A 127926-nucleotide genomic window follows, 5' to 3' on the forward strand; every position below is an offset into this window, starting at 1 on the left:
AAAAAGCCTGAGATGTCCTCAACTTAATGACAAAAGCTAGAGATTGTACAGGGGGATGGGGAAGGGAAGATAACCTGTTAATAGCTGTGGGGCCACACAAAAAACAGACTGCTTATGTTGAAACTTCACTTAAATCTCATCACAGGCAACCACCAGGCCACTCTTCCTCATTACCCTAACCAATTCAGAAGCAATAAACACTTGCTCCGATGGCGTCCTTTCCTATGCCCAAACCCTAACATTTCACATTAGCTCAATCCTCTCATATAGTCACTGTAGGTAACTCCACTCCCCCCCCCCCAAGATATATAAATGAAAAATCAATTCTCTTATCTCTGGTGTTGGATATTTCCCAAGTGCTACCTAGTCTTGCCACTGCTGGTTCTGGTAACCTGTCCTGAGGGGCCTGGTTCTTTCTCAGGCTAATATCACAACAAACAGGGATCCTATTGGTTCATTAACCAACATCTGTGATGCCCAGCCTGTTATGGATGAGGAATGGTTGAGAAAGCATAGTGTTGACCTCAAGGAGCTTCAGACTATTTGAAAGGTAAATACTGCTATGCAATGAGATTATTTACCAATATCACCAAAATCATGGCTCACCAAAGGTCAAGCTCATGCCCTGCACTGAGCCGGGGAAGGAGGAGACCCAAATACAAATGGAAGTAGTGATGGGAAGGCAGTGTCTTCCTGAAACCTCAGTGCCCTGTGTTTGTAAGTTGTCAGTAGTACTTTCTTGGCTCTTGTTGTTCTGCCATTGATCTGTCCTACTTTTGAGATAGGCATCATGATGTTAGTGCTGGGTCCTTCCCAATCCAGAGCTGGGCCATTGAAACATTTCCTGGAACTTGGCTCTGGGATCTGAGACAGAGTGACATATGATTTCTCTGGTAGTGGAGCCCAGATAGGATGGAGATGGGAACTTAGCAGGTAGATGGGTTTTTAGGGAGTGTCTTGGAATTAATACCTGTGGAATGCAAAGTAAGGGCTCAGGAATGGGTGGAAGGAGAAGCCAGATTGCCAAGGAGCCAGGTGCTAGTCTTGCCATCCCCACAGTAGCTCGGAAGGACTGGAAGGTTCCTTCCAGGTGATAGGGGCAAGAGCCCCCAGCCTTTTTACTCCTTTGGTCACCGGTCACTGGACATGACACTGAGAAGGGCATGGCCTTGGTCAAGTGCCCGTCTTCAGGTGTGGGTCTTCCAGCCACAGTGCCAGGATTCAGATAGTAAGTTAGTGATTCTTAAAGGGGAACAGAGTGTCATATCCTAACACCAAGCAGATATTCTCCTTTATTACATTATTTTGAATTGTGTTTTGGCTATTACAGTGTTCTGATTTTTTTAGGACAAACTGTTCTTTCTGGTTGGGAGTAATCATGGTGCTTCATGCTGACACTCACAAAAAAAAGTCATAGATGACCACTTGAAAATAAGTACACTGAAAAGAAATGAGAAAACAAAACAGAACAAAAACCATCTGTGTTAAAAGGGCAAATAACGTAAGGGTTGGGATTTAAATCCTGCCTGAGTTAAATCCTGCTGAGGGAAAGCACATCATGTTCATATCCCATCATATAATCTCTGACATCAAAGCTAACTTCTTCATGACATATATCTGTCTATCAAGACCATTTCATCTGTGTCCAGAGTGCAGAAATTAATTTTGTGAGTATGACAAACTTCCATTCAAGGTCAAAGCTGTTTTGAATCCAGACTTCTCCAGATCACTTGTCGTAGCTTATGTCTTACACATCCTCACCTGTCACTAGCCAGCAGAGCTCTTCCAGCCTGCTCTTATAAACATTCTCTAAGACTTCACCTTCAGGGAATCTTCTCTTGCCTGAATTTATAGCATTTTGCCTTGTAATGGATGCATCATCTGTCCATCTTGTATGATTTCATATTGCTATTGTAACTCAGTGTGCATTTCTTCAATTCATAACTAGTTTGGAAATTATTTGAACTAGAAAGACATTTGTAAATAATTTGACCAAGTTTCATTTTTATTTATCTATTTCTAAAGATGTGTTTATTTATTTGAAAGGCTGTGTTGGAGAGAGAGCACACAGAGAAATATCTTCCAACTACTGGTTCACTCCTCAAGTGGCCACAATAGCCGGATGGGGTTGGTCCAAAGCCAGGAGCCAGGAGCTTCTTCTAGGTCTTTCACATACATGCAGGGATTCAAGAATTTGGACTACTTTTGCAGACAAAGTAACAGGGAGCTGGATCAGAAGTAGAGTAGCCAGGACTTTAACTGGCACCCATCTGGGATGCTGGTATCACTGGTGGTGGCTTAGTGTGCTACACCACATTGGCCCCAAGTTTCTCATTTTCGGAGATGAAGAAACTCAAGACCCAGGAAGAGTTAGATGGCTTAGTTGAGATCACCCATTTAATGCTATAATTTAAAAGGGTGTGGCCAGGCCTCCTAACGCATACTCTAGCTTCCTGTATTAATTGCAGAAAGTAGCAAATTATTGCAATTGAGTGACTTAGAAAACAGAAATAAGGTTTCTCATCATTCTAGAGGCTGAAAGTCTGAAAGTCAGGTGTCTGCAAAGGTGTGCTTCCTTGGAAGACTCAAGATGTGGAGCCTTCCTTCAGTTATTCTAGGCTTTCCTTGGCCTACAGCCACATAATTCCTATCTTGCCTCCATAGTAGTGTGACCGTCTCTGCTGTGTGTCCATGTCTTATCTCCCCCTGCTTTCTCTTATAAGGACATCAGTCATTGGATTTGGGGCTTATCCTAAATCTGGGATGATTTCATCTGGAGACCCTGAACTGAATTATATTTGCAAGTAAGCTCACATTCATAGTTCCCAGGGGTTTGAACTTGGAGTTTCTGAAAACCACCACTTAATCTACTGTGTATTTTTGAGGGTAAAAGCTCACTCAGCTTGGCCCACCATACATACAATGATAAACCAAAAAGACACAGGCTACTATTTTATTTGAGTATTTACAACAAGAGTCTGTTTTTAGCCTTATATCTCAATAACATTTCAAAATTTATTCTGTAATCATAAGAAAGATGAATAAAGGTATGATTACTAAAAAACAAGGCAAATCCCTCAAGTCCATATCCCAGAACATATTTTGTTGTTATATTTTCATTTTATTTGAAAGTCAGGGAGAAGAAAGGAGGGGAGGTGAGTTCATAAATTCCTTCTTCCATCTGCTGATTCCCTCCCCAAATGCACAAAATACTGAGAGCTGAACCAGGCTGAAGCCAGGAGCTTTGTGAAGTTTTGGGAGTCTTCCATGCAGGTGGAGGGAACCCGAGTACTAGAGCCATCATCTGCTGCCTCTCAGGATGTGCATCATCAGGACATACATTATCAGCAAGGTGGATCCGAAGCAGAGTAGCCAGAACTCAAACCTGACACCCTGGTATGAGACTTAGTTTTCCCAAGCACTGTTTCAACTTTGGAACCAGACAGCTGCCTCCCAGGACACTTTTACCCTGAAGCCTAAGGATTTTTTTTTTCCTGCTGGCAATATACAAATCCAGCCCCAAGAATCCCACCATTTGATAGAACTTGGAGCACAGAATAAAAAGGAATGAAAGATAGGGGAGCTCATGGTCCATGTCAGATAGGTGGAAATTTCTTAGTTGTGCCATTTCCAAACAAGACACCTGTGTTAGCTTTTCATGACTACAACTGAAATAACTGAGAGAAGCGACTTGGAAGGGAAGAAGATTCGTTTTGGTTTATGGTTTAGAAGTTCACAGTTCATGATTAGGTGAGCTGTTGATTCAAGCATGAGATGAGGCTGCAGGGCAATGGGGATACCACCATATGGTGAGGCAGGAAACAGAGACAGGAAGCTCACTTAGCTTACAAAACCAACCCTCTCAAAAGAACTCTGAGGACAAGTGCACCACTAAAGACTTTCCTCTAGGACCAACTCTCAGAGGCTGTAATTAAAATTAACTCCTCATCCTTAATCCACTACATTAGTCCATTACTGCTTCACCTAGGAATTGGAGGTTTAAAGATCTGCATGTATTTTAGGAGCCAAACCCTGTTTAAATCATAGCAATACCTTCTCATGCTGTCAAAGGTGGTCTAGACTGCAGAGCTTGTGAGAGGAAAGGTCTGACAGAAAGGGGGAGAAAGAAGACAAGAATCTCAGAGGCAAGGGAAAACAAGAGAAACTGTAGGAAAGTGTTGAGAGGAAATGGAATTTGCTCTATTATCCCGAGACAAACTAAATGGCCCACTGACCTGTCTTCTAATCTCCTGGTGATTTGCTCCTGCCAGTTACTGCTGCTAAAATATAATGAAAAAATGAAGTGTTGTTTAAAATAAAAAATGAAATTTGGTCAAAGAAGGTGTAGGTATCAAGGATATTGTTATGGGGTGTGAGTGAGATCATACCAGACATGTCTAAGGTTTATGAAGAAGTCTTTATTAAGCAAACTTGGTAATAATAGAGCATATTAGAAATAACAAATCACAAGTCCATATGGCAATCTAACCAATCATAATCCAAAAGGGAAACAAATGGACATTTCCCTTAAGTTTATCCATTAAGCTGAAGACCTGTGTCCCAGCTTCCCCAACAATATAAGTTATCCTAAGAGACATGCAATGAATAACCTGAACACACTTACAAAGCTGCAGGCATTCACCTTTCCCTGGCTTCTCTGCCCATATTCCACTACAGCTAGGCCTCACCTCTCCTGGAACTCTTGACAGCACACAAACCAGAAACAAACATTACTATATCCATTGTCCCATTTAAGCAGTACACAGGGACCATGATTGCTCCGACCAGCAGAACCAGTACCATGGACAGGGAGAGGGTCTGGAGATGAAGCACCAACAGGAGACCAGTGATAGTAGAAGTCTCTGCAAAGTCTTGCTTTATTGCTCCTTCACCTCTGCTTATATATTCTTCCCCCAACGTCCTAATTTAGCCAGGATATTGGGTACATATGAGTTCAATTAGCCTAGGTATTTTTAGCCACAAGCCCAGTTCCTGTTGCTGCCCAACCCAAGGAACGCTAATCAACTCCTTAGCCCACTGTCAATGGGTGCTGGCTATCACTGGCCGTACCCCATAGCAATATGACAGTCACTGCCACTGCATATGCTTGTATTTTCACTGCTCTATTACATGCCAACTAGTAAAATTATAAGTACAGCACAGAAACCATTCAGCCAAACCTCTCAGCTCCATCTCCCTTACTGCAAAGATAAAGCATATTGACAGGTTTTCAGTGCAAAGAGTTTTTTGCTATATCAGAGAGCTAAAAGCTGAGGAAATTCCCAGAGCCTACATTACAACCTTTATAAAATAAAGCAAAGTTTCACAAAATAGAAAATCTCTTTAGTACATGTGCTCAGGAAACAAATTCCAGGACATAAGATTTAGAGATCCTGAATTTACCATCACTCTCAGATTTCTTTCCAAAATGACCATGGCAATAAAACTTTTCAAATCCCTTCTCATTGATATTGTGACTTTCCAAATGAAGATTAAATGTGCATAGTTCTCAAACTTCCGTGATTTCGGAACCCTTCTTGAAAGCGTCTTGAAGCTTCAGTGTTGCCCAGAATGTGCTGAGATACTGATGTAGATTAAGAGGGACTGGAAGAGCAACACACTGTTTTGGAAGCTGAGGAAAATCCCTATCTGTGAGTTTTTTCTTATTTTAACCTAACTAGATCATCCTGTAAAATTTTTACTACAGAGTGACTATTTGTTAGTTAACAGGATGGCTTGTTAATTATCTGGGACAAGACAAAAGGTCTTTCCTAATGTGTTATTATTTATCTGTAATAGGAGTCAAGACTAACCTTGTACTTTTCCCACCACAACTGTAGACACATTAGATTTAGTTGTTACAATTGTGCTGATTTCAGTAAAACAAGACTTTGTTGACAAAGTGTCATTAGAATATCAGAAATGACATGCAGTTCTCATAAGCAGGGAACACCAAGAGGTATAAAGAAGCAGAATGATTTTAAAAACTGAGGGCTGTTTAGGATTTGGGAGGTAAAAGGTTCTGCAAAGATAGAAATGAATGTTGCTAACTAATGCCCAGACACATAATTTAAAGGAGACACAATAAATAAGTGTTGAAGTGTTAATGAAATCAATTTGAAAAACAGATTTTTAACTTTAGGTCCTTTATGGCAAAATGCTGGGGTTGAAAAGTTTTTAAAGCATAAAAACATCTTAAATATATGTCTAGTAAAATTTCCTCCCAGGAGTCAGAATACACAAAGTCAAGCAAGAAAATACTCACTTGTAGGATTAAGACAATGTAACTGACTCTCCCTAAAATATCTGCCCGCCTCCCTTTTGTGGGCACTGGCCATCCTTCCCAACAATGTGGATGTCTGGAAGCATATGTCTGCTATATGATCTTGTGCCCTGGCTATAGTTAATTGAATCAGGTTGAACACAGTGCCTAACCTGGGCCACAAGTCCTCTTCCAAAATTTTGGTATTGAATCATGAAAGCATAGGTAATCCAACCTAGTCCCTCCCTACCAAGTTAGATTTTGCCATCTGGGGACTTTGGCAAAGTCTAGAGGTATTTGTCACTCTTAGGAGCTACTGGTGCCTAGTGGGTAGAGGCCAGGGAAATAGCTAACAATTCTACAATGGCCCTAATCTGTCACTTGTCTGAGGTTGAGAGACCTTGCTCTAGGGTTGAGTATTTGAATAGAATCATTTTAACCCTGTTAATTGCAGCTACCAACCTCATCTACCCTTCACATGCAAGAAAAGCAGACAGAATCAATGAGAGAAAGAGAGAAGAAAGGAAGGAGGGAGGAGAGATTTGAAAGCTATTCACTTTTAAACTGAAACTTTTCTAATTCCTGATTCTAATTTCTTGTGGAGACTCAACTGTATTTTTTACCATCGATAGCAAAATCTGATTTCAGTATTTCTTATCAGAAGTATTTTAATACAAGAAAAACATAAGTGAATGATTTTAAAGTGAACAAAGATTCACCAAGTCATGGAGACTGTAGAGGTCGTTCTAACCTTTAGGATAATGCGAAAGAAATTTAAGAGCAAGTTAATTGTCACTGCTTATCCATGACCTCGCCACACTTCAAGACTAGAATGAGTTGAAATTTCTCAAAGGACAGAGGAATTTAGGATATGCCTGCATGGTGCTTATCAGTCTTTTGGGAATCAGGACACCTGCTGACCTGTTCTGCCACAAACTCCAAGTCATTATGTACAATGCACACCATAGACCAGTACTAAATCACCCACCTGGGAACTGATATGTACTCCACAATTTCTCTATGTATATCACCAGTCTGGATGCTGATTTCATTTTCTTATACATGGGAAGACAAGATAATTTTCAATGCCTACAGTGGCTTGAAATTGTGATCTGTATACGTGGGCCAACAGGTTTGAGCCACCTAAACCAAAGACCAAGTGTCCAAATAGGAATGTTGTGCAAGGATCCAAGAGAAAGAATTTAGCAGTCTATAGCAGGGTTGTGGCGATGAGGTTCAAGGAACAGCAAGGGTTTCTTTTAGGAGAAATGGCCAAAAGTTACTGTGGCAGCTTTGAGATGGTGCATCAGGTTAAACTACTTGCTGCTTGGGATGCCTGTAATCCATATCAGAGTGCCTGGAGTTAAGTCCTGCCTGTGTTTCAGATCCAGTGTTCAACTAACGTACTCTGGAGAGGCAGCGGAAGATGAAGATGGCTCAAGGACTTGAGTTTCTGCTACACACATGTAAGATGTGAATGGAGTTTTTGGCTCTGGTTTCAGTTAGGCACAGTCCTGATTTTGGTAGACATTTGGAAAATGGATGAGCAGATGAAAGATTCTCTCTCTCTCTCTCTCTCTCTCTCTTTGTTTTCCTTGTGTATAAATATATTTTTAAAAAATAACTTCTGTAATAAAATATTGTGACGTAATTCTTTAGTTACCTGAGACGGTCAACGTCCCTTTATCATCACTATTATTGGTACTACCCATAAATAACGAAGATCTAGACCTCATTGTAACTTCATTAGGGCCCTAGGATAAATGACTGACAATCTCCTACATGGTTGGGAGACACTCCAGTGACAGCATGGTGGACTTGGGAAAATTCATAAAAGACACCCAATGTGAAACTGGAGGAGAGAGCTGAGGGAAGGGAAGGGAAGGGAAGGGAACTCAGGGGAGGGGGAAGGGAGACCCCAGTGCCAACTAAACTATCAAAAAACAACAACAATAAGTAACTTCAGATTTGCTAATATTTTCCCCATTGATATATCCATTCTTTTAAAAATATTTTTAAAGATTTATTTAATTTTATTGGAAAAGCAGGTTTGGGCCCGGCGGCGTGGTCTAGTGGCTTAAGTCCTCGCCTTGAAAGCCCCGGGATCCCATATGGGCGCCGGTTCTAATCCTGGCAGCTCCACTTCCCATCCAGCTCCCTGCTTGTGGCCTGGGAAGGCAGTTGAGGACGGCCCAATGCTTTGGGACACTGCACCCGCGTGGGAGACCCGGAAGAGATTCCAGGTTCCCGGCATCGGATCGGCGCGCATCGGCCCGTTGCGGCTCACTTGGGGAGTGAATCATCGGATGGAAGATCTTCCTCTCTGTCTCTCCTCCTCTGTGTATATCTGGCTGTAATAAAATGAATAAATCTTAAAAAAAAAAAAAAAAAAAAGAAAAGCAGGTTTACAGAGAGAAGGAGAGTCAGAGAATCTTCCATCCAATGGTCCACTCTCCAAGCGACTGCAGTGGCTGGAGCTGAGCCAATCCAAGGCCAGAAGCCAGGAGTTTCTTCTGGGTCTCCAACATGGGTGCAGGGTCCCAAAGCTTTGGGCCATCCTTCACTTCTTTCCAAGGCTGTAAGCAGGGAACTGGTTGGGAAGCGGAGTATCTGGGAACAAATTGGTGTCCATATGGCATCACAGTGCTTGCGAGGGGGAGGATTAGCCCATTGAACCAATGTGCCAGGCCGTCATTCCATAATTATTTCTTGTGAATCTGAGTGTGATTTGCACTGAAAAATAAAACATGGTACAAGTGACACTGTACTAATTCCTGCACCTAAGCCTTAAGATATGGGAAATTGAATTTCTTCTTTCTTAGAACATTGACTGTTTGAACATAACCTCCGTACTTGGAGAGGCACACATGCCCAGATGCACTGGTTGAAAACCCCAGTCATGTTTAGGGCTGATGGACAGTATCAGCTGTCAGACAGGTGTATATGACATCATGGATATCCAATCCAGTCAAGACTTTGGGGAGTATGACTGGGTAGCCGACCTAAGATATTCTCACCCAGCTGGCCTATACAACGCAGCGATCTAAAAAACTTGCAGTTGTTTTAGGGCACTTTTTCTTTAAAAAGTTGTATTTATTTGTGTGAACAGGAGAGTGACAGTGAGTGAGAGAGACAGAGATCTTCAATTTTCCCAAATGACTGCAATGTGTAGAACAAGGCCAGGCCAACATCAGGAGCCAGGGACTCCATTTGTATTTCCAACACAGGGGGGCAAGAATTCAGGCATTGAGACCATCATCTGCTGCTTCCAGACACGTTAGTGAAAATTAAATAAAATAAAACAAAGACACAGTTGCAATACTGAAGGAGAGAAAAAAGTGGCCTGGACTAAGGTTTGCTCTAATTTTCTTTTTTTTAGACTCTATTCCTTTGCGAAGATCCTTAGTAGAAACAGATTAGTAAACAATCAATCTCAAGTACCCACATACAGACTTCCACGGATCCATGTTTTGTATGATTTGAAATATTTTCAAGACCAATGGTGCTTTCCATTCCTCTTCAAAACCAACCTACTTCCCCTAAATCTAAGTTTCAATCTAGCAAGAACCAGGAACATCTGTGGTCTATGACCCACTGAACCAATCAGTGGTTTTCTAGCCATTTCACTATAAACAGGATTTGTTGTCCACCAAGTTTCATGGCAACTGGAATAGGTGATGGTGGAAGATTTAAAAGTGGGTGCAAATTTTGGGTGAACCAGTCCTAAAAGATTAGTTGATGTTTTTGGTATCTAAAAGGCCATTTACAGTAAGTATTGCCAACAAAACTGAAGTTCAGTGTTAGAGCTCCTTATTAAGTTAAAATTCAGTTCTTTTATTTGGCACTATCTGAATACATTGAAATATGCACCACTTAAAACATGGTAATAGAGTGGGTGTTGTGGTGCAGTCGGTTAAGCCGCCATATCGGATGTCCACATCATACACTGGAATGTCAATTGGTTGCAGTCCTCCACTTTTGATCTAGCTACCTGCCAGCGCATCCTGGGAGACAGTAAATGACAATGCAAGTGTTTGAATCCCTGTCATCATGTGGGAAAACTGGAAGGAGTTTTGTGATCCTGGCATCAGGTTCGCCCAGCCTGATTGTTTATCTGCCTCAGAGCAACATGTCAAAAATTAAAATAGGGCCCAGCACAGTGGTCTAGTGACTAAAGTCCTCGCCTTGAACACACTGGGATCCCATATGGAAGCTGGTTCTAATCCCAGCAACCCCGCTTCCCATCCAGCTCCCTACTTGTGGCCTAGGAAAGCAGTCAAGGACAGCCCAAAACCTTGGGATCCTGCACCCGCTTGGAAGACCTGGAGTAGGTTCCTGGCTCCTGGCTTCGCATTGGCGCAGCACTAGTCGTTGCGGTCACTTGAGGAGTGGATCATCAGATGGAAGATCTTCCTCTCTGTCTCTCCCTCTCTCTGTATATCTGACTTTGCGATAAAAATAAAATAAATCTTTAGAAAAATTAAAATAAATCATGATAAAAAATTAGCTTATATGCTTAAAAGCGTCTTCAATATTCAGAAGCAGTCTCTGATCCTGGTTTTGGCAATACTTATAGAATGAACTAATAGAAGGGAACTCTGTTTCTCAAATAAATACATTTTTAAAAGATTTGCTGATTTTTATTGGAAAGTCAGATACATACAGAGAGAGGAGAAGATACAGAGAGAAAGATCTTCTGTCCATTGATTCATTCCCCAAGTGGCTGCAAAAGCTGGAGCTGAGAGGATCTGAAGCCAGGAGCCTGGAGCTTCTTCCGGGTCTCCCACACAGGTGCAGGGTCCCAAGGCTTTGGGCTGTCCTCGACTGCTTTCCTAGGCCACAGGCAGGGAGCTGGATGAGAAGTGGGGCTGCAGGGATTAGAACTGTTGCCCCTATGGGATCCTAGGATGTTCAAGGTGAAGACTTTAGGCACTAGGTTACCCCACCGGGCCCTTACATAAAAATAATTTTTTTAATGTGAACTTTTTTTAAAGATGTATTTATTTTTATTGAGTCATCCTCTACTGCTTTCCCAGGCCATAATCAGAAAGCTGGCCTGGAAGTGGAGCAGCCAGGACACAAACCTGGGATGTTTGTGCCAAAGGTGGAGGTATAGCCTACTAAGCCACCAATCAAGATTCCTTGAATATTTTTTATCCACTCAGCTTTGAACATAATTTTAAGAAAATCATTTGCCTAATACTTCTCGGAACCCACATCTTTGGGTTGAGAATATAACCTCTGCTTACCCAGAATTCACCAAAGCTGGAGATTGCAATGACAGTTCTAGGGGAAAACACGTGGGTAGAAAAGAAAACAGGGGTTATTATCTCTACATTCATGGCCAAAATCTTTTCATATACTGGTTAGTTAACCAGTTTTGGGGTGGTTCTGTTATACCTTGGGTAAATGGTTCCAATCAAAGCTGGTCTTCCTGTTTCATAATAAAGTTTCCTTTTTAAAGAACCGTTTCATTTACTCCTTCCAAATTTTCCCACATTCACACAGGACAAGAAAAAAAAAGATAAATTGAATAAAGTTTAAGCAGAAAACACACAGGCTCTAGAACTGGGAGCACTCCTGATTGAAGGTGGTTCAGAATGTCCCCACCTACAACATGATATTTTTACCATAAAACAGGAAATGATACACAAATTAGTGTTTGCTTTAGATGCACGTAATATAGTGCACTTCAGCCCGAGATTGGCTGAGGCTTAGATGCTTAGGTTACAGTGTATATCCTTAGGTCAGGCTACAGCCTGTTTGCACATCAAGCCAGCTTGCAGCCCACTATTTATAGAAGATACTTTGCATGAAATTCTATCATACAAGGGGGGGGCATGTTTGCAACAAATGTATCTTTAATAACTGTCGTCTTGGGGTCATCTTTTCAGTTTTGGGAGCCAGAACAAAACATGGACATGTCAAATGGTCAGCAACACACAGGGGTCACTGATAGGCTGCAACCATCCCAATAATTCTACCTGTTTTCAGTATTCACAACTTCACAGCATCTCATGACTCTGTTATTGCAATCATAAAGAGACTATCTGATGTACAAAAGACAGCTGTGTATACAGGTACTTAAAACTTTTGACGGGCCTGGCACGGCAGCCTAGTGCCTAAAGTCCTCACCTTGAACACACTGGGATCCCATATGGGCACTATTTCCAATCCCAGCGGGCCTGCTTCCCATCCAGCTCCCTGATTGTGGCCTGGGAAAGCAGTTGAGGACAGCCCAAAATCTTGGGACCCTGCACCAGCTTGGGAGACCTGGAAGAAATTCCTGGCTCCTGACTCCTGATCAGTTCAGCTGCAGCCATTGCGGCCGCTTGGGGAGTGAATCAATGGACAGAAGATCTTTCTCTCTTCTCTCTATATATCTGACTTTCCAATTTAAATAAATAAATCTTTAACAAAAATCTTTTGACTAAGTATAACACACAATGCTAAGAAACTAAGTAGCAGGCTCCATGAAACAATTATAAATAACCAATTCAAAGTCCACAGTATCTAAGTCACTTTTTATTTTACTTCTTTTTATTATTATCATTTTATGATACAGTTCCATGAGCCCTGGGAATTCCCTTATCCCAGCCCCAATTCCTCCCCCCCCCCCCCACCTAGTTCCTCTATATCATTACTAAAGTATAGTTCTTCATACACAGCCATATGTCCATCAATGTGGGCATGGAAGATGGCAGAGATTCCAGCATCCTATTGTCAAGATACAGTAAAGAGTTTCATGGGGAGTTCATCTTTGTCTGGAAGCAGAGATGTATACTGCATTGTATCCTCACATTTGGATATGATAGTCTCCATTACATAGTTACTATATATCCCCTTAAATGAAAAGCCACAATATAAAATCAACAATAGGAAGAAAAATAGAAATTTACAATGCCATGAAGTTAAATCACATGCGGCTAGATACAATAGTCTCGATTACATAGTTACTATACATCCCCTTAAATGAAAAGCCCCCCCCACACACAATCAACAATAGGAAGAAAAAAAAGAAATTAACACAAAGAGCATCCCAGTAAAAGAACAACAGAAGACTAAATCAATGAACAACCCATTGCTAAAATGACAGGACCAAATTACCACCCATTCATATTAACCCTGAATGTAAATGGCTTAAACTCATCAATCAAATGTCATAGATTAGTAGACTGGATTAAAAAACAAAACCCGTGTGTTTGTTGCCTACAGGAGACACATTTCACCAACAAAGACAGTGGAAACTATCTCATGGATTTTGATTTTTTGTTTATCTGTTCAAAATACTTTCTTCTGATTAAACTCTTCACTGACTCATAGATCATACAGTAGCATCATTTTCTTCAAGTTTCTTGATTTTTTCATTTATTCAGAAACGTATTAGTCATTCAGCAGCATGTAATTTTAAAGATTTATTTATTTTTTATTGCAAAGTCAGATATATATAGATAGAGAGGAGGAGAGACAGAGAGAAAGATCTTCCAACCAATGATTCACTCCCCAAGGTGACCGCAACGGCTGGTGCTGAGCCAATCCGAAGCCAGGAGCCAGGATCTCTTCCGGGTCTCCCACGCGAGTGCAGGGTCCCAAGGCTTTGGGCCATCCTCGATTGCTTTCCTACGCCACAGGCAGGGAGCTGGATGGGAAGTGGGCTGCCGGGATTAGAACTAGTGCCCACATGGGATCCAGGCATGTTCGAGGCGAGGACTTTGGCCAGTACTTTATCACGCCGGACCTAGTATCTAAGTCTTATTGGTCAGAGTCCTTGATGGTGGTTTAGGACCACAGCATGCTGCCTGACTTAATGACGTATTCTAAAGATTACTTGGTTGACATCACATTACTCTCAAGACCTGCTAAAATGATTGCCAAGTTGCAAATGATCTTTCTGGTTCTGTGTTTTGTGTACTGCACATTGCAGGTGTGCATAACTACATTTTTAATTTGCCTTGTGAAATGGATCTCAAGCTCTGATTTCTCCAGGATGCTACAAAAGGATAAGACATTTTCAAAATTTCTTAGCCATCTGCATAGAATCAACTTTGTTACACTGTGAAGCATTCCAACCAGAAAACATGTGAGGTCTTCTAAGTACACATTAATGTTCCATTAAGGGTGGAAATGAAGAACTTCTCTAAAGGGTCAGATTGTCCAGCATAAAATTTGTCTTTCCCATCTTTTTTTCCCTCATAATTTGGACACATGTTGGTCACCTGTGATAAGCAGCAGTAGTAAGTATAGGAAATGTTAAATTTCCTTGTAATGTTTCAGAAAATAAAAATATATTACAGGATTTAGGAAACCTTTACATCAAGCAACCTACAGTAGTAGAGATGTTGGAGGATGTTCAAGGAGCTTACTCCAAACGGCAGAAGGGCTGGTAATGTTGTGCATTAGGCTGTAGATGTGATGTGGGAGCCACGTAGTAGTGTATCTCACTACTCAGCTTCTGATCCAGCATTTTTCTAACACCCTTTGCAAAGCAGCAAAAGATGGCCAGCTACTTGGGCCACCACTGCCCATGCGGGAGACCTAGCTGGAGCTCCAAGGACCTGATTTTGGCCTACCGCATTAATCAGTTATCTCTTTTTTCAGCTGTTCATATCCCATGGACAAGTTGTCCAATCTTGGCTTCATTGTTAATAGCTAACAAGACCAGCTACACACCCAATTAAATTGACAGCATCATTAAGATCTGGTTTTCCAACAGCTATCATAAACCACTGAAATTGCATTGTTTCCTAGTCTTGCAGATGAGCCGACCACTACCCTAAATACATATATCACATTTAAGCTTGTCAATTAACAGGAAACTTGTCCAGTACTTCCAGTTGCCACAAGAGATCACTGAGCTCAAAAGGGTCTGGCAGGTTCCTGGTATGGTGGCTTCAAGCCCTCAACAGCCCATCTGTCTAAAAAACAAAGAAAAAGTTAAATGTTGACGGGAACACGAATGGCAGCAGTACTTTGGGCCACAGATGGTGGTAAGTTGTATCAATAGCCAGATAAGCAGGAAATCCCCCAAATGAACAGACTGGAGCCATTCAGTGTTGGCCTTATTTGGGCTGTAACCTGGCAGCTTTCATTCCGCCTTTGATTGTTGGGGCTCAGCGGCTTGAGTACCAGCCTGTATTCGTTGTTACAAGCACACCCAGCTCATCTGGGGCCAAATGACAACGCTCAAGAAGACACCTTTGTGTGACACAGCCAGAGGAAGGCGACACAGGTGATTTCTGATCACTTCCTGGTGGAGGAGCGGTGAGAGCCTAGCTAGGCGGTGGGTGGCAGCGGTGCTGATGTTGCATTGGCATCAGAGTCCGAAGGAGGCCCTGGGAGTCCGCCAGCTCTTCACCCACGTGGCGCATGCAGACCGTGCACACTCGTACAAAGTCCAAGGGCAGCGGTCTGGGCAGTGGCCCTGGGACAAAACTCCCTCCCTCCCCGGGGGCGGGGATCAAGAACATGGCGCAGCGCAGCGCAGCGGGAGAGCCTCCGCTCGGATCCTCTCCAGCAACTCCACTACAGGAGCCGCACCTCGCCCCAACCTCCGTGGCAAAGAACGGGCGGGCAGCCGGAAGCCTAAAATGGCGACGCCCCGTGCTTCTCTCGCGAGAGTAGGGTGGGGGAAAGGAAGGGAGTTGGGCGACTGACGGGAACGCAGCCAATGAGAAGGCGGAGAGGGCGTGATTGGCGGCCCTCGCGGTGGGCCACGCCCCGTCCGCCAAGGCGAGGTCACCGCCCTCCGCTTCCGCCTCGCCCCGCCTCCCTCTTCTGCCTTCGCGGCTCTTCTCCGGTTTGGGGTGGCGGCCGGCTTTCCCTCTCCGTCTCCTCCGTTTTTCCCTCTCCTGCCTTCCGTTTTGCCTCGGCCTCAGGGCGGCCTGCGCTCCTCCCCGCCTCCTGCGAGTGGCCGCGGAGTCCCTGCGCTTTCTCTGTTGGCTCGTCTTCCTCGCCCTCCTCCGCCATGAATGAGGAATACGACGTGATCGTGCTGGGCACCGGCCTGACGGTGAGCTGCTGGTCGGGAGGGTGTGCGGGCGGCCCGCGAGCCTCGGCGAACCGGGCTCCGTCCGCTCCTGGGCGCGCAGTCCCTGCCGCGGCCTACAGCGCTAGGGTGGGCGCAGCCGGAGGCCTGGGCCCGCTAGACTGCAGGCTGCGTCTACTGGGAGGCGGTTTCGCCGTCAGTAATGGCTTTTTCTGGGATGGGTTTGATTAAGGGGGTCTTATGGAATCCCAGAGCCCCTGGCTGGAGCGGGTCGCTCACAAGTGTTCATGGAGGGTCCAGGAAATGGAGACCTAGGGCAAGGCGTTGGAGAAGCCGGCCCAGTGGGTGCTAGTGACCAGGGAGAAGTAGGTCTGGACTGGGCGATCCTGCAGAAGGGTGAAGGGAGAATGCCTGCCTGTCGGTGCCCCAAAGGGTCGGTGACCCGTCGTGATTGGAAGCAGAGAAGCTCCGAGCGGAAGGGGTAAGGCGAAGCTTTGCACAGTTGCATTTCCTGTTTAGCCCTAAGCCTCTGCTGCTAGTCAGCCCGGCTGTCAAAGTGAGGCTGAAGGAGTGCCAAAATCATTAGATAATCACGACTTGGGAATTGCTAGCGTTTGGTAGACTTAAACTTGTGGAGAAAATGAAGGAGAGTGGTGGTGGTGGTGTTTTAAATCCCTAACCCCTCCCAAGATGAAGCATTGTTAATTGTTGCAAACCCATCTTAGCCGCATGGCTGAGGGTCCAGGGAACAGGTTTCTCTAAACTTGTATATCGAATGCTTTTGCACGTCACTTTACCACCACACTACCCTTATTTGTAATTCCCTGACTCGGCCTGCCTACCAGTCAGGCATACCGAATATACAAGCACAGGCTCTTCTTGCGTCTTTGCGCGAACCTCAGCTTCAGACAGGGTTGCTCCAATTCCATCCCCTCCAAAATGCTTCCAGTTTTTTGTTTGTTCTATCTCAATTGTCTCTTCCAGATGCCATCCCCCTCCCCCCAACTTGTGATGGATCCCCACAGGCCAAGGTTCTCTGTAGCTCTGAACTCTCCTCAGGGGTTATCATACATCAATATACACATGAGGAATTCAGTTGTGATATATGAATGTAAGGAGCGTCAGTACCATTAGATATTTGTTTCCCTGGGTATCTGTCTGCTTACAGACTTTTAGATGAATGCCTGCATATAGTGCAGGCGGGTTTTGCATCTTGTACTTTTTAAAAATTCTTTTATGAAGACTAGTCATCTGTTTTTAAGATTTATTTATTTTTATTGGAAAGTTAGATATAGAGAGAAGGAGAGACAGAGAGAAAGATCTAATATCTGCTGGTTCACTCCCCAAGTGGCTATAAGGCCAGAGCTGAGCCGATCCGAAGCCAGGAGCCAGGAGTCTTCCACATGGGTGCAGAGTCCTAAGGCATTGAGCTGCCCCTCCACCACTTTCCCAGGCTCAAGGAGGGAGCTGGATGGGAAGTGGAGCAGGTGGGACTTGAACCGGTTCCCATATGGGAGCCAATTGAGCTATTGCTCCTGACCCTAACACTAGTCATCTTACAAAAATATTCAACTTGAGGCAGGAGTATTTTAACTATCTTTTTAAAAATTTGAAATCCTGTCTGAACTACTTCCTCATAATGAACTCCAGAAAACATTTCTTGTGCCCTGTATGTTCTGACCAGGGTACTTGAATGCTTTTATATAACTTTCTTCTTTAATTTGTTGGAATGTAGTTTGATTTCTCAGGGCAAAATTGTTTTTTTTTAAATTAACACCGCGAAATAACTACTTCAAATTTCCAAAAATGAGAAAACCTCCAAGTTTTTGACTCATTTTTAAAGAAAAAGGCTGTTAAGAATGTAAGAGCGTGTGTGACTTACCTCTTTCCACTGTGTGATTTATGATGATAACTGGAGAACAGTCATTTCTAAATGCTTCATTGTGTCTAGCAAGTTCAGAAACAGACATGTGACTGCCTATGAAATAGTACCAGATACAACTACCTACCCAGAAAGGCCACTAGGCCATTTAATTATTTTGAGTGTGTGTGATTCTGGTTCGATTTCTTTTTTTCTGATGGTGAATTGTAGGATGCCTAAATTAATAGTTCTCCTCACAGCAGTTTTTTGTTTGTTTGTTCCCACCCCACCCCCCTGCCTGCCCCAGAAGTGCCTCATTGGGGTTTTGAACAGAGCTTAGTTTGTGGTGGATTTTGCCCAGCGGAATGGATCCCGATGCTGTCGGCGTGTTGTGAGAACCAGTTGGTTCCACTGTTTTTCATTTGCTGCTGGTGGTCTTTCCGATTTGTCCATGATTAAGGTCCTTTGTGTGTGGACCAGTGAGTGCAAATCCATATGGTGCAGCCTTTTAACAAATGTAATGTACCTTGTTGATAGCCTTTAGTTTATTTTTAAAAATATGTTTAATTTTTAAAATATGTTTAATTTTAATTGACAGAATAGTCGTGCATTATGATGGGGTACAGTGTAACATTTCAATTTATAATTGCAATTTTTTTTTTTAAGATTTATTTATTTTTATTACAAAGTCGGATAGAGAGGAGGAGAGACAGAGAGGAAGATCCTCCATCTGATGATTCACTCCCCAAGTGAGCCGCAACGGACTAAACCCAGGAACCTGGAACCTCCTCCGGGTCTCCCACGCGGGTGCAGGGTCCCAAAGCATCGGGCTGTCCTCGACTGCCCTCCCAGGCCACAAACAGGGAGCTGGATGGGAAGTGGAGCCGCCGGGACCAGAACCGTCGCCCACATGGAATCCCAGGGCGTTCAGGGTGAGGACTTCAGCCGCTAGGCCACGCCTCCGGGCCCCTATAATTGCAATTTATAATGATGAGGATGTGGTAGTTGGCTGTTACCCTAGGCATTTGTTATTTACATTGGTAATATTCAAAATCCTCTCTTCTAATAAAATATGTTTATTTATATTGAAATATGTGATTTTTCTTGACCGGCATTACCTTACTGTCCTGTAGAACGTGAGAGGTTGTTCGTCCTGTCCTCCTCACGCCCATTAACCATCGTCTTGATATCCCCTTCTTTCTTCCCTTCCCAGGCTCTGGTCACCACTACTGTTCTGAGTATGGTTTCTACATATAAGTGAGAAAATGTGTAGTTTATCATTCTGTGACTGATTTAACTTAACGTACTCCAGTTCTGTGTTGCTGTAAATGATACAATTCCCTTTTGTATGGTTGAATAGTATTCCAATACATACACATATGCATATACCATATTTTCTCTACTTAGTCATTCTTTAGTGGATACTTGGGTTGATTTCATAGCTGAGCTGTTGTACTTAATGGTATAGTAGACATGGAAATGAGGCTGTCACCTCAGCTCACAGATTTTCTTCCCTCTGGGTATTTAAAGCCTGTAATGGGATTGTGGGTCACATGAGTTTTTTTCTGTAGCTTTTAGGGGACTTGGTGCTGTTTTCCTTAATGGCTGTGCTAAGATATGTTCTCAAGAGCTCCTGTGAATTTTCCCTTCCTCATCTCTGCTAGCACATTATTTTGGCTTTCTGCTGAAGGCCTTCTTTTTTTTTTTTTTTTTTTTTATTCAGAAGAGACATCTTTTTTTTATTATTATATTTTTGACAATCTTTACACAGTTAATTAGGGTAAAAAGGTTCAAGGGCTCTAGGAAAGTGAGTAAGACTATTATTTCCATATTGTTTCCTTCATGTTTAAAGGGGGATATTAAGGGAGAAGCCCCACCCAGTTTCCCACCCACCCCAGGTCCTGGATGTAGGGCATGCTCCGAGGTTCTTGCTCAAGTGGTTTTGATAGTTCACCAGTTCTGAATTGCTGCCAATCTTGCCACTCCAAGCACGATGAGGTCGTTGAAGAATCCACTGATTGACATAGTCCATCATAGAGTCTCCGTTTGCCCAGTATTTTGCTGCCAACATATAGCTGAGATGGTTGATTGACCTGTTCTGTCTTCTGTCTTTTCTTGGTTAGGGTTCTGAGTCCAGCATTTCGTTTGTGGAGATCTCCAAAGAAACTCTGAGGTGTTCCAAGACCAGATTCTTGTATGTACTAGCAAGAACAGGGCCCACCACAGTCCATCGCCTTGATCAGCTGGTGGTTGCAATTGCTGGGCTGGTTCTGTTTTCAGTCCTGACTTCCACTAGAACCAATGGGTGTTGCATTCCGTCCTGGTTCTGCCCAGCACATACTCAGCCCTCACATAAACCAGTGGGAGCTGCAGCCAAGTTGGAGCGACCCACAATAACCCCCACCAGGCCCGCCCCCTACCCTGGTTTACCCTGGTTTTCTTACTGGAGTTAAGCATGTTGTGCTTTGGATTTGTGCTTTCCTGTAGTCGGTGATCTTGAGAATTCTTTCACATACTTGTCCCTTGTTTCTGTCTCCTTTTTTTAAGGATTTACTTATTTTTAGGACAAAGTTACCAAGAGAAATAGATATCAGTCAGTTTTCTGTCTGCTGGTTCTCTGCCCAAAAGATCACAATGTCTAGGTCTGGGTCAGATGGCCAGAGCTAAGAGAGTGGAACTCCACATTGGTCTTGCCGTGGCTGCAAGGCTTCAAGCACCTGGGCCATCTGCCACTGCATTTGCAGGAAGCTGAATCAGAAGTACAGCAGCCAGAATTCCAACCAAGTCCCGTTTAGGTTGCTGACCTTGCAGATGGTAGCTTAATGCACTAAGCCACAACTGGCCCCCATCTTTTTTTTTTTTTTTTTCTTTTCAAGATTCTTTTATTTTTATTGAAAAGGCAGAGTTAAGAGTCTACAGTGGCCAGAACTGAGCTGGTCTGAAGTTAAGAGTTTCTTCCAGGTTTCCCACATGGCTATAGGTGCCCAAGGACTTGAGTCATCTCCCACTCAAGTACATTATTAGGGAGCTGGATAGAAATTGGAGCAGCCAGGTTTCAAACTGGCGCCCTTGTGGGATGCCAGTGCTGCAGGTGGAGGATTGGCCTTGTATGTCTTGGCATCAGCCCCTACTCCAAAACTTTTTTTTAACATTTATTTATTTTTATTGGAAAGTCAGATATACAGAGAGGAAGATCCTCCATCCACTGGTTCACTCCCCAAATGACTGCAATGACCAGAGCTGAGCTGATCCGAATCCAGGAGCCTGGAGCCTCTTCTGGGTCTCCCACATGGATGCAGGGTCCCAAGGCTTTGGGCTGTCCTCCACTGCTTTCCCAGGCAACAAGCAGGGAGCTGGATGGGAAGTGGGGGCGCCAGGATTAGAACCAGCATCCATATGGGATCCAGGCTTGTGCAAGGTGAAAACTTTAGCCACTAGGCTACAGTGCGGGGTCCACTTCCAAACTTTTAAAAATGCCTGAATATCACAATTGAAAGAATCAATAGTTGACTTTACATGATGGGTCACAGTCAAAATGTAAGTACATTAAATATAAATGAAATAGATGAATTTCATGTTTTGTGTTGATTTCCATCCCCAAGATGGAAACTCATCCCCTAATGAGTTATCATTAGATATGTTGCAGTGTTCAAACTTGAAAAATTGGAAACAACTTTCGGCCTCATGCATTTGAAAAAGGGATACTTATCTTTCTCTTAGAAACTGTTCACATGCTAACCATCCTGTCCAAACTGAAAAATGTAGCCAAGTCTGGCATTTGTCTGACTTGTATATTTGGTTTTCTTTGATTTTTGAGTGGTGGTGTTTTGAAAAACTATATGGTAAGTGTTTTGGTGCACATGTATAGTAGTCAGTTGCTTTTATTTCCTATTCATGGTACCTAATTAAAAACCCGCTGGGGGAAACTCTTACCAAATGTCAGTGATGTAAACTGCCTCTGACCCATGTGACCAGTTATGATAGTAAGAAAGGTAAATCAAGGTCCTGTCTGTGAGTAACTTACCATTGTGAGAGTTGATAGGAGATTTGCTAATCCACGTAAGAGAAGTACTCGTGGGATATTCAGAGACTCAAGAATCATCAAAAAGAAAGGATTCAGCTGGCTTTAAAACATTGATAAGCTTTGGATGTGAGAATCAATGCTTTTCTCAGTGGAAAGGTTTAATTTGTTACTAAGACTAGCACACGTAGGGAATAGAGAGCTTATTTTGCTTGAAGCAGAAAGTATTAAGCATAATAGGAACCAGAGTTTGCAAGAAACTATGTAAGAAGAAAAAGGAATACTCTAGGTTAATGAATCTGAACATTTCTAGGCAGTGAGAGAGGATTTTGAATAGGATAGTGATACATTTAGATCAATTTCAAGAAAAATTATCTTTGGTATTTTTTGAGATGGTTTATTTTTCTCTCCATTCCTATACTTACATATCTATGCACAACTTTGCAGTTAAATTAAAAAAAATAAGATTTTTTTTTTTTATTGGAAAGGCAGAATTACAATAAAGGAGAGACCGAGAGGTCCTGTATTCCCCAGATGGCAGCAATGGCCAGAGCTGGGTCAGCTGTAAGGAGCTGAAAGCTGCTTGCTTTTATAGGGCAGGCAGGAACTCACACTTGGGCCTACTCCTAGTGCTTTCCCAGGCTTAGCAGGAAGCTAGATGGGAAATAGAGCAGCCAGGACTCTGACCCAGCACATACATGGAATGCTGGCGACTCAGGCAGGGGCTTAAACTCTGTATTGCAAGGTTGGCCCCTGAAGCAGTTAAACGTCAACCATTTTAGCTAATTACTTACACATGCCAGATAGGCATAATACATAAAAAGTACTTGACTTCTGAAAGTGGTTTGTGATCTCATCTATTTTGAATGAGTGTGTGTGTATGTGTCTGTTTTATCCTGCTCAGGTGATTTGTTATGTATTATATTTCATATTATACATGGAATACTCTTATTTTTAAATAGAGTATGTTGACAAGCATTCTTGTATGTGTCTTGGTAAAAGTTATCATTTTTGTCTGTGTGTGTTTTTAAGATTTATTTATATATTACCTGAACAAGAGAGGAGAGAGACTGACTTTCTTCCTTCCTCCCTTCCTTCCCTCCCTTCCTCCCTCCCCAAGAGACAGTTTTTCTGTCTGCTGGTTTGTAACTGGCCCTGGGCCATGCTGAAATCAGGCGCCTCCCCGGGTCTCCCATGGAGGTGCAGGGGCCTGATAACTTGGGCCGTCTTCAGGTGGATTAAAAGGGGGCTAAATTGGAACCTGTACACTGCAGACCATCTGTTACTCTGAACCATAGCACAGGCTGACCAAACATGCAGCACAGGATGACCAAATTTCTAGTGTAAACAAAGGAGACTTAGTGTTATCTTGTATCTTTCCCGTTCTTGCTTCTTGTTCTGTACTCTGATTTTGAGGTGTTAGTTTAAGGAGATACCAACATTTTAGAAGCATTAATATACACTCTGTGCCTAAATGGAATTGATAAGTTTTGTCTGAATTAATGGTTTCTTCCCATGCTATTTTATTCTTGTAAGAATCTTGAAGACTTTTTTTTAAAGAATGTTTATTTGAAAATTTTTTTAGTGATTATTTATTTGAAAGACAGAATTGCAAGAGAAGGAGGGAGATACAGATTTTCCATACGCTGCTTCATTGCCAGATGTCTGGGTGTTAATCCTATGGGATGCTGGCATGACCCTGACCTGTGTGCCGCAGTACTGACTCCCAAAGCAATCTTTTACACATAGGTTTAGAAAGTCCATGGATCTGTAGGTTTTTGATTAATGAGCTGTTTTGTTCTCACTTGGTATTTCAAGTGACAGGTTTGAAGACTTCTACTACCAGCTTTTTTGGACTTTACCACTTTTATCTATTATTATGTCTATTTTTCCTTTCTTTTTAAATTTTATTTTAATGGTGTTTACATAGTTGAGAAGGATGTATGCCCATGTGGGCCTCTGATTAGGGGAGGGAGGAGGGTGGGACAAATATTCCCACATTTTTTCTTCTGTATCTGCTCTGGAAGGCAAGTCCACTCCTTACTGCTATAAAACTACATCAGCCCCTGGGGATGGGGTGGTGATTTAATGTCATCTTAGAGACGTGAGTGGTTTTGATAGTTCTGAGACATTCTTGGTTTTGTTGCTCCAGGATTGAGAAAATCTTTGCAAGGTCTGTTGGATGACAAAGCCCACATTAGTGCATCCATACACTGATATACTTGCTGTGAAGCTTGCTAAGATTGCTATTGATACTGTCTGAAAAGTCCTTGGGTTCCTCTCCTGCTGCCTCCATAATTCTTATTTTCATTCAGAATTTTTAATTTCTTCTGTTGGCAACAAATAATCTCAAATGTTTTTACATTGACTTTTTGGGACATTATCTGCCATGCGGCAAAATCTAAATAATCATAATTTGTCATTCACTTGAGGGTTCTCTCTCTCTACTTTCTCTCTCTCTCTTTCTGTAACTCTCCCTTCCAAATAAATAATTTTTACAAAATAATTTCTTTGACTCAGAATAGCTATCTGTGTATTCTCTTCTTTGTCCCAGAATACTAAAAAGATGTGTATTCAGGTTGTATGTTCAGTTTTTTTGTGCCTTGTCAGGGACATTCTCAAGTGAGTGCCATGGTCAGAATGTTAGGACTACATGTGAAGTTTAGAGCCCTTATCTTAATTTGATCCAGCATTAATTTTGCATCATCAATGCAAATGTCAACACAGTAAAAATTAAGACTGATGTCCTAGTGTTGTGAGAAGTTTTAGGACTGGTGTTGTGGCAACACACGTTAAGCTGCTGCTTTTGCTGCTGCAACTCTTACTGGAGCACTGGTTCCAGTGTTCGCTGTTGTGATTCCAGTCTTGCTCCTTGCTAATGTACCTGGCACATTAGCATGATGCTAATGGCCGGTGCATGATGGCCCAGGTGCTTGGCACACTGCCTTCTGTGTAGAAGGCCAGAGTGTCCAGCTCCTGGCTTCTGCTTGACTCAGATCCTGCTCTGGAGGCAATGTGGGGACAGAACTGGCAGATGTCTGTGTCTTCTCTCTCTGCCACTCTGCCTTTCAAATGAATGAATAAATAGAACCTTTTTCTCTCTTTCAAGATTTATTGATTTTTATTGGAAAGTTTTATATATAGAGAGAAAGCGAGACAGAGGAAGATCCTCCGTCCTCTGGTTCACTCCCCAAGTGGCCCCAATGGCTGGAGCTGAGCCGATCCGAAGCCAGGAGCTTCTTCCAGTTCTCCCGTGTGGGTACAGGGTCCCAAGGCTTTGGGCTGTCCTCAACTGCTTTCCCAGGCCACAATCAGGGAGCTGGATGGGAAGCAGGCCACAGGGATTAGAACTGGCACCCATATGGGATCTCAGTATGTGCAAGATGAAGACTTTAGCCACTAGGCTACTGTGCCGGTCTCTAGATAGAACCTTTTAAATAAACATAATAGATAGATACAGCTAGATAAATAAATTAACTTAAAAGTCAGTTTCAAACTTGGGATTCACAAGGTCTGTGACCAGAGCCTGGATTACTTGTATGCTTCTTTTATAAATTTTTGTTATTTTGTGTGAATGTGTTCATTTGTGAAAAGGAAATATCTTTCATGTGTTTCATATATGCAGGTTTTTTTTTTTTTAAGATTTTATTGTTATTGGAAAGCCGGATATACAGAGAGGAGGAGAGACAGAGAGGAAGATCTTCCATCTGATGTTTCACTCCCCAAGTGAGCCGCATCGGGCCGGTACGCGCCAGTCCGATGCCGGGAACCAGGAACCTCTTCCGGGTCTCCCACGCGGGTGCAGGGTCCCAATGCATTGGACCGTCCTCAACTGCCCTCCCAGGCCACAAGCAGGGAGCTGGATGGGAAATGGAGCTGCCGGGACTAGAACGGGATCCCGGGGCTTTCAAGGCGAGGAGTTTAGCCACTATGCCAGCCACCGGGCCCATAAATGCAGTTTTAAGAGGTTGTTTAATACATGACTAATAATAGGCTTAAAAAAAAGAAATTAAACATGCTGCAGAACTTTGTTTTGATAATGCCTATGCTTTCCTGTAGGAATGCATTCTGTCAGGTATCATGTCAGTGAATGGAAAGAAAGTTCTTCATATGGATCAAAACCCATACTATGGGGGAGAAAGTGCATCCATAACACCTCTAGAAGATGTAAGTATTAGCAAAAAGGGGGATGTACCTTTTATACTTCATTTTACTTTGTAGAATCTCCACTCTACAAAAAGATGGTTTTAATGTTAAGAACAGCTGGAATACTATCATTTCTAATTTGGGTTTTTTTAGATATTAAAGGCTGAACTTCTTTGTTGCTGTCTGGTGTCTTATTAGTCTCTAAAGCTGATAACTAGTAGGCTAGAAAGGGTAGGAAGAGGTGCCTACTGTGTCCTGTATAATGCCGCTGCTTTCCACGTGGTATCATATATTGTCTCGGTTGCTCACAAATAAAATTTTTTATGCATTTTTTCATTTGCAGAATTGTCTTTGTGGGATTAAAATTGCAGACATAAATTGTGAATCAGTACTGTAAATCCACAGCTTAGTTAATTTTGCTACATTGTCCTGCTTCCTACATGTTTAGGACACTTGGGCCCATGAAGCATTTCTAAACGATGTCTTACCGAGTTTCCATATTTCTCTGTGAGGCTTGCTGACACTCACTTGTATGGGGGGTAAACTGCACTGTAAATTTCAACAGTGATGTGAATCAGCGGTTTTTTTGGAATTAATATCTATAAAATGGTTTTGTTCTATGTTCAGAAATTCAAAAAAGTTAAAAGAATAGTGCTAGTGCATCAAAAATCTGAAATCTTTATTTAAAAGTTATCCATCTGAATTCAGCAGTTGATGTTTTACTATATTTGCTTTATGTATGTTTTATTGGTTTTTGAATCATTGAAGGTAATATTGAATCATTGAAAAGACATGCTTCTTGTTTCATATTAATCTGCTAAGAATGTTTTCTAGTATAAATATAATATCTATGGAAATTGGAATATTTATGGAAATTAATAGTATTTACCAGTGTATTGATTGTTTTTTAAACCAGTGTTAACTAATGGTGCTATGCCAAAACCACTTTATCAATAAGTAGTTGTATGAAGAAGTTTCAAAGGCTTCTAGGAAACACATCTTTTCAGGTTGTTTATTTGAAAGGTAGAGAAAGCAAGAAAGAACAAGCATTGTATCAGCTGACCTAAGCTAACTGCGTCCCCTTAAGTCTTATTACAGCCTGGCCTGGGCCCAGGTCAAGGCTGAGAGCGAGGAAGTCAGTCTAAGACTGCTGTCTGGCAACAACATGCCAACCACTTGAATCGTTACAGTGGCTTCCAGGTTGGGATCCAGAAGTAAACATCAGATCCAGGTACTCTGATATGGGTTGTGGGAATCCTGACCCAAGGCCAAAGCACCCACCCTCACAAGATCTTTTAGTTTTAATGTTTATTCATTTTTATCTACATGAAAGGCAGAGTAACTGGTACATACACAAATACATACACACAGGCACACATGGGGAAGGCAGGGAGCTCTTTCATTCTGTGGTTCCTTCTATAAACAAACAGGGATGGGCCATGCTGAAGCTGGGAGCCAAGAACGTCCATATGGGTCTCCCACAGAGGTGGCAAGAGAACCATGCATCTGCTGCCCACCAGAAAGCAGTAACAGGAAACTGAATTGGAAGCAGAGTGCCAGGGGGATGGTGGTGCCCCATGCACAGCTTAATGCATTGTCCCACCACACCTGCCTTGTGTAGTCTCTTTAATTACCATTTCCATGAACCTTTTGAGGTTTCTTTGTATTATAATAACCTAAATTTTGGTGCATTATGAGTCTTTTTGTTTTGCTTTTAGTTATACAAAAGATTTAAAATACCTGGATCACCACCATCATCAATGGGGAGAGGAAGAGACTGGAATGTTGACTTAATTCCCAAGTTCCTTATGGCTAACGGTAAAGAACTTTAACTTGAATTTATGACAGTACATTGAATCTGATTTAGAAGGAGCTAACTCTTGGCAGATAATATTGTTCTCAGTGTGATGATCTGAACTGTGTTAATAGGCAACAGTATAGCAGATGATATGATCCATGACTGGAGTTGTTACAGATATGTGGCTTACTAGTTATCATTTCTGGAGAGAGGAAATTATAATTATGACCATTTACAAAGTGAGAGTGTATTGTGATAAACCTCATCACATATTTTTAGCACTGTAAAAGGCAATGTTACTTTATTTATTTTTAATAATACATTTATTTCTTTAGAGAGGAAGAGATAGAAACCTTCTATCTCCTGATTCACTCCCCAAATACCAGAACAACCAGGTTTGGGCCAAGCCAAAACCAGGAACCAGGAATTCCCTGCTCTTCTCCCACATGGTTACATGGGCCTGAAGTACTTGGGATTGAATTGGAAACACAGTAGCTGATACTCAAATCAGTACCCCTTTAAAGGACTCTCAAGCAGTTGCTTTAATCTGCCACGTGATTTACTTTTTTACTTACTTGAAAGGCAGAATTACAGGGAGGCAGAGAGATTTCTTCATCCTCTGGTTCATTCCCTATATGGTCACAACAAACTTCTTTCAGGTTTTGCACACAGGTGCAGGAGTCCAAGCACATGGGCTGAGTTCCACTGCTTTCCCAGGAGCATAAACAGGAAGCTGGATCAGAAATGGAGCATCTGAGTCTTGAAATCCTACTATGTAGGATGCCTGCATCACAGGCAGAGGCTTAGCGTGCCATCCCGCAATGTTAGCCATGCCCTGCCACATTTTACTTTTTATTAGTAGCATTGCCTTTTTCCCAGTTCCTATATCACAACCTTTGGTAATTATTCATTTTAAGATCTTTTGTCATATGCAATGCAGAATATGGACTTTTAAAATATCTATATTAGAGGAGAAAATTATTTCTAGATGTTCTTCATATTGGCTAGTCTTATGCTTTGGATTTTCTGTTGAAGTTTGTGTGTTTTTCTTTTTATTGATTTGAAAGAGCTCCTTAGAGATAAAGGTTGTTTCTATAAGAATTCTAGGTATTTGCCTAAAGAAACCATGTATTTGTCTAAAATTTCTGCGTTTTCCTTTTGTGCATAAGTTTTTTTATTCTCATGCCATTGTTTTATATTTTCTTTTATTGTTTTTGAGTAGCAGTGATTGCCTGGAAACTTTATTTCTGTCAAAGTTGTAAGAATACAAATACTTGCCTTTTATGATTTATAATTTAATACATTTATCATGTATGTTTACCTACTTTACAGTATTAGTGATTTTTGTTTTGCTTTGTTTTGTTTTGTTAACCCATCTACTTTTTATCCTGTTAGTTGAAAAATAGACTGAAAGTTATTTTTTAAAAATAGCTAGTTGGTTGTCCCTGAATACTGCTTAGCTTTCCATTTTTTAAATTATATCATATCCTGTTTTCCTTCATATATAGTTGTAAAGTATACTTTAACATCTGGCTCCTCATTAACTTTTTGTCTTGTTCTTAAAAGAGCTTTTTCTAATGTTAATTCATTTGAATCACTTGATAAACAGAGTGACAGATAGGCGAGCATAAGGAGATGTTCCATTCATTGACTCACCTAATGCCCCACCAGCCCCGTGCTGAGCCAAGCTGGGACTACCGCTGGCTCTCGCTGGTGGATGGCATGGGCCCTGGTATTTGAACCATCATCTGCTGTGTCTCAGAATGTGTTAGGAAGCTGGATCAGCCTTACATTCAAAGTAAGATATGCAATGTGGCATCCAGGCCAGCAGCTTAACCCACTCTGCCAACACACACTCAAAACTTTTTTTGGTTTATGTTCAACCGCCATAATGAATTTATCCTTTCAAAGTAGCTTTAAAATAATGGTATTTGATTTCTGAGCCATGTTTGCTATTTTTTGCTGTACAAAATTGTGGCTTATAGATAGATATTTGCAGTCACAAACATGGCCTTGTGTTCATCTGAAGTTGATGTAGAAACTGAATATATTTCTGAAATATTTTGCAGGTTACATCTTTAAAATATCACAGAAATTGGATAGTAATTCAGACCCATTTGCAATAACACTGTATTTCTAAACCTCATACTCCAATTAATCTGGCCTCAGTATTTCCTGGCTTTTGCAAAAATGTATTTTTGATCAGGAAGTTGTTTCAGTGTGCTGTGCAGTAGTGTGCATTACCCCATTTAAAATAATAGCATTAGAGAACTTTTTGTAGGAGTCACTTAACAAAGGAAAATTGGGAACCCATTATTACTAATAAATGTATTAACGTTTCTCTAACTTTTAATAGCAGTAAGATTTAAGTTGTATTTTGAATGATGTAACTTTTCTAGGTCAGCTGGTTAAAATGCTACTTTATACAGAAGTTACCCGTTACCTGGATTTCAAAGTGACAGAAGGGAGCTTTGTCTATAAAGGAGGAAAAATCTACAAGGTTCCTTCCACTGAAGCAGAAGCTCTGGCATCTAGTAAGTCATTTCATGTATTGCCTTTGAATAATGCGCTTTTCTAGGAGCCTCACATCATCTAGTCAATAACGTTTGTTGAATGTCATGTGCTAGACAGTTCTCTATGTAGTTGGGAATATGTCAGTGAACAAAATATTGAGAAACTTCTCTCCTTTGGTACAAACATTAGCAGACTTAGCTTTTAACAGTTTCATTTTTTGCTTTAAAACATTTTTTCAAGAGTGACTTTGAAGTCAAATTAAATCTAGTTCACACCTTTTCATGCCACTTTCTAACCTAATAGGTAATCACATTCCGAGTTATAATCATATGTCTTATTGTAAGTATGTTTATTATGTATCCTCAGGGTTCAGTTTATTGAGTGATAATTATTATGCAGAATATACCTGTCTTGGCATGTGTATTTTTATGAATTTAGACCTGATCACTATTTTATCAACAGTTCTTTTTATGTAAATAATGATTTTGAAGTCTGATAGCAGAGAATTCTAGACAGAATGAAAAATGGCATAAGTTGTTGAAGTAGTTAAAGTTGAGAAGGTGGGCAAGAACATTATTTTATAATTCCAACAGTAAGCAGTAAATTTTGAACACTATGTGCCAGGTATGTGTATAATAAGTACTTTGTTTATTTACATTATTTAATTTAATTTTATGTAGTCCTCTACTGCAACACAAGGAAATGTATTTTTGTCTTCTAGTGGGAAAACAAGTATGCAGGTATAAAGGAAAAACTCAGTACTCTAATTTAGCTAGTAAATGAGTAAAAGCTAGATTTGTTACTAGACCCACAGTAAAAAGCTGTGTTTTTGTGATACATAAATAACCTTTTAGATATTTTAATAAGTCACTCCCCCTCTAGTTCTCTTCATTGCTCCTTCTTTATAATTTGCTGTCAGCATTCTTCTCTTGAAATTGTTTCATAAAGATCTTGTAGATAGAGGCTGGTATTGTGGCATAGTGGGTAAAGCTACTGCCTTGGATGCCAGCATTCCATATGGGTACTTGTTCGAATCCCAGATGCTTTGCTTATGCACCAGCTGCCCGCTAATTTAACTGGGAATTCAGCGGAAGATGCTGACGTCATTGAGCTCTGCCACCTATGTGAGAGACGACCCTAAAGAAACTCCTGACTCCTACCTCCTGGCTGTTGTGGCCATTGGGAGAATAAACCAGCAGTTGGAAGATTTTTCTTTATCTCTTTGTAATTACCTTTTAAATAAATAAATGACCCTTATTTTAAAAAAAAAGATTGTATAAATTACATGACAGCTAGAATATACGTGATATCCCAGATGTTTTTTGCTTACTTAGTGTTAATTATATATTATTTGTTTGAACCATTTCAATTTTGTTGTTTTGTGACTGAGCACTAGAATCATAAAATGTTTTTATTAGTGATTTTATCCATTTTAGTTCCAGAGCTATTAGAAAGCCTGACCCCTGCTTGTCACTTTGCATTGCGACATAGAAGTGAAAGGATGGAGATATATATAGACCCTAGTGCTTAAGACCATTGTGTCCCACATGGGAAGGCCTGTGACAAGTCCTGGCTCTGTGACTTCTGACTCCAATTTCCTGCTCAGTGAGGCAGAAAGTAGTGCCTTGAGTAATTGGGTTCCTGCCTGTGTGTGGGAAACCTGTATTGGCTTGTCAGGATGGTGCAGATGTTTGGAGAATGATCCAATAGATGAGTAGGTGCTGTCTTTTTAACTCAAAAAAGGGGGGATGGGTAGATGGAGAAACAGCCACTGTAGTGGCTGTTTCGTTAACGCAGGACAAAAGATATTTATTCATTTATTTAATTTCAAAGTTGAAAGATCTCTGCACAACTTGGTAGTACCTTTAATTTCCAGGTAGTATCCACTAGAGTATGATGCTTGAATTTTGACTGCAGTGAGAGTAAATTATATTTCATTTTTCCTGTCTAAAGTGTGAAACCAGAAGCACTATTGTCCAACTCCTTTGAAATGTGTCAGTGTTGCGTCAGTTAACAAAATGGTGTGTTTCTAATATATGCTTGCAAGGAAAGAATCTTGATTGAATTTGAACTGTAATGCTGCATCAAGGTGGAGGAATCCACCAGGGGGGAGGGGAGGGGGAGGGGGAGGGGGATTCCCAAAGCCTATGAAACTGTCATATAATGCTAAATATTAACTAAAAATAAAATCAAATTAAAAAAAAAAAAAATTCATAGAAATGTTTGTTATCAAAAAACAACCAAGCATGGATTTTAAAATTTTGCCCCTCAAATAAACATATTTTGATTCTATTTTCCCACGAACATTTTAAAATAACTCTTCTAAAGTATAATCTAAAAACATAAGCATGTAACTTTTGTTTTTGTCTTAATGGGTACATAAAAATATATGTATTTCATACACATTTATGAGATGACATGTGCTGTATTAATATGTGGATTCCTTTTGAAATGTTTAAATGAGAGAAAATGTATTTCCTTAAATACTATTTTTCAATATTCAAAATTATTTTAGACTTAGAGAAAAATAAAACATTATATTTTCATTGTTAAAAAAAAAAAAACAAAAAAAAACAAAAAAAAAAACAAAATGGTGTGTTTCAACTTGGCTCTCATGCTCTTCAGTGTCCTATTTTTGGGTTTCTTGAAAAAATCTTTTTTTAGGTTTAATGGGACTGTTCGAAAAACGTCGCTTCAGAAAATTCCTTGTGTATGTTGCCAACTTTGATGAAAATGATGCTAGAACTTTTGAAGGTGTTGATCCTAAGAAGACTTCAATGCGAGATGTGTATAAGAAATTTGATTTGGGGCAAGATGTTATCGATTTTACAGGTCATGCTCTTGCACTTTACAGAACTGATGAGTAAGTTATTTTGATTTTGAGATTTGTGAATTTCTTATTTACTCTAGTTTCTCAAGTGATTGTTCTAACAACAAATACATAGCCATGTTATACTATGAAAGAAGAGATTCTAGTTGCTTATTAGTGGAACCTTTTACATGACTCATGATTAAAATCATGTCAGAAAAGGATTTTAAATTGAACACCAGGGCTGAAAACTAAAGCTCTTTTCTAATAACTGTTTCGTTTTCTCCAGCTACTTAGATCAACCATGTTGTGAAACCATTAATAGAATTAAACTTTACAGTGAGTCTCTGGCAAGATATGGCAAAAGCCCATACCTTTATCCGTTGTATGGCCTTGGAGAACTGCCACAAGGATTTGCAAGGTGAGATTTAGGTTTGTAAGCTGTTAGCTGAGTATAGGTACATAACATAATACATTATTCATATATACATAGGTGTATAATGTATGATTTGAATATATAGCATATAGTTTGAATAATGTAATGTCTGTGAGAAATGAGGTACCTCTCTCATTTTAATTGAAATAAAATTTACATACAATTAAAGGCACAAATTTCAGTACATATAGATTTTTTTTTTTAAAGATTTATTCATTTTATTACAGCCAGATGTACAGAGAGGAGGAGAGACAGAGAGGAAGATCTTCCGTCCGATGATTCACTCCCCAAGTGAGCCGCAACGGGCCGATGCGCGCCGGTCCGAAGCCGGGAACCTGGAACCTCCTCCGGGTCTCCCATGCGGGTGCAGGGTCCCAATGCATTGGACCGACCTCAACTGCTTTCCCAGGCCACAAGCAGGGAGCTGGATGGGAAGTGGAGCTGCTGGGATTAGAACCGGGGCTTCCAAGGCGAGGACTTTAGCTGCTAGGCCATACCGCTGGGCCCAGTACATATAGATTTTTGTAACTGAAACCACAGTCAAGTTTTTTGTTTTTTTTTTTTTAAATCTTACTTAGTTGATTAGGGTACAAAGGGTCAAGGGCTACAGGGTGAAAGTGGGTAATACCATTGTTTCCACACTAATATTATCATTTTTCCCTGTATCTGGGGTCAGGGGAGAAACAAAGGGAAAAGCCCCACCCAACCTCCCACCCATCCCAGATCCCCCCAACGGGAGGCGCGCTCTGAGGGTCCTGCTCATACAGTTTTGATAGTTCATCAGTTCTGGATTGCTGCCAGTCTCTCAGTTCCAATCGCAATGAACCCTATTCAGAATCCACTGGCTGACAGTCTCTTCATGGTTGGGGTTCTAAGATCAGCAGTTCAGTTGGAGGGATCTCCAAAGAAACTTCATCTGAGATGATCCCAGGCCTGATTCTTGCGCGAGTTTGCTAGTACAGAGTCAACACCGTCTGTCACACCAAGCAGCTTAAGCACATGCTGGTCGTTGGGATTGCTGGGTCCGTTCTGTTTCCAGCCCTGAATTCCTTGTGAACCAGTGGGTGTTGTAGTCCAGCTTGATCCTACCCACTTCATACTCGGTCCTCACGCAAACCAGTTGGAGCTGCAGCCTAGTTGGGGCGACTCCACATAACCCCAACCAGTTCTGCCCCCTACACTGGTTCCCATGCTTGCCAGTATGCAGCATAAGCTTGTCCAGTCTGTCCCCAGTCAAGTTACATGAACATTTTCCCCACCCAGAACATTTTCTTATCACCTCATCAATACTTACTCCTATATCCACAGCAGCTGCGTTTGTGATTTCTATCTCTGTAGATTTAATTTTTCCTGTTTTTAAGTTCATATAAAAAGATTAACACATAGCTTATGAATATTCATGATTCATATCCAGGTGATGCATGTGGTATTAACTCATTCTTTTCTGTCACTGAGTAGTATTCAGTTATTTGGATCATACAGGTGAACCACATTTTTCTGTTGACATCTGTAGAAATTTTCAGTATTTAGAATTATTAGGCGATTTTTATATACAAGTTTAATTTCAGGAATGGAATTGTTGACTCGGATGCCAAATATATGTTTAATTTTATTTAAAGACTGTTGAACATTTTTCCAGTCATTGTACCAGTAAGATTTATTCTTATTTCTTTGATAGACAGAGTTACAGAGGGATTTCTATCTCATCTGGTATCCTCCCTGAGCGGCTGCAGTGGCCAAGTTTGCGCCAGGCTGAACCCAGGGGTCTGGAGCTTCTTTCCAAGTCTCCCAGAAGGGTGTAGGCCCCCAACTAGGTGGGCCATTTTCCACTGCTTTGTCAGGCATATCAGCATGGAGCTGGATTAGAAGTGGGGCACCTAGGACTTGTGTCTGCCCCTCAGTTGGCACTCTGTCAGCAAGTGTTTTGTCAGGTAGTCATTTTATGCACAGATATAAAAATATTTTTGTACCTAAATTAGGTATTTTCATACTTAGAAATAAATTTTAGCTGAATGAGTACTAGATCTCAACAATGAATCTTTAACACAATACTCAGACTCCCCCCCTCCCCCCCCACCCACACAAATCTAAATAGGTTTATAGAGAACTTGCCACATTGGTGGACTGGAAGACTTACTTTAAGGTAATCGTTTTCCTTTAAATTAATTTACAGATTTAACCATAATAAAAATCAAAACATTTTCTCTATCGATGAACTGATTTTAACATGTAAATGGAAATGTAAAGGATTGAGAATAACCAAATCTTGAAAAAGAACAAAGTCAGGTGAGATATCAATTGACCTTAAAACTTACTATGAGCACCAAAATTACAGCACAGCACATCATTGACTTAGCCACTGCCTGCAACACCCCATCCTGAGGGCCAGTTCAAGTCAGGCTGCTCTACTTTTGAGCTCGGCTCCCTGCTAATGCACCTGGGAAAGCAGCAAAAGATGGCCTAAGTATTTGAGTTCCTGTCACCCACATGGGAGACTAGGGTGAAGTTCCTGGCGGCCATAGCTTTTAGCGGGAGTGAACCAGTGGGTAAAAGATCTCTCCTTTCCTCTCTGTAACTGTGTCTTTCCAACAAATAAGCTTTTTTTTTTTTAAAATCAGTTTCCTCAAGGAAAAAGCCATGTGAATTACTTATCCATCTCAATCAGGTGGTTCCTTTTGATTCTCTTCCATTTTCTGCTTACTCTTAGCACTTTTCAGTGCCTTATAACATTTTTAGTCCAGAGTCATCTTACATGCAGGAGTATTAGAACAACATAAAAGCTGTTTCTGTTACCAGTCAGTGCTTTTTCTCCATAATTGTGACTTTGGACATTTTGTTGATTTTGTGATTTGTGCTTTAATGAATCCTAACATCCTACTGGAAGGAAACTGAGCAAATATGTGGCCTTAACATTAAGATCAAAAGATAGTGACTGGCAAATGCTTTATTAATTGAGATTTCACCTTTTCTAGGCTAAGTGCTATTTATGGTGGTACTTATATGCTGAATAAGCCTATTGAAGAAATTATTGTGGAGAATGGGAAAGTGGTTGGTGTAAAATCTGAAGGAGAGGTATGTAGCTTGTGAAGAAAATTATACTTTTGATATTAGTGATGCTAGGTTTCAGGTTGTATATTTCTTTATGGTAAGTTAGTCATGATGAAACACCAGAGTAGCTGTTCTTTATTGAAAAGAACACAAGTATATTACATTATTATGATTAAAATATATAGCTTGCGGGTGGCAGCAGAAAGCCCATCATCTCAGTGTTTTCCCTTAACCGAGTCGCTCTGCTTTTTCGTATTCTGGCGGGCGAGTTCACACTGGTTACTGTGGGTCATGGCAACGGCAGCGGCTCCAGCCTGCCTCCGTGACGTCCCCTCGTTCTCTCTTTGACGTTGCAGCTGGGATGGGTTTTTGACACCATAACATTATTAGCTCTTCCAGTCCATGATATACTGTATTTCTATCAATTTGTCTTCGTTGTAAAGTCTTTTCAAATGTTTTCTTCACAGATTGCTCGTTGTAAGCAGCTCATCTGTGACCCTAGCTATGTAAAAGATCGGGTGGAGAAAGTCGGCCAGGTCATCAGAGTTATCTGCATCCTTAGCCATCCAATCAAGAATACCAATGATGCCAACTCCTGCCAGATCATCATTCCGCAAAACCAAGTTAACCGAAAGTCTGGCAAGTATTGAGTAGCAGCAAATGTTTGCAAAATTTTGTTTAATGCAATTACGTCGGAATTCATCTGAAATTCCTAAATTCCTATGTGCTATATTATAGTGGATAGGCTTTAGTGTGTACATATAGGGAAATGTGATACCTTCAAAAGCTTTAGTGATCCTGCAGCTTGTGTTGAAGTGAGTAGGAGCTTAATTTTACACTTACTTGGACCTTAGTTTCCTCCTTTATGGAATTATGGACTGGTGCTCTTATAAAATCTTATCTCACAGTAGATAACTGGGAAGTTTATGCTTAATTGTTAAATTGACTGCACTATTTTCGAGCTGTTGACACAGCTGCTTTTATCATTATTTGTATACATTGTTGATTTCTATGATTCATATGATTTGTTTGAGGAATTGAATCAATCCAATTGCCACACACACACACCCCTTTTTTTTTTTAAGATTTTATTCTTTTATTGGTAAGACAAAATTACAGAGGAGATACAGACCTTTCATCCACTGGCTCACTCCCCAAGTAGCCACAACAGCCAGTGCTGAACTAATCTGAAGCCAAGAGCTTCTTCCGCGTCTCCTACATCGGTGCATGAGCCCAAGGCCTTGGGCCATCCTCGACTGCTTTCCCAGGCTACAAGCAGGGAGCTGGATGGGAAGTGGAGCAGCCAGGACACAAACTAGCATCCACATGGGATCCCAGCACGTGTAAGGCAAGGATTTAGTCACGTGGCTATCATGCCTGGCCTGCCGCCCACATTTTTTTAGCAGCCTAAATCTTTTCTAAAATCCAATTTACCTGTCCTAATAACTGGTGTGTGTGTATATATATATATATATTTTGGCATATAAGAAATCACATCACTGAGGATTATTATTAAAACAAGCAGATCCTTGGATTTCTGAAAGTCTTAAACATATAGTGAGTCTAGTAACAATTTTTTTAAAAAAATATTTTAAAAGACATAGTAACAAAAACAGGGAGAGAGCCTGATGTTCCATCTATTGGTTTACTCCTCAAAATGATCACAGTGGCCAGTGGCTGGCCAGGCTGAAACTAACTCCATGTAAGTCTTACAAATGGGATTCAGGGGCCTAAGTCCCTGCCCTGTTGCCCACTGCCTTCCAAGCACATTTGAAGGGAGCTGGATTGAAGTGGAGCCGCTAGAACTTGAACTGCAGCATAGGATTGCCAGTGTCACACGCCAGCAGCTCAACCTGATGTGACACAGTGCTGACCCCTCCCCCCAATAATTATTTGCTACATTAATTGTGCAGTTTTTAGAATATCGATACACAGACCAACTCAGATACCAGGAAGTGTTTGTTAGTTCATACATATTTTATGCTGATCTCTGTCATATGAGGTAAACAGTACTTAATAAATCCTTTAACTATTTTATGCAAAGTCTGATGCTGATTATCAGCATCCCAAAATAGCTAAATATGTGGCTTATTCAGTTTTTCAGTTGGCTGTTGTACAGCAGCAGGGAGATTGTATTTCCATTTAGCAATTCACTCCCACATACGTCTTTAACCTCCAGTGGGTTGAAATAAATTCTGGTATATTAATTACTATGGCCGTTTTGCCGCTAGAGCAATGAACATCTGGATAAAATATGTTGAAGCCTTAGCCACGTCTCATGATTGTAAACTGAAGGCAGTGAGTTGCTATTGTTTGTTTCTAGATATCTATGTTTGCATGATTTCCTCTGCACACAATGTGGCAGCACAAGGGAAGTACATTGCCATAGTTAGTACAACTGTGGAAACCAAGGAACCTGAGAAAGAAATCAGACCAGCTTTGGAGCTCTTGGAACCGATTGAACAGAAGTGAGTGTTTTATTCATTTAAATGAACTGAAATCCTAGCTGGGGTCTTGATTTTGGTTTGGAGGGTGGTAATTGAAGCATGCAGAGAAGGACAACAGCTATTAGATACTATGTGGATATTCTTAAACCGACCCTGACCTGTCTTCATCAATCTTGTCATTTAGATTGAGAAATTCAGGCAAATCAGTGATAAGGTGTGGTGTTAACTAACCTGGCAACCTAATTCTCCCCTCCAGATTTGTCAGCATCAGTGACCTCCTTGTACCGAAAGATTTGGGAAAAGAAAGCCAGGTGAGTGTGAAGTCTGTAAAGGATATTAGGCTTTACTGGAAGATACCCCTAAAGAAGTCTTAAATTTAAAACCTTTTTATTTTCAGATTTTTATTTCCCGCACATATGATGCTACAACTCACTTTGAGACAACTTGTGATGACATTAAAGACATCTATAAGAGGATGACAGGATCAGAGTTTGACTTTGAGGAAATGAAACGCAAGAAAAATGACATCTATGGAGAAGACTAACAGTACATGTTATTGAATTAGGACAAATTTAAAATTTGGCAAATAATGCATATTGTATGAAATCAGTATTGTAAGCCCTGCTTTTGTAATCAAAATGGAGGGAGTGAACAGCGCTGTACCAGTAAAAATATTCCTACCCCTCATCTTTCTAATATCATGTATTAACTTCTTTTCTTGAGAGTGGCTATTCAGAATTGACTGGTTACCACTTTCTGTTCAGTCTAACCAAATTACCCCAACCGAGTGAAAGATCAGTTTTTAAAAATATGCTACTGATGCAGAGAACTTGATACGGTATTTTTATCTTTTAATCAGGGTAGCCTTTGCAGTTATATGCTCTGCTGCTGTTCAGGAACTGGACAATTTGTGTGCCATCTGTTTTCACAATAAGATCCTAAAGTGACTATTTCATATTTGGAACAGCACCCCCACATTTTTCCTGTAACTTTGTTTTGTGCTGTTTAAACTGTTAGGGCAGGAGCTCCTAAAACTGTAGCCACAGGTTTGGTTTGTATGGGCATAAAATTCTAGTAAAACTCCAGACTTCAGGAGTCATTTGCAGGAAGCAAGTTTGTGGTAGTTTAATAAATTGATGAGAACAAGGGGAAAGGAATCTATCATAAAGCAGGTAAGGTCAACGCATCCTTTCTATCCCAGGTGTGGCTTCTTCAGTGGACCAAACTGCAATGCAGTATTGATTTGACAGAGCCTCTACTTCAGTCTGTCTCAAAATGGCTCCAAATGATTTCTGTACTGCAAAATAAAGCCAAATTCTGGAAACCACCCCCTGTATTGGTCTGTTTGTGTCCTGATTCTAACAGCTATCATGACATGTACCTGTCCCTTGTCTTCTTCAGTAAAGCTGAAAGAGATGTATATATACAGTTGCCAACAGTATTCTCAGAGCAGAACAGTCCTTACCCATGGCTTCACTATGTTCCCACATTTCACGATATGACTGCTACTGCTACTAGATTACTGATAGTTAAGCAGCTGTTTACTTAGCACAGGCAAATAATAATTAAGACTGAGGAGAGAAAAGAACGCTAGAAGCAGGAGCATGGCTGTGTCTAAGTGGTAAGTTCCAGTGGAAGGTGTTTTTGCTATAAGATCAAGGCAGAAACTTTGGTTGGATGATTTTTTTTTCTTTATTTTTTAAAAAAACCAAATTATAAAAACTTCTGTTCCAAATAGATACAAAGTATCTTAAATGTTTTTTGCTTGTCTTAAAAGATTACATAGATTGTTTCTAATACCATAAATAATTTCTTCAAAGGATTGATTTTGTAGTGTAGTATTTACAAAAATTAAACAAATGAAAAATGACGGCTTACAAATTTGTACCATTTAGGAAAAAGATGTATTGACTGTGTAGCGTTTGTATAACAGCAAATAACCATTTAAGATTTAGTTTTCATAATGGTGGCAAAAACTTCAAAACGGACAACATGCACTATAAATGCCTGCTATTAACATAAAAGTATTTGTTAAAAAAACTTTTGCTCCAAGTATGTAAATACATTGTAGAATTCTTATTTTGAAAAGTCCAATTCATAGCTTGGAACGCATTTAAAATGGTAATATTCAAAATTGTGATTCAAAGCCTAAACTATGAAGTCAGACATTCCATAGCAAAATAAAAGTTGTAGAGCAACTGATTTTTCAAATGAGAAGACTCTCAAAGTATTAAACAGCTGGCATCATCAATGTGTAGGCAAGCTTCAGCTGAATCACCTGCATAAACACAAAATGAATCCATCTTTAAAACAATTACCCTAAGTATTTTATAAACTAGAATTCTATAACTAATGTACAAAAATTTCCTTTTTAAACATACTTCAAACTTCTAGAAGTTTAAACAGCTGAGAACTTGAGCTCATCTGCTGGCCTCTCCCCACCCCCAAGTGGAGCTTTACCATCATGTCAGACACAAAATCATTTTTTCCATGAACATTTGAAGTACTTTTTAACTATTTCTGTCAGAGACACAAAATACCTGACAACACCTGTAATATATCTGGGAGGGTAACATAAAAATAATCTTACCAATAGCTACTCCTAAATGGAGATGCTACTTTTTGTATATTTTCAATAAAGTGATTTACATCTGTAACAAGGATTCCATTATTTTCAAAGACTTCTCTGGATATAGGAGGCCTGTCTGTTAAAACAAACATATATTGATTAAAATAAATGCATATATACATATATGTATTTTTGGCAACAGAGTAACTTATTTAAAAGAAAATTTATCTGAAACTTCCTAAAACATGGGCAAGTGGTTGAGGAGAGAAAAAGATTTGAATCTGGAGTACCTCCTTATATGGGGGTAGGGGTAGTATTACTTAAATACAGTTTTAAGAAAGGGTTTTAACTCTGGTCAAGATTCACAAAAGTACAAAATTAGTAAGAGTGCTCAGAGCTGATTAAACTTATGGATGGAACATTCTACAATACCTGTTTTGCCTTAAGTGCATTTATCAAAACACTGGCTAGAAATTTGTTTCTGGCCTGCCATGCATGAGATGATAATATCCCATCTTCTCTTTGGTCTTTAGTGACTCATCAGAAGGGCACTAAATAAACACAAGCTGTGAATTTACCTGTAAGGAAGACAGCAAATCTGGCACTGATATGCTGAATTTGCAGCCTTAACAGACATTTTAAAATTTCTGTTTTTGTTGATGATGGAGAGTCACACGGGTGGTAGTGAAGCAGTTCAATGATGTTTGCATTCTGGCATGATTTCAATATTAAGTTCTTCTTATGTGCAACTGAATCCATTCTGGAAACACAGAACTGAATGTTATTAACCAAATTGTAAGAGTTCAACAAATAAAAAGACCATACTATTCAGCAGGAAAATATGCACAGCTACACAAAATAGTTAAAGGAATAGATAGTACATGATTCCCATCATTTGTTGAACAAATATTTAAAGCCAGGTTTGACAAGACAGATGCAGTAGAACTGATAGATACACTCAGATTTTGGTTTCTGTTTTTAAATTTTAACTTCCGCATATAAGGGAGAACATGCACTGTTTGTGACTAGCTTATTTTTACTCAACATGAAACATGATATGCTCCCATCCAACTGTTTTGCCTTAGGTGACAGGATTACATGTATTTGTGTCTGGATAATTACTCCATTGTGTAGACCTCACATATTTATTCACTGGTCAGATCATGGACACTGTGGCTGTTTTGGCTATTGTGAACACTGCTGCTTAGACATGGTGGAACAGGTATGTCCGACACCGTGAACTCACGCTTTTTGAGTAGATACTTGCTAGATCATACAGCAAATTCTATTTGCAGTTTTTTAAGAAACACCCCTCCCCCCACTCTTATCCAGCTGCTACACTACATTACATTCTTGGCAAGAGTGTGTTAAGACTTGCACTTTCTCCAGTTCTCACCAGATTGTTTGCTTTCAGTGTTTTAGAAAACAGCTATTCTGTTAGTGATGAGGTGCCAACTGCCTGTGGTTTTAATCAGAATTTCCTTGATGGTTAGTGATGTTAAGCATTATTTTCTTATAATCCTTGGCCAGAAAACCAAATTTAGACTTAGTGTAATTTTGTGGCAGTTTACTTAACTATATCAATTTTCATTTGTTCCATTCTAAATATATAAAACACCTTTTATATAGAGATAGGAAAAGTCCTGGGAGGAAATTCATTGTTACATTAATACTGATTATCACATGATAATGTGTAAGATTGTAGTTTTCTTTAACAAGCAGAAAACATGAAAATGAGATAGAATCAACATTACAAGTCAGAGGATTTTCACAAATTTATCTAATCTCAATTCACTTCTGGACCTTTGTGAAACAATGGGCAATAATGCATCTCTAATCTTCCATACATATGCCTTGGGGTCCAATGACCAACAAATCATTAGAATTGGGTAGAAACTAGATTTTCATAAAATTCATTAGAATTCTTACCCTTCTTATGCTTGTTTTTAACATCTGTCCATGTCGATTCTCGTTTTCATGTGTGTTCTGCTTGTTAAAGGAAACTACAATCTTACACATTATCATGATGTGATAATCAGTATTAATGTTACAATGATTTCCTCCTAGGGCTTTTTCTATCTCTATATGAAAGGCAGTTTATATGATGAAGATCAAACTAAGCAGCTTTAGGATACTGACGTCTGCACACCTCACCTGCAACAGAACCTGAAGTAAGACTTGTCTATACTTTTCCGACATTATAGAGTATTTCTAATGTACTTTAAAGGGGAAAGGGAAGAATATATAGTCCTTACCTTGCTGCTGCTTTTATTGCTTTGTTTTCCCTGTAGTGAAGCAGCCATTTCCATCTTCCATTTTCATTTAGGTTTTCCAGGATTTTGACAAGCTCCTTGAGTTGAGCTATAGTGTAAGTTTGGCAAGAAATGTGCTTAAGGGTTTGATTCATCATAGTCTAGTAATAATTCTTTGTAAAATAGAAGACTCAAGCTTGAGTATGTCTTCATTGCCACTTACTGTGGTGAATACTCTGAGAGTACACCCTGTGGCCTGCCCCTGGACTCAGTCCTGTCATCTCACACTACAGACCAGAGCACAGCTAGCGGCAGCAACTAAAGCTCTGAACCAGAGAAGCAAAGTGACAGAAACAGGTCTGCTACTGATTCATCCCCCAAGTGACCTCTCAAGCAGCCAGGGCTAGCGAGGCTGAAACCAGGCGCCAGAAACTCCACCCCAGTCCCTCATGTGGGTGGCAGAAGCCCAGCCACTAGAGCATCTTAAGCCTCCTTTTCAGGCATTTTGGTAGGGAGCTGGATCAGAAGCAGAGCAGCTGGGACTCGGGTCAATACCCCAATATGGAATGTTGGCATTGAAAGTCCGGGCTTCACCTGTGGCACCACAGTCCTGGTCCCTTTAGAAAGGATAAAGTAGGATAAGGGAAATCCCAGGGACTATGGAACTGTATCATATGATGATGATAATAAAAAGGAAAAAAAACCCAACAAAACAGTTTTGAAGAAATGGAATAAAAAGCAAAAACATAAAAAAAGAAAGTAAAACCATATATCAGAAGCAATAACCACAGTGAATTTTAATGTGATCAAAGCTAAGACTGGATTGTACAGTGTCGGCTCTGAAAGAAGTGAATTATGTATTCAAGGAAATTAAGCAGCTTTTTATAACCATTTTTAGGATATCTAGTGTCAGCTATATGGTATGGATAATACTGTTCAGAAAATGAAGGCTGACTGAAAGCAAAAAAGTAAACATCGTGCTGATGAGTTAAATTTAAGAATCTGAAATCTGTGAATGATAGTGCTAGTTAACTGTATGACCAAGGAAAGGAACTGTTATAAGCAGTTTTGGTAGTAAGAGATCAGGTTAAGGGGTCAAGAAAACTAGAAGGGAATTATAAAGTGCTCAGCTGAATAGACGGCAGAAATTAAGTCCTCCCAGATGACAACTGATATTTCTTAAAGTTGATCATTTCCTTTTGACAAATCAGGTTTTTTGGGTCACAGAGTGAAGAAAAATTAATCTGACTAGACTTCAAAGAAAGTACCAAGGAAAATGAAATACCAACCTAATGTTAAAGTTTCCAATATTTTGTCATCTGATACCACAAATCCTCCTGCACAAAACAGCTCTTGATGGGTGTACTCTAGCATGTCCTCAGGACAATCTATTCCAGCAAAAACAACACCAGCTTGATGCTTGAGCTCCAGCAAAGAAGGAATCTGTTAAACATAAAAGGCCCTTGTCAAAGCAGTTCACTGGCCACGCTTTGTCACTTTTCTAACCAAAGATCTTAAGGCTCAGGAACAGCTTGAAATATCTGTATCCCTGATAATTTTGCTAACAATAAGGAATGTTTGTACATTTACCATAGCAGCTATAAATTCACCAAAGTTAATTAAAAAGAGGAGTTTTAAAAACCCCTAAAGGCTAGAAAAAAATGATTCATTAGGGGCAGTTCATGTGGGATTCTATAACCTGCCAGATTTCACATTCAGCGTCATCCCGTTTCCAGCTCACACAGTGTCAATGCAACTGGAATTTTCACCCACTACTGACACCACCAGCATTATGCACCTAGCCCATGGGCCCAAACTGGATCTTTTTCAAAAAGCATTTGTATTTGTCCACTTAACAGAAAAATATCAAAGTGTTACAAGGATACTTTAAACTCTCCTAAATCAAAACTGATTGCTAGGTATTCAAGTGATGAAAAAATTTAGCAATTTCTCAACTCTTCCTAGTTCCCCTTGATTTAATATAAACATTTTCTTGACTTTACAAAATAGTCTTCCTTACAAATACCTTGGCAATATTACAGAATTTTATATTGCATCTTTATCCCACTATCTTCCCATATAAAGGCCCAGGGGTAATGTGTGTGTTAGCTTCTTGCCTACATACAAAGGCACTGATGAATGCAATCTAGTCACCATAGAACATTGTAAGTGTTTAGAATAGTTATTTGTGAGAATTTCAAACCTACCTGATGCAAATGTGATGCAATATCTTCATTTCTAATGATGACTATTAGTGTATCTTCCTCTTTCTGTAAAGCTTGGCAAAAATGCTGAGGTTCAATTTCCATATGGCCTTGTTTCCTCAGAATACTCTGTAGGATTTACAAATAATGATTACTAAAACCTGGGTTACTTTCAGATGCTTATGTTGTTTAATAAAAAACACACTGTTTACTAGATTGTGCTCTAACATGACAACATAAATGGTAATTTTACTTAGGGAGTAAATGAGCTCCTTTTCTAGATAAAACAGGACTCCTGGTGCAGTTGGCAGGTGCCACTTGAAAGCAGCATTCACATCAGAGCACTCTTGTCCACTCTGCTTCCCACCCAGCTGCCTACTAAGGAGGAAGATGGCTAGCTCCATCTGATTTTGACCATTTGGGGAGCAAACCAGCAAAGGCAAATAACTTTCTCTGTCTTTTGTGTAGAAAGAGGGAGCGGGACAGAGCTGCAAAAGACAAAACAACAAACAAACCATAGAACTACTGGTTATTACCCAGATTTAAAATTTGCTTCAAAGGTAAAGTGGTTTATAATAAATCTTCCATGTCCATAAACTACCAAAAGCTAACTTTTTGTTTACCATACTGATTTACTTAAGTTCACCTTCAAGTGACTTGGGGGATCTTGGGTATTTCCTTTTTTGTCATCTTCAGTGATGTCTCTTAGACTTTATGCAAAATATAACATACCCGTGCACTTTACCATAATGGGGACTGATGTTTTCGTAGATGGTTGGACCCATATTTCTGAGCAAAACAGGTACTCTTTAAATTGCACATGGCTGATTGTAAGGTGCTGCTATAATGCACTTTACTTTTTTTTTTTTAATTGGAAAGTCAGATTTACCAAGAGGAGAGATGGAAGGATCTTCTACCCATTGGGTAACTCTCAACGTGGCCTCAACGACCAGAGCCAAGCCAGTCTGAAAGCCAGGAGCCAGCCTCCTCTGGGTCTCCCACGCGGGTGCAGGGTCCCAAGGCTTTGAGCCATCCTGGACTGCTTTCCCAGGCCACAAGCAGGGAGCTGGATGGGGAGCGGGGCTGCTGGGATTAGAACCAACACCCAGGGCCTGGCACGATAGTGTAGTGGTTAAGGTCCTTGCCTTGCATGCACCAGCATCCCATATGGTCGCCAGTTCTAATCCACAGTGCCCCACTTTACTATTCTTAACAGTAGTTCCCATGTTTTTCTGGGAACATTTATGTAATTAAAGAAATTCCTCAACCTTGCTTCCCCTTGTGATTCTGTCATGTTTTTCTGTTGCACCACCTTCATATTTCTATGGAAAAACACTGTATGACCATAATTTATTTCCTTTAAATAATAAATTGTTAGTCTTACTTTCCATGCAAACTACTCACATTTAAACAATCTTCATTACACAAACCATGGCATGATTTTCAAATAACTTTAAGAATTCTTTTTAAAAAAGCCTAATGAAATACTTAAGCTATCACTAATTTTCCTAGTTAAAAACAAATGATGAAACATCATCATTGTGTTCTATTGTGAACTTCGATGTCATATCTTCATCTTTGAGGTGAATGAGCCTAACACTCCATCATTACTAATCCTTCAGAACTCTGTAGGGAAGAATAATGATCTAGTGTATGTTTCTAAGCCTCTGAACACATTTACCCTGACTGGTACATTCTCAAGTTGATTTTAGAATATGTGTTTACTTTCTCATTCAGTTTTACCTTTGCATAGAACTTTTTATTTATTATTGTCACTCAGAGCCTCATGCTTAAATATCACCATGGAACAATACATTCACTACAGAAAACTAGCATGATACTTAGAAGTATTTCTACCTCAAGTAAAACTTAACATTACTATTTCTTGTGCATGAAAATTAAGATCACCTGCTATGGGAAGGAGGCATGACTGAAGATGATCAGGAATCTTTGTTTAAACAATGGCTTCCCCATACCCTATTAAGCTTTCTTTAAGCTGCCCAGTATGCTAACAACTCGCAATAGTTATTGCCTTCCTGTTGCACAGTAACTTGTTATCTCATAATAATTGTGTATACTAGGAAAAAAAAAACTGTTCTTTTTGGACTCCTAAAAAAAACTGAACAGATTTGTTGCAGCCAAAATTGTGACTGGAGCCTGGACAGATAAACTCGGATTGACTGGAGTTACCTTGTGACTCATTACAATATTAAGTAACACAACTCAGTGACGTTTAAGCTATCATCTTAATGAGGTTCATGGAGAAACATGATGTGTTAATACGCATGCTCAAAGGACTTTCCCCATCCCTTTCTTCTGTACTGTGTTCTGCCAGAGTTTTGCTCATATGTGTCACATTCACCCTAGCTCCATAAATTCTCAAATCCCCTAAATGGGGACATGGATCTGAGTTTTACCGTTTTTGTTTCTTCCTTCTTCTCGCAACAGGCCTGTAAATCACTTTTTTTCAGGCTGAATTCTATAGTTTTCTAAGAGTGCATGCAAGTGAAATAAGCCTGTTGCTCAACAAGTACTGCTTTTGAGAAGATGCAAACAAAAAGAAAACAAGTATTTTGTTCACTATGGCCAAAGAACAACATGTCTGAGGACTGACTGCAGACTCCATTATAGCACATTATAGTATGAGATATATTATTAACCAAACAAAATTGATTTTAAATCATGTTAAAATAATTTTCAAATTGAGTGTGGACACCAAAAGTCTTCAGAAAGACTGAGAACCCTTCAATGCCTTAACTACAACTTAACCCAAATGGCATGGAATCCAGATCAAAGACAAAGGAAGGGCATGGTGAAATGAAAAAGCAAATCCTGCAGCAATGTATTAAGAATCTTGAAGAGCAAAGGGATCTTATGCTCTTCATTTAAAAAACAACAAACATGGCTCTTCGGAGATGGCTGATTTCAGGATTGGGACAGCTAAAATAGAAGATGAGCCTAGAACATCACACTGCACTATAAAAGAGTATAAAAGTTCCCAATGAATTATGGGGATCTGTCAAAAGGACACGGAAACCAACTTAAAGGGACTCCCATACGTTTGGTCTAGGACAATCTGAGTTTTACAGTAATACTCTAATAATATGGACCATGATCCCTACTGACATATAAAAGCAAATGGTTAAATAAATATAAAAGAAGGGAAAGTTCTATTGCAGAATACTAATATATTCAGCAGGAATTATAAACTTTATCACCATCTGGCAACAATCATAACTGCTCAGTAAAGAATTAAAAGCAGTTACTAACGAATCTGGTGCATCAAAGTCTGGCAGGGAATTGGGTTTTTACTTGCAGTCTGAAATGTTTCCCCACTTTTTACTACCACAATCATATTAATTAACTTTACACTGGAGAAACTTAGAATCGGAGGACAAACAGTGGTGATCTGGTATCATGCACCAAAGAAACATTATATCTTGGTGTTCTTGCTTACAGTGAGGCAATGTATGACGAAAAAACATGAACACAGCTGGAAATGCTGCCAAATAACTGGCCTTGCAGTCTGCAAAAACTGTCAAGATCATAAATGATAAGAAATGACATGGGAACTATTCAAGATCAAACACATGGAAAGTTCACACACTAGATGCAGAAGGATCGGAGGAGTACATGGTCATACTGGATTAATGCTGACTTTCAGATTTTTAGGGTTGCACTGTGATCATATACAAGAGCATCCTTATTATCAGGTACACTTAACTATCAAGGACACTGGCTATACAACACATATGCAAATGGCTCTGAAGCATTACCAGAGTAACTGATCAAGGGATTCAGAAACCCTCATGTAAATTCACATATTTTTAGACAATATAAACCACTGCATGAAATGCAGAGGAAAGGAAAGAAATTCTGAGAGGATAAAATAAGGAAGCCAGTTATGAATCAACATATATTGTTTCCTTCTAAGAACTCACCATGGTTGTATCATTTAAGAACCATATGCACCAGAATATCAGTTATCTGAATAGTCAAACAAGGCAACACAAAACAACAAGAAAACACAACCAAAACCAAGAGTTTCCTCTGACCAATGTACATGAAGCCTGGAAATAACAACTTTTGAAGATTCTGTATTTCAGCACTGGAAATTGGATTACAACTTTTCATGAAAATTAGTCACTGTACTACTGAAACATACAAAAAAAAAAAAACAGAACAAATGCAGCTCCTTGCAGGAAAACAATTTCTGGTATGCAAATCAAGATTGAACTGTGAAACCTAAATACTACATCACACCCAAATTTCTTCCTCGAGCCAGCAATGTTAAAATTGTTACTTACAAAAGTAAAATTAGAAGGCAATAAAAATATGAAAATAAACTGGCACTTTACCTTTATTCTTGAGAAAAATGATTTGTCTTCTGTTTCAACAAAATAGAACATGAAGGCATTTCTATAAGCTTCTTTGACCACACTTCTCAGTTTGACATGTAACTTGGCACACAAGTCTGTAATCATGTCCTCAACTGAGACAGACTGTCTTAGGAAAGATGGAGCTATCTCTTTAGATGGGGTTTCTCCAGAATCATCATTTAAATCTTTGTTATGGAAAATATGGCTGTTATTCATCATTACCTTGTTGAATTCAGCATATTCACTGAGAATAAGAGAAATATCGTTCTGGGATTCTTTCAACATACTGTTGTGTTTCAGTTTGTTGAGGTGGAATGAAGCAGTCCGATTTCTTCGAGAACTTGTAAGATTTCTACTGTAACTACTTTCTTCCCAAGGTAAAGGCAGGCTATCAAGATGGCTTGGTGAGTGACCTCTCCACGGCTGACTCTCTTCCCCGTCATCTGAATGTACAATTGTTACCAGAAGGGGACTTCTACTCCTGGATGTAGGATGTCGAAGTGGAGCCTCAGGTGCCTGTGTAAAGGATAATGTTCCATCCATAATCTGGGTAGGTGATCCCTTTGAGAAGGTGGGATAATCATCCTGGGAATCCTCATTCCTTACTATTTGTTTTAGTTTATGCGTAAAACGCAGGTACTCCAGATCTAATGTGTTCTGGGTGAGGTCATCTGTCACCTGCCAAGTGCTTGCCCAGATGTTGTGCAAGCCACAGTATGTCATGGAACTTCGCTGCCTCCTCGGACTATGCAGATTTTTCGAGGTATTGTTGAGATCTTTTGTTACAGTAAAGTTAGGGTAAGTTCTGGGAACACCATAGAGATCCCGGATCTGGATATAGCGTGGTACCCATTTATCTTCTTTCTCTGAATCAGTGACCCGGTTTCTGGGTGGAATGCTTGTCTCCAGCTCCGGAATTTCGTCTGAGTAGCTCCAATCTCCATTAGCATTACTGTTTAAGCTCATAAAAGAGTCAACACCATCTTTTGCAGCGTTTCCTTTTCTCCTGGAATGACTACCGTTCAAAGAACAAGAATCTTCCACATCTAATTTAGGATTTCTGCAATTCCCAACAGTATCTTGGTTATGGTCTCCACAAAGTGGCTCAAAGTATATGTCAGAATTTACCCTGCTCTCCATATCTGTGCCTTGTGTTTCAGAATCGGCCTCAGCCCTGTACTCCTCACTAGTGCACTTTCTGTCCTTCTGCTCCTTAGAATTTGCACAAACAAGAGAGTTAAAGCATTCTGGAACAAAGAAAGCAGAAGGCTCTTCACTGATATTTTCAGTGGTGTCTGCTATTTTTTGGTAAGGACCAGCATACATGAGGAAAAGCCCACCACTCAACAGCTCTTTTGTTTCACTCAATGACCTATCTTGCAGCATGCAGATTTTCTGTTTACTCTTTATAAATGTGCTTTTAGACTGAGAGCTGCTAACACCTAGATTTGTGTTACCTTCATGTAACTCAGCTTCAGTTTCATTATTAAGCAAACTGGCCATTCTGACTACTGATATTTCCTGTGTTCGAAACCCTGGCTCTACACTTACTGGTTTGGTGTAGCAAGTTAATGTAGTTCTATCTGAGGAAGAACCATGCTTTGGAATTTCTAGGTATGTACCATCAGTTCCATCAACAGGGTCGGAGTTCGTAAGATTGACCTTACTTGAACTGCCACTGTCTATTTTCAAATCACTGTGAGGTAAGTTTGTCTTAATGCTTTTAGGGCTAGTCTGCTGTTTTAATGACATATCAACAATTCCACTAGGAGCAGTTGCGGACATTAACGTGTCAGCCAAAGACTTACTCTCAATAATTTTTCCAGGACAAAATGGAGATTCACTTAACTCTGAGACAAGATGCCTGTTCTCTGTGCTAATTTGCTGCAAGGGATTTCCCGGTTTTACCAGTTTTTCAGGAGATTTGAGGTTGTCTTCATATTTAAAAGTTGAGGCAGATTCGTTTAACTTTGTATCATCATGCTGCACTTTCTCTGAGAAAGATAAACCCTCATCTTGCTTACTCAGATTATTTTCCTCAGTTGCTTCACTAGGTAGAGGTAGTGTCAGTCTATCTTTTCGTCCTGAATGACTGGTTAACACTAGAGGTATTTCAGCAGACAGATGCATTTCCTGTATCTGAGTTAAGTTATCTTGACCTACTATGGCAATGGTAGGTCCAGTAACAGAATTTTCTTTTTCTGCTAAGGTTAAATCTCCTGACCCGATCTGGGAAAATTTATTACTTATCTCAGATTTTGTACCATAAAGTTTTAAAGTGCATGGTGTCACAGTCTGAACTGGTCGTGTTTCTTCAACTGAAACTGGTGGGTCAGGATTAGAAGCTGGTGATACTTCTTCAATGAGAGAATCAAAGTGAAAATCAGAGGTAACAACTTCCTCAGCAATTTCAAGGGTACAAATTTCTTTAGAAAGTACTAAAGTAACTGGTTGCAACTTATCAATGTTTCTCTCTTTATTTTCTAATGGTTTTTCTGATATGGCAGGATACACTGAATTCACTTGTCTGTTTTCCATGAGGGTTACCTCTTCTGGCTCAGCCATTTCTTCACCTATATCCTGAAGTTCGACATTTGAAATTGGAGCATCCTTAACTTGCTCTACTGCTTCAGAAGACATTTGTTCTCTGGGACTTGTAGGTGGTGATGGTGTTAGAGTTAAGTCAATATCAGAATCCTCCCCTGGTAAATCTAGATTAACTTCATCTCTATTTGGAGACAGACTGGTTTGTTGTGTGTCAAATACTGAACTGAATGTTTCAAAATGAATACTTTCATTGTTTAGATCACTGCCGTCATTCCTTCTTAGGCCTAAGAAGTCATCTGATATATTGATTCTTGATGGAATGCAGTTAAGCAAATATTTTTTCTCCAAGGTGATAAAGGCTGATGATGAGGCTCCTTCAACTTGTGATGCCTCTACTACTTCTGGAGATATGCTAAAGTGATTCTGAGTCTGCATAAGTAGTTCTGGAGGGTATTTCACTTTATCATTGACTAATGGAGAATTAGAACTGTTAACTAATGATGATGCCTGCATTCCTACTACATTACCAGACCGTGATGGGGAAACTGGAAGAGACACCTCTGTCTGTACAGAATATGTTTCTTTAGCAAATCTCTCATTATCTACTGAGGAGGCAGAAAGATAATTAATGCCTTTCTGGTCTGACATTGTTAGGGATGAAATGTCCCCAAGACTTTGTGCTTGTGACTTCTCCAAAGCAGATATAGGATGTCCAAGATCTGCAGCAGGTGATGCTTGCTTAATCAACTCTGTATTAAAGGTAACTAGTTTATCACCTCTATTTATAACTTCTGTTTGTACTGGTAGATAGGCATTTTTGTCTAAAGTAGGAGTAACTGGCTCCACATTAATCATTACATACCCCGCATCATCTGTCCTTTCCAAGGAAGGTTGACATTCATTAATGGGGGTATCCTGATGGATATGGCTCTGTAAAGCACCTGTGTGTGTTTGCATATTTGCATGAAAAATATCATTGTTTTCAAGGGTACTGTACATAGACTTCTGACACACCACTGATTGACTGCTGCTCCCATTATAGGTTGCAGTGAATGGGGCTTGTGCAATATTATCATTATAAGAAACCACAGTTGTGTTATCAAATTGCTGAAATAATTTATCTTCAACAGGAATAGGAAGTCCATTAACTTGGGTATTTCCAATACCAGAAAGCACAAAATTAGAAGTCTCTAATTTATCTGATGAATCTTGCTTAGCTCTTTCCCCAACTACCTGAAATGGCCAAAAGAAAAAGAAATTTAAATGTTAGTCAAATAAATACACTATTATTTGAAACTTTCCCAAGAAGCAACACTGTAAGGTAACTACTATTCCTTGTACCCACAACAATTCAGATAAAAGTTCCTTATTCTATAGCTATCCTCATTACTTAAAACTGGATATAACTCTTCCCTGTTTTAATACTACTTATTCCACAAGGCAACAGAAAACTTCTTAATGTGGTTTTCATTCATAAATTAAAAAGACTGGATTAAATGGTAAGAAGACAGGTGTAGGTTATAAATTGGCAAAATAAGCTGAGGGCAATTCTGAAAACCTTAACAGGCTGTTCTGTTTTGTTGAAAGTCTGAAGCATTGTCTTTTTCAGAATAAGGCAGAATGAGGAAGTACACAATGTATTACACCTCTGTAATACTTGAAGCATTATATTTACATACTGCGTACCATATCTTGAAGCACAACAGCAGTCAGGATCTGTGTTTCAAATCTCTAAAAGTTTATTTTTCTTTATTTGAAAGGCACAATAACTAAACGAGACAGCAAGAGCCATCTTCCATCCAATGGTTCACTTATCAAATGTCTACTACTGCTGGGGCTAGGCAAACCACAGCCAGGAATTCCATCTGTCTGCCGCATTGGTGGCAGACCCAAACACATGAGCCATCATCTACTGCCTCTCTTTTTCAAAGTCTTTCTGTCTTAATCAAAGACACATTAACCCACTGAGATAGCAGCGTGGGCCTGAAAGGTGAAGTTTTAAGCACACACAGCATTAGCAAACTCTTGATGACCACCCTACGGTCTTAATGAAATACCAACATGGACAATCTTGATATATTTATATTTAAGTAAATGAAAATTATTTTTATAACGCAGCTACTTATTTATGGGTGGAGTAAGAATTAGGAAGAGCAAGTGAGCTCTTTTGTACTGGTTCACAGCTTAGGTACCTGCACTGGCTGGATCTAAATCAGGCAGAAGCCAGGATCTGGGAGCTCAACCCATGTGGGTACTAGCAATTCAGCTACTTGAGCCATCATCTGTTGCCACCTGAAGATGTATTAGCAGGAAGCTGGAAGTGTGAATAAGTCAGTACTCAAACTCGGGTTCTCTAATTCGGCATGTGAGCAGCCGAATGGACAGCTAAACTACAAGGCCAAATGTTTGCCCTAATTTTATGCTTGCTTCTGCTACAGTGTGACATTTCTAAAATAAAGTCCAATAATTTTAAAAGAACTCAACTAAGCATACATCTGCAATGCTGCTGTCAATCTGGAATCCCTTCCAGACTCCAGTGTGTTCACCTATTGAGGAAGTGAATGGCACATACAATACATATGTGTACTTTTTGAATTTCGGGCACTATAACCACCAAAATGAACTGTAGGCTGAGAACCCCTAATTTGAATTCACGATCTCTCAGTGAATTCGAATTCAGACTTCCAGTGCTGAATTCAACTTTCCAAATTGTAGAGCACTTTAGATTTTGCATTAGCAATTCTCAACTGGGGAATATCTACACAAATATAAAAAATCTGAATCACTTTTTGTCCTAAGCATTTTGGATAAGACAGACTTAACCTGTATAAATAACAGAGGGACTGTTCACAATCACTGATGCTAATATTCCATAGTTCTTTATTACTGTATTTTCATATTTGCAAAAAAACTCCCTAAAATTAGTAAGATGAGTTACATTACTATTAAATATTACCATAACCAAAATATAACTTGAGAAACTACTATGTATATGTGACCAGCACTGTGATGTAATGGGTAAAGCTGCCATCTGCAAGGCCAGCATCCCATATAGGTGCCAGTTCATGTCCCAGTTCCACTTCTGCTCTACTTCTGACCCAGATCCATGCAAATAGGCTGGGGAAAACAGCAAAAGATGACCTAAGTGTTTAGATTCTTGCCATCCACATGGGAGACCAGAATGAAACCACTGATTTGACTTGGCCCACCATGGCCAGTGAGAAATGCATCAGTAGATGGGAGTTCTTTCTCTCTTTCAAATAAATAAACCTTAAAAAACAAAAACTACTATGTGTATGGATAGTAAGCAAAATCTACCTAACTAAATTATATATTCTTATTCTATGGTCATAATTCTTAATTGTATTTTTATGTATCTCTTTGACAACCAGATCAATTTTTTGAACCCCATTTTCAGGAGGAAAAAAATAAATACACAATACATATACATACACATATATAAATACATATGAAGACAAAAATATGCAGGTATACATATTTATGTATACAAATACATGAATATAAATATAAGGGTACTTCAAAAATGAGAAAAAAAAGTTTATTTTGGTACAAAGAAAGTTTGAAATCCATGCATATTCCTTGTCTTTTTGAAGACTCCTTGTATATGCACCACATACCCTAAATGTGACACTGACCAGCATCTATGTTATCTAGATTTGAATCTCGATTATTCACTGCACAACTTTAAAAAATCTCCCTGCTTCTCTGTACCACAGTCCGCTCATCAACAGTAGATTAACAGTCCTTACCTGGTTGGTTTGAGAACTGAGTTACTGTGATTGAAGAGTTTGGGACACACTCTAGCATATATGCTTCAGAAAGTCTAACTTGAATAATGATATTGCTTATTTGAAAACATTTGTAGATCCCCTAAGGCTTGGTTTACTTGTAGGTTCCCAGTCAACCAAGGTTTAAAATTGTCTACGCAATGTTAACACAGACATCACATTATTTTAGAATAAATCCATGTTAAAGGCTTAAAGAACAGGAATTCTGTCAACTCATTTATCTACGATTTTGTTACAACTTTCTGATTTGTTCCAGTTAATAACTGAATTATCTGGTATGGCTGACTATCAGGCAATAACAATGAAATGAAAAAGTATATTTTCCATATTTAAAAATAGTTATCAACAATAGTTCTCATAATTATAGCATTTACTAATACAGTATTTATCTTCAAAAATAATTTTAAAATAATAAGTTTTAAGGTTGATCAAAGCACTCTTCGTATTTATTAACATATCTGATTCTGAAAAATATTCTTTCTAGGTAAGACATGAGAGGTATGTGTCACTTCCTTAAAAATTAACAGGGTCCAGTGTTTTGGTACAGCAAGTTAAGCTGCTAGTTGTAACTACCACAACACATACTGGAATGCCAGCTTGAGTCCTGGGGTTCGTTTTGTTTCTGATCCAGCTCCTTATTACTGTGCCTGGGAAGGCAAAAGAAGATGGCCAAAGTACCTGTGACCCTGACCCATGTAGGAGACCATGGCTTAAGCCTGGCCCAGATCTGGCTGTTGCAGCCATTTGGACAATCAATGAATATACAGAGAATCTGTTTCTCCTTCCCTCTGTTGTTCTATCTTTAAAAAAATAAATATTTCATTTTAAAACCTCAAGAAAACAATCTAAGAGAATGAACATATGCTTCAAAGGATAAAGCTAGTAACACAATTACAAATACTTAGCTCAAGATGTTTTTCTGCTCCTTCTTTCTACCAGGATGACAAATCTACCTGCAGACAACTGAGATTTTAGGCCAATAATCCTTTATATACCTAAAGAATCTATCTTTCTGAAATAAAAATACATTCTAAATGTGACTTTACATACAAAAAAGCTGAAAATTTCTTCAAAATGCCAACATTTACAGTATTTGGTCTTACCTCACTATTATATGAATAGATGAAATCCTGGCGTTCTGAGTTATCTAGGTGATATTCTCTTGCAAAAATTTCTTTCTGTTCACACAGTTGCAAGCCTTTGACAGGTGGTGATTTAATGTAAGGATGTAAACAGTTACAGTCAGGGAAGGACAAGTCGGCAGCACAGCCTTTGCAAGTTTCATTTGTCTCCAACAGAGGGTCTGCAGAACATGTTTCCATTTTGGGAAACTCCTCAATTTCACTGAATTCAAAAGATTCCAATGTACTATTTATAGACACATATTTTGCTGGGTTGCTGTGTTCTACCACTTTTCGGGATGATCTTATGACCTTGTTCTGACTGCTATAAAACAGAGCTACCCAGATATGAAGCAAAAGCTTCACTTCTTCCACATTATCAGGCAAATCAGTATTCCAGGGCCTAAGATTTTAGAGAAAAAGAAAACACATAATAATAATTGAAAATGGCTCTTTTAGCTAATAAAAGCAAGAGTCTCTACTATTAACTTCAGCTTTGTAGTCTTTTTAAAATTAAATGATGAATAAACATGGAATTAACATAACTATAACTCTAACCCAATCATTTCAAACAGAACAGAATTAACAATCAGTGTATTTAGGTAACTTCTTTCAAACTGTGAAACTTGTATAGGAGACTCATCATCTGAACATGGACTACCAACTCCTGGTTCAGCATTTGCTTTTCCATCACATAAACTTTTTCCGGACACAATATACTTATGACATAATGCTTTCTTTCAGCTGCTACCCAAATCCTATGGTCTTGGTTTCCCTAAGTCAGGCTAAGTTCTATTTTTGTGTTCTAGTTTTATCATCTTTCCAGTAAGACAGATATAGACAATAATTTGGTTTTTTTTCTAATAGTTGGGAAAGTTTAAAGATTATATCTCTGGGCAATTTAGCAGAATTATACTGTTTTTAGATTACAGCTAATATAAAGCTACAAAGGAATATGTGAAACACTTCTGGCCTCTGAAGGGCAAAAGTAGGCCGACAGTGACAATGACTGAAAGAAGCTACATTGTTAGACTGCAATTCAACAGGATTAAGGCTAAGGACATTATCCATATAAATACATACAAACAAAAGTATATATGAATATGTGCAAGGGAATAAATCTGATACCTATCCTATGAAGTCCATTTGGTCACCTCATATAGCTAATGCTGTTAACAGTGATGGTTACTATTTATTTTGTAAGGCCAATCACCTCTGGATATAGCTACTGCTAAAACCAAACTCTTCTAAGCTATCCACAGACTGTCATCCTCCATTGACATCATCTGGAAGTTTGTTAGAAATGTCAACTCTTGGTCTCAACCAAACAATGCAGAACCTACAGTTCACTAAAATCCTTGGATGAACCACATATACAATAAAGACTGGGAAGCACTGTCCATATAACTCACCCAGGACAGATGTAATAAACTCAAAAGAGCCTGGATTCAAACCTAGGTTAGTCTGAACTGCACAGCCTGGCAGTTAACCACTCTACTGTAACACCTCTTTAAGAAGATTTCTAGAGTAACTCTAAATAAAATCATTCAGCTCCTGTCACTGACAAATTGAAGCCAGAGATAATTTTTTTGGAATGTTTTTTCTGGAATCCATTCTGTAGAGCATCATCTGTATCTCATACGACTTTGTATTAAGATCTTGCCTAAAATTCATATTTGAAGGAACACCGCAAAATAGAAAGCTACTTATAAGCCTCTTGTTTCCTTTAAAAGTTTATCTATCACTGATAGTGATAAAACAATCTATCCCCGATTTCCAGTAAACATGTTTGCTTGATATTATTACCATACTACATGTTTTTCTCTCTCTCTCTCTCTCTCTCACACACACACAAACCAACTTTTTTTTCCTCAAAATCTGGCAAAACTTTGTCTTAGTACACTGATCTCAACAGAACAATTACATCATTTTCACCATGTTTGATTTATACTTACCCATGTAATGCTCTTATAACAGTTTTCTCTAGTGGGTTATTTGTATATTTGCTATCTAAGCTGAATGAATATTCTGTCTCACATTTGAATGTGACCTGCAAAGAGTCATCACAGCTAAACACGGTACGAGAGCAAGAAGAATCTTTAAGGCTGGAAGACATCAATCGACTCTTGCGTTTTATCAATGGACCCTCAGAAAGTTTTTGTAGAGGGGAGGTATTTTGCTGATGCCGAAAAGGCATGACTTTTCCTACTGGGGTTCCTGCTTCAGGACCTTTTGTTCCATTCTTGCTAAAGGCAGGGCCCGGTACTCCTCTCTGTTGTAGATATTTCTTGGAGTGTTCTGCAAGGAGTAGGGCATATGAATGTTCCACAGTAACCGAGGTATTTTGGCTTGCATCTGAAAGGTCTGATGTTTTCGCTGTAAGTGCTGACTGGACTTTAGCAGGGGCCTGGCTATAGGACACCAAGCTGTCTTCCTCTTGGCTGACAGTTAAATCTGACCCTGAATTACCCATCGTTTCAGAGGATGGCTTAATTAGTCCACCTTTGTGACTTTTAATTCCCCTATGGTATTCATGGTCAGATCTACCTCGCAAAGTACTTTCTTTAGAGAATGAAACATCGTTTTGTGGCAATTCAGAGAAAGGAAGGTTTCTAGACTCAGTTGATGGTGCAGCAGCTGGTACAGCAGAGCGCAATGCTAGATCAGCTAACATATTTAGGGCCTGGGAATCACAGTTGATAATGGAATCTTCAGAAAGATCTTTCTGATCCACTGTGGTATTTTCTGGTTGAGTAGCTGTATTTACACTATCTTTTGGGTCATCTAATGAAACTTCTGATTCAAGTTGTGAAGCAGTTTCTCCTTTGGCTTACATACAAAAAGAAGAGAAAAAAAATATATTATGTCTGCTTTTCATAGGATTCTCTGCCATATTACTATGCCTTAGTGAAAATAGTAAAATCAATGTCCAAGATATGTTACACAGAATGCATTTTAAATTTTGCCACCTCTTCCAACTCTGATTGTGGTGCACTGACCAAATTAACAAATCTAACTGTAATCTCCTTTCTTTTAAAAAGAAATCAATCTGCAAAAATGCATGTGTTGGGTGACATACAAGGTTAAGAAAGAAAAAGAATTTAAATAAAACAAAACAATCAAGGGAAGTGAAACTTGCCTTGGAGATCTCAGAATCCAATGCAGATTTAAGAACATAAAAGGTCAAGAATGGCGTTATGACAGATGCCAACATCCTATATAAACACCAGTTTGAATACAGTCTGTTCTAATTCCAATCCAGTTTTCTGCTAATGGCCTGGGAAAAACATCAGAAGATGGCCAAAGCATTCCTACCACCCCAACCTAGGGAACCACGGTGAAATCCCTGGCTCCTGGCTTTGGCCAGACATAGCGCAGGCTACCACAGCCATATCTGTCTCTCCCTCCCTTTCACATATACACATATACATGCATAAATCTTTAAAAACAATATAGTGTATATTAGAGTCTTTCTCAAAATCACTTCCCATCACAACTTATTTAAGAAACCACCTATGTTCAAATATATTTTAAAAAGATGATTTATTATTTGAAAGGCAGAGAGAGAGAGAGAGAAAGAAGGTCTTCCATCTGCTGGTTCACTCTCCAAATGGCTGCAACAGCCAGAACAGCTGCGCAGGAGCTGGGAGCCACTCATTCACACTGGTTCAGGGTCCCAAGGACTTGGGCCATCCTCCAAAGCTTACCCAGGCTATATGCAGAGGTAGATTAGAAATGGAGCAAACATCAATCATTGGGCCCAGCACAATAGCCCAGTGGTGAAATCCTTGCCTTGCATGCACCAGGATCCCATGTGGGCACCTATTTGTATCCGGGCCACCCCACCTCCCTTTCAACTCCCTGCTTGTGGCCTGGGAAAGCAGTAGAGGATGGTTCAAAGCCTTGAGACCCTGCACCCGTGTGGGAGACCCAGAAGCTCCTGGCTCTTGGCTTTGGATTGGCTCAGCTCCGGCCATTGCAGACACCTGGGGAGTGAATCAGCGAACAGATCTTTCTCTGTATCTACTTCTCTCTGTAGATCTATCCTTCCAAGAAAAATAATCTTTTAAAAAAAAAAAAGATACCAACTATTACCCACATGGGATGACGGTGCCATAGGGCAGAGGATTAGCCTATTGTGCCACCACACAAATACCTCAAACAAACTTTATAAAAATTGATTTTAAATAAAAGATATGACATGAATACCTTATGATTTGCTCTTATTTAGAATCACTAATTATTTCATTTCCAGTACTAACAATCTACTGATAGCTTTCCTTTGTGTAGACAATCAAATCTAACCACTGCCTTTCATCAGCATGCTCTCCCTCACCCCACATTAGAGTACCTGCTTTCAATTCCTGGCTTTGGCCCCTGACCACATGCAGACCCTTGCTTAGGCATTCTCAAGACCTTAACTCATACTTAGGTATAAAACTAACACGAGAAAAAGCAGACAACAGCTTGTGGACATTCTGGGCCTGGTGTAGCCAGTTCTGTGTTAACTATACCAATGTGTCACAGGGAGGGGACTCTGGGCTGGGACATGTCAACCTGGCCTCCATGCATGCCACTCGCCATCACACAGGAGCAGGTTGGGGAGGTGGGGAGACACTGCAGATTGTCTGAAGTAACTTCCGGGGGCTTCCATAGACCCGGCCACTGCACTTGCAGGTAGGCAAAGGAGCTGAGACAGCGTAGGCTAGAAGGGGAAAATTGGAGGGCATGTCTGAATCAGGCCAAGGTACCACCCATGTAGAAGATCTAGGCTGTGCTTAACAGCATTGCCCAGCAGGCACTGGTTTACACAAAAGCTGGGGCTAAGGGAAACATCTGGCTGGGCTAGGCTGTAGTACCTGCCTGCAAGTGGTGGGGTATGGGATGGGGCACATCAGACTGGGCTGCAGTACCCACCAGAATGCTAGAGAACCAGATCTGGGGGCACATTCTGTGGACTTTTGGGCTCGCCTCTGTGGGACTACAGCACCAGCTCTGTGGGGGTTGAACCACGGAAATCATCTGACACTCAGGAGAGCCAGGACTGGGACAGCATCAGGCTGGGCAAGGCTGCAGCACCTGCAAAGGTCAGGGGCAGACTCTGCTTAGCGGGGCTACAGCACCTGCTGACATGTGTGCTATCTAGGGTTAAGAACAGGCCTGGTAACAGAACTTGGGGAACTCCCCTGCTAGGCTGAAGCACCCGTTGGCATACGTTTGGGCTGGGTCTGGGCGTGGGCTGGGCTGGGCTAGTCTGGGCTGGGTTGGACCAATCTGCAGCACCCACTGGCACAGCCAAAAGCAAAAACAGGGTATGGACCATACCACTATGCAACAGTACCTGCCAGTTCACATGAAAGCCAGAGCTGGGGAAAAGGCTACAGCACTCATAAAAGCTGGGACTGCAGATGGGCTGTAGCACCTCCCAACAAATGCAGAGACTGTAGGCAAGTCATACCAGACTGGGCCAAAGAACAGAAGACCAGAGATGGCAGCAGGCCTGGTAAGGGGAAATTCAGGGACTTTTCTGCTAGACCACTGCTTCCACTGCGAAGTGTGAGAACTAGGACTGAGATCAGTCCAAACCAGGCAGGACTGCAGCATCTGTCAGCTGACATGTAGGCTGGGTCAGGCTGCTGCACTCACTGGGCAAGTGCTGGGATCAGGTGCAAGTTATGTCAGGCTGGACCATGCTATCCCCTGGTAAATGTAAGATCTGGGGCTGGGAGTGGGCCTGATACAGGAAGTAAGGGCATTCCAGGGCAGTTGCAGCTCCTACTGGTGAACAAGAAAGCCAGGGCTGTTGATGGGCCATGCTTTGACAATGTGGCATTGCTTGTCAGAATATGTGTGGGCTGGGTCTGGGAGTAGGTTGGGTTGAGCCAAGCCACAGCACCAATGAGACTAGTTGGACTGTGCACAAGGACTAGTTGGATTGTGGATCAGGCTGGTATAAGCACAGTACATGCTAACATGTGCAAAACTGGGACTGGGAGCAGCCTAATGAGGATTACTGGGAGTTGCCTTGACTGGGCTGCACCAGCTGCTGGTGTACATGAGGGCTGGGTATATTACAGGCTGGACGGGTGCTGGGCTAGGCCTCAGCACCCATCAGTTTCCATAAAGAGATGGGGTGGAGAAGAGCTGTCCAGGCAGCTGCATCCACCAATATGTGCTTTGGTTGATGCAGGTGACTGACCAAGGGACCCTGCTCTAGCTGGCATACACAAGAGTCAAGTCTGAGATCATCTCAAGTGAGATTTCTTGGAGGGTGCCCCAACTAGACTGCTGGACTCAAACCCTGGTCACATGGAAAAAGAAATCACAAGTTATGTGGTCCAACCTTGGAGTGCATGCATGTTTCAGGATTGGGCCTCCTCAGCTGTTGATGCCTGTGCAGTGGACAGTAAGCACACAGGTAACACTCATCTAGGCCAGCAGAGGACACTGAATGCTGACCAAGTTTTGCAAGGGTCTATGGATACACTAAGGTGGACTTTGTTAACCAGCAGAACTTGGAAAGATTTTCTCAACTCTGGTACAATGAAGTCAACAATATCTCAAAACTAGCAAAACTACTCAAATAACACCCTCAGAACATTCTTCCCCACACTGAGGTTTCTAAGGCATCATCAAATAACCATCCCCATCTTTAGGTGCTGATACAGTCTGATAGCATGGAGCAACCCCTCCCTCTTCTTTCCTGCAGACATAGGAGAAAAAAAAAGAAAAAAAATTATAAAAAGGAAAAACAAATAAACATTCATACCACTCACCTTCCTCTGTATCTCAACACTTGACATCCTAATTGGAAACCCATATGGGCATGCATCCCTATGAACTATATAAATAATATTAAAATTAAAATTAAAAAAGCAGGCCCAGCAGAAGTCTAGAGGCTGAAGTCCTTGCTTTGCATCTCTGGGAATCCCATATAGGCGCTGGTTTGTACCCCGGCTGTTGCACTTCCCTTCCAGCTCCCTGGTTGTGACCTAGGAAAGCAGTCGAGGACAGCCCAAAGCCTTGGGACCTTGCACCTACATGGGAAACCAGAAGAAGCTCCTGGCTCCTGGCTTCGGATCAGCTCAGTTGCGGCCATTGCGGCCGCTTGCAGAGTGAATCAGCAGATAGAAGATCTTTCTGTCTCTCCCTCTCTCTGTAAATCTGATTTATCAGTAAAAATAAATCTTAAAAAATTTTTTAAAAAGCAAGTGCACTAAGCAGAGATTCTCTGTTGTAGATAGATGAATTGATAGCAAAGCTAACGATGCCCCTGTATATAATTAAATAGTAACAGGCTTCAAATGAATTAACAATTTGGTCTGAAGGCACTGATTTGAATTAGAAGTGTGTATGTATGGGCAAGTGGGTAAAATTAATATACCAATGCCCAATTTTTATTTAAAATAGCAAAATCTAGGGGAAGCAAGTGGAAGAAAAGAGCATCAAGCTGAAAATTATCTTTTTATTTCCATGAGCATATCTGATGATTTGATGCATTCACTGATCCTTAGTACATACACACACAGATGAAGCTCCTGGCTAACGGCTTCGGGTTGGGACTACTGTAGTAAGCTGGAAAGTGAACCAGTAGATGGATTATCTCTGTTTCTCCCTTTCTATGATTATACCTTTCAACTGAACAAACAAATCCTAAAAAAAAAAAAAAAAAAAAAAAAAAAAAAAGTTCAATCTAGCAACTAGAAATATAGAACTAGAACAGTCGGTACTAGTCATGTAATTAAACTTCACCATTCACCAGAGGAAAAAAAAACAAAAAACAAAATTAATGCATGTTAAGTCAAGTACAGGATTTTGGATTGCTGACATTTTACAATCCCTTTTAGATAAACTTATAGCCTATTTTGAAAACTGAATTTGGTTCGGAAAAATACGAGAGCTACTTGCTTCTGCATTCAATGATAAATAAGGCTATTTATATCTTAACTCTGCAATCAATTGAAATCATGGTCAGGCTTTATGCACAGTGAAAGGCAGGGTCTATTTTGAGAAGGCTTCTATCACTGCAATTTTCCCAACTTAATCACAACAGTAAACTAAATAACTTATTCAGATTGCTACCTTATTTAAAGATTACAGAAGAATTACTGGTAAATTTTAACTGCTTGTATACTGTTTCAATGTATTATTTTGCAATCTTTATTGTATTGTGTTGTGTACACTGACAAGAAGAACGTTTCTTACCAGGTTGTGGCTGCTTTCTGACTCTGGGATTCCTCTTTCCTTTGACTGCATTTCCCCTCTGTTTGTGTGGAGATCTCTTTTGAGTTGTTTTATTCTTGGAAGCAGTTTTGGTTGGAGATCTGGCTTGCTTTCGTGCCCTTTTACCATTCGTTGACACTGGAACATCTTTAGAAATGGGAGCTTCTTGGCTTTTCCCATCCAACTGGGTTGTCTGTACAAACTGTGCTGTCAGCACTTCTGCACCTTGCATAGAAAAGAAACCATTTGTTTTTTATGATATATGGATCTCACATATTAGTAGCTTTTCTCTTTATTGTCATGATTATTATTTCATTCTGGGAATCATTTTAGCATAACAATAAAAGGCTGAACATAAAATTTTTAAATATCTCACTGAAACAATTTTTTTCTTTTACAAAGCAAGAGGTCATTTTTTCAAAGATTTATTTATTTTTAGGGCCCAGCGGCATGGCCTAGCGGCTAAAGTCCTCGCCTTGAACGCCCGGGATCCCATATAAGCGCTGGTTCTAATCCTGGCAGCTCCACTTCCCATCCAGCTCCCTGCTTGTGGTCTGGGAAAGCAGTCGAGGACGGCCCAAGGCCTTGGGACCCTGCACCTGCGTGGGAGACCTGGAGGAGGCTCCAGGTTCCCGGCATCGGATCTGCACAGCACCAGCCATTGCGGCTCACTTAGGGAGTGAATCATTGGACAGAAGATCTTCCTCTCCGTCTCTCCTCCTCTCTGTTTATCTGACTTTGTAATGAAAACAAATAAATCTTTAAAAAAAATTTATTTATTTTTATTGGAAAGGCAGATTTACAGAGAAGGAGACAGAAAGATCTTCCGTCCAATGGTTCACTCCCCAAGTGCCCACATGGCTGGAGCAGAGCTGATCCACAACCAGGAGCCTCTTCGTCTCCCATGCGGGTGCAGGGTCCCAAGGCTTTGGGCCATCCTCTACTGCTTTCCCAGGCCACAAGCAGGGAGCTGGATGGGAAGTGCAGCAGCTGAGACATGAGCCAGTGCCCACATGGGATCCTAGCACATGCAAGGCAAGGTTAGCAACTAGGCTATTGAGACAGGTTCAAGAGTTACGTACTTATATAAATATAAAAATAGAAACGTGCTATCTAAACTTCCACCAAGTGATAGAGAAAAATTTTACAGTAATAATTTTACAACAAGTTTTAATGATCTCCATAACTTTTCCTGATTGGTGTAGCAGGTAAGACTAAACACACTAACTGACAGCTCTGGAAGGTGGATATTTCTCTTTACTACATTATCATAGGGAATAAATTAGCATACTAGCTTTTTAAAGAGTAAGACTTCTCAGTACTCAAGTTATGCTTTTAAAAATCTTCAGATAAGGGCTGGTGTTATGTTGCAGTGGGCTGAGCTGCTGCCTCCAGTGCCAGCAGCACACAGTGGGCACTGCTTTGAGTCCTGGCTATTCCTTTTTCTTTTTTTTATTTTTATTTTTCATGATACAAGGCTATTCCACCTCTAATCCGGTTCTCTGCCAACAGTCCTTGTTGTGAGAATCTGGGGAATGAAGCACCACAGGGAAGATCCCTATCTTTCCCTTTCTATCTTTGTAACTCTGCCTCTCAGATAAATAAAAATAAATGTTTAAAAAATTTTTTAAGCAAATAAAAATCTTTAGGATAGGGAAAGATAAAATGTAGATTAAGTAGAAAAGAGTTAAACTAAAAAATTTTTTTTAAGTCGGATATACAGAGAGGAGAGACAGAGAGGAAGATCTTCCGTCCAATGATTCACTCCCCAAGTGAGCCACAACGGCCGGTGCGCGCCAATCCGATGCTGGGAACCTGGAGCCTCCTCCAGGTCTCCCACGCAGGTGCAGGGTCCCAAGGCCTTGGGCCGTCCTCGACTGCTTTCCCAGGCCACAAGCAGGGAGCTGGATGGGAAGTGGAGCTGCCAGGATTAGAACCGGCGCCCATATGGGATGCTGGTGTGTTCAAGGCGAAGACTTTAGCCGCTAGGCTACGCCACCGGGCCCGTAAACTAAATTTTAAAAGGGCAAGACTAGAGAATCAAAATCTAGGAGGTAAAATTTCTAACATTTGCATACATAAGAATGGAAGCTATCTCACAACCTAAGTTGTGAGGAGGAGGATTAAATAAGCTAATCCTGAGAGATTGCTTCATTTATATTTATTGCTCAGTAACATGTTTCTGAGCAACCTTCTGAGCCAGGTCCCTGCTACTGACCTAGGAAAAGCAGTGCAAAAGGTGACCTAAGTTCCTGGGCCACTGTCTCCCATATGGGAGGGAGATCTGCAAGAAGCTCCCAGCTTCAACCTGGCCATTGTGGCCATTCGGGTAGTGAACCAGCAGTTGGAACATGTCTTTCAAATAAGTATATAAATCTATAAAACATAGCATTTCAAATAAATATGTAAATCTAAAAAACAAACAACTGTTACACAAAGGATTTGGACCTGCCCCATACTACTTTAGTTCTCAAGTGTGCAGACCGCTGGCTATTACTCTGGTGCTAGTGGTATACCTTATCTTAGCAGATCCTTTATTTTCACCTCCACTTGTCAAACAATGTTTAGAAACTCAAAGACCATCTTTCTTAGAACGGAAAGTAAACACAGTTTGAGTTTCAGGTGCAACACACATTTTTGTTGGGTAACTTCTGAAGTATGTTAGTTTTTCTGATCTCTTGGTTTTGTGAACTAGTTTGTTGTTTCTCAAGTGTTAGCATGCATATAAATCACAAACACACTAGTGTTTCTAACAAACCTCTATCATGCTGCCAAATGGCAGTTCACCTGAATTCACACAGGAATAGCATTTGAATAAAATAGTAGTAAAAATAATCCATATGCATTGTGCTTACCTCTTTTCCTTTTCAGAGGACACTGTCCTTTCTCTAACTTAAGAGTAGTTGCTGACTGTGATCCACTGCCTGCTCCCAGCACAGTACTTTTGGGAAAGGAGCAGCACAAATTCATCCTTTTACTTGGTACCACACGCAGCATGCTGGCCTTTCTCTTGGGCCGAACTCTCAGATTCGATACTGGGCTCAATGGATCCACGGTTCCATTCTGTGCTTTTAACCTGTCTTTAGAATTTTCTTCTGTTCCCGCTTCTTTTCTTACTTGTGTTTCTGAGTCAAGAAATTCAGGATCTGGAGTCATAACTAAAGAAAATTCAGCATCACAAATTCCATCTGAAATAGGACACTGAGGCTGCTGTAACAAACCCAGAGCAGTTGACACGTCTAAAACATAACTGTCAGGAGCCGAGAAGTAAGACTGCAGCAGAGTTAAAGACTCTAAAGGGCACTTTTCAGCTGGAGGAGCTATGTCAAAGCCATCAGTCAGGCTTCCGCAGAGTGTGGTCTCTCTAAATCCATCCTGAGCAGCAGCAGGCAGCGGAGGAATCCTATGTACCTTACACAGCTCTTGGAAGTTACGCTTCACTAATGTGTTTGGATGGATTCCCTCCTCAGGAAATGATTTCTTTGCTTCTAGTAGGGCACAATTAAGGGCAGGTAAAATAGGTGTCAACTTCAGTGAGGGTTTATCTTCAACTTTTGAATCTTTTGCCTCTGAAATACATTTATACATATATTAAAAGGCTGAATTTTTTTTTTTACAATAAAACATGCAAGAAAGTGCTTTAGTATTCAAAATTATGGGATGGTTCAATAGGCTAGTTTAAAAATAATTACCAAAATGACAACAATAGAAGACTAATTTAAAGAATTCCCATATGTTGAAATGAATAGACCTGTAACAGAATCATTCAACTATCAAGTTAGAATGAGTGAACCCTGCCTCGCTCTCTCTTCTCACCTTCAAGAAGCTCAGCATAAACTGAATGATCCTCCACAGCCACAGCACCAGCTTTGCGAGCTGACATTTGCTTCTTAACTTTTTGATTCCTTTGATCTTAAAATATATCTCACTTAGATGACTGCCTTCAAGTCTTTTTTTTTTATAAATTACAGTGCGAACAATTGAACTGAAAAACGTACACCCCTATATAATCCTTAAATCCCTTCAAACTGTTGCCAATTTCAGTGCATGTTCTACCAAAATAAAAATGTCCAGTGACTACTAGATGAAAAGAGAAGTATACAGTTTTTTAAAAAGACAAATTATATGTAGAATTACAAAACACTAAGTTAGTCCTAAACACAGTGTACTACACCAGGTATTAAGAAAAAGAAACATGGGGCCCGGCGAGATAGCATAGCAGCTAAAGTCCTCGTCTTGAACATGCTGGGATCCCATATGGACGCCAGTTCTAATCCCATCAGCCCTGCTTCTGGCCTGAGAAGGCAGTTGAGGATGGCCCAAAGCCTTGGGACCCTGCACCCACGTGAGAGACCCGGAAGAGATTCTGGCTCCTGGCTTCAGACTGGCTCAGCTCCGACCGTTGTGACCACTTGGGAACCATTGGACAGAAGACATTCCTCTTTGTCTCTCCTCCTCTCTGTGTATCTGCCTTTCCAATAAAAATAAATCTTAAAAAAAAAAAAAAAAGCAAAAGAGAAAGAAACATGAATAAGAATTTACCTTCTCTCCAAGCAAGTTCTCAGGCTCAGAAGCAAAAGAAAAACAAAAGCAACTACTCCCTTCTCTGCAATTCATCACTTAAAAGACAGTAATATGTAAAGGGAAAATAAAATACAAAAAAATTCTGCATTTGGTATTCAGTATGGTGAGTTCCACCTTTAATACTGTCTCACTTTTTTTAAGATTTCTTTTTATCCGAGAGAGGAGACAGAATCTTCCATTCATTGGTTCACTTCCCAAATGACTTTACCTGCTGGGGCTGAGCCAGGCTGAAGCCAGGAGCCTCCTCTGGGTCTCCCATTTGGGTGCAAGGACTTGAGCCATTCTCTGCTGCCCTCCAAGGCCACAAGCTGGGACCTGAATTGAAGTAGAGCAGCTGAGACTTGAACTGGTGCCCTTAGGGAAGCTGGCAGAGCAGTTGAAGGATTATGCTCCCACGCCACTGTGCTGGCCCCTGCCGCTGATTTCTTTGAGCCGCTGTCTCCATTAACTTCACCATCCTTTCACCCAAACTTTATTATAAACTTCATGTTTACTATCATTTTTAGCAGAATTCAAATTTCTTTTTCTTTCCAACTGACGTTTTATTTTATTAGTGTTTCACCCTAGACCTTGTTCAGATATTACAAAAACTCAATACATCATTTTTTGGTGCAAAAAAAACCCTGAAATCCATGCGTAGTTTTTTTTCATAATTTTACTTTCTATGAACTACTTAAAGTTCCTTTGTATGAATAACACTAGAGTTTCTCCATCTTTTCATTTATTGTCTCCCCAAGAGTTAATTCAGATTTATTTTTTTCCTAACTGGTCTCTTTAGTTCTAATATCACAGATACATTACATATTTATGTGCTACATTCATAAAAATTACCGGGGCACCACCTGGTAGCTGAGCGGCTGAAGTCCTCTCCTAGCATGCCCTGGGATCCCATATGGGTTCGTTCCAATCCCAAAGGCCCCACTTCCCATCTAGCTCTCTGGTTGTAGACTAGGAAAATAGCTGAGGACAGCCCAAAGCCTTGGGGTCCTACACCCACATGGGAGATCCAGAAGAGGCTCCTGGATCCTGGCTTCTGATAGGCTCCGTTCCGGCTGTTGTGGCCATTTGGAGAGTAAATCAGTGGACGGAAGATCATCCTCTCTGTCTCTCCTCCTCTCTGTATATCTGACTTTCCAATAAAAGTAAATCTTAAATAAAACTAAAAATAAATTAATAAATTAAAAATCAAAATCTGAGTTTTGTGCCTTCATGGAGTCAACATCATGCTGAGAATGCATGAGCTAAATATGAAGGAAACTAATAGCGGCAACAGAGAGAACAGTACATAAAAAGAGCCTATATTATTTATGGACACACCTTGGTAAACGTTCTTTCAGTAAATGTTGTTCAATAACAAATGAACTTAATTTTGAACATATTGAGTTTGAGATACCTTTGCCGTAACTTGGTGGAAACATCAATGGATAATGTGGAAATTCACAGCTGGAAACTCAGAGGAAAAGGGGCCTCTGACGTGCTTCACCAAGCTAATCTTTCACTCTGGTATCAGCATCCTATATGGGCACCAGTTGTATCCCTGTTCCTCCACTATCTGATCCAGCTCCTCCATTATTGCCTGGGAAAGCAGCGGAGGATGGCTCAAGTCCTTGGGACCCTGCAGCCACGTGGGAGACCTGGAAGGGGTGCCTTGCTTCTGGCTTCGATCAGCTGAGCTCTTGCCCTTGGAGCCATTTGCAGAGTGAACTAGTAGATGGAACACCTTCTCCCTCTCCCTGTCTGTAAATTTACCATTCAAATAAAAATCTTTAAATAAAATTTTTTTTTAAAGTTCAGAGGCAAGGATAAGCCTATAAAGATCAAGAAGTATCAACCAGTGGAACTGGTATTGACCACAAAGGGCTAAGCCACTCCTTATGACACTGGTATCCAATTTTAGGGTTCTGGTTAGAGTCTGGGCTACTCTGCTTCTGATGATCTAGTTCCCTGCTCAAGCTCCTGGGAAAGCAGCAAAGGACAGTCCATGTCTTAGGGCCCCTGCTACTCAGACTGAGAGATCTAAATAGTTTCTGGCTCTTGGCTTCAATCCAGCCTAAACCAACTACTGCAGCTATTTGAGGAGTGAACCAGTACACAGAGGATTTCTCCCTCTTGTCCCCTTTGTTTCACTTTGCCTTTCAAGTAAGTAAATCTAGAAAGGAAGAAACAGAAGGGAAGGAAAAAGGGAGGACAAACCAGAGAGGTAACAGGATGAGAGTTACTGAAGAGGATAAATTAGTTAACTATTATGTGCTACTGCAAAATCAAATCTATTAGGGACTGAAAAATATGCAACAGACTGAGTCAAGTAAAAGACACTGAATTCTTACCGGTTGACAGAGATGAATGGACTAAATGTAACCCAATGACATCTATCTGTTCACCTCCAATATCTATACACAATGAAAACCAGAAGAAACTGTTAGATTATTGATCTTAAAATACATGAGTAATCATACTGAAAAAATTTTTTCAAAATAAAAAGGTGGTCCTTACCTAGTTCTGATATGAAAGCTGATGATGTAAGTAAAATAAAAAATCCTCGATCGTCTAAGCATTTGATGATCGCCTTAAAATTAGAAAAAAATATTATTCTTTAATTTTAGTCACATTCTTCAGTGAAGTTTGAGCTAATTAACAACAATGACAACAACAACAAGGCCTTGAAACACTAGAGTAGTCTGGAATCAAGGAAATTCTGTTCCTAGCATCAGGAACATAATTTTCTTAGCTCTGATAATCTCAGCTCTATTTACCTACACAAAATAAGCAGCACATCCAAGAGACAGTTTTAGAATATGGTTTAGCTACATAATATATCAATCAGAAAACTCCTATTTCATTTTTTTTCACTGAGACACCTGACACTGCATATCACTAGCCTACACGAAGCTACTGATTCAAGATGAATCAGACATATAAGGAGCACCTGAGACTATTGCTTCATGTGAAAATGATCATAAAATCCCCAAACTAGAAAGATTGGAAGGTACCATTCAATAAAAGGATTCTTTCTAGAGCATTCCAATAGGTGGAAAACAATAGGGCCCCATGTAACAAGAAACACCAATGCCAACAGATTCTTTCTCTTTTTTCTCTTACCAGTCTTTACTGGACTCTTGAGCTTATAAAAGATTATCTTCGAGGGGAAAAATAAAGTCTTAAGGATTTAGTATTTTCAGCACCTAGGGGAATTTTGTCCTCAGGCAGCATCAACCATAAAGTAAATAGTTCCCTTTCACAGTTTACTATTTTAAAAACTTATCTGTCCTTAACCGTTAAAATTCAATGTTCATGTAATCTTTCAGTTTAAAAAAAGTACCTACACAACATTTTATTTCAAAACTAATGACTTACGTCTAAAAGCATGATAAATCAACAAACCATTCAATTACAACAAAAATATGAAATAAGTACTTTTTCTAATTATTGCTTTACAGCTAAGTTTTCACAATGAAATCTCATTTACAGGCAGAATCATCTATCTTGGGTTTCAACACATTTTTACTCTAGCCGCTATATGTTTTACAGCATTTGACTTACATTTTTTTTCTCTATTACCCTGTGAGAGTTGTGATTTAGCGATGATTCTGCATCTTGCTCTTACCCTAATACATGGTAAACAGTAATGATTATATATACCCATGGCGCTGGTGTCTATGAAACTATAAAACCGTTTATTTCTGCTAATCTGAAATGGAGTGGTGACAATAATGGGCCTCTGCATTGTTCTCTAGTTTTTGTCTTATTGCTTGTTTGTTTATTATTTATTGATACAGTTCCACAGGCTCTGGGATTTCTCCTATCCTTCCACAAATCCCCTTACCCCACAACTGATTTGCTTTTTGTTTTTAATATAAAAAGATTTATTTTTATTGAAAAGGTAGATCAAATTTAAAGAGAAACAGACAAAGATTCTCTATTTTGCAGTTCACTAGCCAAATGGCCGCAACAGCTGGAGCAGAGCAGCCAAAGTCAGAAGACAGGAGGCTCCTGCAGGTCTCCCACATAGGGGCAGGGTCCCAAGGCTTTGGTCCGTCCTCCCAGGCCACAAGCAGGGAGCTGGATGGGAAGTGGAGCAGCTGGGACATGTACTAGCGCCCATTCAGAAATCTTGGTGCTTGCAAGGTGAGGATTTAGCCACTGAACCACTGTACCAGGCCCGATTTTAGTTTCTTTCTTTTTTTTTTTTAATTAATTAATTTTTATTTTAAAGTCAGGTACACAGAGAGGAAGATCTTCTCTCCAATGATGCACTTCCCAAGTGACCACAATGGCCGGTGCTGCACCGATCCGAAGCCAGCAGCCAGGAGCCTCTTCCACGTCTTTTTTTTTTTTTAAAGATTTATTTATTTTTTATTACAAAGTCAGATATACAGAGAGGAGGAGAGACAGAGGGAAAGATCTTCTGTCCGATGATTCACTCCCCAAGTGAGCCGTAATGGCCGATGCTGCGCCGATCCAAAGCCAGGAACCAGGAACCTCTTCCGGGTCTCCCACGCGGGTGCAGGGTCCCAAAGCTTGGGCCGTCCTCGACTGCTTTCCCAGGCCACAAGCAGGGAGCTGGATGGGAAGTGGAGCTGCCGGGATTAGAACCGGTGCTTATATGGGATCCCGGTGCGTTCAAGGCAAGGACTTTAGCTGCTAGGCTACGCCACCAGACCCCTTTTATTTCTTTACATACATATATATTTTATTATATTTTTGACAATCTTTACATAGTTAATTGCGGTAAAAAGGTTCAAGGGCTAAAATCCATGTTCTACACATAATTCCATGAGCTTTTCTTCAAGGGACACTGATTTCTTAATCACCATACATTAGGCACCAAGGTAAAACAAATGCCTAAGGCATGATATCTGCTCTCACAAAACTTAAGGTCTGGCTTGGGAGACAGATAAGTAACTAAAAAAAAAAATCTGTAATATAAAGCAATCAGCACTGTAGGGAAAAAATAATAAATGACAGGCCCGGCAGCATGGCCTCGCGCCTAGAATGAAAAACTAAGCCTATTAAATCATTACCTGAACCATTTGCAACTCAAGATATCTTAGTTAGTATTGCTAAGACAGATGTTTTATTTCACTTTATTTTTTACCATCTGCCGAAGGCATAGGCAGTCCTGTTACTAAACGGCTTAGTTTGTTTGCTCAATACAACATTTTCAGCTCTTTCTTATAGTGAATAATTCTTATCACAAAAGTCAGAATGATATTTAGCTCAAGCATTTTTTCTTTTCCTCATGCTTCTGAAACACTGATTAACGTAATAGAGAACATTCTGGAACATATACTTTTCTCAATAGAATCTCACTTCTATGGACACCACACAAGCAGCAACTTACATCCCGATGAATTTTACTATAGGTTAAAAAAGTATCTTACAAGTAATACTTTAACACATGAACACTAAAGATCTACTCAATTCCACTATCAAAACCCCAAAATAGCAAAGACTTTGAGAAAAACCGTCTTTGTGTTTATAGTCGGGAGGATACACTGAGTAATCACTCACACACATACACACACACACACACACAAATGGAGAGACTAATTTTGTGGCACAGCAGGTAAAAGACAACACTGGCTTCCCATATGGGCACCAGTTTGTGTCCTGGCTGCTATGATTCAGCTCCCTACTAATGGCCTGAACAAAGCTGAAGCTGGCCCGAGCGTGGTGCCCCTGCTACACGCGGGAAACCTGAAGGGAGCTCCTGGGTCCCAGATTTGGACTGGCCCAGAGTCGGCCACTGCTTTTCTTTTCCAAAGAATTTTGTTAAAAAAGGAGATTAAGGGCTCGGCAGCGTGGCCTAGTGGCTAAGGTCCTCGCCTTGATCCCATATGGTCGCTGGTTCTAATCCCGGCAGCTCCACTTCCTCTCTATCTCTCCTCCTCTCAGTATATCTGACTTTGTAATAAAAAAAATAAATAAATCTTTAAAAAAAAAAGATTAAAATGTTAGTGAATATTATATAACAAAAATTAATTTAACAAGCTATGGTAACTCAACTGAGGCACTGCCAACAAATACTTAGAAATCAATATTTCAATTCATTATATTTTAAAATAATTCTTACCAACTGTTTATTTTTAATGTGTTCTATTAGTTCATCTATTTTTTCCCCTTGTCTGTTTGATAGCTCTGTCTCATACAAACTGAAGCATAAATCTTGGCAGCATACTGTAAAAAAAAAAAACAGGAATTTCTTATTTTTAATAGTCACTGCTTTCATAGTTCATCTACTGATTTTATGTTACAAAAATTAAAGAAACAGGATTACCACTACCACAAAAAGAAAAAAAAACTTTACAGTTTAATTTTCCTTTTTATAAAACTCTTTAAAAGTTACAGAAATAATTATTTCAAAATAACGTTGTCAGACTGATACTTGAATAGGATTCACATGACATTTTAATACTATTTAAACAAAACACATTTCAGGTTCTAAGAATTAACCTGAAAAGGTACTCGGTTTTCTATCTTTTTTTTTTAATGAATTCAGAAGCCCATAAATAAAAACTCTGTTTTCCTTGAGAAGAATGATCATGAGTTTCTAGTATTTTAATGTCTGCTTAATTTCCTCAGTATCCTATAACAGAACTAGTTTTTGTCATTTTACATAAACCATCGTTCAATTTCCAAGAACATAAGAACACAGTAACTGTAGAATTCTCACAAAAAGTCCTTTTAAGGATCACATATTAAGAATTGTACATATAGTTGGAGGTAGAATGAAAGATAACTGGAACAAAGGGCAGGACATGCACTGTGTCATTTCATCTCAACAGAACAGACCTTTCTGCATCAAGTAATTCTCTTTTTTAAAAGCAGCTTGTGGGAGTCTTTTTTTCAGAGAAGACACTTTCATCACATACTTAAAATCTAATTCCTGTGGTCTAAAAAAAAAAAAAATCACAGAATAAATATTGGAAAACACATATCTCCACAATTTTTCATTTTCTAACAAAAAAGTAAAACATAATAACCACAGGCTAAAAACATATTTATAAACAGTTTAGATGTGGAAATATATGACCTATGGACTATGGTCTGCAAATATGTTCACTTTTTTGGAATAACTGCATTTTTGCTATACCTACAATATTAGATGTGGCGAAGAAATCTTTACTCAGGACCACTGAAAAGTTCATGGAAAATGCAAGCTATGAAAAAGCTATGCATGGATTTCAAAATTTTTTACATCAAAGTATATTTGTTTTCCTTTTGAAAACTATATTTTACCCATTTGTGTGAGAGAGAGTCATAGACAGCCAGACTGAGTGGTATCTCTCATTCAGTGGTATACTACATAAAAAATTTCAGGTCAAGGTAGCTAGCAGCCACGGCTGCTCCAGGCCCAAGCTAGGACTTGGGCACTTCATCTGGGTCTCCATGTTGCTTGCAGGCACACAACAACTTGAGCCATCACCTGCTGCCTTCCTGGAAATTCATTAGCAAGAAGCTGGAGGTAGGCTAAATGCCTACCTCTTCACTTGTCTTTTATTTCAATTTTCCATCAAATTTCTGGGGTATCACAATTTTTTATACTCTTTCATAAATATCAACAAAGATCACACATTTGCTTTGTGATTGTTTTTTTTTACAATCATATACACAAATTTTTATGAACCTTTGAGTGAGATGCAAGCCTAATATTTTTTTTACACCCAATACTTGTGTTTCCTTTAAAAACAAAATTTTCTTGTAAAATCACAAAACAATTAAAAAGGAAATTTACAATGATATTAACACTTACTCAGCCTATACCAAATTCAAGGCTTGACAACCATCTCATTGAAGTCTTTTATAGCAAAAGAGAAAAACAAAAAACTTCAACACACAGGCAAATATACACAACGCAATGCATTGTGTTCTGTTCATGGAACAGTTTCTTAGTCTTTCTTTTGAAAATCTCGATGACTTGGGCATTTTGAAGGACAGAGACCATTTCGCACCCCTCAATCTAGGTAGATCCACTGTTTCTTCCTCATTAGAGTGGCAGGAGTAACAAGAGAAGTGATATTATTCTCTGTGTGTCATTCTGTGTCACACAAGTAAGCACATGAAACCAATTCCATAACAGCAACAACTTAACCAAGTAATTAAATTGGTATCTGACTTATCTTCTCCCCTACTTTTCCCTTTGCGATACATGAACAAGTTATGAAGAGATCTAGCAAGGTATACAAAAAGTTAAACTTTTATCTACTATTTTTAGCATCCACTAGTCGACTTATGTTATTGTCAGACACTGATTCTCTAATCCTGCCAGTCTTCTCATGCATTTAAGGAGAGAGAGGAAAATGAGATGGGATGGGGGAGAGAAGAGACAAAGTGGGAGAGGCAGTGAATGAAAGGAATGAACAAAAGAGGAGGAATGTGAACAGGGAGAGAGGAAGGAAGGAAAGGCAGGTGGTAAAGGAGGGAAAGCGAACAAAGCAAACCTGCTGATTCACTTTTCCAAATGCCTGCAGTCACAGAGCTTAGGCCAGGCTGAAGCTAGAAGCCAAAAATTTAACCCAGGTTGCAATGTGGTGCCAAAAACGTGGTTATGTAACTCTTTATCACTGCCTCCCAGAGCTTCTATTTTTTTTAATTTTTTATTTTATTTTATTTTAATTTTTTGTTGTTGTTGTTAGATATACAGAGAGGGGAAAAAACAGAGAGGAAGATCCTCCGTCCACTGATTCACTCCCCAAGTGGCCCCAACAGCTGCAGTTCAGCCCATCTGAAGCCAGGATCCAGGAGCCTCTTCTGGGTCTCCCATGTGGATGCAGGGTCCCAAGGATTTGGACCATTCTCTACTGCTTTCCTAGGCCACAAGCAGGAAGCAGGATGGGAAGCGGGGACCCCAGGATTAGCACCCATATGGTATCCCGGCATGTGCAAGGCGAGAACTTTAGCCACTAGGCTACTGCGCCGAGCCCCAGAGTTTATATTATCAGAGGATTAAAGTCTGGAGCTGGAGCCAAGTATGGAGCCCAGGCATTCTAATACGGCATGCATTTGGGGGCCTATCAGCTGAGGATGGCTCAAACTCAGACCCTGCGCACACACTGGAGACCTGGAAGAAGCTCCTAGCTCCTAAGTTTGGATCAGCCCAGATCCAGTTGTTGCAGCTATTTGGGGAGTGAATCAGCAGCTGGAAGATGTCTCAATCCCTCTTCCTCTCTGTAAATTTGCCTTCTGAACAAAAATAAATCTTTCAAAAAAATCAGGAATTGTAAATTACATTACTCAATTAACATGATGACGTGGCTACAATCTGATGTATCTGTAATACAAGTAAATATGATTCCTTTTGGGGGGGGGAAAGGAAGCCACTACTTTCAATTAACTCAATTCATCCAGAGATTATTCACCTCTGTGTCAGGTCTTCTGTGTCAGGTCCCTGTGCTCTGTCCAGCTAACAAATGAGACCTAATGTAAACCCGAGTACAGTTCCAGCGCTTCACAGTTACCCATTTAGACTTCACAGTAAGAATTTCCAAAGCATTTTTTTTTTTAGTACAAGCTGGTAGGTAAAGAACACAAAATGTAATACTTACAGTTGAGTTGGAACTGCTGTACCGTAAGTGGACCACAGTGTTATATCACATAGCACATAACCTCCAATAATTAATTTCCCTTTCCATGGAGGAACAAGAACTTTAAGAAATGAGAGTGAAAAAAAATTACTTATTTATGAATAAATATTTCCTCTAAATACGAAAGAATAAATGAAATATCTCTTACCATTTTCAGCAAGTTCATGTCTAGAAAAAGAAAATTGATTTTTTTTTAATATTTAAAAAAAAAACAGTCCAGTAAAACCAAGTAAGCACATAATTACTTACATGCTTTTATGAATTGATGTTGCCATCTTTTTAGGTTCCCTGTAGTTAAAAGCTACAATTACATAAGGACAGAGCTGTCTGGGTCGCTCAGTAACAGTGTTTCCTGAAAGTTCATAGAGGTAATACTGAAAGAAGAAAAGTAGGTATTAGGGTAGCACAACGGAATTGCATATGAATCAAGTTCAGTCTCAACCAACTGAGCCCTAAAAATTAACACATCAGATTCTGAAATAAAGCTTGGGTCTCAGGAAAGGCAGCCATACCTGACTCAGTTTAAAGGCACGAAAATGACTTGTCTTAGGAGAAAACTTGTTTGCATCTGCAGCCACATGGCAATCATAGCCAAAAGATGGCTGAGTATAATTAGTTGTATAATTCTCAGACACGCACTTGACTCTTCCCTAGAATGAAAGCATGAGGAACAATCAGATATCTTTAAAGAGCAGTAATTTTCACTCTAGGATTCATTTAAAATAAGGAAAAAGAAAAAAGCAAAAACAGTAGGCTGTAACAGATGTGGATGTGCTTTTACTACCAGTAAGCTATGCTTCCTGTTAAGGGCAAGAGCAGTTTAATTATCCATGAACTCCCTAAAATTATATTTAAAATTCCTGTCTTTTTTTTTTTTAATGTTTTTTTTTTTTTTAGATTTATTTTATTTTTATTACAAAGTCAGATATACAGAGAGGAGGAGAGATAGAGAGTTAGTGGAGCTGCCGGGATTAGAACTGGCAACCATATGGGATCCCAGCGCATTCAAGGTGAGGACCTTAGCCACTAGGCCATGCTGTGGTTATGCAACAAGGTGGAGGAATCCACCATGGTGGGAGGGTTTGGGGAGGGGTGGGGAGAACCCAAGTATCTATGTAACTATGTCACATAATACAATGTAATTAATGAAGTTAAATAATAAATAATTTTAAAAAAAAATCCTGTCTTGGGCCCGGCAGCGTGGCCTAGCGGCTAAAGTCCTCGCCTTGAACGCCCGGGATCCCATATGGGCGCTGGTTCTAATCCCAGCAGCTCCACTTCCCATCCAGCTGCCTGCTTGTGGCCTGGGAAAGCAGTGGAAGACGGCCTAATGCATTGGGACCCTGCACCCATGTGGGAGACCTGGAAGAGGTTCCTGGTTCCCGGCTTCGGATGGGCGCGCGTCGGCCCGTTGCGGCTCACTTAGGGAGTGAATCATCGGACGGAAGATCTTCCTCTCTGTCTCTCCTCCTCTCTGTATATCTGACTTTGTAATAAAATAAATAAATCTTTAAAAAAAAAAAATCCTGTCTTGGCATCTTTCCGAGAAACGTGCCTGTTTTATACACTAGCAAAGAACATATGACTCACTCCAAACATAAGAAAATCACTTCTGTGAGAGAAAATCTATGCAGCCCACTAACTTTTACGCTACACTCATTGAATTGGTTCTTCAGTGAACATAAAAGACGACAACATTTAAAATTTCAAAAGATAAGTTTCTAAACTGAATATTATCAATTTTAGCTATAGTCCAAGATCTTTTTATTATGGCAGGGTCCGCTAAATCAATAAGGAGCAAGTAGGCAGTAAAGTGCTTAACAGGTTGCTGGCCCTGTTAACTGAAAAAGCCATGAACATTTTCAATACTAGATTTCCCTCCACCAAGGATTACAAGTCTCCTAAAAAGCAAAGTCATTTACCATATGGTAACGTGGCACAATTATTTAAAAAGTTGTTCTGAATACCATGATACTAAGAAATATTTACAATGAAACAAACGCTAAGGAAACTGTTTTTAGAGGTTCAAAATATCAATATAGGGGGCCAGCACTGCGACATCGTGGGTAAAGCCACAGTCTACAGTGCTGACATTTTACACTGATACTGGTTTTAGTCCTGGCTGCCTCACTTCTCATCCAGCTCCTTGATAATGTGCTTGAGGAAACAGAAGAGGAATCTTTGGGCTCTTGCATCAAATGCAAAACCAGAAAAAGCTCCTGACTCCTGCCTTTAGACCGGTTCAACTCCAGCCACTGAGGCCATTTGGTGAGTAAATTATCAAATGGAAGATCTGTGTTTCTCCCCTTCTCCATATCTCTGCTTTCTATCTTTTAAACACACATATATATAATATGTATATAACATATATGAAAAAGAAAAAATAAGTAAACTATATAATACACACACAACAGTGAGGTATGGAATTATAGGCAATTTTGATCTTTATAATGTAATTTTTTTAACAGTTGTAAAAAAATTTATAGACCTCCAAATGCAACACTGAAAAGCTAAAGAACAGAAACAGCACTATTGAGAGTCAGGATTCACACACTGGCACTGACCAAAGGCTCAACTTTGTGAAATAAAGAAGACTGGATTGTACAAGTAAAAATCTGAATATCAATCTCCAATCAGATGGGTAGCTTATCAATCAACAAAGGCTTAGGTACATCCTAATCAAAGTAAAAACAAAATCAAGCAAAAACAAAATCAAGCTTATCTGCCTTGGCAGGAATAGTTTTGTAGTTCAACTTTATTATCTAGCACAGAGCAGAAGGAAGATTAAGCAGTGAGTATACTTCAGAGTAATGTTACTCTCCCTCCAGTTCTTTCAAAATACTGTTTGAAAGATTTATTTTATTTGAAAGGGAGAGTTACAAATATATAGAGTGAGAAAGAGAGAAATTATTTTGCTTCTGCTGGTCTACTCCTCAAAAGGCCGAAACAGTCAGGGCTGGGCCAGTCCGGAGCCAGAAGCTTCTTCTGGGTCTCCCCATAACTTCAAGGGGACCAAAGAGTTGGGCCATCCTCAGTTACTTTCCCAGTCACAAACAGGGACTTAGATTGGAAATGGAGCAGCTGAGACTTAAATTGGCACCCACATGGGATGGCATATTGCAGATGTAGTTCTACCCACTATGACACAATGCCAGTCCCTGTCTGTAGTTCTTAGGGAACTCTCAAAAATTAAGGAGAAATAAAGAAGGAAAAGAAAAGTATTGGGTTTATTACCAAATACCTTGAGATGCTAAAAAAAAAGCTAATACAAACAAAAAACAAGATCACAGAAACATTTTCAAAATGCCCACCCTCCAATCATTGATTCTTGTTGGCATATTTTACTTAAACTGAAGTATTTAAGAAATTTAAGAATTTGTGAGAGGCCCAGCGCAGTGGCCTAGTGCATAAAGTCCTCACCTTGAATGCACCCCGGGATCCCATATGGTCACCAGTTCTAATCCAACTCCCGGTTTGTGGCCTAAGAAAGTAGTCGAGCACGGCCCAAAGCCTTGGGACCCTGCACCTGCGGGGGACACCTAGAAGAGCTCCTGCCTCCTGGCTTCAGATCAGCTTAGCTCAGGCCCCTGCGGTCACTTGGGGAGTGAATCATCGGACAGAAGAGCTCTGTCTTTCCTCTTCTCTATATGTTTGATTTTGCAATAAAAATAAATAAATCTTTTAAAAATTTTGTGAGATCATCAGTTCTAGGTGCCACATAAAGCTCGGAACAGAATCTGTATGTTCACACAAAATAAAGAAAATAAAGGCTTCTTATTTTGACAAGTAAACCAGACATACTGCTTTCTAAATTCATGTTTTACAACTGTAATCACATTGTATGAGTACATACTTGTTTCGTGTTATTTTATGTTTATATTGTGGTTCTTAGGCAGGTAGGCAGCAGTCATAGCCAAGCCACATCAGAGAACCTAGAGTGGAGTTCTCCACCTTGCCCTCACTTCTGATCTGGCTTCCTGATCATGTGTACTACAGGCAGCAAATGATGGCTCAAGTTCTTGGGTTCTTGTCACCCACTTTTGAGACCCAGATCAAGTTCTGGACTCCTGGCTTTGGCTGGGTCCAACCCTAGCAGTTCCAGCCATTGTGAGTGTGAATCAATGATGGAAATAATTTTGCCACCTTCCAAATAGGTAAAAATAAACTAAAAGGGGTGGGAGTTGTGGTATACAGTAAGCTAAGCCTCTATTAAGGATGCCTTCAATCCACACTGGTTTCTGGTTTGAGGAGTTGGTGCTCTGCTTCCAACTGAGCTTCCTGCTAACGTTCTGGGAAGTAGAAATAAATCTTAAAACAAATCAAACAAGAAAGTTCTTTGTTCATTAAACAGGTTTTTGAAAAATATATATATATATATATTTTTTTTTTTACTTGAAGATACTAAAAAGTACTTTCATTTAAATATTTTCCTTCTTTCTAGCAGAGATACCGTTTTTGAAGACATGAGAGATTTCCTTTCTTTCTTTTTTTTTTTTTTTTTTTTAAGATTCATTTCTTATCGAAAAGGCAGACTTACAGAGAAGGAGAAACAAAGATCTTCCATCCACTAGTTCACTTCCCAAATGGCTGCAATGGCCAGAGCTGAGCTGAGGTGAGCTGATCTGAAGTCAGGAGCTGGGAGCCGCCTTCGAGTCTCCCACATGAATGCAGGGTCCCAATGAGTTGGGCTAACCTCGGCAACTTATCTAGGCCACAAGCAGAGAACTGGATCTGAACTGGAACAGCCAGGACACATGAACCCAGTGCCCATAAGGGATGCTGATGCTTGGAGGCAGAGGATCAACCAGTTGAGCCAATGTCCCAGTCAAAAGGACAGCAGGTATATTCAAAAATTGTGTTTTATTTGAAAGGCAGACTGAAAGAGAAACAGGGAGACACACGGAGGATTCTTTTGTCCTTTGATTCACTCTCCCAAATGGCCACAACAGGAAGGGTTGGGCCAGGCTGACATCAGGAGCCAGGAACTCCACTCTTCGATGAGTTCCAGGGGCCCAAATACCTGTGCCACCTTCCGCTGCTTTTCCTAGGTACATTAGCAAGGAACTGGATCAAAAGCAGAACAGCCAGGACTAAAATCAGCACTCCAAAATGGATACTGCAATTGCAGATGGCTGCTGAGCTCACTAATACAACTTTGGCTCTGAATTTTATTTTTAAAGAAAAATTTTTTTGTTTACTCTGCATTAGTACAGCTATCCTTGGCAGTGATCCTACCTAGATAATGATCCATAAATAATATCATAGGCAGATAATCCTCAATTTCTGTAAGAAAATTACATAAAAGCACACCTAGGTTTTACCTTAATTAGATTAAAGATTACAATATAACCAGATTTTCCATGATACCATGGTCTTGGATGAAGACAGTCTGAGTGCTTGGAAACGTATACACCTATAAAAGTATAAAAAACAGATTAATTTACATTTTAAAAATACTACACAGAAACAATTCAAAAATGGAACTACTTTGACTAAATATTTGTCAAGTCTATGTTGTGCCTAAGTGCACACACAAATGGAAACAAGTATTACTAAATGCTAAATCACTAAATAGTAATTATGAATAACTGTAAGAACACAGAAATAAAATAATTAAATGTCTGGACAAGAATGAGTTGTTTAGAAAGAGACAGAAATGAAATCCTAAGTAGAGAAGAGAATGAACAAATATATGGAAGCCTATATAGGCTAAAGGATCACATTCCTTTTAGGACTTCAGCCAGTGTTGGGAGCAGGAAGTGAGTAGAAAGCAAGACTGAAAGTGGATAGTAAAGATCTTTTTGCAAAACTTGATAAATATATGAAGACTTCTATTCTGTATGCAGCACAGTACCACCAAATAAGCAGCAGAGGAGAAAGAATCAAGATCAATTAGCAAAGGAGGACCTTAACAAGACAACAGTGGAACAAGTGAGCGAAAAGAACATAAGACTTTCACAGATATTCCCCCTTATGGAATCTAGAAGACAATGAGTTGAAAAGCACTGACATATTGAGAAGGAATAATCAATGTGAGGACAGTTCCTGAAGTCCTGGGTTAAAAAGTTATCCAGGCAGGGAAAGCACACCTGGTGAGAACACTGGAATTAGAAAAGCCAGCGTTCCCAAGGTTTTAGAAGGTAAGCAAGCTTCTAAAATGATAAAACATAGTATTATAGAAATATTGCTACATATAAAATTATCCATTTCTATCTGCTCAGTTCCAACTACCTTAGGCTTTGGGGGAGTAAAACAGGGGATCAAACATCTCTCCTTGTCTGTCTGTCTGTACTTCTCTCTGTAAAAACTGCCTTTCAAAGATATTTCATGCCAATGGACGAGAAAAAAAGGCGGGGTAGCTGTCCTAATTTCAGATATAGACGTCAATGTGACAAACATCAAAAGGGACACGGAAAGACATTTTATATTGGTGAAAGGAATGATCCATCAGAAAGTAATTACCATCATAAAAATATATGCACCAAACTCCAATGTGCCTAGCTACGTGAAGCAATTACTTACAGACTTAAGGGGAGACATAGATACACATACAATAATTGTGGGTGACCTCAACACCCAATTAACACCAACATACAGATCAACAAAACAAAAACTCAACAAAGAAACAACAGAGCTCACACAAACAATAGAATAACTGGACTTGGTAGACATTTATAGAACTTTTTATCCTAAGGCCACAGATTATACATTTTTTTCAGCAGTGCATGGCACCTTCTCCAGGATAAACCACATGATAGGACACAAAGCAAATCTAAATAACTTCAAAAAGATAGGGATAATACCATGTACCCTCTCAGACCACCACGAAATGAAACTGGAAATTAACAATTCAAAATGCCCCAGGAAATACAGAAACTCTTGGAGGTTAAACAATATGCTATTAAACGAACAATGGATCAGAGAAGAAATTAAAGATGAGATCAAAAAATTTGTGGAAACCAATGAAAACTCTGATACAACATTCCAAAACTTGTAGGACACCGCCAAAGCAGTGCTACAGGGTAAGCTCATTGCAATTGAAGCTCATGTCAAGGCCCAAGAAAGGCACCACATACAGGAATTAAGCACACACCTCCAGGAATTGGAAAAGCAGCAGCAGAAGGGTCCCATACACAATAGGAAACAAGAAATCATCAAAACAAGGGAGGAGATAAACCAAATAGAAATCAAAAAACTATACACAAAATCAACGAATCAAAAAGTTGGTTTTTTTGAGAAGATAAACAAAATAGACACCCCACTGGCCCGACTGACAAAGAAAAAACGGAGAAAGCAAGAATTAACATCAAAGATGAAAAAGGCACCATAACGAATGACACTGCAAGCATTAAGAAAATAATTAGAAATTACTACAAAGAACTGTACTCCAACAAATCAGAAGACCAAGAAATGGAAAAGTTCTTAGACTCCCACCACCTACCAAAACTTAGCCCAGACGCAACAAAAGACCTAAACAAACCCATAACCAAAGCAGAGATTGAATTAGTGATTAAAGATCTCCCAAGAAAGAAATGCCCTGGCCCAGACAGTTTCACTACAGAATTCTGCAAAAATTTACAAACAGAAATAACCCCAATCCTCTACAAACTCTTCAAAACAATAGAAAAGGAAGCAACCCTTCCATACTCATTCTATGAAGCCAACATCATCTTAATCCCAAAATCAGATAAAGAACCAATAGGGAAGGAAAGCTACAAACCTTTCTCTCTGATGAACACTGATGCTAAGATTCTCAACAAAATTCTAGCCAACAGATTTCAAAAAAACATCAGACAGATAATTCACCCTGATCAAGTAGGATCATCCCTGGAATGCAGGGATGGTTCAACATTCGGAAATCCATAAATGTGACACAACATCCAAAAACTGAAAAACAAGAATCACGTAAGAGTATCAATAGACGCAGAAAAAGCTTTTGACAAAATCCAATACCACTTCATGCTAAAAACCCTAACTAAGGTAGGCATAGAAGTAACAATCCACAGCATAATCAGAGAACTATATGAAAAACCCAACACCAGCACCATACTGAATGGAGAAAAACTGGAGCCCTTCCCACTGAGATCTGGAACAAGACAAAGATGTTCGCTATCTCCACTGCTATTCAACACAGTCCTAGAGGTACTCGCTGAGGCCATAAGACAAGAAAAAGAAATCAAAGGAATTCAAGTGGGAAACGAAGAAGTCAAGCTTTCACTATATGCAGATGACATGCTCCTTTACATAGAAAAACCAAGAGACTCAATATGGAGACTGCTAGAACTTATACGAGAGTTTGGTAGAGTGGAAAGGTACAAAATTAATCAACAAAAATCAACAGCCACAGTGTATGCAAACAGCTCCAAGATGGAGAAAGATCTAACCAGCAAGATACTATTCAAAATAACAGAGAAAAGTATGAGGTACCTAGGAATAAATCTAACCAAAAATGTAGGAGACCTTTTTGAAGAAAACTACAAACTACTTAAAAAAACAATTTAACAAGACCTCAAAAGATGGAGTAACATCCCATGCTCCTGGATAGGTAAAATCAATATCATTAAAATGTCTATACTACCAAAAGCAATATATACATTCAACGCAATCCCAATCAAATTGCCAAAAACATTCTTCATGAAACTGGAAACAATGATACAAAGTTTCATCCGGAAACACAAAAAAACCCAGGAATAGCTAGAACCATCCTGAAGAATAGGAAGTTAACAGGGGGAATCACAGTTCCAGACCTCTGGACATACTATAGGGCGGTGGTTATCAAAACAGCCTGGTACTGACACAAAGACAGAGAGGAGGATCAATGGAGCAGAATAGAAACAACAGAAGGGAACCCACACAGATACAGCCAAATAATCTTTGACAAAAGACAAACGACAATCCAGGCAAATGGGAAGCTCTCTTCAACAAATGCTGTTGGGACAACTGGTTGATAGCCTGCAGAAACAAAAAGACCCACATCTCTCACCATACACTAAGATCAAGTCCAAATAGATAAAAGACCTAAACCTACATCCAGAAACCTTCAAACTTTTGGAAGAAAATGTTGGAAATACCCTGCCAGATCTAGGGGTAGGTCCTGACTTCCTAAAATGGACACCAAAAGCAATAGAAATCAAGACTAAAATAAGCAAATGGGACCTCATCAAACTAAGAAGCTTCTGTACAGCAAGGGAAACAATCAACAAAGTAAAAAAGCAACCCACAGAATGGGAGAAGATCTTTGCGCACTACATAGGTGATAGAGGGCTAATCTCCAGAATATACAAAGAACTCCAAAACAACCAAAATACCAAAACAAACAAGCCACTCAAGAAATGGGCATGGGAAATGGGCATGGGAAATGGGCAGACATTTCACAAAGGAACAAACCCAAAGGGCAAACAAACACATGAAAAAATGCTCAAGTTCCCTGGCAATAAGGCAAATGCAAATTAAAACATCAATGAGGTACCACCTAACATCAGTAAGACTGGCCCACATACAAAAAAACACCAACAATACTTGCTGGCGAGGATGCAGGGAAAAGGGAACCCTACTCCACTGCTGGTGGCGCTGCAGACTTGTACAGCCTATATGGAAATCAGTATGGAGAACTCTCAAACAACTCAAAATCTGCATACCATATGATCCAGCAATAGCACTCCTAGGAATATATCCAAAACACCTGTTACACGAGAAACCAACATGCACTCCTATGTTCATAGCAGCACAATCAGTAATTGCAAAAACATGGAAGCAACCGAAATGCTCATCAGCAGAAGACTGGATAAGAAAGCTATGGTTCATCTACTCCATGGAATATTACTCACCTATTAAAAAAAAAAAAATGCAGTTCTTTGTGGCCAAATGGGCTCAACTGGAAACCATAATGCTAAGGGAAATGAGCCAATCCAAAAAGATACCGCTTGTTTGCCTTAATTTAAGATGAAATGATGTCAATATGAAAAATAGTACCTGTAAAATGTAATATTATCTCAACCTCAAACAGCCTGTCTCACATGCAATAAGATACTGTGAAGTAACCAACAACCAACAATCAATGTGAGTCAGACTGCTTAGGATCTACATCAAAGAACTGTAAAACCTAATATACTTTTAATACCTTATGTTATTCCATAATGGGGTGGGAGAAATCTTCCATCACCCTAGAAGGTGTGAGGAAGACGTGAAATACAACCTACCAGGATCATAACTGGTAACTCATGGACAACAGACTCGAATCAGCATTAGACAATAGTTAAGCTACAAAGGCATATGGGGCAAATCAGGAGCGATGCTAACAACCTCTTAACAGGAGGTCATATGCACAGAGCAGGGGGGAAACCCAGAGCGGAGCAGGCAGACAGGAGGAGGCTTGTATCCCAACCCTGAAGACTCCCAGATCCTCACCAAGGACTATCAGTACGAGCACCAAGGACTACATCCTAACTGCCAAGGAGACCACGGGAAATTGGAGTGCCTTCGGAGGCCAAGAACTCTGAGGTCATCCACTCCCGCTTGGATCTACCACATGGGATGGAAGAAGTCCAAATCCTTCCTCACAGGATCCAAGGGCATCAGAACAACAGCCACAAGCCCTGAGCAGTCCGCAGAAACAGAAGAACAGTAAACTTCCTTCGGGACTAGGGAGGGGAGCTCTCTCTGGTCCTTGCTTGGTTCCAACTTTGGGTCCCCACCCTCTCTGGCAATGACCATCAGGATCGCTCCGGAAACCCCTCAAAACAAACAAACAAACAAACAAACAAACACAAAAACTAGAATAGCTAGACAGAGACCAACAAGGAAAGCTTAGAATCAGACAGGAAATGCTCAGCGTGGATTCACATATACCTTACTATGTGGGACACAAAGATTAGTTACTCCTCACTGGGGTACTGAAGATTTCTCTGAACACCCCTCCTAAAACTTTTCTGTACCTAAACTGTTCACATATGTCTTGTTAGAGTTATAAACCAGTCTAGACTACCCGAAAAAAAGCCAGGTTCAGCAAAATTATGCTTCAACGCTATAAAATGCTAAATATTATAATGAAAATAGACACAAGACAGCTGAACAGTAATCTGTAGCCATTTTAAGATGTATAGAAGCCAGTTGTATATAAACTAAAATTGAAATGTCAACGAAGAAGTCACAGGATATGGTTAAAAACTTGCATTTTTTTTAACGTATTGGTTACTCAATACTATGTCAATTAATTCCATAACGTTATAAATCGTTGCTGATGTTATGTTGTGGCTTTTAATTGATCGGGATGATACTCTGCCGGCTCTAGCTTCACACCAGAGAAGGTCTCCCCAACAAGCCGTTGAACTTATCTGGACAATAAGATGCTGGACTCTATGCTTGGTAAATGCTTGCAATGCAAGAATCTCAACTGAACTTGAACTGTGGTTATGCAACAAGGTGGAGGAATCCATGGGGGGGGGGGGGGAGGGTTTTGGGAAGGGTGGGGGGAAATCCCAGAGCCTATAAAACTGTGTCACATAATGCAATGTAATTAATAAAAAAAAAAACCTGCCTTTCAAATAAAACAGAATAAAACAACAAATAAAATCTTTTTTTAAAAAAGGCAGTAGGGGGGCTCGGCAGTGTGGCCTAGTGGCTAAGGTCCTCGCCTTGATCCCATATGGCCGCTGGTTCTAATCCCGGCAGCTCCACTTCCTCTCTATCTCTCCTCCTCTCAGTATATCTGACTTTGTAATAAAAAAATAAAAAAAAATCTTCAAAAAAAAAAGGCAGTAGGAATCAAGCCATGAAGCCCAATAATCATTCTCAGTCTAGATCTCCACATTCTGTAGCATTCAGCAACTTAAGTACCTGCCCACCCCTCTTAATTCAGACCCTTGCTGCCATGTTAAACTCTACTCACCAACCCTCCAGCCAATGAACTGCTCTTGATCCTTCTTCATTTTACATTCCCATTTCCCATATTCTGGTACTCTTACCCATCCAAAAGTTGTATTCTTTTCTACCTTTCCTTCTACACTATAATCTATAAAAACGTCTTGGCTTCAACTAAAACTCTAGCCCCATACCTGTTTTCATCCTCTTCCCAACTATTTTATTCCTTGTGAATTATATTATAAGTCCAAAAAAAAATCACTGTTTCTGAAATTTGATTCATAAAAGTAGAACTGTTCATTTACTGAGAACTACCTAGTTGCTCCTAGGCTAACTTTGATTCTGGGCTAATTTGATTCTCACAAAAATACAAAGCAGTTCAGCTGATGTAACAGGTAAGGAAACTGATACCAAAAAATGTAGTGTGAATTTATGTTAGATTACTTATTCTTAACTCACCAGCTCTCTAACCAATCCATTTTTCTCTTTTCATCTCTCTTTTCCATTAATAACATCACTCTGGTATAAGTTTAAAACTTTCCCTTTCTCCCATTCCATAGTTGCCAGGTTTGGTGAGTTCCATATGTTCTCTATTCCTAGTGTCATTATGATAGTTAAAAAGGTTCTCCAAGTTTTAGATTCAAAACTCGCGTTCAGTTCAGATGCTAAAAATTGCACACTGACATGAGTAAACCTGGCTATTACTATCAATGTCTTATGAAATTAGCTAATTCTCATTTCACCTTACAGACTTACCTTTAGACGGGTCACCCAGAGTGATAATAGAGCTGCTACCAACACAGAGTCCACGCTGACACACCAACTTTGCCTTCAAACAAAAGACACTACATTGCTTGTTATCGGTCTTTAGGGGCACCATGAAATAATGCTATAATACATTGCTTTAAAATAAAACATTCACTCCATATATTCATGGCAACAAGCAAGCCTATGTAACAATCAAGTTTTAACTGTCTAAAGTTTTCTATAAAATATAATTTCTATGAATAAAAATATTACCAGTAAAGCCAAACTAAACAAGATCACATGTGAATTCTCTTGAATATTTCTTGCTCAGTTACGGATTTAGAACCACTAAATCTGAAAATGTCTTATATCCAAATGTTATCAAGTATGAATCCATAATATATTTTTACTCTTTTTTTTTTTAAAGATTTATTTTATTTTTATTACAAAGTCAGATATACTGAGAGGAGGAGAGACAGAGAGGAAGTGGAGCTGGCAGGATCAGAACCAGCAGCCATATGGGATCAAGGCGAGGACCTTAGCCACCAGGCCACACCGCTGAGCCCTATATTTTTATTCTTTAAGCTAATCCATGCTAGTTCTGCATTTTACAAAATTCTTTACATATATACATTTAATTTAACTGAAAGGCAATTCTTTAGACAGTCAGAAATATAACTGACTGAAAGACGAAGGAAGTCACACAGAGGGGGAGAGACAGCACAGACAGAAATCCTCTATTCAGCTGGTCCATTCCCCAAATGGCCATGCTGAGCCAAGATCCTGGAATTTCATCTGTGCCTCCCACTTAAGTAGCAGGGACCCAAGCACCTGGGCCATCTTCCACTGCTTTCCGAGGTGTACAGCAGGAAGCTAGACCAGAAGTGCAGCACCCAGGACTCCTACTATTACTCATACAGAATGTCAGCATCACAGCTGGTGACCAATTCTCTGTGCCACAATGCTGGTCCAGAGCTTCTTTACAAATTGTTAACCCATTCTATGTATTATTTATAATTTTTTAGTAATTCTTTATAAATTATTAACCCAGCCTATGTATTCTCTCTGAATTATTTTCAGCTTTGATGATAATCTAATATTATTCAAATTGTATTTAGGAAACATTTCGGGGGACATACTGTACACACAGTAATCTCTTTCTCCCACAATTTAAATACAAGCAATAATATAGATGATCAACCTTCAAAGACAAACACGAAACAATTCCAATTAACTACGTTGAAAATCATACTCTAAAATCAACTCCAAAATCATACTATTTAAACTAGGAAATCCTTTATAGGAAACAAAAAGGTACATACACAACAATGATCCAGAACAGATAAGTCCATTCACTTCATTAAACGCATTACTGCCACTAAAGGAATCTTAACACAGATCTTATCACAAATTTACAAATATATTAAAATAAAAGAAAAATTATGAAGTTATAAAAAATCAATCTTTGCTATGATTGGCTTTCATTTTCATTTTTTACTACTATGAAACTAAATAACAAAAAGTAAAAGGCACTCTTACAGAGAAGTCGAATATTAGTATTTAAGACTAATGATGCAACTGGTTTTGTTCATTAATAACACAGAATAAATTTTCTATAATGTAATTCCCTTACCTGATTTTCAGTTTCAAATAGAAGAAACCCGTAAGTTTCACTTAGTTCTTCCAAAGTATAGTTACTTGCTTTTTTTTGTTGGTAAAAATTTTTGTACTGTATAAAGAATGAACAAAATGTTATAAACTTTTTCTCTTGTAAATGAAATATTTAAACATATAATGAATTTTTACTGATAAAATATCAACTAAATATATAGTTTTTCTATTCCCTAGAATATATTATTTTCCAAGTGGATATTTCTAGTTAGCTGTTTGTCTCATCTGAAAAAAATGTTAGTGAAAATGTACAAGGCTCATATACTAAAAATAATGGATCTACTTAATTTAAAACTAGAGTGTGTACCAAGCACCTCACCTCATTTAAGAAAATGTCATTTTTCACCAAAGTCACTTCACTGTACTGAAAACCATGCTTAGACGCAGAGTCCAAGTAAGAAGTTTGGAGAAGCGAAACTGTCCTCTGGAACAGAGAGTCTGAACTCAAGGACACTTTCTCAAAAACTGTAAAACATAAACAAAAATAAAGCCACTATTTAAGATAACCAAAGTATAGGGTAAAAAAGAGAATGTTGACTAACACTTAATGTCACATATTCCTTTCCTATATGACTAAGCATTTCACAATATGTTGAATCTAAAATTATCTATACCACTACCAACATACTTCAAAAAACTCATGTGGACAGGGCCCGGCAGCGTGGCCTAGAGGCTAAAGTCCTCGCCTTCAACGCGCCGGAATCCCATATGGGCGCCGGTTCTAATCCCGACAGCTCCACTTCCCATCCAGCTCCCTGCCTGGGTCTGGGAAAGCAGTCGAAGACAGCTCAAAGCTTTGGGACCCTGCACCCGCGTGGGAGACCCGGAAGAGATTCCTGGTTCCCGGCTTTGGATCGGCGCGCACCGGCCCGTTGCGGCTCACTTGGGGAGTGAAATATCGGACGGAAGATCTTCTCTGTCTCTCCTCCTCTCTGTATATCTGACTTTGTAATAAAAATATATAAATCTTTAAAAAAAAAAAGACTCATGTGGACAAAAGCTAAATTGTATCTTAGGTGAATTTTTTTTTTTAGGTGAATTATTTTTAATATAAGAACTAAACTATTTCCTACCAGATACTTAATGATTTTTATTTTAAAGTTGTGCTTTGTGGCTAATACTTCAGCGTAATTGTGCAGTGCCAGCATCCCACCAGTTCAAGTCTAAGCTGCTCTACTTCCAATCCAGCTTCCTGCTAATGCACCTGGGAAAGCAATGGAGGACGGCCCAAACCTACATGGGAGACCCAAAAGAAATTCCAGGTTCCTGGCTGCAGATCAGCCCAGCTCTGGCCGCTGCAGCCATTTAGGGAGTGAACCAGTGGATGAAAGCTCTCTCTCTGTCCCTGTCTGTAATCTGCCTTTCAAATAAAAATAAATGACTCTTCAATTTTTTTTTTAAAAAAGCTGTGCATTGTACTATATAGTCGAAAGCAGATGGTATATACTTTCAAGGCAGTACTGGCAATTGCTTTGACCAGTGCTTCTCACCTTTTGGTTTTCTACTCTTCCAAACTCCCCCTTGAATCTACAGTAACTATGTTAAGTTATTTTCAAGGGCCCAACTACTGTTTACTCTTCAAACACATTGAGAAAGCATTTTCTCTGGAGTTTCCTAAGAAAGAGAAACCTTTTCAGTTTACTGCCTATGGGTTGTGTATTTTTTAATTTAACAACATAAAACAATATTACATTTTTTGAAAGTCCTTTTTCTTCAAGCCATGTCCAGTCACCTATCTCAGAGCTTGTTGTATTCCCCTTTCGTGACAACATGTTTCTTAATTTGAAAATCACCATTCAGATCCAGACCTTTGACTGGATCTTTGTGCCTTAAACTTTATTAAACTGCTTACTCTCTTCTATTTGTATTCTTTTTACTTTCTTCATCAAGGTCAGGAGAGTGATGTACAAACCACTCTTGTATAATGGAGTGATTTCGGCACTGGAACTTTTATCTTTTAAGTACATTAATACAGCTTCTTACATGAAAATTCTGCCAACTACATTAAAACCTCAAGAAAACGTGTTTTAATTAAAATTAACTTACAAAAAAACAAAAACTACTCTGTTACAGAAGTGGAAACTAGAAGTTTACTAAACTCAATCTGGATTGAACCATCCTAATACTTCAAATTATTAAGACACTTCAAAAATTCCTTCTATAAACTTTCTAGCATTCAAACAAAATGTTGTAAATAGAGAATAAGGGAGAAAAAGGATGAAATATTTTAAAATATTCTGGAGCTGGTAAACTTGAATTTATCTACTGTTGTTTTACATTTACTCAGTTTCACTTTTCCTCTTAATACCAGTATACTACTGCTGCAAAAACATGGATACTCTGAACAGATTTAAATAGCAAAATATCCATAATAGTTAACATTACAGATTTTAAATCTACCTTACTCAAAACAAAACAAAACAAACAAAATCCCCGGGGAACCCAATGTACTCTTTAGAGTGTGCCAGCATTGTGGCATAGCAACTGCCTACAATCAGCATTGCAGCATAGGGGTTAAACCACTGCATGCAATGCTGTCACCCCATAGGGGCACTGGTTTGAATCACTGCTGGAACACTTCAGATCAAGCTCCCTGCTGATGCACCTCAGAAAACACTGGAAGATGGCCCAAGTCCTTGGACCTCTGTTCCCACGTGGGAGACCCAGCTGAAGCTCCTAGCTCTTTCCTTCAGCCTGGCCCAGCCCTGGTTACTGCTGTCATGTGGAAGTGAATCAGCAGGTGGAAGAACTCTCCCTATCCCCCTCCGTAGTCCCTGCCCCTCTCTGTAACTGCCTTTAGAAATTCTTAAATTCTTTAAAAAACAGAATTTTGGCAACTTTAATATTTAACATAAAGTTTCATTTTTATCCCAAAGGCCCTGCTTCCCATCCAGCTCCCTGCTTGTGGCCTGGGAAAACAGTAGAAAATGGCCCAAAGCTTTGGAACTCTGCACCCACATGGGAGATCAGGAAGAAGCTCCTGGCTCCGAACTGGCTTAGCTCTAGCCTTTGTGCTCTCTTGGGGAGTGAACCAGTGGACAGAGGATCTTTTTGTCTCCTTCTCTGTAAATCTGCCTTTCCAGTAAATAACAAAAATAAATAAATAAATCTTTTCTAAAAATGAATGCTTTCCCCTTTAGCTCAGCATTCTCTAATTAGCAATATATTTGCAAAGCTATAATTTTATGGTTACCAGAATAGAAAGAATGTCAAAAGTAAAGTTGGAAAAACTAACATCTTTGATGACTTCATAATAATGATATTTTCATTTACATGTATACTTGGTGTATTAAGAATACAAATACTCTGTAAATGAATGGCCTCACTTTTGCTAAGCAATACTCACGGCTTTATTTAAACATAAAAAGTTATCAGAGTATTAAAGAAATGAAGAGGAGACAATTCAATAAACTTTTAAGAATTTAAAAAGTGCCCATCCATAAACTATTAAACAGTATCTCTGTGGGGTTTCTGTGACCAGTAGAGAGCACATAGAGAATGATTAGGTTCAATCACAATGGCTATGGAAACAGAATTTCCCTGCAGCAGCTAGCTTAAGGCACAGTTCTGTCACCTGAGTATAGTTAAGTCTTAGATTTCAGGTCGATACAGGATGAATTCTATCAAAATGTTTACAAAGACACCCATCTTGCTCAAAACACAGAAATACTGACTAGGGACTGTTTTTGCACACTTCTCTTTTAAAATTTTAATAATAGGGATGACAAAACTATAAATCAACCTGTTTTGTGCATGTCACCAGTCTATTTTCAATTCCATATGCATCTGATCTGAAAGCAGCTGACATAAACTGACGTCAACAGCTTAGGTATAACAATAATTCTTTAAAAACTACCTATTTGTTCACTTCTCCATGATTTTCATGACCATATCTCTCTACAGAAGGATTACAACCCACATTTGTTAATACTATTGGTGTGTAAATACTCTACCAGGTCTAAATGAGTCATTTGACAGCTGTTTACAAAAACACTGCTTAAACCATTTTACACTGCATTAATTTTAAGATATTAAACAACAGTTGGGTTGATACAAATACAAATAACACTGAGTTTAAAAAACCAAAATAAAATCATGTATTTGAAAGAAAACAAATAATATACGAGATGGAAAACCAAACTATTAATAATGACTAGATAGATCAATGGTTAGTGAGCTAGGAAAAAAGATAGCGTTGAACTTGTATTTTTTATAAATATTAATCCAATTAAGACTTTTCTTACATATTTACTTATACCACTTAAAATACCTCAAATATAAAAATGAATCACAATTTCAATAAAGCAAAATAACTTTAATGATACAATTTGAAAACTTATGAATGAGCATAACTGTTGCTACCAGAAATTTTAATTTTTAAAAATTCCTTTTGTTTCACATGATCTAAATTAAACAAATTTTATTCCATTTTGGATTCAAAAGTAGTGATTCATAGGACTTAGTTTAATACCTACTCTTTTCTGTTATGAACCCTGTCTTGATCTTCTCTAAAACAGAGTATGGCTGGGAGTGTAATTCATTTTCACCACATAAACCCCCAGAATTCTTGATACAATCCTGTTCTTTGTTAATGTCATAAATGCTAAAGTGAAAAAAGAAAAGAACAATCAGAGAGTGAAAAATATCATTTACAGTATATCTGCTCATAAACATTCTTCTAGTATCTAAGTCACATTTAAAATACTTTATCTACTACATTTTATACATCTCCATAACAAAGATAAATCTGCTCGATAAGCAGAAATAACAGTCTGAAATTTTCTTTGAAAGTCTTTAACTTCTAAAGAAAAATTTACATGGAGAAATCAATTATGCTTGTAAGAATCACGTTTGCCTCACTGAAGAGAACATATTTCATAATAACAAGAAGTCACAAAACATCTTTATTTACTTGGCTAAAAATAACAAACTCCAGCAGGATATCTAGAGCATGATATGCCAGACGCATAGTGGTACAATAAAAAAAATTACTTTGGCACTTGAAATCTGGATAGTCATTCAAATAATAAAGAGATCCAATAAGGCAATGGGCTAGTGTGCATGCTTGCTAGATGGTAGAAACAGTATGAACAAATATAAACATAATGCATCAAAGAATCTGCATGTAGTTTAATATGACTAATTAAGAGGAGGGGGAAAATACAAGCAAATTAGGAGATTAAAAGGCAGTAAAGAAAGATGGTTGGTATGGGCCAGCATTGTGACGGCAAATGAAGCTGCTGCCTGGGATGCCAGCATCCCAAATGGGTGCTGGTTCATGTCTAGCTGCTCTACTTCCGACCCAGCTCCCTGCTAATGGCCTGGGAAAGCAGAAGATGGACTAGGTGCTTAGGCTCCACATGGGAGACCCAAATAAAGCTTCTGCTTCTTGGCTTTTGCTGGCCCTAGGCCTGCCTGTTGTAGGCCTGGGGAATAAATCAATGGATGGGAAAACTCCATCTTCTGCTCTCTGTAGATTTGACTCTCAAATATAATAAACAACTTTTAAGTGGTAGCTAAAATGACTACTTTTCATTGTGAGGCATACAGTACTGTGTTCTAAAAATAATTACTGCAAGTTTCAATCTGCTTTACAAAACACAGCACATGAAAATTTACAGTATATTCTTCAAAAGGTTATGAAGTAGAATTTTATGAATATATCCAATAATCTTTAGAAAAACTAACTACATTGCTATTAATTAGGAAAATGCATTACTTAAGACAGGAAGGGAGAATTAAATTTGGATTCAGCAGATGAGAATTTCGCCACAGGCTCTACCACTGAAGCTAGGGGGTACCCTTGGTATGACAATACCATTGACTGGTTTTCCAAGTTTTTTTTTTTTTTTTTTAAAGATACCAGATAATTAATCCTATACTTTTAGAGTGGCTTGAGTGTGTCAAAGAGTGGGACAGTAAGTGTTTTAGGAATAAATATGTTACTTAATTCTGGTCAGTGAGACACCAATGGAAAAATATACAGAGGAAATTCTGGGCAATACAAAAGAACAGAAAGAAAACACTCATTATGTTTCTATCTTATTTTTCTAGCCTTGGGACCCTACCTAAAAATGTACTACGTGAAATTTCTTACAACCTAAGAACAAGAATGAAACAGAACAGAAAGAACCCAGATTCTTAACTATGAAATTAACTGACCTGTAGATGGCTGTCCTATCTCTGCACTCTGTACTTTTTTTATTTTGAAATATTCCTTATTGTTCAACCTGAACTAGCAGTTGAAAGCACATTGATGGGTTTCATTTAATTAGTTGTATACTCTAAGATATTCTTTACTTGTGATTAGCTTTTCTAAGGTTCCTTTCACTCTAACACTGTGATTTCACAGTTGTACTGAAGGTTTGTGATGTACACTGAACTTGATAACAAGAAGCTTTTGTTTGCACCATGCATACAGACATGTATTCTATTAATGATTAGTAGAAAGGAAAATTTTTTACTAATGATAAGAATAGCAAACATTTGCTCGGTGCTTATTATGTTCCAGACACCATTTACTATTTCCACTTTAGCCCTATCTTTCTGTGTAACACCACATTTCTCAATAAAATTCTCACATAAATTCTGGACATTCTTTTAATGAAAAACATCTCTCCACACTACCAAAAATTCCATATTCTTCTGGTCTACCCTCTCACATTGCTTTTACTGACTTATCAGTATGCCATGCCTCACTACTAAATTCTACGTACTAATCACGGCTGAGCCACACTGGGTAGTCTGACTCCTTTCTTAAGATCATGTTTTGGTTTTTTGAATTTAAAAATGCCTCTGCTTAATTATCAGTTACCAATCATCATTACTCAGATTTTTCCAAAGAACTGAATTCTCTCACAGGACTAAAAATATCCTTTGGACACAGAAAGATCAAGTTTTTTATTGTCTTCGATCTCTCTTGGCTTTTGGTGTTGAGGGGCAAGCACCCTGTCTACACTGCTCCGTCCTCTGGTTTCAGTTTGGGCTTTTGTACTGATACTACTCCATAGCTTTGTGACCTTGCTTGGAATGCTGAGGCACAGATTTATTTATAAATTCACACTATCCCAGTTTGCAGAAATTGATGATCTGATTCTAAAGCTTAAATAGGATTCCAAAAGATTCAAAATTATCAAAACAATATTGAAAAAAGAACAAATCTGAAGAACTTAAACATGATTCGAAGAATCACTTACCAAGCTGAAGTAGTGAAGACAACGTAGTAATTAGGGAAGACAATGTGGAAATTACATAAAGGCATATAGATTAATGTGACAGAACCAACTCCATATTAATTTTTAGCAAAGGTACCAAAACAATTAAACGGGAAAGATTTTTTTTTAAGATTTATTTATTTTTATTACAAAGTCAGATTTACAGAGAGAGGAGAAGAGAGAGAGGAAGATCTTCCATCTAATGAGTCACTCCCCAAGTGGGCCCAACAGCCGGAGCTGAACGATCCAAAGCCAGGAGCCAAGAACTTCCTCCAGGTCTCCCACACGGGTGCAGGGTCCCAAGACCTTGGGCCATCCTGGACTGCTTTCCCAGGCCACAAGTAGGAAGCTGGATGGGAAGTGGGGCTGCCTGGATTAGAACCAGCTCCCATATGCAATCCCGGGTGCATTCAAGGTGAGGACTTTAGCCGCTAGGCCACCATGCCAAGCCAAGGAAAGAATATCTTTACAATAAATGGTACCATAACCATTAAAATGGGAAGCAGGTGGACATGACGCAAAAACCCTAACCATAAAGCTTCTACCAAAAAGAAAATCATAGGAAAACATCTTTACTAAGGAAACAAAGTTTTCACAGGGCACAAGATCAACAGTCCTAAAAGAAAATTCGAGGAGCCAACAATGTGGCACAGCCAGTAAATCAACAACTGTGGTGGCAACATCAGATGTGGGTGCCAACAGCTCGAGTTCCAGCTGCTGCATTTCCCATTCCAATTCCCTAGCATGTGGAAGAAAGCAGCAGAAAACTGCACAAACCCTTGGGACCTGCTCCCATGTGGGAGACCTGGAAGAAGATCCTGGCTGGAAGCTGGGGACCCACGTAGCTGCAGCTGTTGTGGCCATTTGTGGGTGAACTAGCAAAGAGAAGATAAGATCTCTGTCTCTCCCACTGTCTGTCTGTAATTAAACTTTGAAAATACTTTTTTTTTAATCTGAAAAAATATAGAAAACCTGATAGCTTGGAATTCATGAAAATGAAAAATGTACTACCTTCAACAGATTTAATTAAGAAATGTTATCAAGGAAGCACTAATTAAAATCACAATAACATATTGTACTGGAATGGCTAAAATTAAAAAGGCTGAAAGTAAGGATAAAAAACAACTGGAAGGGGACCCAGCGCGATGGCGTAGTGGCTAAAGTCCTTGCCTTGAATGCCCCGGGATCCCAAATGGGTGCCAGTTCTAATCCCGGCAGCTCCACTTCCCATTCAGCTTCCTACTTGTGGCCTGGGAAAGCAGTCCAGGATGGCCCAAAGCTTTGGGACCCTGCACCTGTGTGGGAGACCTGGAGGAAGTGCCTGGCTCCTGGCTTTGGATCAGCACAGCACCAGCCATTGTGGTCATTTGGGTAGTCAATCAGCGGACAGAGCTTCCTCTCTGTCTCTCCTCCTCTCTGTAAATCTGACTTTGTAATAAAAGTAAATAAATCTTAAAAAAACTGGACTTATGATGTATTTTTTTTAGAAATATAAAGTTCCATAGTCAATTGAGAAAACAGCCAGTTTTTTTGTAAAAAAAAAAAAAGTAAACATGCACTTACTATATGATCCAGCAATTCTATTTCAAGATATTTTTTAAAAATGAAGTGTATCTGCCAAAATATCAGTACATGAAGTTCAAGAAGCAATACTCATAGTAGCCCAAAACTGCAAACAACTTTGTCAGCAATGCGTGAATGATAAACTATGGCACAAGTATACAACATACTAACATTCAACAATAAAAAAAGAACAATCGCTGATACACACTTGAATCTCAAAAACATTAAATCAGGCCACAGAAGTCAGATACAAATACAAACTGAAAGATATTACGCTAAGTTCTAAAATCAGCAAAATTAATCTTGAGTGATTGCTTGGGGCAGGGAGAGAAACTACCTAGTAAGTTGGTTAAGTACAAGGGAACTTTTTAGGGTGAAACAAATGTCCTATATTTTTATTGTCATGATGGTAAATGTATACATTACGCACACATATACCACAATTAACTAAAATATACTTGAAAGGTATTCATTTTATTATTTAAAAATTATAGCTCAATAAAACTGAGGCAAAAAAATGACAAAGAAAAATGTAACAATTATGTATTGGGACACAAGGGAAATCCTACGATAAAAGTGAGCATCCCTAATATGAAAATCCAAAATGACAACAAGTGGAAAATTCCATACCTGACTTCTTGCAAAGTTTCATAATCAAAGTGCTAGTATATTAAAAATATTATAAACAACTATATTTGGGTTATGTGTATGTGAAACAAATGAATTCTAGATTATCAGACTTGGGTCACATTACCAAAATATCTCATTACATATACATGCAAATACTTCAAACATGTAAAAAAAGAATCTGAAATCCAAAACTGTGTTGATCCCATTTTGCATGAGATGCTGTGTCAAAAAAAAAAAAAAATCCGATCGTACACAGAGTACAATCTGACCAAGCAAATAACAGTGTAATCATAAAACATTAATCTTATGAGTCCCATTTTTGAGGACTGAACTAGCAGATGGAAATTGTATCAGTTTGCCTGGTTTTCAAATAAATAAATTTTCTTTTAAATTTCAAAATTTAAATTTAAACTAGTCTATGGTGCTAGACCAGTTTTCCTGGAACATGTGTCCTTTCCTTATGAAATTCTAATCTTTTTCTACTGAAAGAGAGAAAACATCTAACTATACACATATTTTCAGCTTTTTTGACTTTTGCCATGGTGCAGCATCTCCTTTATGTATATAATTTACTCTTTTTCTGAAATGCTTAAAATTTTACTCCTATTTCTTTTCTGCCTTTTCTGGTTTCCATTTCACATCTTAAACTGGCTGTCTTCCTTGAGTTCTTCAATTTCTGCTTTATAGTAACACTCTATAACTTCCACGCTTCATTTTTTAACTTCACAGAGATTTTTAAAAACTTTGCCATATATAAAATCTTAAAAAGTAGATCTTAACTACTGTAGACTCTCTCTCAGAACTAGGGCCACCTCTCCAGCAGTCCTGGAAGGTCCCAGCCCTATCATACTTCGAATCTGCTCCTGAATCAGGGCTGAAAGCTTTCAGTCGGTAAACCTTCAAGCACCACACAGACCCCTCCTGTCATCACCTGGTCTAGGCAGCAGAGATCTGACTTGCCCTACCAACATCTCATTTTCTACATACTCTCCATACTCTTCATGGCAAGATACTACAAAGAATCCATTTTCCCTGGTCCTGGGATGCCTCAAGCAGCATCCGGAAGTGTAGGACCCCCACTTTCCTCACCTCATGATGTGTGGGGGAGGGGCAGTGGCTCCGCCAAATCGGCGGTCCCTGTGACCCCCTCCCACCGCTGGTGGGGGCCAGTTTGCCACAGGTAGACAGGCAGGCAGGCAGAGAGGCCGGCCAGAGCAGGGAGCAGGGTGCACGGCGCGGGCCAGAAGCGCCTTTTGAAAGTCAACGAGGGCGCGTGCAGTGCCGAGCGTGCCCAGCACACGAGGGCGCATCTGAGAGCCCGCGGCGCACTCACTGGAGTCTGGCGCGCACTCACCTGAGACTGGCGATAATACAAACCAAAAGGCCCAAAAAACAGACGCAGTCACACAGGAGCCAAGGATGGGACAGGACCCTCAATCCCATTTCTTAGATGAGCCAATGATAACGCTGTTAACCGAACTTCTTTAGTGTTACTTTCCTATGATCACCCAAAGTTCTGTAATTTCCTGAAGTGTCCTGTCTGAAACTGCCAAATAAGGATGCCGGACTGCAAACCCTGTGTCTAAACCAAAATCTATTGTTCTTTTCACTAAAGTGACGCCCAAGTTGTTGTCTTTGTCACATCATTGTCTCAGGAACCTCACCAGCAACGGTTTGGAGAGGTGGGGAGGGGGGGATGGGTGGGACAGCGTTTTCAACTCACAAAGACAAAAAACTGCTGAATATGGTTCCCAATACATCATTTATCTTCTGAAGATGCTGATATCAGTATCTGAGAAACGGATGGGGTATTCCTCCCATAACTCATCTATGCAGCTCTAAAATTATTCACCAAAAATACAATCACACCAAGCTGAAAGTGGGAGGTGAAGTCCCCAGCTAAACTTAAGGCTGTCTTCTTCTCCAATTTATTAACACTGCTTTAACCAATTTAAGATACTTACACACAATATCTAGGAAAATCTATTTAGGATTTATAAATTACCTTTACAGTACTGCACAAGACACACTTGGGATAATTTGAACTCATAAAGCAATTTATATCCATAAAGAATTATGTAGATTAATTATATGCTACTTAAAACAGTAAATGCACTTATTTTAGTTCACTCAGAGGAAGAAAAATTGCCTTTTGAAAAACATTTTGGGGGATTATATTCATTAGATAAAATAAGATACTGAGAGTTTTTCATTCACCTATGACTTGTTTACTTTTGGATTTAATATTGATTTTCTGAAAACTATTTTAACATTCTCAAACTCCAATCTACTGTGAACAGTGTTTTTGGTCATCAGATTAATATTTAATCTTACACTTACCGCAGTTTTTTTTTTTTGTTTTTTTTCACTACACGATATAAAAAGATCAATAAATTCTTTGGAGACCATGCTTACAAATTTAAGATATATGCAGATTTTATTAGAATCAATCCAAACTTTACATGGTGACTATTTCAGACATTCATATAAAGGCACTAAGCATTATTCTGTGTCCTCATTAAACCGAGTTTATGAATTTGTGCCTGGACACTAAAATGTCAACATTTGGTAAAATGGTGCATCAAACTGAAGTAGTTGTACTTAACAAAAATATCCAAAAGATACATTTTCTGAGTTACAATTACATTTTAAAACTTATCTTTAGGGGCTGGCACTGAGGGATAACAGATAAAGGCACTGCCTGCAGGGTCAGCATCCCATCCCACATGGGCACTGGTTCAAGTCCCAGCTGCTCCACTTCCCTCCCTGCTCCCCGCTAATGCGCCTGAGAAAGCAGTGTTAAGTTTGACCCAAGATCTTGGATCCTTGCACCCACATGACCTGGAAGGAGCTCTGGGCTCTTCCTACTGACTTGCTTTCTCTCTGTATCACCTTTCAAAAACATAAACTTAAAAAAAAAAAAACATAAAATAATAAAAAAAATTTAAAGTGTCTTTGGTACCTCTCAACTATTACATTTAATTATGACAGAAAAAAAATTGCATTTGATCCATCAGAACAGATATTTTATTCCAAGTTCCCCAACACAGCGAAGCAGAGAATACCTACTGGGGCGAAGTAGGTACTGCAACTGGAACAAAGCAGGCCTCAGGAATTGAGGTCTTGAATATCACTTCTAATGAGGGAGCAGGTGTTCATCAAAGATTCTAAACAGGGTCTATTTCACCATGCAAAGGAGGGCAGTGCTCCTTTACACAAAATATTAGCAAGGGACTTAGTTCTCCAACTAAATTTATGAAATTATTATTAGGGGAAAACATGAAGGATCCCCCAGACACATCTCTTATGACAAAAGCAGTAACTATGAAAAAGAACAAAATGTAAACGCAAAAAACAAATTGACTTAATAAAAGCAAAAGCTTTTTCATTTAAAGTACTAAAAAATTAGGTACTCTTTCAGCAAGTAAAATCAGAAAAAAGGAAATAACAGAATTGGAAGCAAAAAGGAATACAAATAAAGAAACCAATTTCTAAAATTATAAATTACAGCTGATTTATATCAATAAACTCGAAACTACAAGATATAATTCACTAGGGCATGTCGCAGCAGCCTAGTGCCTAAATCCTTGCCTTGCAAGTGCCAGGATCCCATTTGGGTACTGGTTCCAAACCTGATGGCCCTGCATCCTATCCAGCTCCCTGCTTGTGCCCTGGGAAAGCAGTCAAAGACAGCCAAGTCTTGGGACCCTGCACCTGGCATGGGAGATCTAGAAGAAGCTCCTGGCTTCAGATTGGCTCAACTCCGGCCTTTGTGGCCACTTGGGGAGTGAATCAATGGAAGGAAGATCTTCCTCTCTGTCTCTCCTCTCTGTATATCTGCCTTTCCAATAAAAATAAATCTTTAGAAAAAAAATACAATTCACTAGTATTGGTTTAAATGTGAGAAACATGAGTGGATCAGTAACAGTGAAACAGGCTCAAAAGAGTTATATTTCTACCCTCTGTTCTAAATGATCAGAGAATTTCTGCTTCACTTAAAAAATTATCAAAAATTCAGAAGCATTTTCTGTTAACAAATCTGTAGAAAACAAAGAGAAAAGCAAAACAAGGGAGGAAATAATTACCACATAGATAGTACTTATGTTCATGTATAAATAACTATTTTATTATCAGCTTTGGTCCAGCCTAGCCCTGGCCGTTAGGGACATTTGAGGAGTGAACTAGTAGGTGGAAGATCTCTCTGTAACTCCTTCAAGTAAGGGAAATAGATCTTAAAAGGTACATGGACACACAATGAAAAACGTCTTTCTAATTTATAGAATGAAGGTATTCTTCCAGCATTTACTATAGGAAAAATATAGTAAAGCAGATATTGGCATAAAGACTATAGTAATATGTGTTCCTATACTCAGAAATGCACTGGACAAACAGGACACAGAAAAGCTGAGACAGTGGGGATCAGCTGAATAGGAACAAGAAAGTACTTCGCAAATACATGCCTTTATATGCTTTTCATGCTCTAAATACATAAATGATCTCAACTTTTTATAACAGGAAGAGTTAATCAACTATTATATAACAATTTTACACACACCTATGCATTAATAAGAGAAAACACACAACAGAAAGAATGGAGAAAATACAAGTAGCCCGATCACAAAACATTGAACTGGCAAGAAGCATAAGATCCTTAGCTTGTTTAAGCAGAGAAAGAAAGCTTGTAACTACAATAATACATCACTTCACTACCACCACATTGGCAAAAATTAAGCTAGGCAATGCCAGATGTGAAAAAAACAGGGAATAGAGAGAGGTTCCATTTACTACAGCTGCAGAAGACAGCAAGCATTCTGAAAACATCAGACAGTATCTAATAGAGTTGTATACACAGCCTCCCAAGGGATCCTGTGATTTTACCACCAACCTGCCTCCCTACTATACATTGACCTTGGAGTCATCAACAGGAAGGTTTATGGCACCATCAAATACCCTAACATTAGAAACGGCCCCCCGGGTAAATAAATAATAAATTATTACATAGTCTAAATACATTCAGTGAAAATTGGTAAATTACAACAGGGTTCCCAACGGTGAAAATAGTAATGCATTTGATTTTTTGGTATTATATAATGAAATATGAAAGATCTGTATAAATATTTCCCAAATAACCAGTACCTTCAAAGTGCAAGCCGACTAAGGAATTCTATGTGACACAGTGTAAGTTCACTGACATGATTTCAACTCAACAATGCACCTAACCTTAACTCAAACTGTCAAGTTTTAATGAATATCAAAAAAGAACAATTATTTGAAGAAGCTTATGAAAATCTTTCTCCCTTTTTCAACCGATTTACTAAGTAGGGTCAGATTTTCTTTCTACACTTCAACCATAACAAAACAGTGCAAGGAATGGCATGAAGAAGCAGACATGAAATTTTTGTAGAACATTTGCACAAGTCACTATTTTGCAGACTGGGTGGGGGGGGGGTGATCATTCTGCATTAAAAATGTGTCATGATGTTAAGATTACCAATGGAAGTGAGCCAATGGAAGTGAGAGCAGTAGCACAGAAGGTAAAGCTACTACCTAGTGCCTGCATCCCTCACCAGTTCCAATTAATTCTACTCAAGCTGCTCCATTTCCAACCCAGATCCCTGATAAAGTGCCTGGGAAAGCAACGGACGATGGTACGCACATGTGCGATCAGGAGAAAGCTCTGGCTTCTGCCTGGCCCGGTCCTGGCAGCTGTAGCCATTTGGGAGTGAACCAGTGGATGGAAAATATTTTTCTCTGCCTAAGCCCCTGCCTCTGCCTCTCCTTCTCTGTGACTCTGCCTTGCAAAATAAATGTATAAAAAAACCTTAGTTGTTTAAAAAAGTTATTAAATGCATATTTACAATCATTCAATTCTCATATAAGATGGTAACTATCATTTGACTTAATACTCAAAAAAAAAAAAAACTTTGGAGTTGTTAATAGCTTTTAAAAATGTAGAAGTCCTGAAAGCAAAACTTTCTGAACTGCTGAGCTACAGGTATATACTTCAACAAAAGATGAATCTTAGAAACATAATAGTTAACAGAAGTCATCCAAAGATTATCAGTACAATACAATTCTATCTAAATATGTCCAAAAACAAGTAAGAGAGAACATTTATATGTGATGAAACTAAAGGACGGGTAATAATGAACGATGAATGCTATGAGTAATAAGTCGGCCTCAAGCAGACACACACAGGCGTACTTGTGAAGTTCTACTGAGGTGGGTACAGACATACACTTAAAAAAAACAGTACAGATTAATAGCATACTTCACAACAAAAAAAGTTTGAAGAAACAGAGACATACCTATTCTTTCAGAAGAAAAACTCAAAGTGTCTCTTCTCAAATTAACCTAAAAATTCACTGCAACCACACACAATATCCCAACAAGACTTTCTATAGAACTTGAAGAGATGAGTCTAAACTTCATCTGAAAGAAAATGCAAAAGAACCCAAGGCTTTTTTTAAAAAATGCAAAACACCAAAATACAATATAAACCATAGCAGATCAACAGTATGGTAACAGTTAAATGGGTCAAAGAGAATTCAGACTCAATCAGCAAAAGAAAACAGAATATGACCCAATCAAAAATGTTTAACTTTCTTAGTCACAGGAGATGAAAATTAAAATGTTGTTTCCCGAGTATAATGGGTAAAATACATTTTAAAGATACTTTCTACCACCAGTTGCAGGCTGGCAGAGGAAAGCATATCTTTTGAGAGAATAAACATAAAAGGGTTTAATTGGGGACTACTTCTATCAATTAACATCATTTAAGACGGGTAAATTCTACAGAAATACGATCATGAACACCTGAAGCACTGCTCGCAGTAGCAGAAAAAGATCATCACTGCATCGTTATTGGCAATCTTGGAAATGAATGTATACCAATAGGCGAGTGAAATATAAATACATGCAAATCTATTTATTTTAATTACATACCATTTTAGAGTTAACAGATTAACTCAGACAAGATTTTAGGCGCCTTATAAATCTTAATTCATTCAAGCAAGTGTGTTTGCATTACAGGCTATGAGCATGATAGATCTCTTTATTAGTCACAGCTGAGCACAGGTCCTGAAAACGCAATTTCAAATACTCTTGTTTTCCTTACAACAGTATGTACAACTACTGTCACTTTTTATTTTTCCTAGGTTGATTAATGATATTTTGGAAATATATCCAGAAATTCATTTATACGAGGCAATTTTGAACACGAGAATATTCTTACGCAATTAAGCAACATTTGCTTCATTAGACACCTTCCAGATAGGATTACCACGACTCACACTTGCCAAAAAACTGAGTATCACATTTATCTCCGTTTCCTTTTAATGTTTGTTTTTTAAAAGAACACTTATAGCACCACTCATGTGACCACAACTATACCACACTGCACAATCGCAAATTTGTGAAATATGTTCACGGCTCTTAACGACCCTCATTTTGCCCCGCAGGGAGAAGAAAGGTTAAGAGCAGTTGGTTTTACAAGAAATTTGAGAATTTTCAAACGACCTTCCTCAAATTGGAAGTTGTATCCGCCAGGTTCATCCACAAAATTCTGCCTTAGTACCTCCTTCTGGCAAACTGTTGGGCCACGGGGACCAAGCTACTCTAACACTGCCTGTGTTTTACTCCAGCGCGCTGCTAAACGACTCTCCCTGCGCAGAGATTCCTTTCAGTTTTCTTTTTTTTCTTTTAAAGGTCACGCACCGTCACCAAATCTTTGCCGAAACTTGAGTCGCACCAGGCTTCAGAAACAACCCTTACGAAAGGATTCCCCAGCCAGTCCAAACCCAAGGAGACCAACTCCAGGCAAGCACTTATTACCCTGTCCTTAGGGACGCAGCTGTCCTCTCTGACAAGCGACGCAAAGGGAAAAGCCCAAGATCGTGTCCCACCAACAGGAGGGAAAATCAACTTCAGAACCCCGTGCAGACACGTTATCTCGATGTTGGCGAGACCAGCCACAGGTTGCAGCAGGTCCAGTCGTGGAGAAACCTAACGACTTGGAGGAGAGGTGAGAGAGGACACCTCCTCATTCTCTCGCACCCTCACCCCGAGGCTAGGACGAAAGCGCCTGCCACCCCGTCATTCCCCGAGCAAGCACGACCGCGAGCAGCTGCGCGCCCCGCGCTCCCTCCCGCGCGGCAGCGGCCGGAGCTCCGACCCCAGCCTGAGGTGTACCTGTCCTCGGCGCGGCCGCCGCCCCTGACAACTTCAGCCCCTCCATGCCATGCCGTTCCAGGCTGTCGGCTCCCGGCAGCCGGCAGGTTAGGCACGGGCTAGGGCGCCCGCTCCGCGGCTTGCCCCTCAGGAATGCCGCGCGCTCCCCGTCCCGCCGTGACAGCGCCCCGGCTCCCCTCAGGACCGCAGGAGAGAAGCACTCCCCCGGCTCCGGGCCGCCTGAGGGAACATGTCGACCCCGCAGGCTGACGGGAGCTAGCAACCGGAAGTAAAACCTCGCGGCCCGAGGGAAAGGACAGGAACCGAAAAAATAGAAAACGAGAGAGAAAGTGAAAACTGAACTGCGGAATCTCCCCCGCTCCCCCCCCCCGACAGAAGACGGTAACCAATCACCGGAGAGAAGGCAAAGCGCAGGCGCCGGCTGCGTTCGGCGTCCACGCGGCGCTCGCTGGCCCCTTTGCGCAGGCGTGAAAGCCGGATTTGAGCCCGGAGCCCGGCGAGGGCGGGCGACCGGCCGGATGCGGAAGGCGTGCTACGGAAGGCGTGCTGAGGAAGGCGTGCTGAGGAAGGCGTGCTGAGGAAGAGGCGGGAGCTGCTGGCTCGGCCTCCTCGTGCTGTGCTTGGCCGTTGTGTCACCCACGGGGGCCTTTTAACCCCACGGGCTCTGGCCACAGTAGCTGCCTGCTCCGAACGCTTCATTTCTGAAATGCCTCCCGCGTTACGATTGTTGTATTTGATCCCGTGTTATCTCTCGTAACCGGCGTCATCGTGCTGATTACCTCGAAGAGACCTCTAGGAATTTACAGTCTTATGTAGACAGAGGTAAAGTGGACTGTTTGTACCCGCGAAAAGTATCAAAGAGCTAGTGAGTCCTCTGACCTTGCGCCGTGAAGTGTGAGCCCCAGGGTGGGAATACAGAGATAACAGTCATTTGGTGAGTTAACGTCATGTTCAGATGCTGGTCTCCCAGTCAACACCCTAGACAAGAATCTGGTCCATGAAGGAATCTCTTCCAGGAGTGGCTGCATAAGTAAGCCAACTTCAACAAAATTAAGCTTTAGAAGGCAATACTTACTGTGAAAAGAAACTCCAAATACTTAGTGAACTGAGGTGTGAGGGTAGGGGTTAAACATCACTAAGTGCTGCCCGTCTAGGAACCAGAACCCATGAGGCAAGTCAACAGTATGTATCATTTTGGGTTTTAAAGATATATATACTATTTATTTTAATTGGAAAGTAAGAGTTACAGAGAGGAGAATCTTCCATCCACCGGCTCACTCCCCTAAAGTGTCTGCGATGGCCAGGACTGAGCCAATCCGAAACCAGGGGTGGAATTCCCACCTTAGGGCTCACTCTTTAAACGCTCCCAGTGGCTAGAGGTGGTAAAGAGTCAGGGACTGGGAATGCCACACGGGTCTCCCACAGAGATGACAAGGATCTAGTTATTTAAGCCATAAACAAATAGTTAAAACAATATCTTGTTGGCTTGTAACATTAGTATATGTAACATGTGTAGGTAATATCATAAAAAGAGAAAAGTGCTACGTAGTTATAGCATTTCTGTGTATCATTGAAATAGACCCAATATAAATTTGAAAATGATTCTGATAGGTTGTCTATGGCAAACTGTAAAGCAGCCACTTTAAAAACACACAGAAAATAATGAAGAAATCACTTAAGTGAAAATACATCTTTTGAAAATAATGCAAAATAAAAGAGTAAGGAAAGAACAGAGGAACACACAAGAAGTGATAAATATAGAAAACAAAAAGCAGGCATAAATCTAGTTATTTCAATCATATTACCTATGAATTGAACAATTCAGTCAAAAAGTAGATTTGCAGAATGGACTTTTTTTTAATAAAAAAGGTCATCCAGGATAATTTCACAATTAAAAACAAGAAAGTATGGTATGAACAAAAAAAAAAAAAAAAGCCTTTTCTAACACCATAATGAAAAATGACAGACTGAAGTGGTGCTGTAACATAGTACCATAGTAGGTTAAGCCTTCACTTGCAGTGCCAGCATCCTGCATAGGTGCTAATTCAAGTTCTGGCTGCTCCACTTTTGATCCCCCCTGCTAGTTTACCTGGGAAAGCAGTGAAAAATGGCCCAAGTACTTGGGACCCTTACTCACATGGGAAACCCAGAGGAAGCTTCAGACTTCTAGCTTTGGAGTGGCTCAGCTCCGGCTATTGTGGCCATTTGGGAAGTGAATGAGCATGACCATGTGAACTACTGATTAGAGTGGGAAGGGTCGAGGAATAGGTGAAAGTGGATGAGACTTCTCCTCCAGCGTTTAATATGGGTTCCAGGTCGCATCCCAGAAGCTGACCCCTGCCCCAATTTCTTTTTAATAAATATTTAATTTTTAAAGATGTATTTTCCTAAGGGCAGAGTTACAGAGTGGGAGAGAGAGATCGGCCATCTGCTAGTTCACTACCCAGATGGTCACAAAAGCCAGGGTTGAGCCAGTCTAAAGCCAAAAGCAGCTTCTGGGTCTCCCATGAAGGTGGCAGTGCCCCAATCACTTTGTGTAATCTGCTGCTGCTTCCCCCAGGTCGTTATTAGGTAAATGAGTCAGAAATGGTGCATCAGGAACACATACTGGCACAGATTTGGAAAGCTAAAATCCCGGGTGGTGACCCAGCATTCCACACAACAATACCAGCACCTGCGAGTCCTTACAGTAGCCATTGTGGCACTGTGGGTTAAGCTGTCAGTTGTGGAATGCCCACAGTCTGTACCAGAGTGCAGGTTTGAATCCTGGCTGCTCCACTTTGGATTCAGCTACCTGATAACATGCCTGGGAAAGCAGCAGCAGATGACCCCACTTTGCAGCCCACACTTACGCTGGTGGATGCTACCACCTGTCTATCCAGGTCCACCCCTGGCTGTGATTCTCATGCTCACCAGTGGGAGTAACAGCCCATCAGAGGAGTGCCCACAGTTTACTTAGTAGGCCCACTCCCAGCCCCAGATTCTACACTTTGTAGGTGGTTCCATAGGCTAGCTTTAAAGGTCTTGCCCCCATTCCCAGCTCTTGCCAGCAGATGTTGTAGCAAACCCAATCAGCCTGTACTTATTCTGGCTCATTCATGCACCAGTAGGTATAGTTGTTTAGCCCATAAACTTCCTGGTTCTCAGATCTACCAGTAGGTGCTATGAACTGGCCCAGCCTGGCCTGCCTCCAGACCTGACCCATACGTATGCCTGCAGGCACTGCAACCTTGCCTGGTCTGGCCAATGTCAGTTCTTGTGCTCACCTGCAGGGACTGTGCCCTGACAAAGCAATTCCCTAAGCTCCTCTCTCAGGTCACCTTCCAGTGTCAGATCTCATGCACATGGGTGGGTGCTTGGCCCAGCCTAATTTGACCCACCTCTTGTCCTGACAGGAACAGCAGCCTTGCCCGGCCTGCCCACACTCATTCTAGTTCTTACTGTTGGGTGCTACAGCCCAGTCATGCATGGTCCACGCCCAGGCCCAGCTTTTGCATGGTTCAGCTGGTGCTGAGACCTAGCCTAGCCCAACTATACCTACTCTGGCTCTCATGAGCACCAGCGGATGCTGGAACCTAGCCCAGTCTGGCACAACCCAGACCCAATCCACACCCATGCTGAGCGACACCTGCAGTCATGTGCAGTCCAGATAACTGTCCCCATTCAGGCTCTCATGCTCACCAATGGGAACCACAACCCACATGAGATGTCTTTTTAGCTCCCCAACGAGGCTTATTCCCAGCCTCAGATCTTGCAGGTGCTGGTAGTTGCTCTGACTTATCCCAGCATAGCCCATCCCCTATCTCGGCCTTTGCCAAGGCTTTGGGCCATCCTCGACTGTTTTCCCAGGTCACAAGCAGGGAACTGGATGGAAAGTGGAGCAGGCAGGACATGAACCGGCACCCATATGGTATCCTGCAGCCTAATGAAGGAGGATTGGCCCATTGAATCATTGCACTAGGCCCAGAATATTTTTTCCATAAAGAATTTTAAAATAGCAGTTCAGATACTATTTCTGAGTCAACCCTGATCAAGTTTATGGTATATCCATTGTCATTTTCCAAGATGCATTTAGTCTTCTGTGTAGCTAATTGAATAAGGATATGTTAGAAATCACAACTCTGCATCTCATATTCTTGATGGTTAGTCCTGCCCTTTGCAAGAATGTGAGATTGCTTTATCACAGTTTTGTGAACAGAGGCAGTTTTAGTGACTTCTGCTTGGCTTTTCTACCTAAAGATCTATATTCCATGATTCAGGTTATCAATGTGATGAAACTGCCAGTTGCTAGTGTATCTATGGTGATTCTTCATTCTGAACATGGAGAAGTAATTACAGGACTTTGAGGCCCACTATGCCCAACCGAAATGTATCGAAACCAATGGACAATTTCCTCTAGCAGTCCTGACTGGTAATGGTAGTGGCATTCTGGCTTTCTGCTGCCATTTCAGAACCAATCACCAGTAATTCTTGAATGTTGATCAATTGATCATTGCTGTTTTCTGATTGCTGTGTTAGTTCAGCTACCCACAGTGGTAATTAGTTCCACATTGTTTTTAACAATTGTCACCAATTCATTCAATTGTAATATTTTATTTTCATTTAAACATTGTATGGCAACAATTACTTGATCATTCAAGTCTTGCCTTCCTACAAGCATGCAAATGATCATTTTACTTACCTTTCTGCCATTGCATATCATTCTCTATTGATGTTCCCTTTGCTGACAAACATCAGCATTGTTAATGCCTTGAATTTAATCAGATCAAATCCTTTTATGTCAGCCAAGAAGAGTGTAATGGAATCAATCCACTATAATCTGCCTCCCACATCTATAATTAATATTATGCTGGATAAACTACCAAGCCAATTTTCCAGAAATGGTGAAGAGTTAACAATAGCAGAAAAGTTGGAGGAGGAAAAGAAAGCTTGGAGAATCCTGTTTATTATTGAGTAGCCATTTATTTAATAAGTTAAACAGCATGAATATCTTTAGAATATTAATTTATTTATTTGAAAATCAGAATTACAGAGAAACAGGGAGAGACAGAGAGATCTTCCATCCACTGGCTCACACTCCAGATGGCCATAATGACTGGTGCTGGGCCAGATGGAAGCCAGGAGCCTGGAGCTTTATCCAGCTATCTTATGCAAATGCCAGGGGCCCAAACCCCTTGGCCTTTCCTCCACCATTCCCCAGACCATTAGCAGGAAGCTGGATCAGAAGTAGGTCATCCAGGACTTGAATTGCACCTATGTTGCAATGAGGACATTGCAGGTGGTGACTTAATCCACTGCACCACAACAATGACACTAGATGTTGTGTCACTTTCATTAATGTGGAGGGTAAATAGCTTCCAATATGCTATGATCAAGCCATTTGTTTTCTCTTTGTTAATTGAGTGAGGGATGTGAAGCTGCATCAAGCTATGCTATAATCACGACGCTGACATCTGCTATGTATGTGTAGTTTGAGGAAATCAAACTTTCCTACACTTGCTTTTCTTCCTGTGAAAATGTAATAATTCTACTCATATAGGCAGAGCATTGATGAGCATTGACAATGCCCTAAATAAAGTCTCTGGCACATGGCATATAATGTGTGTTTCAACAGTAGCAACTACAACATTACAGTCTGTTTTGTTGTTGACGTTTGGGTATTAATGTATTTTCTTATGATCTGCTTTCTGTAGTTGATAATGTGTTAATATGTGAGCCATAGGGGCCATGCATGGTTTAGTGGGTAAAGCTGCTTTCTGCAATGTCTGGACCACATCTGGGAGCTATTATAGTCCTAGATACTCCACTTTCTTTCTTTTTTTTTCTTTTAGAGACAGAAAGTAAGGTCTTCTATCTGCTGATTCTCTCCCCAAATGACCACAATGACTGGTGCTGAACCAATCTGAAGCTAGGAGCCAGGAGCTTCTTCTGAGTCTCCCACTCAGGTGTAGGGTTTCAAGGCTTTGGGCTATCCTCAACTGATTTTCCAGACCACAAGCAGGAAGCTGGATGGTAAGCGGGGCTGCTGGGATTAGAACAGGTGCCCATATGATATTCCGGTGTGTGCGAGGTGAGAACGTTAGCTGCCAGGCTACCACGCCAGGCCTGTTACTCCTCTTTTAATTCAGCTCCTTGATAATGGTCTGGGAAAAGCACTAGAATATGGCCCAAGTGCTTGTGCTTCTGCCACTCCTGTGGGAGACCCAGAAGTTCCTGGCTTATGGCTTCATCCTAGCCAAGCCCTGGCCTTTGTGGCCACTCTAAAAGTGTACTAGTGGGTAGAAGATATTTCTATATTTCCCTCTCTCTGTAATTCTCAAATAAATCTTTAAATGTATGCATTGTTTAAATATGTATGTACATATATATGCCATTTATTTTTTACATTGTCTGGAATTTTTTTTCTACTATTCTTTTTATACAGAGTGAATTTTTTGTTTTTCATGATACAGATTAAGAAGCATAAGAGTGGGCCTAGCATGATAGCCTAGTGGCTAAATCCTTGCCTTGCAACCACTGGGATCCCATATGGGCAATGATTAATGTCCTGGCTTCTCCACTTCCTATCCTGCTCCCTGCTAGTGGCCTGGGAAAGCAGTAGAGGACGACCCAAAGCTCCCAGACCCTGTACCTATTTTGGAGACCCAGAAGGAACTCCTGGCTCCTTGCTTCGGCTTGGCTTAGCTCTGGCCATTGCAGCCACTTGGGGAGTGAACTAGCACACAGAAGATCTTTCTGTATCTCCTTCTCGGTAGATCTGCCTATCCAATAAAAATAAATAAATCCTGAAAAAAAAAAAAAAAGAATCATAGGAGCTCTTTTCTCTTCCCTCTCTCTCCTCCTCTATCTTCTGCTTATCTTTTCCCTAATTATTACAATGGCATATTAATTCACTTCACAGTCATAAGCTTAACATTCTAGTATTTAAAAATACCACTCTATGGCTAGTAAGAAAAGAAAACAATGGAGATCTTACTATTACTCAGGAGAATAGATTAATGCTGTAAATAGCAATTAATTCACAGTATGTTCATCTCATTTATATAGATCATGGATATTTTTTGACACTCTGTGTACTAGTTGTTATAGATCAGAGGGAACATATTGTATTTGTCCTTTTAGAACTGATTTATTTCACTAAGCCTAATGGTTTCCAGCTGGGTCCATTTTGTTGTAAAAGACAAGATTTCATTGTTTTCTGTGGCTGGGTAGTATTCCATAGAGTATATGTACCACATTTTCTTTTCCAGTCAGCAGTCAGTGAGCATCCAGTTCGGATCAACATCTTTGCTATGGTGAATTGTGCTGCCATAAACATGGAGTTACAGGTAACTCTCTCACATTCATATTTCATTTTGTTTGGATATATTCCCAGGAGTGGGGTGACTGGGTCATATGCTGGATCTGTTTTCAGTTCTCAGAGGACTCTTCATACTGTATTCCATAATGGTTGCACCAGTTTGTGTGTTGTGGGCTAAGGGGTTAATTAGCGCTCCTTAAGCTGCAGTAACAGGAAATGGACTTGCAGCTAAAAACACCTAGGCTAATTGGACTCAGTGGCATCCTATTGTTTGGCTAAAGGACTTGGGAAGAGTAGAAAGGAGTAATAAAGGGAGACTTAGAGAGACTTCTGCCAGCACTGGTCTTCTGTTGGTGCTTCATCCCCAGACCCTCTCCCTGTCCACGATACTGGCTCTGCAGGCCGGAGCATTTGTATATCCACCAACAGTGTTTTCCCACATCTTCACCAGCATTTATTTATTTTTGATTTGTGTATGGTAACCATTCTCACTGGGATTTGATGGAACCTCATTGTGGTTTCTGTTTGCGTTATCAAGATGGGTACAAAACCTGAACATTTTTTTCCTATGCCTATTAGCATATTGAATTTTATCTTTTGAAAAATAACTGCTCATTTCTGTATAGGATTATTTCTTTTGCTTTTGTTTGTTTTGCTTTTGTTGAGTTTTTGGGATACTTTGGCCGCTATTAATTCATTATCTGCTGTGTGGAATACAAAGATTTTCTCCCATTCTGTTGACTGTCTCTTCACTTTATTGACAGTTTCCTTTGCACAGTAGACACTTTTTAACTTGATGTAATCCCGTTTATTTATTTTTGCTTTAATTGCCTGTGCTTCTGGGGTCTTTTCCATGGTTTTGCGTGTGCCTATGTTTGCTAAAGATTCCTGATGCTTTCATCTAATAATTTGATGGCTTACATCCTTGGTCCATTTAGAGTTGATTTTTGTATAAGGTAGAAGCCTGGTTTCTTTTGCACATGTTGAAAATTCTGTCATTTCCCCATGGATTATTTTCAGTTCACTTGTCAAAAATCAGTTGGCCATAAATGTGTGGGCTCATCCCTGGGATTTCTATTCTTTTCCATTGATCTTTTTTTTAAAGATTTATTTATTTTTATTACAAAGTCAGATATACAGAGAGGAGGAAAGACAGATAGGAAGATCTTCCATCTGATGATTCACTCCCCAAGTGAGCACAACGGCCTGGTGCTGCGCCAATCCGAAGCCCATCTGGAGCCAGGAACCTCTTCTGGGTCTCCCACACTGGGTGCAGGGTCCCAAAGCCTTGGGGCGTCCTCAACTGCTTTCCCAAGCCACAAGCAGGGAGCTGGATGGGAAGTGGAGCTACTGGGATTAGAACCAGCACCCATATGGGATTCTGGCGCATTCAAGGCGAGGACTTTAGCCACTAGGCCATGCTGCCAGGCCCTCCATTGATCTTTATACCAGTGTCAGGCTGTTTTAATTACAACTACTCTGGAGTATATATTGAAGTCTGGTATTGTGATATTGCCAGCTTTGTTTTTGTAGTATAAGATTGTCTTATCTATTCAGGATTTCTTGTATTTCTACATAAATGTTAGGATTATTTTTTCTGCATCTGAGAATAATGTCATAGATATTTTGATTAGGATAGTATTAAATCTGTATATTGCTTTCAATAATGCTAAAATTTTGGTGATACTAATTCTACAATCCATTAAAATGGAGTATTTTCTCATGTTGTTGTGTCTTCTTTTGCTTTTTTTAAAATGTTATTTTAATTGTGGAGATCCCTCATATCCTTGGTTAGGTTTATTTCTTTTTTTTTTTTTTTTTGGTTAGGTTTATTTCAAGTCATTTGATTTTTTTTTGCCACTAGTGTGAATGAGACTGGTCTTTCAAATTATTTCTTAGCCACAAAATTGTTTGTGCGTACAAAAACAATTGATTTTTGTGTGTTGATTTTATATCCTGCAACCTTGCAAAACTCTCTTGTGAGTTCCAATAGTCTCCGAGAGTCTTTTGGTTCCCTTCTATAGAGGATCCTGTCATCTGCAGACAGGGATAACTTGACTTCCTAGCTGTTGGGCTACTTAGGTTTTCAATGTCGTTAGTATTCCATTTTTGAAGATTGTATGTGTCAGGAAATCTATCGATTTTATGGTTTTTTGTATATCTGTAGTGCCATTGTTACCTTCTCATCTCTGACTGATGATTTGGATCCTCTCCTTCTGTTCTTTGTGAATTGGGTCAATAGTGTATGAATTTTAAAATATTTGTTTATTTTCATTTTTATTTGAAAGGCAGATTTACAGAGAAAAGGAGCAAAAATGGCTTTTCAATGCATTGATTATATGTATTTTTGTTTAAATTTTGTTTATTTCTTCTCTAATTATTTTTTTTTCTTTCTGGAAATTTGGGGTTTGGTTTGCTATTGTTTTTTAAAAATTATTAATTATTTTTATTTTTGATGATTTTTACATAGTTGATTAGGGTGATTAGGGTCAAAGGCTACAGGAAGGTGGATGAGATCACCATTTCCACATTGCCTTTTTTTTTTTTCCTTCTTATATCTGGGGGAAGGAGAAATACAAGGACAGAACCACACCCAGCCTCTCAAACGCCTCTGCACCCTGAGATGGAGGACAGCCACCTGACACCACACAAGGATCCCTGATGTGTGGCATGCTCTGAGGGTCCTGATCATGAGGTTTCGATAGTTCAACCGTTCCGAATTACTGCTGATCTTGCCATTTCAAGCATGATGAAATCTCTCCACACTCTACTGGTTGACATAGTCCACCTTAGAGTCTGCATTTCCCCAGTTATTCACTGCAATACTTGGCTGGGTACTTGATCAATTTGTTGTCCTCTGTCTTCTGTTGTGGTAGTAGGTGTCCTCTGCAGACTCCAATGTACTGCCACATCCTTTATGTGCACCCGGATAAGCTGTCCACTGCTCCATCTAAGCCACTGAGGAGGCCTTACTGTGACACATACACTCCACAGTCAGACCATGGAACCTGCAATTTTCTCCATGGTTGGGGTTCTGAATCCACCAATTCAGTTGGGGGGATTTCAAAGAAACTTTATCTGAGGAGATCCCAGCTCTGATTCTTGTGTGTGCCTGCCAACACAGGGCCTGGCACAGACCATCGCTCAAATCAGTCTATGTGCACACTGTTGTTTGCAATTTTTAGGTCAACTGTCTCCAGCCCTGTCTTCTACGCAAACTAATGGGTATTGTAGTCCAGCCCTATCCTACCTACCACACACTCGGCTCCCACACAAACCACTGGAAGTTGTAGCTTGGAAGGAGTGACCCACAATAACCCTCACCAGGCCTACCTCCTGTCCTAGTTCCCATGCTTGCCAGTACATACAGCAGACTGATCCTGTCTGTCCCACATCCCATTAAGCTCTCCTGTGTATCAATGGGCATTGAAGCCTAGTTCAACCCAACCAGCCCCACTATCCAGCCCACACATGTTCTGGTGGGTGCCACTCTCTGCCTAGCCATGCCTGTCCCAGTCCTGATTCTCATTCTTACCAGTCAGAATGGCAATCCAAGAGGGAGGTGTCCACTGTTTCCCTACCGAGCCCACTCCCACTACCATTTCTTGCACTTTCCACATGGTTCTGCAGTTTAACTTGACAGAATTTGCGCCTTGTGCCAGCATCTGCCTGCTGATACTGTGGCAAAACTATCCAACCCATACTCACTCTGACTTATGCCTGCATCAGTAGGAATAGTCAACCCAGCCTAGCTTTCCCCTGACCCAGCCACATGAGGCCAACAGGTGTTGTGCCCTGCCAGACCTGGTCTGCCTTTATCCCAATTCATACTCTCTAGTGGGAGTGGTGATCCAGCAGGGGAGCCCTCCACAGCCCCCCTACTGGCTTTGCCCCTCCCACCTGCGTCTCCCATGTGCTGGTTGGATGCTGTGGCCCAATCTGGCATGGCCTGCCTCACCTCAACATTTGCCAGTGGGTGCTGAACCCTGCCTGGCCTGGCCCACCCCCAATTTCAGCTCACACTGGTGGGGGCTACAGCCTAGCATAGCCCATCTGGCCCTCATTTCTGTGAACTGGCTTGTGTTGTAACCCAACCCAGCCTGACTCACACTCCAATCTGGTGCTCAGATTCACCAGCAGGCAATATGAACTGGCCCAGCCTGGTTTGTCCCCAGCCTGGGCCAAATGTATGCCTGTGGGCACTGTTCCATGGCCTGGTCTGAGCTGCTCCCTATTGTGGTTCTTGTGCTTACTTGCAGGGACTATGTCCTGACAGAGGAGTTGCCCAAGCTCATCCATCCAAGCCTGTCCTAATGCCAGATCTCGTGCACAGTGGTGGGTTCAGGGCCAGTCCTACTTAGTCCACCTCCTGTCCTAGCAGGAATAGTAGCCTTTCCTGACTGGTCCTCACCCATTCTGGTTTTTATTGTTGGGTGTTACATCCCAGCCAGGTCTGGTACACACTCACAGTGCACACATGACTCAGCAGGGGCAGAGACCCAGCCTAGCCCATCCTACACCTTCCCTGGTTCTCATGAGCACCAGTGGGTGCTGGAGTCTAGTCCAGTCTGGCACAACCCAAATCGTCCACATTTGTGCCAAGGGACAATGCGTGCATACATGCTCACACTAAACAGCAGCCCCCCACTCTGGTCCTCACACTCACCAGTGGAAACTACAACCCAGCCAAGATGTCCCCTCCTCTCCCCAGCCAGGCCTGTTCCCAGCCATAGATCTTACATGTTCCAGTGGTTTCTCTGACTCAGCTTTGCATAGCCCCACCTGTCTTAGCCTTTGCCTTTGGATGCTGTAGCCTGGCCTGACCCAGTTGACCCCCAGGCCCAACTCTTGCTGGCAGGTACTGCAACCTGGCCCTGCTCAGTCTGCTTCCACCCCTGACTCATGCAAACTGGTAGGAATGACAACCTAGCCCAGCATAACCTGCGCTCCAGCCTGGTTTCTGCACTTGCTAGTGAGCTAAGGTTTGCTCAGCCCTGCCCTTCCAAAACCAACCCACACATTAGCCAACAATTGGAGCTACCTTGCCAAGCCTTCTCAGCTCCCATGCCTGAATCACGTGTTCACCAGCAAGAGCTATGACCCACTATGGGAGTTTCCCAAGTTCCCCACTTGGCCCACTCCACGACCCATATCTCACGTGTACCAGTAGGTGCTAGGCCCTTGCCTGGTTTAGCTTACCCCTCCATCTTAGCCTAGTATGAGCTGGTGAATGTTGGGGCCTGGCCTCTCCACACCCTGTTGTAGGATGCACATGCGCATGCTGCAGCCTGGATCTGCCCAAGAGGTTCTCAATCCCTGCACCCGTGAGTGTTGGCAGGTTCCATGATCACACCTAGCTCAGCCCATCACCACCCCAACTCTTGAGCTAACCAACGGGACTTGTATTTCCACAGTGTTTGGCCCACAAACCCCCGCAGAATCTACCCACAGACCTGGTTCTCTCATGTGCTTGTTAGTGTCATGGCCCTGCCTAATGTGACCTGTCTTCTGTTCCGACATTCAATCAGATACTGGGATCTAGTCCTGCTAGACAGGCACCCAGGCCTAGGTTTCACATGGACTAGTATGTGGTGGCCAGCAATGTTCCATGCTAACAAGCCCAACTCTGAATTCCTGTGTGGGATGGTGCATGAGTCTGACTCACACAGATCTTCCAGTCTCTCCCCTCCAAACCACCAGGTCTCAGTCCCCTTGCTTACCTGCAAGTACAGTAGCCCTGTCATTGAGTGTCCCTCAGGATTCATTCCTCACCTACGAGTGTTATGGCCTTGTCTGTAGATGTCCCTAGGCAATAATTCCACATTCCCAAGACCCCAGAGCTCACTGCCAGGTGGCCAGTGGGCGCAGTCCAGTGCCTTTCATGCTCTGGCCTCCTGCAAGCCCAGGATTCACTCACAGTTTGGCAGCGGTAGATAGGGAGTTAGGATCCCCAGTGGTTGTGGCTGTGAGAGTCAGACACCCACACCTCTGAGCAGACTTACCTGGACTGGTTTGCTAGTGTTTTTCTAGATACCTGAGATGTATTGATAGATTCTTTACTTGTTGCCTTTCTGATTTCTTGATATAGGCACTAATTTCTATGAACTTGCCTCTTAACACTGCTTTACTGTATTCCATGTTTTGCTATGTTGTGCTGTTATCTTCATTATCTTCCAGAAATTTTTACGCTCACTCCCCAAGTGAGCGTAACGGCCGGTGCTGTGCCCATCTGGAGCCAGGAGCCAGGAACTTCTTCCAGGTCTTCCACATGGGTGCAGGGTCCCAAAGCATTGGGCCGTCTTCAACTGCTTTCCCAGGCCACAAGCAGGGAGCTGGATGGGAAATGGAGCTGCTGGGATAAGAACTAGCGCCCATATGGGATTCTGGCGTGCATTCAAGGCGAGGACTTTAGCCACTAGGCCACAATGCCGGGCCTGATGTTTTTCTTCTTGGTGTCTTGTATGACCCACTATTCATTCAGTAGCATATCATTTAGTTTCCATATATTTGCATATTTTCTGGAGTTTCTTGAGCTTTTGGCTCATTACCTACTGGTCAGAAAAGAAACATACGTGATTTCAATTCTTTTGGATTTGCTAAGGCTTGTTTTATAGCCTCATATGTGGTCTATCCCAGAGAAGTCTACATGTACTGTTGACAAAAAGGATATGCATACTGCATTTGTGGAATGAAATGCTCTGTGGATATCAATTACATCTATTTGATCCATGGTATAGACTGGCTCTATTTTTTTCTTTGTTGCGTTTCTGTCTAGTTGATGACAGGAAGTGTTGAAATCCCCTAATATTATCATATTGTAGTCTGTGTCGCCTTTTAGATCTGTTAACACTCTTGTTTTAGACAGAGCCAGGTGCTCTGGAATTCGGTGCCTATGCTTATACTATCTTCACTTCATCTTATTGAGTTGGTCCCTTAATCATTATGAAATCCCTTTCATCATTTTTGTGTTAATCTATTTGGTCTGATATCAGAATGGCTACACCAGCTTGTTTTTCCTTTACAATGGCATGAAACAGCTTTTTCCATCACTTCATTTCCAGTATTTTTTTTGGTGAGGGGTGTTTCCTGTAGGCAGCAAATAGATGAGTCTTGTTTTTCATCCAGTCAGTCATTCTTATCTTTTGAATGGAGAATTGAGCCATTTGCATTCGGGATTATTATCAAAAGGCAATTACTTGGTTCTGTCATTTTAACTTAAATTTTTCATTGTTTGCTTTATTTTCCCTTTGTACCTTCACTAGAAAGTTGTCTAGTTTTGCTTTCTTTGATTGTGGTGAGTGTCATTCTCTTTTCCTGTGTGTAGTGTATCTGTTAGCATCATTTGTAGAGCTTGTAAGGTTTTGGCAAATTCTTTCAATTTCTGTTTGCTTTAGAATGTTTTATTTTCCCTTAATGTGTAAACTAGAGCTTTACTGGATATACATTCCGGGCTGGCAGGGTCTTTTTGTTAGGACATGAACTATGTCTTGCCATTTTTTTAGCGTATATGGTTTCTGATGAGAAGTCAGGTATAGGTCTGGAGATTGTCTGCAGGTAACCTGTCTTTTTTTCCCATGCACATTTTAATTTTTGCTTTGTGTTTTACTGCAGAAAGTTGTACTGTGATGTGTTGTGGTGAAGATCTTTTCTGGTAATGCCTACTAAGAGTTCCATGTGCTTCCTGTATTTGGTTACCCTTTTTTTTATTCTTATTAGGAAATTTTTTCATTATTGTATCACTAAATAAGGCTTCTAGTCCAGTCTCTTTTATTGCCTGCAGGAACTCCCATGACTTACATGTTAGGTATTTGCTGGTATCTCATAAATCTTGCACACTAATTCTTTTTTATTTTCTCATTTCTGCTTCTTGTTTTACGTCTTAATGAGATTTTTCAAAATATTTGTCTTCCAGTTCAGAGATTCTTTTTTCTGCCTCTACAAGCCTGTTGTTACAGTTTGCTATTTAGTACATTTCAATTTAGCACATTGAATTCTTCATTCCAAGTATAGCAACATTAGTTTTATTAGAAGTTTCTGCCTCATGGGGAAAGTTTTTATTTATGTTTTGTGTAGATACTCCTAACTCCTGCATTTGCTTCCCATTGTTTTTGAGTAGCCTTTGGATCTTTTTTTTTTTTTTTTTTGAACCATTT

At 40.1% G+C, this 127926-nt stretch overlaps 2 protein-coding genes across 5 annotated transcripts; one reads left to right on the top strand and one right to left on the bottom strand.

Annotated features, from left to right (window-relative positions):
* Nucleotides 1-15989: 15989 nt before the first annotated feature.
* Nucleotides 15990-40655, top strand: GDI2 (GDP dissociation inhibitor 2). The gene is made up of 11 exons (XM_004588492.3): nucleotides 15990-16271; nucleotides 26189-26296; nucleotides 27994-28093; nucleotides 30473-30607; nucleotides 33252-33450; nucleotides 33686-33817; nucleotides 36805-36904; nucleotides 37348-37519; nucleotides 39204-39348; nucleotides 39584-39638; nucleotides 39725-40655. Exons 1-11 carry the CDS (start codon nucleotides 16227-16229, stop codon nucleotides 39869-39871), a joined length of 1338 nt encoding a protein of 445 aa, XP_004588549.1. The 5' UTR covers nucleotides 15990-16226; the 3' UTR covers nucleotides 39872-40655.
* A 415-nt stretch (nucleotides 40656-41070) lies between these two features.
* On the bottom strand, nucleotides 41071-112833 carry TASOR2 (transcription activation suppressor family member 2). 4 transcript variants are annotated; one of them, XM_058669519.1, is made up of 25 exons: nucleotides 105373-105560; nucleotides 99352-99479; nucleotides 95196-95341; nucleotides 94839-94934; nucleotides 93215-93287; nucleotides 85921-86012; nucleotides 81112-81249; nucleotides 80849-80973; nucleotides 80748-80767; nucleotides 80561-80660; nucleotides 77808-77908; nucleotides 77089-77192; nucleotides 73509-73581; nucleotides 73343-73405; nucleotides 69287-70000; nucleotides 66414-66656; nucleotides 60164-61037; nucleotides 58191-58611; nucleotides 50711-54511; nucleotides 46356-46481; nucleotides 45438-45591; nucleotides 44152-44257; nucleotides 42475-42656; nucleotides 41918-42032; nucleotides 41071-41605 (listed from the first exon to the last, which is right to left on the bottom strand). In XM_058669519.1, the coding sequence occupies exons 1-25, from the start codon at nucleotides 105375-105377 to the stop codon at nucleotides 41602-41604; spliced, it is 8004 nt and encodes a 2667-aa protein (XP_058525502.1). In that variant the 5' UTR covers nucleotides 105378-105560; the 3' UTR covers nucleotides 41071-41601. The 4 variants fall into 4 exon arrangements, with proteins under 4 accessions (XP_058525502.1, XP_058525503.1, XP_058525500.1 ...); XM_058669520.1 differs by lacking the exons at nucleotides 99352-99479; nucleotides 105373-105560 and adding an exon at nucleotides 112474-112833; XM_058669517.1 differs by lacking the exon at nucleotides 105373-105560 and having other exon boundaries at nucleotides 99352-99636.
* Nucleotides 112834-127926: the final 15093 nt, after the last annotated feature.

This window comes from Ochotona princeps, chromosome 10 (assembly GCF_030435755.1).
Source record: "Ochotona princeps isolate mOchPri1 chromosome 10, mOchPri1.hap1, whole genome shotgun sequence".
NCBI lineage: Eukaryota > Metazoa > Chordata > Mammalia > Lagomorpha > Ochotonidae > Ochotona > Ochotona princeps.

Excerpts from the sequence above, each read along its gene's own strand:
- GDI2 (XM_004588492.3), top strand. The coding sequence starts at position 16,227 with ATGAATGAGGAATACGACGTGATCGTGCTGGGCACCGGCCTGACG. Across the intron at positions 26,297-27,993 it reads CCATAACACCTCTAGAAGAT|TTATACAAAAGATTTAAAAT; the intron begins GTAAGTATTAGC and ends TTTTGCTTTTAG. Across the intron at positions 28,094-30,472 it reads CAAGTTCCTTATGGCTAACG|GTCAGCTGGTTAAAATGCTA; the intron begins GTAAAGAACTTT and ends TAACTTTTCTAG.
- TASOR2 (XM_058669517.1), bottom strand. The coding sequence starts at position 99,550 with ATGTTTATGAGCAGATATACTGTAAATGATATTTTTCACTCTCTGATT. Across the intron at positions 81,250-85,920 it reads TAATCTTTAATCTAATTAAG|GGAAGAGTCAAGTGCGTGTC; the intron begins GTAAAACCTAGG and ends CTTTCATTCTAG. Across the intron at positions 73,406-73,508 it reads AGCTTTCATATCAGAACTAG|ATATTGGAGGTGAACAGATA; the intron begins GTAAGGACCACC and ends CATTGTGTATAG.